The following is a 144,179-nucleotide window of genomic DNA, read 5'->3' as shown; positions in this document are numbered from 1 at the left end:
GACCAGGCATTTTTTTTTTTTTTTTAGTCCCCTTTTCATTCTAACACTTATGATTCTAACCATATAAATTCATACATGGAAAGTTAACCAACAATATAAAAGGTAACCCACAGGTCACATCAGTGGTCCTGTAACACAAGGATGATGTGATGGTTTAGGTTGTGTGTCAACTTGGCTGGGCCTTGATCCTAAGTGGTTTGGCAGTTATGACGTAGTTTGGCAGCTTTTTAATGATGTAATCGCCTCCATAATGAGATATGTGATCACCTCCATGATGAGATCTGTTGTGAGCAGCCAATCAGTTGAAAGGGCATTTCCTTGGGGGTGTGACTTGCATCCAATACCGGTGGACTTCCTGGCAAGGCTCTCAGGCTTTTGCTCCCTCTGGAGCTGGTTGCTGTTCATCTGACCTCTGGTTCTTGGAACTTGAGCTAGCAGCTTACCTTCCATCTTACCTGCCCATCTTGGGATTAGTCAGCCTCCACAGCCTGCAAACCAGAGGCCTCCTATCTGACCTTCCAATCCTGGATTCGCCAGCACTTTTGGCTACGTGAGTCAGGAGAAAGCTCCAACCTGACCCGAGAATTTGGGACCTTCCAGCCACTACAATTGTGTGAGCCATTTCCTTTACATAAATCTTCATGTATATGTGTGTATTTATACATTGCGCTGGTTTTGCTTCTCAGGAGAATGCAGCCTAAGAAGTATGGGTAACAAAAAAAGAACTGGATTTGTTCATTTGTTAAATTTGAATTACTTTTGAAACTTATTGTGGTGCAGCACCTCTCTTCCCAAGCATTGTATATGATCGTAAAAATGGCATGGCATCAGACCTCCTCACCTAACTTCAGGAGGGGAGACTAGAACCAAGATCAACATCAGCCCAAGGCTGATCCCCATGAAGTGAGGTCAGATGTACCTCCACTCTCCAAACTTTCTTACCAATTCTGCTACCAGCTGTCTCTCCCATGGCGCTCTCTACTTCTCTGCTGAGTTTGATAATTTGTTGCAATGTCCACTCATAACTCACAGATTATACTCATGACTATGGGGTATGTTAGGGAAGTAACGGGTTACGATTCAGGATCAGGATCAACTTGGAAGTAACAGGAACAATTCAGGATACAGTTCTTTGATTAGGACAGCTCCTTTTCAGCTCCTGCCGCTGGGCCCTTGCTATCAGCCTGGCTTCTGCCCTGCTCAAGTAAGTGTTACAACTCTTTCTTTAGGTCCACCAATAAGTGCCTGGAAGCACATCACTCTACTAGGAAGCCTCCAGCCCAAAGGCACTTAGCTCTCTCACTCTGTGGGTGGGTCAGCAAGCCCACTGTAGCTGCCATCTGCTGGTCCCATGCTTCTGCTGTCTCATGCCATCTTTAGTGTTACACCTCTGAGTTTAGGAGGTTCTCGGCGCAGGGGCCCTGAATCCCAGGGTGTGCTATACTCCCAGTCCTTCTCTTTGATGGTAGTGAGGCCCCCCTCCAACCTCCAGGATTAGCTCCCTTTAAGTCCAGCAGGATGGTAAAACCAACCAATCCCTTACAAGGGTTCCATGCATAGTATTTGCATATTCCTACCCCTGCAAGAGTTCCGTGAACCTTATTTGCATTAGCAGGCTGTCCAGCCCCCTTGGTGGGCCACAAGAACCTTATTTGCATAGTCCCACCTAATCATTTTGTGGGAGTTACAAGACCATGGCTAGAAGGGCCATGTCATGGATTCTATTGTGTCCTCCAAAAATATATGTCAACTTGGTTGGGCCATGATTCCCAGTATTGTGTGGTTGTCCTCCATTTTGTGATCTTCTTACGTGTTATAAATCATAATCTCTGCCTGCGGTTAAAGAGAATTAGGGTAAGATGTTAACACCCTTGCTCAGGTCACATCCCTGAGCTGATGTAAAGGGAGTTTCCCTGGGGTGTGGCCTGAACCACCTTTTATCTTACAAGAGGTGAAAGGGAAGGAAGCAGAGAGTGGGGACCTCATACCACCAAGAAAGCAGTGCTGGAAGCAGAGCACATCCTTTGGAACCAAGGTTCCTGGGCTGAGATGCTCCCAGACCGAGAGAAGACTGACGACAAGGACCTTTCTCCAAAGGAGGAAGAAAGCCAACGGAGAGAGAAAGGCTTCCCCTGGAGCCAGCACCCTGAATTTGGTCTTTAAGCCCACTTTACTGTGAAAAAATAGACCTCTGTTTGTTAGATCCACTTGGGGTATTTCTGTTACAGCAGCAGTACAGGACTAAGCCAGGCCATATAACAGCAACTCACTGCACCACAGTGATATTAAGAAAATTTGCTGAAGTCTGCTCCCTCCCCATCATCTTCTGATTTCCACTCCCCTACCCTACGCTGAGGTCCTTGGATGCCACAAATGGTTTGCACTTGACCACTAATGTAAAGGCTGGCAGTTCAAAGCCACCCCACAAAACCACAGAAGGAAATGACTGGTATCTGCTTCTGTTAAGATTATAGCCAAGAAAATCCTATGGAGCAGTTCTACTCTGCGTACCTGAGATCTCCATGAGTTGGAATTGACTCAATGGCAACTAACAACAACAAAAATACCCTATCCGTCCAACCTTTGCATAGCACACCAGAGTATGGAAAAGTAGAATAAAACCAGATGAGGAACCTAGAAATCAAGGGAAGCCAATGTGGCCAGTGCCCCATCAGTATCCCCTATACTCTGAAGACTCCTCCAAAGACTGCTTTTGCAAATACCTGCAACTCTCATTGGGGGCTTTTTCTGGTCTTGGGACCACGCTTGGTTTGCGTGTTCAGGGAATGCCAGCAAGGGCTGGAAAGTTGTTGTTAGTCACCACGGAGTTGGTTCTGACTCACGGTGACCCCATACACAACGGAAGGAAACATTGCTCAGTTCAGTGCCACCTTCACAACAACCCATGGTGTGCTCGAGCCCATTGCTGAAGACACTGCGTATTTTGAGTGCTTTCCAACCTTGGGGGCTTATCTTCTAGCACTATATCAGGTAATATGTTGTGATCCATAGGGTTTTTTTTTTTTGTTGTTTGTTTGTTTTGGCTAATTTTCAGTAGATCTGCAGGTCTTTCTTCCTGCTCTGTCTTAGTCTGGAAGCTCTGCAGAAAGCTGTCCACCATGAGCAACCTGGCTGGGTATTTGAAATATCGGTGGCATAGCTCCCAGCATCACAGCCACATGCAAGCCACCACAGTACAACACGCTGACAGACGGGTGGCGGGTGGTGAGCTGGAAAATGAATGCCACTGGAAACAGCTTCAACCAGTGGCCTGGGGGACTTGATGAGTAAGCAGCCCAGCTCCCTCATTCCTTGATGAGAATAATGCTGAGGTACATTCCTCGCCGTCTTCCAGGGCCCCCAGAGGGTGTGAGCCCCAGTCTCCCACAGCGCTAACTGGCTTAATAATGTATTTTATTGGTTTCTTTCCCCTCCCTGCCTCGCTTCGTCACTTCCTGACCAATGTTTCCTGGGATCCCCTCCAAAATAAACTACTTACACTCAAATCTTTGTCTCAGACTCTGCTTCTGGGAGATTTAAATGAAAACTTCAGGATTCCACCAGCTTGCTGTGAAGTTTAAGAACACCCCTGAGCTGGCCTGAGGCTTGGCTTTCCCCTCCACAAAGAGGAACACATAGCACTGTCCTTTACCCCTCTCTTAGGGACGATGGCCTGAGATAAGCCGTTAGGTGTCTCTGAGAAAGATGGATTTCATTCCCCAAGGACCTCCTGCAAGAGAAACACACATTTGACCTAAAGTGTCAATAAGGAAAGAGAGAGCAACAGAAAAGCAGGAAAGAATGCAGGGAAAAAGGAAGGAAGGAAAGAAGGGAGGGAGAGAGGGAAGGAGGAAAAAAGAAGAGAGGATGGAAGGATGGAGGGAGAGAGTGAAGGAGGGAGGGAGAGAAGGAAGGAGGGAGGGAGAGAGAAAGAAGAAATAAAGGCAGGAAGGTAGGAAGGAAGGAAGAAACAAAGAAAGTAAGGGAGAAATTAAAAAGAAATTTGTATCTTTTTTTTCTAGTTTTTTGTTTTGTTTTTCTTTTTAATAATATTTTATTGTGTTGTCAGTGAAAATTTATGCAGCAAAATTAAGTTTCCATTTAACAATTCCTACACAAATTGCTCAGTGACATTAGTTACATTTTTCACAATGTGTCAACACTCTCATTCACTCCATTCTGGATGCTTCATTTCCAGGAATCCGGTTTCCTTGTTCCCTTATCCTTCCATTTTTGCTTTAAAGTAATTGTTGACCATTTGGTCTCATACAGATGATTTTTGAAAGGTGCGTGGTATTCGCTGGTAATATTCTTTATATTTTTTGAGCCAATCTATTATTTAGCTAAAAGGTGCCCTCAGGGGCCATCTTCTAGTTTTATACTCAACGGAGTCACTAGTGTTTCTGGACTGTCCCTAAAAGATTTGGAGAACATCGAAGGACATGATACGGAAGAAAATGAATGTCACAGCTTCTGCTGTGGAATTTAAGCAGAGGCAGCCTTCCGTCTTCCAAGTCACAGAGCGGCAAACATCTAAAGGTAGAATCGACTAGATGTACAAAAGTTGGCAAACACCTTCTTTGAAAAGGAGAATCCCCTTTTTAAACATGTGTTCTTATAACAACAAAATCAGGGAAAGGACAAAAACGTTCAATTAAATACGACCTGGATCAGAAAACGACACTAGGAGAGAGATGCGTGGCGGTCCCCTGTGGGTTCTTGGTTTACCCCGTTGTTCCGGAGCCCTGCAGCCTGGCACATATGGTCTGTAATATTATCCAGACTCCGTCACACGTGCAGACAAAGGGGCAGCATGTCCCCAATTCTGGTTCTGTACTACGTTTTTAAGATGGTCGATGCTTTTCAACACTATTTTTGTGCTGCAAGAGAAAAAGGGGCGGGCGGGGAAGAATTGTACATAACCAGTTTCAAACTCCTCTAGCCCACACGTTGGAATATGGCTTTATAATTAGAGAACTGTGCAAAGCACAAAGGCCCGTTTTGGGGTTCCCCAGGGCATAAGTAGTGGCCCTGGGAAAAGGCGTGTATTATTGCCCCTCCAGTGCACGGCAGCAGAGGGAGGAATGCCCGGCCGGTGAGAGGTCCCATTCCAGCGTCTCAGAAGAACGGGAAGACTCGCACCCTGGGCAATGGGTTTGCTCCTGCAAGTCTCAGAACTTTCTGCTTAGGATGAGGGATTGGAACAACCCAGAAGCTGGAATTCTCCCAGTGAAGTCACTCTGCTAACACTTTGTGCATTTTTAGAAGGTTTATTATTATTATTATTAAAAGCTCACCCTGAGCCAGACAAGCTTCAGTCTCCTATAAACTTAGAGGACAAGACCACACAAAGCCCACCCACCAGGAAGATTTGCAATGGAAATGGCACCCAGCCCTTGGACGACAGAGCCCAGGGAGCCTTGCAGTGGGATTACAGTGTCTGATCTGGAATTCAAATTCCCGGCAAGACAATAGCCCTTTATGACATTTCTGACATTCATTGCCTTGCCCACTGGGCAGCCATATCACTTTCACTGCTGTCAAAAAAAAACCATCTAGCTCCTCCCCCAAACAAATGCGGACTGGCCGAGAGGGAGCCTCCCAGACAGGTGAACTGCTTGCAGAACCGAGTTCAACACACTCCGAGCCCCACAGCTCATTTCTTGGCTTTCCACTGCCTTCTGCTATGGCTGTTAACCTAAAGGTTGATGGTTCGAACTCACCAGCAGCACCACAGGAGAAAGGCTTGGTGATCTGCTTCCATAAAGGTTGTTGTTCTTGTTGTTACATGATATTGGGTCGGTTCCGTAAGATTACAGCCACGAAAGCCCTATGGAGTACAGTCCTACTCTGTAACACATGAGGCTGTCGTGAGTTAGAACTGACCCAATGGCAACTATCAACAACTGCTGACCTCGGCCCAAGTTTGTCTTTCTAAGCCAGGAAACCAAAAGGGCTGCTTCTCCGGCCGGACAAGGTACCTGTTGACCAGCCTCTGTCCTCCCCAGCTCAGTCCTCTGTTGCTGACAGTGCCACATGCTTCCCAGCTCATCTGGGTGGCCCAGCCTCATTAGGAAGGGATTTGGTGCCTGTTAGTTAATTGAGGCCCATCCCTGCCACCTGCTACTCGGGAGCCTCATCTGCACACTAACGGCTCCTAATTGTCATCATACGGCAGGATCCCGGCAACAACTTGCGAACAGATCCGGAGCAGCAGCGCAGGCGGCTCGGTAGCGGCCAGGGAGTGGGGTTCAGGGAGCGGTGGGCACTGTCACCACTTATCAGGGGGTCAGGTGTTTGCAGAGGAAAGGCACCCCGCCCAACCTCCGTATGGACGTTGACCGCTTATTATACTCTCAGGCTGCTTTATAAACGGGGAGGTGTCTTCTCAGGGAAGCCTAACTGAGGTGCATAAAAGGCCCCGTCTGCACGGGAGCGGATCTGATTACAAACAAATGGCTCAGAGGCCTGGGCTGCACCTCAGGTAGACACCGTTTGAGTGGCCATGTTAGCGTCTCCTGTGCGGAGACCAAGAAACATTCAGGCTGTCTGAGCACTGTCCCACGCCCTACTGCAAGGATGTGAATAGAAAAAGGTGAGTGTGTGAGCACCAAAGGCCACTCAGCCCTGAGGGAAGTGGAAGAGAACACACAGAGCGAGAGTTAGACCCACACAGAGACGTGCAGATGAAGAGGGAGGTGGAAGGGAAAGCATGTCCTCAAATTTTAGAGTTGGGAGGGACTGTGGTGTTGCCATCGAGTCTACTCTGACTCCTAGCGACCCTAGAGGACAGAGTAGAACTGTCCCACACAGTTTCCAAGGAGCGGCTGGTAGATTCTGACTGCCAACCTTTTGGTTTAGCAGCTGAGCCCTTAACCACTGTGCCACCAGGGCTCCTGGTGTGAGTATAGAATATGTATGTCTAACAATAAATAGAAATAAATTCTCAGCTATAGGACATGAGGACTATATACCTATGTTGTTGTTAGCTGTCATCAAGTTGGCCCCTGACTCGTGGCATCCCCAAGCACAGTGCTGCCCAGTCCTGTACCATCCGCATGATCGGTTGTGGATGGAACAGTTGTGATCCGTAGGATTTTCACTGGCTGTTTTTCAGAAGTAGCTCACCAGGCCTTTCTTTCTAGTCCATCGTAATCCGAAGCTCCACTGACAGATGGGTGGTGGCTGCACATGAGGTGCACTGGGAGGGAATCGAACCGGGGTCTCCTGCGTGGAAGGCAGGAATTCTACCACTGAGCCACCACTGCCCTCATACACCTATAAAGAGAGAGGAAATGAGGAAGAGAGGGAAGCAGGACTATTCTATCTTTATAGAAAATTATACGACTTAGGAGCTTAGGAATCACATCTGTGAGGAATCAGTCTGGGCTTAATAGAAATCAGACTGTGGCAAGTAGTGCGATTAGTTTTTTAAAGAGACAGCGCTGTAAGCACAGGCCCAGCTTGCTGGCCTAGGTTCTCAGGAGGCACTGGGGTGCCTGGCAGGTCTCTCCGCCCAGAATTGGAAAGTACCTTTTGCCTAAAGGTCCCTGGGTCATGTCTGACTTCCTTCTGCATGAGAAGGGAAAGGACAGGGGAAAACCCTGTAAGGAACTCTCTGAGGGACATGGCGCCAAGAAAAAGTGAACAGAGAAAAGTTAAACCGCAGACGCCTTGAGCATGGAAATAAAGGTTAGTAAGACATTTTTTTTTAAGACATGTGGTTTTCACCAGCACAGACATGGCTGATGGCGAAAAATATTTCTCTGAGCCAAACTGCAGCAGTATCTCCTCACGCCCCAATCTCCAGCCTTTCAGAAACATGCCAAATCAAGCAAAAAACAAAAATCTGAGCTAAGAGTGTGGTTTTTTTATAAAGCAAGTGCTGGAAATAATTCCATTCTTGGTAATCTGCTCTGAGGGAGAGCAGGAGAGAGAAAAGGGGGAGGGGAGAGAGACAGGCTGAGAGACAGAGAGAGGGAGAGACATTGAAACACAGAAAGGCGGGATATTGTGAGTCTTTCTTTGTCAGAGAGGCCTTTCCTCCACAGCTCTCTCTGAGGGTGATGACTCAGGGCAATAACAGTTCTGAAACCTCTTCTATTGGCCAGATCCACCACCTTCAGAAGAGGGCTCGTTCCACGGACTTCCCCACAGACCATCAACAGGGTGAGCGGCCAGACCCACCACCTTCAGAGAAGGACCTGTTCCTCCAGACTTCCGCACAGACCAACGGCAGGGTGAGCACAGCCCAGCTGTGTTGATAAGACGTCCCTGCAGAGCCGGGAGAGTACTTATATTTTCTGGAACACAGAGACTCTCACACAAACACTTGCTCTCCTGGTTGCCTTCACAAACATATCACGTGATCTTTAAGACACTTGGTGCCACCATTTTTCTCCCTGTGTTTTGATAAAGGATTCCCTAGGTGGTGTAAACGGTTTGCACTCAACTACTAACCTAAATGTTGGCAGTTCAAATCTACCCAGCAGCTACTTCCGCCAAGATTACCACCAAGAAAACCCTGTGAAGCAGCTCTACTCTGTAACACATGGGGTCACCATGACTCAGTATCTACTGGACGGCAACATCGTTTTCTATTTATTTTTCTTGTTCTTGTTGCTGTTTTGGGGCTCATGTCTGCACCTCCCAAGCACAGCCCTAAAATGTTCCCATCCATGACACTTACACCTTGTCTAAACTGAATCCGCCCAGGATGAGACACGAGACCCCAGCAGCCCCCCTCCCCGCGTCTCTCCAAGCTCGCTGGCTGGCCTCCTGCCTCCCCTCCTCCACTGAGCTCTGGATGTCACTCATTGGTTGTCCCTGCTCATTTCCTCCAGCCTGGGAACCCGAGGGGCCCAGCCGATGCTGCTTCCCAGAGCTGGCAGATTTCAGAGGAAAAAAAAAACCACACGAGGAAGGAAGAATGGCAGTTTGACACTGTACTGTCACAGTTGAAACGGGCCCTTCGCATGACCCAGGCCTGGACACGGATGCGTGTGCCCAATCACAGCTGAGGCTGCATCTGCCAGGGTTCACGGACCCGCGCTCCATGCTGGGGGACCAGCTGCCTCTGTTTATGCTCTGGTCCTCGCGGCCTTCTGCCAACGGCAGAGAGACAGAGCCCGGTTCCCCATCCCAGGACTTCAGCTGTCTCCACAGGCTCAGCCTGCCTTTCAATATACCCTTCCCTCCACCGCTTCCATCTCCATCCTACCCTCCAAGATGGCCAGAAGGGGTATTTCTCTTTTTGAAATTTGACCCTGTAGAACAAAGCAGAAGAAAAGGCTAGCCAGGGGGACCCTGATTCTTGCCCGGAGCTGGACAACAAAGGGGATTTGAAGATCAGGCCAGAATACCTCCGGCTCCCTGCTCTGTTTTACCACCAACCTCCTGTTTTACATTTCACTCTGGTTCTTTAGAAACCTCATACCGAAGAACCAACTTTAAATGCCGGCTCTCGGCCTTTTTAGTTGTTGGCGTTGCTGGCTAGTCGACTCTGACTCATGGTGACCTTATGTATAACAAAAGGAAACTATTATGGATTGAATTGTGTCCCCCAGAAATGTGTGTCCACTTGACCAGGCCATGATTCCTAGCACTGTGTGAGTGTCCACCATTTTGTCATCTGATACGATTTTCCTATGTGTTGGAAATCCTACCTCTGTGATGGTAATGAGGCAGGGTTAGAGGCAGTTGTGTTAATGAGGCAGGACTCAATCTGCAGGATTAGATTGCATTTTGAGTCAATCTCTCTTGAAATGAAAAAGAGAGAAGTGAGCAAAGAGGAGAGGGACCTCCTACTATCAAGAAAGAAGAGCCAGGAGTAAAACACATTCTTTGGACCCAGGGTCCCTGTGCTGAGAAACTCCTAGATCCAGGAGAAGCGTGATGACAAGAGCCGTTCCCCAGAGCCGACAGAGAGAGAAAGACTTCTCCTGGAGCTGACACCCTGAATTCAGACTTCTAGCCTACCAGGCCGTGAGAGAATAAACTTCTGTTTGTTAAAGCCATCCACTTGTGGCATTTCTGTTATAGCAGCACTAGGTGTCTAAGACACCATCCACTTGTGGTATTTCTGTCATAGCAGCACTAGATCACACTGAGGGTTTCCCTCATTTTCTCAGGCCCTCTGCTTTACGAAACATCATGATGTCCTTCTCTTGTGATTGACCTTTTCTGATGATGTGTCCAAAGTAAGGGAGACAAAGTCTCACCATCCTCTCTTCTAAGGAGTGCTTCTGGTAATTTGTGGTATATTCAGTATTTTTTGCCAACACCACGATTTGAACGCATCAATCCTTCCTCTGTCTTCCTTTTTCACTGTCCAGCTCTTGGATGCATACGAGACAATTGAAAAGACCATGGTTTGGGTCATGTGCATCTTAGTCCTCAAAGTGACATCTCTGCTTTTCAAAACTTTAAAGAGGTCTTTCTCTTGCAGTAGATTTGCCCAATGCTATATGCCATTTGATTTCTTGACTGCTGCCACCATGAGCATTGATTGTTGACTCAAGTAGAATGAAACTGCTGACAACTTCAATTTTTTCTGTTTATTATGATGATGCCTTTTTAGTATACTGACCCATTTCATTAAAATTGGAAGGCTGCGAGAAAGAGCGATGGGTTTGAAGCCAGCAGTCACCGCCATTTTTGAAATGCCCTTGTGGTGGATTTTGTTTCTGTTTTTAAAGTAAGTCATCCTGGCACATTATTCTTTTTCCTCCCACTCTCCCTGAGGTACGTGACTCTCAGAGAAGGAAGAGTTATCTGTCCCCAGGGACCAGAGGACTTCTTGTCCAGGGCACAAAGCAGGCAAGTGTCCAACAGCTGCCCCTCATACTGCTCACCCCGAGGCTCCAGGGAGCCGGCCCTAGCCCTGAAGCCTCCATGCAAGGGGGCATCTGTAGCGCAGATCAGATCCACCATCGCCTGGCCCCCAAATACAATGCTTGTTTATGGCCCCAGTTAACGTGAAATATCTAGAATACGAAAACGCATAGAGACAGAGGGCAGACGAGCGGTTTCCATGGGCTGGGGGAGGGGAGACTAGGGACTTGTTGCTTAATGGGTGCGGAATTTCTGTTTGGGGTGGTGGGGAAGTTCTGGAGACAAATGATGGGGGTGGCACAACACAGTGAATATAATTATTGCCACTGAATTACGCTTTTAAATGCAGTTAAAATGGCAAATTTTATGTTATACATATTTTGTCAAGATTTTAAAAAATGATGAGAGAGGACACCCCACATTTGACGTGAGGCAGAGCAAGGTGAGTTTTCACTGATGAGTGCTCTCGTGCTATGGACGTCCCTCACATGTTCTCGCTGAGGCCGCATCTGACCCGGGTTCCGGGAGCTCTGCCTCGGTCACTGTAATTGCTACTGGACATGGTCTTTTGTCTTCCTCACTCATTGTCCATTCCCCCACAGGCTTTTCCATCCCTTCGGGGTGAAGACCTGAGACTTCCCGCAGCCACAGGTGGAATGTACTTGCTACCCCTTCCCCTCCCGCATCACCTGGCCTCCTGGGCTCCAGGTCTTCATCCTCGTTCTCTGAGAGCCAGGGATGCCTGCTGCCCACTGTCTGCCGACCTCGGCTTCCTGACTCCATTAGTTCTGGCACTTGTGAAACCCCAAGAACTGATGTGGTGTCATCCATGACTATGTAATTAGAAAGTATGTAAATTATCTTTAGCAATTTAGGTGCTTGATGGATGTTTGTTGAATGAATGAATGAATGCATTCTAGCTGCTCTAATAAACACAAAGACAAATAAGGCACAATCTTTGATATCTAGTGTTTTGAACGGAAAAGGTGTGGAATGTACAATGGTTGAATAAATTCTACCAATGAAGACTTTATCTCATGGAAAGGCCTACTTTTCTTATGTAGGCACAGCGTGAAAAAGGAAAGAGAGCCTGGGGTAAGGCGGGAAGGGGAAGAGCAGGAAGGAAGGGGAGGGAGTTTGTTAAAGAGCCTGTGGACTCCAACTCTCCCTCAATCTCCATGCATTCTGCTTCTGGGCTGTCACTCTGCACATTTAATTTTAACCTAGTGTTTTTAGGGAAATAGGCAGTGTGGGAAGACATGAGGGACCAAAAAGTATAAGATGCAGAAAGCAAATGCCAAAATGGCAGCAGTAAGTCCTTCCTTATGGGTAATTGTTATACATCCGGGGGTATGTTGTTCAGCCGCAGGGAGAAGTTCTGATACACCTCGACATGGATGGACCCTGAGAGCGCCGCCTGAGTGAGATAAACAGGCATGGAGGGACAAACGTTGTATAAGTTCACCTAGCTGAAGCATCTAGAAAAGGCGAAAGTATACAGACAAGAGTAGACGGGTGGTTAACAGGGAAGGGGGTAGGGAAGAATGGGGAATTATTTTCAGAGGATACTAATTTTCCGTTTTGGGTGATGAAAAGTTGTGAGGTGGATGTTGGTGATTGCACAACATTGTTAATGTAATTGTTGTAAGCTGTCATCAAGTTGGCCCCTGACTCATGGCGACCCCATGTACAACAGAAGGAAACACTGCCTGGACCTGTGCCAACCCCATGATTGATTGTGGATCAGAACATTGCGATCCATAGGGTTTTCATTGGCTGATTTTCGGGAGGAGATCATCAGGCCTTTCTTCCTATCCTGTCTTAGTCTGGAAGCTCCACTGAAACCTGGTGAGATCATAGCAACACACAGGCTTCCATGACAGACAGGTGGTGGCTGCACATGAGGCACATTGGCCAGGAATTGAACCCAAGTCTCCTGCATGGAAGGGGAAAACCCTACCACTGAACCACTGCCCTCTGTTAATATAATTTGTTGTTGCTGTTAGTTGCCGTCGAGTCAGCTCAGACTCATGGTGACCCATATGCACAGAGTAGAACTGCTCTATCATGTTTCCAAGGCTGCAACCTTTCGGAAGCAGGTCGCCAGGCCTGTCTTCTGAGGTGCCTCCAGTTGTGTTCAAAGCACCAAACTTGGAGTTAGTAGTCAAATACTTAATCATTTTCACCACCCAGTGACTCCCGTTAATGTGATTAGTATCACTGAATTGATACAGGGTCGCTATGAGTGGGAATTGACTCGATGGCAATGGGTTTGGTTTTTAACGGGTATCACTGAATTGTACACTTGGAAATAGAGTGACAAGTTGTGTTATGTACATTTTACCACAATAAACATTTTATGCCCATTTACTTTACAGGAGAATTGGTCCTTGGTTTTGAAGAATACTTTAATGAACCTCTTGGTTATGAAAGGTGAGCTCAAGGGCAGAGCTGTAATGGGGACATTGAGATAAAGAGAGCCAAATGGCTCTGCATATTAAAATAAGTGGGTATTTCTGATTTTCTCTGTGTTCGCACAAAAGATGGGAGCTATATCAAGGAGAGTGGCATGAGACTTGGGGAAGTAGACAGGAATGTCATTGGAAGATAGCCACCCAGGAACAAAGGAGCAGGCTGGGGCCAAGTAGAGTGGTGGCTGGCGTGGGATGCCCCAAGGTGGGTGTGGCAGACTGTGTTTTCCCAAAATATTCACAACCATATTTTCATTCCTACATCCTCTTCCAGAATCTTGTTACTCCCCATCAGGAGGTGGGGTCTATTTCCCGTCCTATTGAACTTGGGCAGGATTTTGTGACTACCTGGACAAATAGGATGTGATGGAAGCAGTGCTGCATGATTTCCAAGGGTGGGTGGTAAAAGGTAATACATCTTCCACCCGGCTCACTGTCTCAGGATGCTCTCCCTTCACCCTCAGCCGCCATGTTGTGAGGAAGCCCAGGCCAAACGCAGAGGCACACGGAGGCATCCCAGCTGATACCCTCAGCTAGCATTTCACCCAAGGATCAGCCCCAGCCGCAAACGTGTGAGTGAGCAGGTTTTGTAGTGATACCAGCCTACGGCTTTCAATTCACCCTGCAAGATACTGAGTGGGTACAGTTGCAGAAAATCAACAACAGTGATAATGGAAACCCGATTGTGAATTGCTAATTTGTCTGTGCTGTAGTTCCACACTGGTATTTTCAAATATTCAAAATTTCAAATATTCAAAAAGAGTCCATTATCAGTAAAACCTTTGTAGTAGTTTCCAAGGGCTGGTGTAGCAAAACACCACAAACTAGGTGGCTTAAAATAAAAGAAATTTATTATCTCACAGTTCTGGAGGCTAGACATCCAAAATTCAAGGTGTCAGCAGGGCCAGGTTCTCTCTGAAGGCTCTAGAGGAGGAATCCTTCCTTGTTTCTTTCTAGCTTTCTAGTGGTTCCTGGCTTCTAGCTGCATGGCTCCAATCTCTGCCCCCGTCTTCACATGGACTTCTCCCTGTAAGTATGTCTCTGTCTCCAATTTTTTCTCTTCTGTAGAAGACACCAGTCATAGGGTTAGGACCCACCCTAAAGACCTCATCTTAACTTGATCGTATCTTCATAGACCCTATTTCCAAATAAGGTCACATTCACAGGTACCAGGGTTAGGATTTGAACATATCTTCTGAGGGACACAATTCAACCCACAACAAAGTTCATTAACATTTGTTAGCGATGCCTTGGGAAATGAAGAAAGGGGTCTCTTCACGCTTGGGAGGAAACAGAGATGAGAGGGTAACAGAGAAGTCACCATGAAGAGCCCCTCAGGGGTGGTGGAAGAAAAAGTCAGGAGCCAGGGTAAGGAAGGGGTGATAGAATGTAAACCCTCCCCCCACCACACATACATACACACGACAGGAATCCTCAGAAACAAAGAGTGCTGAATTTCTTTTAAAAATAAGTTTCTAAACTATAGGTTTCAGGCACCATCTTCTGAAGGCTTCAGTCAGAAGATGACTATGTCACTTGGGGGAAGGAGCACAAAATAACCACTGAATACACCAAAATAGTTGCATATATTAGACAACAACCACCTGTAGAAGAACGGTTCTGTCTGGGGAAATTAATGCTAAGAGGAAAATTCTGAAGAGAAGAAATTAATTTACAAATTAAAATTAGGTTTGGTTCCCAGTAAGAGACCTGGCAGGTGGGTGGGGGGGGTAGGCAGAGAGGTGATGGCTTACAAAGATAAAAGTTTATTATTCTTACTTGAGAATTTGAAGTCAGGTATCCAGTACTGGTATGGCTTCTCCACCACCACCTGGGATCTACGCTGTTCCCGATTTCCTATCTGCCATTTCTAGGATATGGCTCTTGTCCTCATGGCCCAAATGGAGCTTCAGCCATCACGTCTTCATCCCATCTTCAATGCTGCCTTTAAAAGAAGGTCCTTACCCCCTGCTGCTACTAGAATCTGGTGCACACAACTAGCACCACTACTCCTCTAGGTGGATAGGTGACAGTCTGCACCACACACTTGGTGACCCAAAATCAGATTCTACTCAAGAATAGTGAATGGACTCTTAGGCTTAAGTATCTGGTAACAGCCCAAACCAGCTGGTAATAGGACATAAGTGATTCAAGGGCTACAACAATCAAGACAGCGCAATCTAGTAGCCCATCTACGTATACTGAAAGAAAACAAAACAAGATAAGACTCAGTGAGCAAATATAAAATAAATCACTACAATATCTTATAGATGGCTCGGAGACAGCAGTCGATATCAAACCATATAAAGAAGCAGACCATGATTGCTTCTACAACTCCCCAAATTAAAGAATCAAAATCTTTCCCAGATGAAGATACAATCCTGGAATTGCCTGATGCAGAGTATAAAAAACTAATTTACAGAATGCTTCAAGACATCAGGGATGACCTCATAAATGAAATAAGGCAATCTATAGAAAAAGCCAAGGAACACACTGATAAAGCAGTTGAAGAAATCAAAAAGATTATTCAAGAACATAGTGGGAAAATTAGTAAGCTGCAAGAACCCATAGAGAGACAGCATTCAGAAATCCAAAAGATTAACAGTAACATTACAGAATTAGACAACTCAATAGGAAGTCAGAGGAGCAGAATCGAGCAATTGGAATGCAGAGTGGGGGACCTGGAGGATAAGGGAATTGACACCAATATAGCTGAAAACAAATCGGATAAAAGAATTTAAAAAAATGAAGAAAACCTAAGAATCATGTGGGACTCTATCAAGAAGAATAACTTGTGTGTGACTGGAGTTCCAGAACAGGGAGGGATAAGAGAAAATACAGAGAGAATAGCTGAAGATCTGTTTGCAGAAAACTTCCCTGACATCATGAAAGACAAAAGGATATCTATCCAAGATGTTCCTTAAACCCCATATAAGATTTATCCAAAAAGAAAATCACCAAGACATATTATCATCAAACTTGCCAAAATCAAAGATAAAGAGAAAATTTTAAAAGCAGCCAGGGATAAAAGAAAGGTCTCCTACAAAGGAGAATCAATAAGTTCAGACTACTCAGCAGAAACCATGCAGTCAAGAAGGCAATGGGATGACATTTATAGAGTACTCAAGGAGAGAAACTGCCAGCCAAGGATCATATATCCAGCAAAACTCTCTCTCAAATATGAAGGTGAAATTAAAACATTTACAGATAAACACAAGCTTAGAGAATTTGCAAAAACCAAACCAAAGCTACAAGAAATACTAAAGGAAATTGTTTGGTCAGAAAATCAATAATATCAGATACCAGCACAACACAAGGTCACAGAACAGAACATCCTGATATCAACTCAAACAGGGAAGTCACAAAAACAAATTAAGATTAATTTTTAAAAAGAAAAAAAGGCTCAAAACAGGGAATCATTGAAGTCAATATGTAAAAGATCACAATAATCAAAAAGAGGGATTAATACAGGAGGCATAGAACTGCCATATGGAGAGGAAAACAAGGTGATATAGGACAATACAAGTTAGGTTTTTACTTACAAAAATAGGGGTAAATATTAAGGTAACCACAAAGAGGTATAACAATTCCATAACTCAAAATAAAAACCAAGAAAAACATAACGACTCAGCAAACGTAAATTCAACTACTATGAAAAGGAGGAACACACAATTTACAAAGAAAAACATCTCAGCACAAAAAAGTAAGTGGAAAAATGAAATTGTCAACAACACACACAAAAAGGCATCAAAATGACAGCTTTAAACACATACTTATCTATAATTACGCTGAACATAAATGGACTAAAGAGAGTCTCAGACTGGATAAAGAAACACGATCCGTCTATATGCTGCCTACAAGAGACACACCTTAGACTTAGAGACACAAACAGACTAAAACTCAAAGGATGGAAAAAAACATATCAAGCAAACAACAAGCAAAAAAAAGCAGGAGTAGCAATATTAATTTCTGACAAAATAGACTTTAAAGTTAAATCCACCACAAAGGATAAAGAAGGACACTACATAATGATTAAAAGGACAATTGACCAGGAAGATATAACCATATTAAATATTTATGCACCCAATGACAGGGCTGCAAGATACATAAAACAAACTTTAACAGAACTGAAAAGTGAGATAGACACCTCCACAATTATAGTAGGAGACTTCAACATACCACTTTCAGAGAAGGACAGAACTTTCAGTAAGAAGCTCAATAGAGACATGGAAGACCTAATTGCTACAATCAACCAACTTGACCTCATAGACTTATACAGAACACTCCACCAAAGAGCTGCAAAGTATACTTTTTTTTCTAGTACACATGGAACATTCTCTAGAACAGACCACATATTAAAAAAAATAACTTTTGCAGAATCCAAAACATCTTCTCAGACCACAAGGCCATAAAAGTGGAAATCAATAACAGAAAAATCAGGGAAAAGAAATCCAACACTTGGAAACTGAACAATATCCTGGTCAAAAAAGACTGGGTTATAGAAGACATTAAGGAGGGAATAAATAAAGAAATTCATAGAATGCAATGAGAATGAAAACACTTCCTATCAAAACCTCTGGGATACAGCAAAAGCAGTGCTCAGAGGTCAATTTATATCGATAAATGCACACATACATAAAGAAGAAAGAGCCAAAATCAGAGAACTGTCCCTACAACTTGAACAAATAGAAAGCGAGCAACCAAAGAATCCATTAGGCACCAGAAGAAAACAAATAATAAAATTCAGAGCTGAACTAAATGAATTAGAGAACAGAAAAACAATTGAAAGAATTAACAAAGCCAAAAGCTGGTTCTTTGAAAAAATTAACAAAATTGATAAACCATTGGCCAGACTAACTAAAGAAATACAGGAAAGGAAACAAAAAACCTGAATAAGAAACGAGATGGGCCACATCACAACAGACCCAACTGAAATTAAAAGAATCATATCAGATTATTATGAAAAATTGTACTCTAACAAATTTGCAAATCTAGAAGAAATGGACGAATTCCTGGAAAAACACTACCTATCTCAACTAACACATTCAGAAGTAGAACAACTAAATAGACCCATAACAAAAAAAGAGATTGAAACGGTAATCAAAAAACTCCCAACAAAAAAAAGCCCTGGCCCGGACGGCTTCACTGCAGAGTTCTACCAAACTTTCAGAGAAGAGTTAACACCACTACTACTAACGGTATTTCAGAGCATAGAAAATGATGGAATACTACCTAACTCATTCTATGAAGCCACATATCCCTGATACCAAAACCAGGTAAAGACACCACAAAACAAGAAAAGTACAGACCTATTTCCCTCATGAACATAGATGCAAAAATCCTCAACAAAATTCTAGCCAATAGAATTCAACAACATATCAAAAAAATAATCCATCACGACCAAGTGGGATTTATACCAGGTATGCAAGGTTGGTTTAATATTAGAAAAACCATTCATGTAATCCACCATATAAATAAAACAAAAGACAAAAACCACATGATCTTATCAATTGATGCAGAAAAGGCATTTGACAAAGTCCAACACCCATTCATGATACAAACTCTCAGCAAAATAGGAATTAAAGGAAAATTCCTCAACATAATAAAGGGCATCTATACAAAACCCACAGCCAACATCACTCTAAATGGAGAGATCCTGAAAGCATTTCCCTTGAGAACGGGAACCAGACAAGGATGCCCTTTATCACCGCTCTTATTCAACATTGTGCTAGAGGTCCTAGCCAGAGAAATTAGGCTAGACAAAGAAATAAAAGGCATCTGGATTGGCAAGGAAGAAGTAAAATTATCTGTATTTGCAGATGACATGATCTTATACACAGAAAACCCTAAGGAATCCTCCAGAAAACTACTGAAACTAATAGAGGAGTTTGGCAGAGTCTCAGGTTATAAGATAAAAATACAAAAATCACTTGGATTCCTCTACATCAACAAAAAGAACATCGAAGAAGAAATCACCAAATCAATACCATTCACAGTAGCCCCCAAGAAGATAAAGTACTTAGGAATAAATCTTACCAAAGATGTAAAAGACCTATACAAAGAAAACTACAAAGTACTAGTGCAAGAAACTAAAAAGGACCTACATAAGTGGAAAAACATACCTTGCTTGTGGATAGGAAGACTTAACATAGTAAAAATGTCTATTCTACCAAAAGCACTTCCGATCCAAATTCCAATGACATTTTTTAATGTGATGGAGAAACAAATCACCAACTTCATATGGAAGGGAAAGAAGCCCCGGATAAGTAAAGCATTACTGAAAAAGAAGAAGAAAGTGGAAGGTGTCACTCTACCTGATTTTAGAACCTATTATACAGCCACAGTAGTCAAAACAGCCTGGTACTGGTACAACAACAGGCACATAGACCAATGGAACAGAATTGAGAACCCAGATATAAGTCCATCCACATATGAGCAGCTAATATTTGACAAAGGCCCAGTGTCAGTTAATTGGGGAAAAGATAGTCTTTTTAACAAATGGTGCTGGCATAACTGGATATCCATTTGCAAAAAAATGAAACAGGACCCATACCTCACACCAAGCACAAAAACTAACTCCAAATGGATCAAAGATCTAAACATAAAGACTAAAACGATAAAGATCATGGAAGAAAAAATAGGGACAACCCTAGGAGCCCTAATACAAGGCATAAACAGAATACAAAACATTACCAAAAATGACAAAGAGAAACCAGATAACTGGGAGCTCCTAAAAATCAAACACCTATGCTCATCTAAAGACTTCACCAAAAGAGTAAAAAGACCACCTACAGACTGGGAAAGAATTTTCAGCTATGACATCTCCGACCAGCGCCTGATCTCTAAAATCTACATGATTCTGTCAAAACTCAACCACAAAAAGACAAACAACCCAATCAAGAAGTGGGCAAAGGATATGAACACACACTTCACTGAAGAAGATATTAGGGCAGCTAACCGATACATGAGAAAATGCTCTCGATCATTAGCCATTAGAGAAATGCAGATTAAAACTACGATGAGATTCCATCTCACTCCAACAAGGCTGGCATTAATCCAAAAAACACAAAATAATAAATGTTGGAGAGGCTGCGGAGAGATTGGAACTCTTATACACTGCTGGTGGGAATGTAAAATGGTACAACCACTTTGGAAATCTATCTGGCGTTTTCTTAAAAAGTTAGAAATAGAACTACCATAAAAAAAAAAAAAAGTTAGAAATAGAACTACCATACAACCCAGAAATCCCACTCCTCGGAATATACCCTAGAGAAACAAGAGCCTTCGCACAAACAGATATATGCACACCCATGTTTATTGCAGCTCTGTTTACAATAGCAAAAAGCTGGAAGCAACCAAGGTGTCCATCAACGGATGAATGGTTAAATAAATTATGGTATATTCACACAATGGAATACTACGCATCTATAAAGAACAGTGACGAATCTGTGAAACATTTCATAACATGGAGGAACCTGGAAGGCATTATGCTGAGTGAAATTAGTCAGATGCAAAAGGACAAATATTGCATAAGACCACTATTATAAGATCTTGAGAAATAGTATAAACTAAGAAGAACACATACTTTTGTGGTTACGAGGCGGGGAGGGAGGGAGGGTGGGAGAGGGATATTTACTGATTAGTTAGTAGATAAGAACTACTTTAGGTGAAGGGAAGGACAATACTCAATACACGGAAGGTCAGCTCAACTGGACTGGACCAAAAGCAAAGAAGTTTCCGGGATAAACTGAATGCTTCGAAGGTCAGCGAAGGAAGGGTGGGGGTTTGGGGACTATGGCTTAAGGGGACTTCTAAGTCAATTGGCAAAATAATTCTATTATGAAAACATTCTGCACCCCACTTTGAAGTGTGGCGTTTGGGGTCTTAAATGCTAACAAGCGGCCATCTAAGATGCATCAATTGGTCTCAACCCACCTGGATCAAAGCAGAATGAAGAACACCAAAGTCACATGATAACTATGAGCCCAAGAGACAGAAAGGGCCACATGAAACAGAGACTTACACCATCCTGAGACCAGAAGAACTAGATGGTGCCTGGCCACAACCGATGACTGTCCTGACAGGGAGCACAACTGAGAACCCCTGAGGGAACAGGACAACAGTGGGATGCAGACCCCAAATTCTCATAAAAAGAAAAGACTTAATGGTCTGGCTGAGACTAGAAGAATCCTGGCGGTCACGGTCCCCAAGCCTTCTGTTGGCCCAGGACAGGAACCATCCCCGAAGACAACTCATCAGACATGGAAGGGACTGGACAGTGGGTTGGAGAGAGATGCTGATGAAGAGTGAGCTACTTGTATCAGGTGGACACTTGAGAGTGTGTTGGCATCTCCTGTCTGGAGGGGAGATAGGAGGGTGAAGAGGGTTAGAAACTGGCGAAACGGTCACAAAAGGAGAGACTGGAAGAAGGGAGTGGGCTGACTCATTAGGGGGAGAGTAAGTGGGAGTATGGAGTAAGGTGTATATAAGCTTATATGTGACAGACTGACTTGATTTGTAAACTTTCACTTAAAGCACAATAAAAATTATTAAAAAAAAAAAAAAAAAGAAGGTCCTTAGAAGCTGCTTCATTACTCTTCTGCTTACCTCCTGACCAATGGGTCAGAATTTAGTCACATCACCACTCCTATCGGCAAGTTGCTGTTTGCTGTTCTGACTCATAGCAACCCTGTAAGACGGAGCAGAAGTGCCTTATAGGGTTTCCCAGGCTGTAATCTTTGTGGGAGCAGAGTGCCAGGCCTTGCCCCCACAGAGCAGCTGGTGAGCTGGTGAGTTTGAACCACCAGCCTTTTGGGTAGAAGCCTAGCAGCTGAGCGCTTAACCATTGTGCCACCAGGGCTCCTTCCATCAAAAGAGAGGCTGGGAAATGTAGTCTTCGTTTCAGAAAATCATTAGCCACTAGGAATCAAGAGTTCTAAGAGAAGCGAACGCCTTTTGGGGAGGCAACTGTGATGGCTAATTTTACGTGTCAACTTGGCTAGGCTGTAAAATCCAGCTGTGTAATTAAACACTAGTCCGAGTGCTGCTGTGAGGATATATTGTAAATGTGGTTAACATTTACAATCAGTTGGCTTTAAGTAAAGGCCTTAATATCTTCCTAGAAAAGATGAAATTCTGCCTCAAGAATTTCAGCATCATCAACACTAGCCGAGTTTCCAGCCTGGCAGCCTACCCTGCAGATTTTAGATTTACCAGTCCCGGCATTCATGTGAGCCAATTTCTTAAAATCAGTCTCTCTCAGCACAGATTAGAGCTAGAGCTAGAGATAAATATATGTTGCTGTTGTGTACCATCGAGTGGGAATTTCAGGTGGCTCTATTGCTTTTGATCTTTGTGGATATTAATTGAGTCAGCAATCTTATTTTGCCTGTAGCATTGAAGCAAATTTAATGAAGCCAGACGGAAATCTTAGAAGAGCCATACGCAGTAAGGTCATGGCTCTGCACAAATGGTAGAAATAGGAACCCCCAAAAGTCACCGCTCAACCAGGGCTTATTGTAGGATCAGTATTTCCAGATGGCTTTGACTTACAGGGTTCTAATGATGATCATGATCATGGTTGTGGTCATGGCATGGTCATAGCAGTGGTGATGATGGTAATGGTCATAGTGATGGTGATGATCATGGTGGTGGTGATGACAGTGACAGTCATAATGATGGCAGTGGTCATGGTGGCAGTGGTCATAAGGATGGTGGTGGTCATGGTGATGGTGGTGGTGGACGTGGTGCTGATGATGGAGGTGGTCATGATAATGGTGGTTGGTGGATATGGTGGTGGTGGTGGTGGTGAAGGCCATGGCAGAAGTAGCGGTGGGCATGGTGTTGGGCATAGAGGCAGTGGCGGTGATGGTGGTGGCCATGGTGGTAGTGGGCATGGTCATGGTGGTGGGAATGGTGGTGGTAAGCATAGTGGTAGTGGTCGTGGTCATGGTCACAGTAGCAATGGGGAGAATGGTGGTGATTCCCTTAGTATTTCAAATACCCTTTATCAGTAAAGAATTTTTACCACTTTCAGGTTTCACATCTAATATATTTTTATTAAAATCACAAATTTTTAAGATTGCTTTCATTTCAGTCAAGGTCATGTGGACCCATCTAAAAGTAGATGGAATTTACCAAGATGGTGTTGCTGTTTCCAGCAACAGTCTTGATAATGTGGCCGTGATTCCTGGGCCTTGTCTGACAGATTAACAAGAAACTGGCAAAAGTGTGAGGAGTGTGAAGTTTAAATCAGTTTATAAAATAATAACCAAGATAGTCATAAAAACAATCATCAGATCCTGGCTCAAAAGCATCCCAGTGTCCAATCGAATTAATAATAATCCAGAGGAACGTGTTGATTTTTTCCCACATTTAGAAACACTGAAAAAAAAAAAAAAAAACTTGAGATTTTTAGGAACTTTAGAGTAAGTTTTTGGAAACTAGTCATTTTGCATGGACCCCTATTTCTTCCGGGGGTGGATTTACTAACCAAAGTGGTTTCAGCGACAATTCTGAAGATATATTCCTCAAATAGGGAGTAAGTTGTACAAACGATTAAGCCCTTGGCTGCTAACCGAAAGGCTGACAATATGAATGCACCAGCAGCTCCACAAGAGAAAGACCAGGAGATCTGCTTCCATAAAGATTACAGCCAAGAAAACCTTACCCTGTCACATGGGGTCACTGTGAGTCAGAATGGACTCAACGGCACCCAACAACGATAACAGTCACAAAAGCACAAATACCGTCTCATCTCACTTATATGAAATAAGCAATTATATCGAAACCAAAGATTATTAGTAGTTACCAGGAGTGGAACGGAGTGGGAAAGAGTTTATGCTTTAGAGGGCTGTCTCAGTTATCTAGCGCTGCTGTAACAGAAATACCACGAGTGGATGGCTTTAACAAAGAGAAATTTAGTTCTTCACAGCAAACTAGGCTAAAACTCCAGATTAAGGGCATCAGCTCCAAGGGAAGGCTTTCTCTCTCTGTCAGCCTTCTCATCAATCTCCCCCTGGACTAGGAGCTTCTCCGTGCAGGGTCCCCAGGTCCAAAGGATGAGCTCTGATTCCGGCACTGCTTTTTTGGTGGTGTGAGGTCCCCCCCTTCTCTGCTTGCTTCCCTTTACTTTTATCTCTTGAGAGATAAAAAGTGGTGCAGGCCACGCCCCAGGGAAACTTCCTTTACATTGGATCAGGGATGTGACCTGGTAAGGGAGTTACAATCCCACTCTAATTCTCTTTCATATAAAATTACAGTCACAAAATGGAGGACAACTACACAATACTAGGAATCATGGCCTAACAAAGTTGTCACATATTTTGGGGACACAATCAATCCATGCGAGGGGCACTGAGTTTAAGTTCATGGTGGTGGAATGATTTGCAAAAGGAGAGCAAGAATGGGCGCACAGCTTGAAGAATGTAATCAATGTCAGCGAATTGTACATGTAGAGCTTATTGAGAGGTTTCGTTTTATAAGTTTTCACCACAATAAAAAAAATGAACAAAATAAAATAAATAGGGTAAAACATTTTCAAACAATTAAAACAACCCATGTCTCACCCACTCGCACTGCCTTCCCTTGAGTGGAGGATCGAAACCCGGCTCCATTCCCATCATTACTTGCAGTCCACAGGACGCATTTGTAGTCATTCCAGTTCATTCAGACAGGATTGGAAGGAACTGCTGTGAATTCTACAGAAGTCACTGCTCTGTGACAAAGTTCACGGCTCCGGCACCACCTGCCTCCGCCTCCCACCAGAAGCCATCACTCCTGATTAAAGCAAGCACTGTCAATTCGGCTGTGGCCCGGGCCTTTCCGATCCCCTCTGAAAACATTGCCAAAACAGATTTCTGATTGGGTCACCTTAGGTCACAGTATCTACGGGTAGACAAAGTGTAGTAAAATTTTTATGGGCCTCTTGAGGCATCTCAGATTGGTGCGGATCAAGCACTGTTCAAAAGAGCACAGTTGGCTGCACGTTCTTGCACAAACCCCAGCATATGGAGACTTCCCCCAGATTCCTCTGCATCTTTTGCAGCCCTGGCCCCCGCCTCCCACCACTCCTCTCCTCAGAAAGTCCAGGCAGGGAATCCTATTCTCTTTCAGCTTCCTGCATCAGAAGCAACAAAGGAAACTTCGAAGTGAGTCTCTCTCCTTCGTCACAACCCCTAAGAGCTCTTGAAGGAAGAGTGGGTGGGTGTTGGGGGATGGGAGCAAGAGCGGGGACAGTGGCCTTTTTAGAAACCGTCATCTTTATCAAATGACTATTGGCCTCCAACAACTGTGAATTCGTTTTGAGGAATTACAAATACAAAAAAAAAAAACCTGGCCCTTTGTCCCTGCCCACCCCTCCCCCAGTAAATGGTTTAATGAGCTTGGCTGTTCAAGTACACCCAGCGGTACCTCAGAAGAAAGACCTGTCCATTAACTTCCGAAAAATCAGTCATTGAAAACCTATGCACACAGTTCTACTCTGAGATGCATGGAGTCGCCATGAATCAAAGTTGACTTATGGCAACTGGTTGGTTTTATTGGAGGTGTGGGAGGTCAACAAGGTGCCCAGGCAAATCTCTCTCTTGGTAGGCAGATACTGAAGGAGCACATCAGATCATGGAAGGCCCTGCAGAGGGATTTAGATCTGATTCCATCGGTGCTGGGGAGCCACTGAAGATCTTGGAGCAAGGGAGCAAACTGATCTCGGTTTTGTGTGAGTTTTGGAGTGTCATCAGCTCCCAAGCATTGCGGATGACTCCTGAAAACTGCGAACAGCTTCCCCTCACCCACCAGCATCACCTGGTTGAGGCTTTTAGAATGGAAACCAGACATTCTTAATCCTAGTTAGCTCCAGTTCTGTTATTATGCCAGATGTTAGGTCTTGTCTGTGAACCTCAGTTCCCTCATCAATAAAATGGGAAGAAGTATTTGTTATGCACCCTTCATGCATAAACATCAAATTGTTTTTTTAAGTGACATCTGAAGGACTGTTACTATGGCTTGGGACTCAAAAATCACTTAATGTATTTTCAGAACAGATATTTTTCAGCCCTTCGGTTTCAAAAGGAAAGGCTCCAACCAATGGCTTGAGAACTGTTCAAGGAAAGACAGCTTTCCCCATCACGGACAGACTGCTTGATCAACAGAGGAACTTTCAGTTTTTAAAACAATTACTTTGATTCTGGGTGTGGTATATTATAATTTCCAAAGGTGGCTTCAAGAATATCCCACTTTCCAAACGATTTTCTACAACGTGTCTTTGATACTCCTCCCATTGAAAGGTGGAAGTCTTTGCCAACTCCCCCTGGATCTAAGCAAGCTTGAAACTCTTTTGTAACCGATAGAATGTGCCAGGAGTGACTCTGCATGACTTTCAAGGGTGAGTCATAAAAGGTGATGTAGCTTCCACCTGCTCACTGGAACTCGTATACAGGACACTGAGCCACCATGCTGTGAAAGGGTCCATGAGGCAGCCATGTTGTCAGGAAGCTCAAACAATCCCACACAGAGAGACCTGCTGGAGAGGCACATGAGAATACATGGTGAGAAAGAGATGTACAGCCAGCCCGCAGCTGCTCTAGATCCCTGATGTTCCCGCCCCAGCTATCATCTGCATGAGAGACCACAGGAAGAACTGCTCAATGAAACCATTCCTGAATTCCTGACCCACGGAAACTGTGAGAAATAATAGCATGATTTCTATTGTTTAAACCCACTAAGTTTTGGGACGATTTGTTGCACGGTAAGTGGAGTGTTGAAAAGCAAAGATGTCACTTTGAGGACTAAGATGTGCCTGACCCAAGCCATGGTGTTTTCAGTCACCTCATATGCATCTGAAAGCTGGACAATGAATAAGGAAGACCAAAGAAGATGCCTTCGAACTATGGTATTAGCGAAGAATATTGAATACACCATCGACCTCCAGAAGAGCTAACACTCTTTCTTGGATGAAGTACAGCCAGACTGCTCCTTGGAAGCGAGGATGGCAAGGCTTTGTCTCGCATACTTTGGACACATTATCAGAAGGGACCAGACCCTGGAGAAGGACAACACGCTCGGTAAAGTAGAGGGTCAGCAACAAAGAGGAAGACCATCAACGAAATGGATTGACAGAGTGGCTGCAACAATGGGCTCAAATATAACAACAATACGAGGATGGTGCAAGACCAGGCAATGTTTGTTCTGTTGGACATAGGGTCACCATGAGTTACTCGATGGCACCTAACAACAACAACAACAACCAGAATACATGGCAAGGCAACAAGTTGATAAGGTTCAGAGACCTTCAGCATCTGAAGCTCAGGGGACACTGTCTGGCTCAGTCTTCCCCAAACAGCCACTAACTGCTTCCTTCCTCTGTTCTCCAGAATCAGCACAATGGCCCCCTCCACCCATCCTGGCATGTGAGCTCCTCGTTCCCAGTTACTCAAACTGACTCCCCTACTCTCAGAAGTAGCAACTTCCAGTCATCTCCCTCAACCTCTCCCCACATGCCCAACCCCAGAGCTTAGAATGATGGCCCTCAAGCCTTGGTGGATTTAAAAATTGCCTGAGATACCTACAACCTCTCTTACCTCTGTCTAGGTTCTGATTCAGCAGGTTTCAGTGGGAGCCAGGTACCCATTGCCAGGAGTCAGTTCTGATGTAGGACAGAGTAGAACTGCTCATAGGGTTTCCACTGAGCAGTTGGTGGGTTCCAACTGCTGAAATTTTGGTTAGTAGTCAAGCTCTTAACCACTGTGCCAGCAGGTAGTCCTGATCAAAGATGGAGAATTCATCCTAAGAAGATCAGAAAGCAGAATGCGATGTACCACTTCTGCTTGAGCTCAAGCCTCAAATGCCTACTCTAGGGGATTGTGTTGAGACTGGCAGTTTCCATCCACCTCACAACAGGGATATTTTTCTGGATTAATTCTGAAGCCACAAGTTTCAGATCCCCAAGGAAAAGTTTTGCCCTAAAAAGCTTTTGTTAGAAATACTGCTCACCCATAAAAAGAAATGAAGTCCTGATGCACACCACAACTTGGAAGAGCCTTGAAAACATAATGCTGAACAAAATGAGTCAGTCACAAAAGGACAAAGACTGTATGATCTTAGCTACATGAACTAAGCAAATATAAAAAGAAACCAAGGATTAGTGGTTACCAGGGTGGTAGGGAGGAGGAAAGGGACAGTTTTGCTTGGGGGGCATTGAATTTATGTTAATGGTTCTGGAACCATTTGGAAAAGGAAGGTGAGAATGGTTGCACGACTTGAAGAATGTAATCAATGTCACTGAATTGTATATGTAGAAATTGTATTTTGGCGTATGTTATGTATATTTTCACCACAATAAAAAAGGAACTACTAAAAAAAAACAGTAAATCAGGTCATGTTATTCCACTGCTTAAAACCCCTCGATAACTTTTCAGTGTAACTTGAAATAAAACTCAAACTTACTTTAAAAAAAAAATCTTTGGTTGGATGAAGACCACTGCCCAGTGCTACACCTGGCAGAGGCGTGAAAATCCAGAGCTGAAAAGAGCCGACGGCTCTCCCAGGACATCTGGAATCTCTTTAGCTGAAAACCAGGGAAACAGAGTCACCAACTGCTCGGTCAACCCCTCTGTCACGGACCTCCCATTGTCCCACTGGGTATTATGCAGTGGGAGATTGTGGGTCCACCCAGCAGAATGGTGCCCGGCCATGTTTGACCCTTCTCCTTGTTTAACCCACATGTGCTCCCGCATCTGCTCTTCTCTGTTGTTGGTCTTCAGCCCAGAACACTTGGCTTTTCAGACTTTCAATGCTACCTCCTACTGAGGCCAAATGGTCTGTCACTGTATTTTTGACATGTCAGAGTGTTCAATTGTTCAATGTAAACATTTAAAATGACTCATACTTTATGTAACCCTGTTCTGATATTCCTTCTCCCCTCCTGTCCCACTAGGTCAGGGAGCATTTGTGGTTCAGTGGTAAAATTTCACTTTCTGTGAGGGAGACCCAAGTTCGATTCCCAGCCAACACACCTCATGCACAGCCACCACCTGTCTGTAAGTGGAGGCTCGCGTGTTGCTATGATGCTAAACAAGTTTCAGCGAAGCTTCCAGGCTAAGACAGACTAGGAAAAAAGGCTTTGTCATTTACTTCTGAAAATCAGCCAATGAAAACCTTATGGATCACAATCGTCCAATCCACAACCAATCATGGGGATGGTGCAGGACTGAGCAGGGTTCCATCCATTATGTCTGTGGTGGCCACGAGTTGGAGCCAACTCAACAGCAGCAGATAACGATAGGTCAGGAGCGTCGGAAAATAAAAGTAGTGCAGCCTTGAGAGGCTAGGTCCCTAACCACAAGTCTATTTCCCTTACACTGATCCTTCCCTTTTCTTCAGATACTTTAATCCTGACACTATCAGATTTAAACTTGCTGACGATAAGGACTTGGTCTCCTTTTTAAAAAGATATCCCTCTAAACCATCTTGTTGGAAGTACTCGAGGAGCTGATGATTTATTACATACAACACGGGGTGGTCTTACTTCACAACTAGCTGCATGGCCCCTCTAAGCTTCAGTATCCTCGAAAGTAAAATCAGGATGCCAATACCTGGTGGGACCCATGGTGGCACAGTTGCTAACCGGAAGATGGCAGTTAAAATCCACCAGCCACTCCTTAGAAATTGTATGGGGCAGTTCTGTTCTATAAAGTTGCTACAAGTCAGAATCGACTTGACAGCATCGGATTTTAGTACCTGGTGGGTTGTTGAGAAAATTAAATGATTCTGTATGCAACACACCCAACACAATCCCTGACACATAGTAGGTGTTTGGTGAATCCTAGCTGTTGTTGGTTGAAATGTGTCCCCCAAAAAGATACACTGAAGCCTTAACCCCCAGTATCCGTGAACGTGATCTTGCTCGGAAATAGAGTCTTTGCAGTTGTTATCTAGTTAAGATGAGGTCCTGCTGGATTAGGGTGGGCATTAAATCCAGTGGTCAGGGTCCTTATGACAAGAAGGGCATTTTGAGGCACAAAGACACACACAGAAGAGAACACCATGTGAAGACGGAAGCAGAGATCGGAGTGATGTAGCTACAAGCAAAGGAACATCAAGAATTGCTGGCAACCACCAGAAGCTGGAAGAGACAAGCAAGGATCTTCTCCCAGAGCCTTCGGAGCAAGCGTGGTCCTGCCTACACATTGGCTTGGGACTTCTAACATCTAGAACTGTGAGGAAATACGTTTCCATCGTGTTAATGGTAGCCCTAGGAAACTCAGACAGGGGAGTCTAAGAGCTAAATAGAGCATCACCCTGCAGAGGCATCAGGGCAGCGGTGGAGGTAAGCAGAGCGCCGTGGCAGAGACTCAGGATTCCAACAACGAGCCCTGGTGGTGCAACGGCTAAGTGCTCAGCTGGTCCATAAAGATTACAGCTAGGAAACCCTATGGAGCAGTTCTACTTTGTTGCATGGGGTCTCTATATGTCAAAAACTGACTCAATGGTATCTAACAACAGGATTCCAACACATATTTTGGCAGGTACACGATTCAATCCGTAACACCCTCCCCTTAAAAAAAGACCCTACTCCTGGTCCTAAGTTTCCAGTTGCTCTTCCTGACATCACCCTCCACCCACCACCTGCCTGTAATGCTGACTTCTCCCTCTCTCCTCCCCATGTCATCAGTCTTCTGTCAGCTCTTCTCCTACAGTGTCCTCGTTGCTCCCTCTCCTCTGTTCCTCCTGCCACCACCCCATTCAGAACCTCATTGCGTCTCAGCTGGACTCCCCTCTATTCCTATCCACCTGGGCTGATATTCTAGAGAGACATCTGAAGCATGTCATTTTGAAGGAGCGTTTCCAGTTTGGGCTGTTATAAACAGTGTTGCCAGGATTGTTGTTGTATTCGTTTTCTGGTGTGCGTGAGTAGCAGTTTCTCTTGGGGAATACACTTAGGAATGGGATTTCTGGGTCAAAGGGTATGTTCATTGCTTTTCTAATTATCAATTTTTTTTTCTTATGCTCACGCACAAATCCTACATTCTAGACAAATACTATCACTGTATTTCCAGGACAGCTCAGAGACTTTGCCTGTGGTGTTCCCACTATCAGAAATACCTTTTCCCTTCATCCCCAATAGTCTCAACCCTCCCATCCTCAAAGCCCAGCTCAGATACCACCTCCTCTTCTGGAAAGTGCTCCTGATCCCTCCCCACCAGAATTAATCTCTCCTTCCTCTATGCTAGAGAGCACGTGTTTTGCTCCCTTCATCCTATTCCATCTTGTTCTTATTGCCACTTTTCTGCATGGGTTTTCTTCTCTCCTCAATCCTTGGCAACAAAGACAGATTCTGGTTCATGATCTCCCTCCTCCCAAACTATCCCCAACAAGGTGTAGTGCATACTGTACCTAATCAACTGCAAGACCGTGATTTTTTATACTCCCACATCTCTGAACTGGGAAAGTGTCTTACATGTGATAGCGTGTCATAGTTTAACTGGTAGCTTGTTTTTAGTGCTTCTTAAAGTAATGTCATGCCTTATAGCAAACGGTATCTTGTTGTTTGCTGCTGTCAGGTTGGCTCTGACTTATGGCGAGCCCACATACAACAGAATAAAAGGCTGCTCAGTCCTGCACCATCTTCATGATGGTTGATATGCCTGAGTCCATTGTTGTGGCCACCATGTATTTTGAGTGACTTCCAACCCAGAGAGACCCAATGGGTTTTTGTTTGCTAATCTTTGGAAGTAGATCCCCAGGCCTTTATTCCTAGGTCATCTTAGTCTGGAAGCTCCACTGAAACCTGTTCAGCATCATAGCAGCACACAAGCCTCCACCGACCGATGGGTGGTCACTGCATATTAGGTGAATTGGCTGAGAATGGAACCCAGGCCTCCCTCATGGAAGGCAAGAATCCTACCACTGAACCACTGATGCTTCACTTAATGGTATTTTAGATTCTATTAAACACAGTGATCAACCAATATTTGCTAAATTGGATGAAATTAACTCCCTTTAAGTGGGAGAGAGAACTCCACTGTCTAGATTAAACACAGTTCACCACATTTTAGGGATCCCCTAGAGTACTTGTGGTATAGTGGTTAAGAGCTTGGCTGCTAGCCAAAAGGTCAGCAGTTTCAATCCACCAGCCATTCCTTGGAAACCCTATGAGACAGTTCTACCCTGTCCTATAGGGTCACTGTGAGTCGGAATCGACTCAATGGCAGTGGGTTTTTAGAGACCCTTCAGCCCGTCCCCCCACCGCTGCCCCCCCCCTCCGCTGCCACTTGGTTGGTGACGGGCACGCCTGCAAAGACTTCACATGTTCTGAACCGACCTGGGCAGCAATTCTCTTAGCGGTGTTTGTCTCACCTGCAAGACCCCTGTTGCCTCCAACCACAGCCTCAGAAATGGGTTTTCCTCCTTCTCTGTTCTGCGCCCTCTTCTTCCTCACTCCTGCTCTCTGGAGTCTCCCAGAGTCAACACCTGCACCCAAGCCCTTGCCTCTGATTCTGCATTCAGGGAAACTCAATTAAGATGCCAGGGTTGCCATTAAAACATCCTCATGGGGCTGTGCCCGCTCTGGACAAAGGAGGGAAGTGGCTCCTGGTCCCTCCCTCCCATTCTGCAGGCAGAGTGGAGAGCAGGATTTACCTACACCAGTGACCACTGATGTGTGGCCCATGATGAGGCTCTCAGGGTAGGAGCATCTCCAGGGAGAGCTGTGTGGGGGATGGGCGTGCTGGCTGCCTGATCTGGGAGTCAGGAATGGAGGGGGGCAGCCACACAACGTGCTGGGAACAGATGGGGCTTTCTGGGCACCAGCGCTAATTAACCAGCCCATGGCTCAGGCCTGGATTCAAGCATATTGCCGCAGCCCCCTGGGAATGAGCACATGGGGCTACAGAGGCAGGGCTCACCAAGCTGGGGGACCCAGCCTAAAAGAAGGGGAGGGAGGGACAGAAGGGAGTTTCCCCAGAACATGGCATCTCTCCATTCCCTGACCCAGAGGCTGGCACTGCCCTCCCCATCCAGACAGCAGCAATCCTAACACAGACCTGTCTTCCTCCTTAGCAGGTACCAGGGACCGGGAAGAGGAAAAGACAGAAAGGAAGGCCAGGCAAAGAATAGGGGACTCCTGTCTGTGGAGTTGTCACCAGCACCACACTGCCCTGGGCGAGGGGACCCAGGTGATGAAAGTGAAACTCAGAGAGATGGGCGAGACTGTGTGTGAGTGTGTGTGTGTGTGTGCATGCATGTATATGTGAGTGTGCGTGTATGCGTGTGTGTGCACATATGCACGTGTATGTATTTGTGTATGTGTGCATGCATGTATGTACATGTTGTGCAGCATGTATATATGTATGTGTGCACATATGCACGTGTATGTATTTGTGTATGTGTGCATGCATGTATGTACATGTTGTGCAGCATGTATATATGTATGTGTGTATCTATGTATATATGTATAAGTGAGTGTGTGTTACAGGCATTTGACAGCTTTTCAGTCACTTCATCTCCAAATCAAGGTGGCAGGTGGCACCTCCCACCACTCAGAGAGGCCCTTGGGGACCCAATCTAGCCGAGGTCCCTGCTGGTGTCAACTCCCTCTTCCCCTCCTCCCAGCCTTTCCTCTTGGCTCCTCTGGTGTTCCCTTTCTCATTCTTTCCTTGTTTCCAAGAACAGAATTCCTTCTGAGCATTTCTGCCACTAAACCAGAGGTGATGTATGTAAGGTTTGGGGAGAATGCCGAAGGGAAACAACTCAAGCCTTTTAGTTGAAGACATGTGCATCAAAGAAAGGCATCTTCTTTGGTCTGACTGTCGTTTGTGATAAACCTTCCACGTTGTTGGTAGCTGCCATCGATTCGACTTTGACTCATGGCGATCTTATGTATTTTGAAACTTTTCAAGTTCTGCATTATCCTTATGACTTCCAGCATGTTTGAGTCCATCTTTTTGGCTATGCCAATCCATCTCCCCAAGGGTCTCACTCACCCTTGCTGGCCATCTGCTTCACCAAGCATGATGTCCTCCTCCAGAAATTGATCCCTCCTGATGACATGCCCAAAGCAAGAAAGTTGTACAATGTTCTGTTTTGATCCATAAGGTTTTCACTGGCTAATTTTCAGATGTAGATCACCAGGCCTTTCTTCCTAGTCTGCCTTAGTCTGAAAGCTCCTTTGAAACCTGTCTGCCATGGCTGACCGTACTGGTATTTGAAATACCAGTGGCATAGCTTCCAGCATCACAGCAACACGCAAGCTACCACAGTATGACAAACTGACAGACTGTGGCAGAAGCCTTCTGAGACACCTAAAATGGGGTGCGTATTATATATCCCAGTGATTGAAATTGGACCAGGATTTCGGTAGATTTTTTCACTGTGGGCAAGAGAAAGAAATATCTCCCAGACACAAAGCAACCCACACACACCTCTGCAATAGCGTGTACTGTTCTTGTTGTTGTTGTTAGGGGCCGTGGAGTCGGTTCCGACACATAGCGACCCTATGCACAACAGAATGAAACACTGCCCGGTCCTGAGCCATCCTTACAATCATTGCTATGCTTGAGCTTGTTGTTGCAGCCACTGTGTCAATCCACCTCTTTGAGGGTCTTCCTCTTTTCTGCTAACCCTGTACTCTGCCAAGCATGATGTCCTTTTCCAGGGACTGATCCCTCCTGACAACATGTCCAAAGTATATAAGACGCAGTCTCGCCATCCTTGCTTCTAAGGAGCATTCTGGTTGTACTTCTTCTAAGACACATTTGTTCATTCTTTTGGCAGTCCAAGGTATGTATATTCACTATTCTTCGCCAACACCACAATTCAAAGGCATCAATTCTTCTTCGGTCTTCCTTATTCATTGTCCTGCTTTCACATACATATGATGCGACTGAAAATACCATGGCTTGGGTCAGGCGCGCCTTAGTCTTCAAGGTGACATCTTTGCTTTTCAAAACTTTAAAGAGGTCCTTTGCAGCAGATTTACCCAATGCAATGCGTCTGTTGATTTCTTGACTGCTGCTTCCATGGCTGTTGATTGTGGATCCAAGTGATATGAAATCCTTCACAACTTCAATCTTCTCTCCGTTTATCATGATGTTGCTCACTGATCCAGCTGTGAGGATTTTTGTTTTCTTTATGTTGAGGTGCAATCCAAACTGAAGGCTGTGGTCTTTGATCTTCATTAGTAAGTGCTTCAAATCCTCTTCACTTTCAGCAAGCAAGTCATCTGCATAACACAGGTTGTTAATGAGTCTTCCTCCAATCCTGATGTCCTGTTCTTCTTCATATAGTCCAGCTTCTCGGATTATTTGCTCAGCATACAGATTGAATAGTATGGTGAAAGAATACAACCCTGACGCACACCTTTCCTGACTTTAAACCAATCAGTATGCCCTTGTTCTGTCCAAACAACTGCCTCTTGATGTATGTAAAGGTTCCTCATGAGCACAATTAAGTGTTCTGGAATTCCCATTCTTCGCAATGTTATCCATAGTTTGTTATGACCTACAGAGTTGAATGCCTTTGCATAGTTAATAAAACACAGGTAGACACCCTTCTGTTAGTCTCTGCTTTCACTCAGGATCCATCTGACATCAGCAACGATATCCCTGGTTCCACATCCTCTTCTGAAACCTGCCTGAATTTCTGGCAGTTCCCTGTCGATATACTGCTGCAGCCATTTTTGAATGATATTCAGCAAAATTTTGCTTGCGTGGGATTTTAATGATATTGTTCTATAATTTCCACATTCGGTTGGATCACCTTTCTTGGGAATAGGGATAAATATGGATCTCTTCCAGTCAGTTGGCCAGGAAGCTGTCTTCCATATTTCTTGGCATAGACGAGTGAGCACCTCCAGCGCTACATCTGTTTGTTGAAACATCTCAATTGATATTCCATCAATTCCTGGAGTCTTGTTTTTCGCCAATGCCTTCAGAGTGGCTTGGACTTCTTCCTTCAGTACTATTGGTTCCTGATCATATGCCACCTCTTGAAATGGTTGAATATCGACTAATTCTTTTTGGTATAATGACTCTGTGTATTCCTTCCATCTTCTTTTGATGCTTCCTGTGTCGTTTAATATTTTCCCCATGGAATCCTTCACTATTGCAACTCGGGGCTTGAATTTTTTCTTCAATTCTTTCAGCTTGAGAAACACCGAGCGTGTTCTTCCCTTTTCCATCTCCAGCTCTTTGCACATCTCATTATAATACTTGAGACGCCCTTTGAAATCTTCTGTTCAGTTCTTTTACTTCATCAATTCTTCCTTTTGCTTTAGCTGCTCGACATTCGAGAGCAAGTTTCAGAGTCTCCTCTGACATCCGTCTTGGTCTTTTCTTTCTTTCCTGTCTTTTCAATGACTTCTTGCTTTCTTCATGGATGATGTCCTTGATGACATTCCACAACTAGTCTGGTCTTCAGTCACTAGTGTTCAATGCATCAAATCTGTTCTTCAGATGGTCTCTAAATTCAGGTGGGATATACTCAAGGTCATATTTTGGCTCTCGTGGACTTGCTCTGATTTTCTTCAGTTTCAGCTTGAACTTGCATATGAGCAATTGATGGTCTGTTCCACAGTCGGCCCCTGGCCTTGTTCTGACTGATGATATTGAGCTTTTCCATCATCTCTTTCCACAGTTGTAGTCAGTTTGATTTCTGTGTGTCCCATCTGGTGAGGTCTATGTGTATAGCCGCCATTTATGTTGGTGAAGAAGGTATTTGCAACAAAGAAGTCGTTGGTCTTGCAAAATTCTATCATTCGATCTCTGGCATTGTTTCTATCACCAAGGCCATATTTTCCAACTACTGATCCTTCTTCTTTGTTTCCAACTTTTGCATTCCAATCGCCAGTAATTATCAATGCATCTTGATTGCATGTTCGATCAATTTCAGACTGCAGCAGCTGATAAAAATCTTCTATTTCTTCATCTTTGACTCTAGTGGTTGGTGCGTAAATTTGAATAATAGTTGTATTAACTGGTCTTCCTTGTAGGCGTATGGATATTATCCTATCACGGACAGCATTAGACTTCAGGATACATCTTGAAATGTTCTTTTTGACGATGAATGCAACACCATTCCTCTTCAAGTTGTCATTCCCAGCATAGTAGACTGTATGATTGTCCAATTCCAAATGGCCAATACCAGTCCATTTCAGCTCACTAATGCCTAGGATATCGATGTTTATGGGTTCCATTTCATTTTTGACCATTTCTAATTTTCCTAGATTCATACTTCGAACATTCCAGGTTCCAATTATTAATGGATGTTTGCAGCTGTTTCTTCGCATTTTGAGTTGTGCCACATCAGCAAATGAAGGTCCCGAAAGCTTTACTCCATCCACATCATTAAGGTCAACTCTACTTTGAGGAGGCAGCTCTTCCCCAGTCATATTTTGAGTGCCTCCCAGCGTGGGGGGCTCATCTTCCAGCACTATGTCAGACAGTGTTCTGCTGCTATAGCATGTACTAGATGGCACTATACTGGCTGTTTTTCTGGGTTCTTTCCCAGAGGGGGTGTTCTGTCTCTGAATCCCCAGTGCTTACCACATTTCTGGATCACAGTAGAAGTTAGCAAATATTTTCTGAATTAATAAACCCTCTTTTCAAAATATGCTACCAGATCACATAAATAGAAGAGCTAATGCATGTCCCAAGCAGCAAGTTAAATTGACAAAATAATGCTAGAATTAGCACCAGCTCACAAGCCAGGATGCAAAATAAATTGCCTTTGTTCCATATTACGTTATATTATTTTTTAAAAGTCCTCTTTTAGAGACATATATTGAAATATTTATGGATAAAATAATAATGATTTCTGGATTTGCTTCAAACTGCATCATTGGAGTGGGATTATAGATAAAGCAGGATGGCTGAGTGTGGATAATTGTTGAAGCTGGTGGATGGGTACACAGGAGCTCGTAAAACTATTTTCTCTACTTTTTGAAATCAGATTTCAAAACTATGTTTGAGAGACAACTCAAGATGGAAGCTTAGTCAGACACACCATAGTGACCCCTACAACAAAGACTAGAGAAACCAAATGAAACAGATACAGATGACAACCTTGGAACCCCGAGCATCGAACAGAAGGATGAAGAATTAGGCCAAACACTGAATGGAAGGAGAGACTGAATGAAAACAGTGAACCAGGAGATTTATGAATTGTAGGTGCCCTGCCACCCGACCCAGTACAGCATAGCCATCTTGAGACAAAGCAACAACATTTGTGGGTGAGAGCACAAGAAGGCAACTTCATGGAATTCTCAATAGGAGACAAAGATACTGTGTGGACAAACATGGAATGAAGCAGGATGAGCAGGGCATGAACCAGATCTAATTAGGGAAGTACAGGAAGGCAGATGAGAGCTCCAGGGATCAGGATAACCACAGAGAAGGGAGGGAGCCTGGAACTAGGGACAGGACTACTCACCAGCAGCAGTGCCTACCATTTGGACAAGAAATGCCCACAGAATAGAGGAACCATAGGGTAACAACTAGAGGTCCCCGCTCAACCAGACTCTAGGCAGCACCCTTCAGGCCAAGCCCCAATCACCAGCTGCAGACTGTGAGTGCCCCAGCATTCACATCGGGTGACCACTGCAGCCTGCTTCCCCTTTCCTGCAGCCCACCCAGCAACCAACAGCACGCACTCCTGCTCTGCACACCTAGTGACCAGGGACACACCCTCCCATGTGCCCCCGGCCACCTGCGACTGGTGGAGCACTTTCCCACCCCATCTGACCTCCCATGACCAGCAGTGGGTACTCCCCCCACCACCCGCCCATCAGGTGACCAGCAGTGCATACTCCCATGTCACCTGCCTGACAACCAGTGGCACATGCTCCCCCATTCCACCTGCCTGACAACTGGCAGTGTGGACTTACTGCACCCATATCCTATCAACCAGTGAGAGCACTCCCCACATCCCCACCCAGTGACCGGCCAGGTGGGCACATCATCTCACAAGCAATCGCATGGCACATCCCGACAGATGCCACCTGTGCCCCTTCCCAATGAGGAGCAAGACACCCCAGTGCCATCACCCAACAACCTCCCAACTGCAATGTCACACATGCCATACCCAGGCAGTTGCTGTAGGCCAACGAGACTCCTCAATCCTCCACCACCTACTGAGATGCTCTGAGATCCGTCAACCCTCCACCACCTAATGAGATGCCAATTTGTTCATGCACAGATGGCCTATCCTGTTCATTTGGGTAGTGCTGCCTCTCAGTGGCTATGGAGACATCCTGCCCTGCTCTGAAGCAGATACACTAACTGCTGGCAACTCAGAAGGACCACACAGTCCCACAAGAGCTGTGGGGGGAACCTGACCACCCAACACTTGTCACCCAAATCAGGACCAGCTAACACCTTAATGCCTCAGAGAGAGCAGACAATGAAAAATCATATGAAGAAAAAGGATAAGATGGCTCAAGCAAGTGAGCCAAATAAAAGGACAGAAAACCTTCCTGAGGAAGAACTGATAATAGAACTACCTGATAAGGAATTCAAAAGACTTACATTTAGGCTCCTCAAAGAGAGCAAGGAAAACACAGAAAAAATTCTAGAAGAATTCAGGAAAACAATACAAGAACAAAATGGCAAATTTGATAGACAAATTGAAACCTTACAAAAAAAAAAAACAACAACTAGAAATTCAGAAGCTTAACAACAAGAGGAGCCCTAGTTGCACAGTGGTTAAGAGCTTGGCTGCTGACCAAAATGTCAGTAGTTCAAATCTATCAGCCACTCCTCAGTAGAAAGATGTGGCAGCCTGTTTCCATAAAGACTACAGCCTTGGAAACCCTATGGGGGCAGTTCTACTCTGTCATATAAGGTCACTATGAATCAGAATCAAGTTGACAGCAATGGGTTTGGCAACAATAAAATATCAGAAATAGATAACTCAATGGAAGGACACAGTAGAATTGAATCAATGGAAGACATAATCAGTGAAATGGAGGACAAATTCCTTGATACTAATTTGTTTGAGGAACAATCAGAAAAAAGACTGAAGAAAAACAAAGAACACTGAAGTTATATAGGACACCATCAAGAGGAATAATTTACAAATAAAAGGAATTCCAGAAGAGGAGGAGGAAAAAAGTACAGAGAGAATTTTTGAAGATATATTGGCAGAAAACTCCCCAAATATCATGAAAGTTGAGGTTCCATCCAAGAAGCTCAACGAACCCCATATAGGATAAACCCCAAAGGAAATTCACCAAGACATATCATAACTGAACTTCCCAAAGCCAAAGACAAAGAATTTTGAGAGCAGTTCATGAAAAGCAAGATATCACTTACAAAGGGGCATCAATAAGACTAAACGCTGATTTCTCATCAGAAACCATGCAGGCAAGTGGGCAATGGGATGACATATACAAAACCCCAACAGAAAAGAATTGCCAACCAAGAATCATATATCTAGCAAAATTGTCTTTCAAAAACAAGGGTGAAACTAGGACATTCCCAGCTAAGCAGAAATTAAGGGAATTTGTAAATACCAGACCAGCCTCACAAGAAATATTAAAGGAAGTCCTTTGGAGAGAGAACAAATGACATCAGGTGGGAACCTGAGATAGACACACAACAGCATCACTCATATACCAACCCAGATAAAGACTTCACAAAAGTAAAATAAAGCTACAATACCGAGTAGAGGGAACCAGAGATGTTAAGCTCTTAGTGACAACAACTTCAAAACAAAAGGGAGAATAGATGGTATAATTATAGAACTTCCATATGGAGATGAAGTCAAGGAGATTTCAAGATATAACAGACTGTATTAATCGTACCAAAACTCACTGCCATTGAGTTGATTCTGACTCATAGTGTTAATCATAGGAAGATAAAAGTAAACTTCAGGGTCACCCCAAAGAAAATTAATAAATATATTCACCAAAATAAAGAAGAAAATAAAAAAGGCCCAGTAAACACAAATGACAGGAAAAGGCAATCCATATGCAAAGAGAACTCAGCACAAAAAAATAAGAGAACAAAAAAAAATTAATGCCACAAAGTATAACGAATTGGCAGTAGTGAATTCATACCTATTGATAATCATACTGAATGTAAATGGATTAAAGGCACCAGTCAAGAGGCAGAGAGTGGCAGAATAGATTAAAAAAAAAAAATTGACCCATAAACATTGCCTACAAAAGATACACCTTAGACACAAAGACATAAAAAGGTTCAAATCCAAAGGATGGAAAAAATATATCAAGCAAATAGTAATCAAAAGAGAGCAAGAGGGGCAATAATAATTTCTGACAAAATAGACTTTAAGTCAAAATCCTTTATAAGAGACAAAGAAGGACATTATATAATGATTAAAGGGTCAATTCACCAAGAAGATATAATAATAATAAATATTTATGCACCTAATGACAGAGCTTCAAAACACATAAAACAAACTTTAACAGAACTCAAAAGAGAAATAGACTTGGCTGCACCTAACAACAACAACAAACAATAATAGTAGGAGACTTTAACACATCACTTTTATGACAGACAGAACAAGTAGGAAAAAAATCAACAAAGATACAAAAGATCTAAATAACAATCAACCAACATGACCTCACAGACATATACAGAACACACCATCCGACAGCAACACAACACACATTCTTCTCCAACGCACATGAAACATTCTCCAGAATAGACCATGTTTTAGGCCACAAAGCAAGCCTCAATAAATTCAAAAACATCAAAATAATACAAAATCTGACCATAATAGAAATAATAGCAGAAATAACAAGGGAAAAAATTAAGTCCATGGAAACTAACACATTCTTGAAAATTATTGGGTCGTAGAAGAAATAAAAAATGAAATTAAAAAAATACTTAGAATCAAATGAGAGTGAAAACACAACATACAAAAACCTTTGAGACACAGCAAAAACCATGCTTAGAGGAAAATATATAGCAATAAACCATACATCCAAAAAGAAAAAAGATCCTAAATCAATTACTTAACCCGACAACTTGAACAAAAAGAAAAGGAGGAGCAAAATAAGACCATAGTTACCAGAAGAAAAGAAATAATGACGATCAGAGCAGAAATAAATGAACAGAAAAACAATAGAAAGAAGACTAGAAGTTGGTTCATTGAGAGGATCAATAAAATAGACAAACAACTGGCAAAATTAATAAAGGAAAAAATAAGAAAATGCAAATAACTAAAAAAATAAAATTGGTAACACTACAACAGAACCACCTAAGATAAAGAGGTTCACAACACAATATTATGAAAAATTGGACTCTGAAAAATTTTAAAGCCTAGGAGAAATGGACAAATTTCAAGAAACACATTGCCTACACAAATAGAGGTAAAAATCTAAATCGACCCACAACAAAAGATGATATCGTTAAAAAAAAAAAAAAAAAGCCCTGGTGATCTTCAAACCGAGTAATAGTTTACCTTAACTCTTACAAAACGTCTGTCTTGAGCATTGTGCTCTTTTTTTATTATTATTATTATACTTTAAGTGAAAGTTTAGAGGTCAAGTTAATTTCTCATACAAAAATTTATACACATATTGTTATGTGACACTAGTTGCAGTCCCCACAATGTGACAGCACACTCCGCCCTTCCACCCCAGTTTTCCCATGTCCATTCAACCAGCTCCTGTCTGTTCCTGCCTTCCCATCCCACCACTGGACAGGAGCCACCCTTTTGGTCTTGTGTGTCTGCTTGAACTAAGAAGCACACTCCTCACAAGTATTATTTTCTGTTTCATAGTCCAGTCTAATCTTTGTCTGAAGAGTGGGCTTTGGGAATGGTTTTAGTTCTGGATTAACAGTGTCTGGGGGCCATCGCCTCTGGGGTTCCTCCAGTCTCAGTCAGGCCATTAAGTCTAGTCTTTTTATTTGAATTTGAGTTCTGCTCCACGCTTTCCTCCTGCTCTATCTGGGACTGTCTGTTGTGTTCACTGTCAGGGCAGTCATTGGCGGTAGCCGGGCACCATCTAGTTTTTCTGGTCTCTGGCTGATGGAGTCTCAGATTTATGTGGCCCTTTTGTCTCTTGAGCTAATATTTTTATTGTGTCTTTGGTGTTCTTCATCTCCTTTGCTCCAAGTGGGTTGGGCCCAATTGATGCATCTTAAATGGCCACTTGCAAGATTTTAAGGCCCCAAACACCACTCACCAAAGTAGGATACAGAACATTTTCTTAATAAACTTTGAATTGACCTAGATGTCCCCCAAAACCATGGTCCCCAGACTTCAGCCCCGGCTGCTCTGTACCTCGAAGTGTTTGGTTATGTTCAGGAAACTTCTTAGCTTTTGGTTTAGTCCAGTTGTGGAAGTGGAAGCATGATGTAGGTGGTGTGCCCTGTGTGTTTCATTCCCACTTTTGCTAGAGACAGAGGTAGGACAGAAACTGTCTCTACCATAAGACAAACAACAATGCAAGGGCAACTACAAATGGCGAATGACATTGGTTCAGGCTTGGTGAGATAATAGGGAGGGGCAGGGGCAGATTAACCTGGAAGCGTGGTATGCACTGGGTTACGGCAAACAAGGTACACACGGGCTTAATTGTGTTTTCTTACGAATCTGTAGCGCACAGTTTCACATGGGCCTCGCCATGGTAGATGTGGTGACAAACAGGTGAAATTGTGTACTACAGGTTCGTAAGTAAACACAATTAAGCCCGTGCATACCTTGCTTACTGGGTAATCTGTCCCTGGGGAGGGGTGGTGTAGTGGTTGCTGTGGTGTGCTGCCTAGATCCCCTATAGGACTGAGACACTCATGCCCTCGGCCTCTGGGAGTGTGGATACTGATGGCACTCAGCTGGGCTACTCTCTGGGCTAGCCTTCAGATGAAAATAGCCCCCTTGCCCAAGGTCATGGTCCTTTCCCAGGGGCAGCCCACATCCAGTGATGGTGGATATAGGACATGAAGGTTTGGCTTCCTTCTCTTGAAACAGGACAACTCTGAAAGGCCATCTAACCCCCTGGGATTGGCTGAGGACTTGGCTGTGAGTGGGGTTCAGCTTCACTCCCACTGCAGGTGCTGATCCTAAGAGCACCCCCAATAAAGTCCTGCATGCAAATCCCTGTCTCAATGCCTTCGTCTCAGGGAACCCAACCGAAGACGGGTGGGGACTGAGTGGCAGCTGCTGTTCCAGCTCACTGTTACCTGTGGTAACTGAGCCAGTATGTCTAGATCTTGCAATGTTTCAAGTGAAGTCATAAATTTAGAATTTTATGTGAAATCATAGTATTTAAAGGTTGACTCACTTTTCTGCTGTCCCATCTGCAACCTTCACCAAAGAACTATGAGGTGTAGTCATGAAATATATCCAGCCTCTTGAGCTCAGTAAAGCAAAATCTATGTATTAATACTACCAGATTCTACAGTCTCCACTTAAACACTCAGATGACTAGCCAAATATGAAAAGAGATAGTAACAGCGCTGAACTTTACGTAGGCTGGCAATCCTATTTTACGCCCATTGCCTATCATTACTATTCTGCCTTTATCGTTCAAGTCCTGGGCCAATTATCCGCTTAGCACACACTGGAAAAGACTGCGTTGGGATCTCAGGGGGGGTCACATGGCACAACACTAGGCCGCTGGCTCCTGCGTAGTGAAGATGTCTCACTCACTTGCCCTGTCCTCAGTTGTTTGAACACAACGTTGCTAGCTGTGTTGATCTTGGTCAGTGATACTCTAAAATTATTTCTGAAACCGTTGATCCAAGATCAGTGCAGACAGCTATGTAACTCAGCATGCAATTGTCTGGCCCTACCCTGCAGCTCCCTGCATGCACTAACTTTCCAGGTGTTCTCAATTTAAAAAAAAAATTTTTTTTAAGTTGCCATTGAGTCATTTCCAACTCGTAGTGACTGCATGTGTGTCAGGGTAGAACTGTGCTCCACAGGGTTCTCAGTGGGTAATTTCTCAGAAGCAGATCACCAGGCCTTTCTTCCAAGACACCTCTGGGTAGGCTCAAACCACCAACCTTTCAGTTAGTAGCCAAGAGTTTAACCATTTGCACCACCCAGGGACTCCACTGCTCTCAGTAGCTGAGTGAGTTACAGACAGAAAGACCACAGATATGGGTCTAGGTCCACGCACATCCGTAGTCTTTTCCTCAGTTTTCACGTGCCTTTAATCAAGTGGAGATTTCCTCTGCACCTGCTTCTCTCAAGCCACCGATCCAGGAAGACAACAGAACACGTTTGTTGTGCCTTGTCAGTAGGAAAAAAGGCTTGTTGCCTTTGTGCTGCACAATGGGAAGGCATCCAGTTGGTTTCATCTGCTGTTTACACCAAGACTGTCCTGTCTGAGTAGCCAAATGACACACGTCTATGACTCTGGCCAGTTAGCATCTCTCACCACGCTGCTGGTGTTCATTTGGCACCTCCTCTCGACTGCAGAGTGACTGGAGCATCCACTGAGAAGAACACAACATTTTCCTTCCAGGCCACAGAGAAATAAAATAAATACTGCCATAGTAGCTGTCTACCACCCATCTGTCAGTTTGTTGTACTGCAGTGGCTTGCATGTTGCTATGATTCTGGAAGCTATGCCACCGGTATTTCAAATACTAGTAGGGTACCCATGGCGGACAGGTTTCAGTGGAGCTTCCAGTCTAAGACAGGCTAGGAATAGAGGCCTGGAGATCTACTTCTAAAAATTAACAATGAAAACCTTATGGATCACAACAGAATATTGTCCAGCATAGTGCTGGAAAATGAGCCCCTTAGTATGCAATACCACAGCAATGGGCTCAAACATGTCAATGATCAGAAGATGGAGTGGGATCATGCAGTCATTCATTCTGTCATTCATAAGATGGTCATGAGTTGGAGCCAACGTGACGGCAACTATTGACAATACTAGCTATCCTTTTCATCAAAATGTGCTAAGATTTGTCTGGTACATTGTAGACATCCAGTCAGTATTTGTGGAATGAATGAATAGACATCAATTTCGCAGTTTCTGATAGATTCTGATATAAATATTTGCGTGCTCAGAATTTAAATGTGGGCCCCTGACTTAAACTATCAAACAATTCTACTTTTTTCCCAAGTACTTCTGATGTCCAGTGTTATGGTTTCCCTTAAATTAAGTGACCAGGCTACTGAAGGACCTTTTTGACCTACCTCAACTCACCTCTTCATTCTCATCTCTCTGTGTTTCCTCCCTCCTTCACCCACAGGGCTCCACCTACACACAACTCTCTTCACTCCCTTAATGGGGCTGGCTCCTTTTAGCCCCAGGGCCTTTGCACATCCTGCTCTCTCTCCTTGGACTTTCTTCCATCACCACCACCACCACCACCACTAGCCTTATTCATTCGTACCCACTCTTCAAGTCCCATACTTGATGTCTCTACCCTGGAATGCTTTTCCCAGGTCCCTGACCCCTCTGAGTTAGGTCTATATCTCGAGTTCTTGAACGATCCCTATTTTAGCTCTTATCACACTTGTTGTAATGGTCTGTCTGCACCTCTCATCAGGTGGCCTGACTTCCTGTCTGCCCTTCCCACCAGGTAGCCTGACTTCATGTCTGCCCCTCCCACCAGGCGGCCTGACTTATTGTCTGCCCCTCTCACCAAGTGCTCTGACTTCCTGTCAGCCTTGGAACCCTGCCACCACGTTGTGAGGAAGCCACATGGTCACATGGAAAGGCCATGCGTAGGTGTATTGGCCATAGCCCCAGGTGAGGTCCCAGCCAAGAGCCAGCATCAGCTGCATCCATGTGGTGAACAAGCCTTCGGATGCCCCAGCCCCAGTCTTCAAGCGTCTCCTACCATTGTTGAGCGGAGCAGAAACAACTGTCCCCACCAAGCCCTGCCAAAGTAGCAGATTCATATGCAAAACAAATGTCACTGTTGTAAGCCTCTGAGTTTTGGGGTGGTCTGTTACACAGTGCTAGATATACAAAACAGCAGCTCTGCAGCCAAGAGCATCATTCAAACCACACCCAGGGCCCCCTGTGCCAGGCACAGACCCCATAGTTCATACCACAAACACTGAGCATCCCAGTCAATGCCAGACTTTTGGCCCCTGCTGCCCAAGAGCTGGGTGTCTCTGATACCATCCCGATGCTGCCCTGCAGGTCCGCTCCTTTGTGTCTGCTCACCCCAAATCAAACTCCTGAGGAGGGGCATGGACCCAGGTCACTGACCAAACCTCAGCTGCAAGAGAGGCTGATAAAGCAAACGTCCGGGTGTTTCCTGGCACAGGTGCAGACTCAAAAGATGGAGACTACTCCAAACAAGGAAAGGGTGTTCAAGGAGCTGGAGGGCCAGAAAATGTGCTAGGTATACCTCACAAAGCGACACAGATGTCATTTTGATAACTAAGATGCATCTGACCCATGCTCACTTCTAACGAGCATTAGAGCAGGAGGAAAAAAGAAGAGCTGGATGCACGAGGCAGCTCGAGAAAGAATGCTACAGGTCTGTGACCCAAATAGCTTGTCAAGGGCCTACCACATCCAGGGTCCTGCATTTGAGACTGTTGTGGCTGAAATGAGAAGGAAGGTAGGGTGACCAGGCCATCTCAGAGAACATGTGTTAGCTGAGAGTGCCAACCCAGACAACCCGGGTTTGAATCCAGCTCTGCTATTGACTGACTGTGTGACCTCAGACAAGCTTCCTAACCTCTCTGGGCCTCAATTTGTCTTCTCTCCCATGAAACTCATAGTGAATTATTAATTCTAATTAATTCGATTCTAATACAGAATAGGGATTAGTATGAACTCTTGTCCATAGAGCTGTTTTAAGGATTGGACACACTGAAATATAAGAGCACAATCAAAAAAAGGGCCAACGGTGCCCTTGGGCTGGTCTGTATGAACAGACAGAACTAAGATGACACAGGTGGACTGGGGCCAGCGCATGGAGATTTGTTACAAGCTTCCAGTGTGCTCCTCGTAGGGCAAAACGTTTTCAAGCCCCCAGTGATCTCGGTGCTGCGCCTCACACTCAGCCACCTCTGGACCAGACTATTCCCGTGAGCACGTGCAAGCCTGATGATGTACAGGCCCTCCCCTGAGCACGCATGAGCCTATCCACAAACTCTCCCATGAGCACGCGCGAGCCTATCCACAGGCCCTTCCCGTGAGCACCTGCGAGTGTTATCTACAGCGCGCTCTCAGCCAACGGGATCCTGGTAGCTCTTGTTTAAGAATGTAAAGCCCAGAAGTTGGGTTTTCAATTCTGAATCCTAAGGAAAAGAATAGTTCCACCTTTAAAACCATTATTCAGCAGTGGGACAAACAAACCTATTTCCAAGTATGTCCAAGAGTGCTGTGTGCCCAGAGAGAGTCTGTCACTTCTGAACATATTCATCAAAAAAGGACTCAAACTGGAAGGACCCCGGTGGTCATGGCCCCCAGACCTTCTGTTGGCCCAGGACAGGAACCATTCCCGAAGCCAACTCTTCACACAGGGATTGGACTGGACAATGGGTTGGAGAGGGATACTGGTGAGGGCTGAGCTTCTTGGATCAGGTGGACACTTGAGACTATGTTGGCATCTCCTGCCTGGAGTGGAGATGAGAGGGTAGAGGGAGTTAGAAGCTGGCAAAATGGACACAAAAAGAGAGAGTGGAGGGAAAGAGCGGGCTGTCTCATTAATAAAAAAATTAGGGGGAGAGTAATTGGGAGTGTGTTTTTAGCAAGGTGTATATGGGTTTTTGTGTGAGAGACTGACTTGATTTGTAAACTTTCACTTAGAGTGCAATAAAAATCATTAAAAAAAAAAAAGGACTTAACATTGTCTGTTTGAAAGACAGTTCTGGTACCAACTTCCTTGGCTGGGAGCTGATATTTTGCAGTTAGTAGGGTAGAAAGGATGCCCTTTTCATCAGCATTTTTAATACAAAACAAGCAATGAAAGTTAAAATAATTACCTGTAAACAACTGTGTATGTTTCTTTCATCTAATTAGGGAATCTGCCCAGGTGTTTAGCACCAAGGCCTCTATGCTTTAATTGGAAAAAGTCAAGGACAGAAACTAATTAGCACCATTAATCCAAACCAGAAGTCTAATGATAGAAACCACAAATCACCGTGGCATTCAGGAACCTTTATTCTAAGATATTTTCAAGGTGGGGGAAGGGGAAGAAAATTCAGTATTTTTCAGCTGTAGAGTACTGACTTCCAACCACCAATTCCAGGCAGTTTGACCCACATGCTCAAGGAAATCAAAAGAAAGAGTTATGGTTAATTAAAAGGCAATGCAGATTTATAAGGAAAGGATTATAAAGAAGAATTATATCCCCCTTTTTAGGCAGGAAAGAATTGCTTTCCATTTAAAATTCAGTAGCAGTCAGGTCTCTTCATACTTTCTGTCTCAACTCTGTCTTGGAGTCCCCTCGAAAATTACAGGTGATGATCCATGTGTACCTGGAACTTTGAAAGGACAGATTTTGATGACCTCAAAACTCTTCCAAATTTTCCTCTCATTCATTTCAGGTTTTATTTAGAAGTGAGAGAAAAATAACCAAATTCCATGAGAAAAATTCGTAATTCCAAGGTGGCTAGTAGGCTAGGTTCATGGAACCAGTGGCCTGGGTTTGTTTTGTTTTGGTTTGGTTTTGGTTTTGGTTTGTTTGTTTGTTTTTAATATGATGAACCTTTCTGCTTACATCATCAGTTCCTTTCCAGAATCTTTCATTTCTTGTACCATTTAGGGGACCTGGTGTCTTAAAACCACAAATAAAAATGGGCACACAGTTGTTTTGATTCATCAGCTAATATAAAATGGTATTAAAATAATATTAGATTCCTGACAGTTTTAGTGATGTATTACATAAAAAGCAAAATTGTACAAAAAGCCTAATTTAGGACCAAGCTGAAGACAAGAAGCCCCACCCTAAGGACTGGGAAATTCAAACTCACATCGATTCTAATTTGTTGTAATGGGGACACTGCCCAAAGTTTCCTGTCTTCTCCTCTCTCCCTTGATGAGCAGGGTTTTGTGAGCTTTTCGAGCCAAATCCCTTACGGTCAGCACCCACTAACTTGAACTTGGAAAAGGAACCATCATTTCAGGCCTCACTTCTCCTCTGATTTTCTGTTCCTCCTTCCCACCCCTATCACCACCATACCCCAACCAAAAAATTAAAAATAGGCTAAAACTTTAAAAAGTAAAACTAACTTTTCAAAGAATAAAACCTAGGAATTTGCATAATTTGGTATCTGCCTTTTGGAAATCAAAGAAAAAAGAAAATAGGTTTTCACTGCCTTTCCCACTAGAATGTAAATCGACACTGCCTTCTTTGTGAAAACATCTCTGCGTCCCAAGCACTGGCCCTCTAGAGGTTGTGGCCTAGAAACCGGAGTGTGTAAATAAAACCTGCATATAAGGTAATAATGCTACTGGCAGCTGCTTTGGGAGGTTCTGCTGGCTTGTTTATTTATTTTGATTTTATTATTTTAATTCTCTCTTTGTTTGACACAAGGTAAGCTTCTCCTAGCTAGCTTATCAAACATCCCTTGCATTTGAGGGTTAAAATAACAGGGTGATTATGGAACTATTCCCGAGGAGAAGGCAAAAGAGACCCACAGCAGACTCCCTGCAGCTGTTACGTGGCCCAATTGCCATCCACCAGGGAATTGGCTTATTTCTATATCACGATCTCCCACCTTGACAAAAAAAAGGGGAAAAAAAAAAAAAAACATTTCATTTGGACTGTGTACTAAGAATAATTGCCACCAATATTGATTGGCCCTTGGGGACACGGCAGAATGTAAAAACTGTGGTCTGTGAAATCCCAGCCCGTGTATCCTCCCCGGGATTGCCGCTGATTTGTGACTTGTTCCTATGTTTAAACTTCTCCGCGAAAACTGAGAAATTAATAGCCTCATGTTGAGGACAATATGGTAACACACCTGCTGAAACGCGCAGCTATTTTTGTTCTTCTTGTTTTAGCATTGGCTCCTGTCTGCTCCCGTTGCAACTCTTTCTGATAACAGTCATAAACACATTTGTTTCCAGGGCGCTAGCCTTCTCAGCCTCCTAACTACTTATTTGCAGGGAGCTGAGCAAACGTCTGGGTGTCTTCACTTTCATTTTCGGCACATTTCATTTGAACAGGTTTTTGGCCTAGCATGTTCTCACGTGGAGTCCACCTTGGGTGGAAAACCATTGCAATTGTCTCAGTCTCTTCTTCCCCCCATCTGCCGACAGCTAGCACAGGAGGCTGGAAGCTAGGCGTTTCCTGACGAGAGCTCGCCTCTGTTCAAACCAGAGGGAAAGTGTGCTGGCGTCCTAACCACTAAATCCATGTGTTAAATTAGAAAGGTTGAACATGTCAACGATGGAAATTGCCAATGTTTCTGAATTAATCACGGTTTAAAAAGAAAAGTTAATCTTTCTCATTCTTTCTTAAATCATATAAAAATGTGCGTATGACTCTGACGAAGAAAATGTTAGGTTATCACAGGCTATTGCTACAACATTAAAAAAAAAAGGGGGGGCAGAGGATTATGACTTAGGATTCCGTTTCCTGCTGGTCCAGCACTTCTTGGTTTCCTACATTATTTTAAGAGTCATTGCAAAATCTCATCTTCCTTCTTTCCTGCTTCTGGTCTCCTCCCTTCCTCATATTACACACAAATTAAATGCAGTTTTACAAGAACCTGGGCAATAACATTTTTTCGATAAATACATATAGAAAAAAAGACTAGAAAGAAGTACACTAAAATTCAGAGATTCTCTCTGCCTGCTATGGTTACCTGTGACTTTTACTTTCTTCTTGCTTATTTCTCTCCTAAATTTGCTTCATTATTACATTTGTAATAAGAAATAATTATAGAAAAAAGAACTGCTAGAAGTAGCATAAATTCTATAGTGTGTGTGCCAATTATATATAATTTCACTTCTAAGTTATTTTCATGTGAAAATTTTATTTATAAACATTAAAATTTTAATACTGCCATCAATATTCACACATAAATTTTATGTTAAAAGAAATTCAGTTTTGTGTTAAAATTTCTCAAATTCACTCTGGTATGACCCAGGAAGTAATTAAAATGTCGCTGTTTTTTCTTCTTTTTATTTACTTGTTGGTTGGTTGGTTGGTTGGTTGGTTTTGTTTGTTCTCTATTAGTAGGTTTTCTTGTTTTTTACTTTTCTTGGGTGTTTTACTCTATTTTAATCATCCTGAGGTTTCTAGCAAAGGGCACCGGCTTTAATATCTGAATTACAACTGACTGGAAAAGTCTGTAGAACTCGCAAAACATAAATGCAGCACACACACAAACCAAAAAAAAGAAAAACCTGTTGCCCTTGAGTCAATTCTGATGCATAGCGACCCTATAGGACACAGTAAGACTGCTCTGTAGGGTTTCCAAGACTGTAATCCAGGGAAGCAGATGGCCACGTATTTCTTTCGGCTGGTGGGTTCAAACTGCTGACCTTTCACAGATAGCAGCCGTGGGCTTAACCACCGTGCCGCCAGGGCTCCTTCACACACACACACACACACACACACACAACCATTTATTCCATTATCCCAAATTTTGAAAATAGTTTTTGAAATCTCAAACCATCCAGTTCAACAAATATGCTTCTACTGAACTAAAGAACTAGAGAACAAGTCTACCCATCCCAAATAGCCACAGATTAATTTAAACAGCAACTGAAATTATTTCCAAATAGGCCTTCTCAGTTTTTACTAAAATGTACATAATAAACAATTATAAAGTGTAGTTCTAATTGCTTGAAAAACAATATACCAGGCATACTTCAGAACCTGCTGTTGGTGTTAGGTGCCGTCCAGTTGGCTCTGACTCATAGCAGCTCTATGTATAACAGAACGAAACATTGCCCAGTCCTGTGCCATCCCCAACAGTTATTGCTATGTTTGAGCCTGTTGTTGCGGCCACCTGTTTAAGCTACTTATTTAAAACTGTTTTGAAGCTGAGTTCCAAGGGCGAGTTTTACTTGTACAAAGTATTTTTAGAAAAGGTATCCTACTGTTTGGTTTGCTCCACCCCACCCCGGGAACCTGGCATAGTTTTGACTTGGGACCCAGTAAGCAAGGTAAGCACAGGCTTACTTGCGCTTACTTGCTAATGTTTTTCACTGAAATTGTTCACTACAGATTAGTAAGTAAGCACAAGCAAACCTGTGCTTACCTTGCTTACTGGATTATCTGCCTCTGTGAGGGATCATAAATTTGAAAACAGGCTTTGATTCTGTAGGAAGGTGCTGTGGGGTTGGAAGAGAGACACACCTAGAAGCAGAATCTTTGATATGGTGAAAAAATGTGAAATTGTTCACTACAGATGATCTGGTAAGCAAGGTAAACACCATGCTTACCTTGCCTGTTGGATAATCTGCCCCTACCTGGGAGCTACAGACTCATTGCAACAGGCTGGCTGACTTCCCAGCTGCTACCCAGGCAAGTCCCAGGTCGTGGAGCAAAGAGGAAACTCTGTCCCTAACGTCTGCTGTAACCTCCATCGGAATGTCTTGTTACCACGAAATGCAACTATAGTTTACTTTGTTGCATATCATTGATTTTTTTTAAACTTGTGATCCAAGGTGTTTGTAAATACAGGAGAGAAGACTGCCTGCTGACAAATCTTGACCAAGTCAGCTGGTTCGTTTTATAATCACCCTTCCCCCTAAAAAGAAAACACAAAGTTTTGAACTCTAGAACCTTTCATTCAGCTTGGGCATCGCAAAGGTCACTATTAAATGTTAGCATCCCTGGGTGGTGCAAGTGATTACGTACTCAGCTACTAACTGAGAGGTTAGAGGTTCAAGTCTACTCGGAGATTCCTCGAAAGAAAAGCCTGGTTATCTTCTTCTGAAAAGTCAGTCATTGAGAACCCTTTGGAACACAGTTCTACTCCAACACATATGGGATCACCATGGGTCGGAGTTGACTCAGGGCAACTGGTTTAATTATCAAATAGTAACACGGTGACCTAAGCCTGTTGTTATTTCAATTGTCACATCCTTGCTAATAGATACATGAAAGAAAAAAGAAAGGAGAGAGGGAGAATTTCCCCTTATTTGAATTTGGAAGGTTAATGGCATAATTCTGGGCACAGACACACAAATGTTCCCACACAGCTTCTACTGAGAAGAGATGGGAGGGCCCCCTACACCCCACATGAAAACCCGCACTTGGAAAACTGTAAATCCCATACCATGTTGTGTGGGGGCTGCCTGCAAAATAAATCATGAGTTTCTCCTAAACATATTAGACAGTCAAGGGAATGGCTAGCATCTTCTCCACTGGGTGATCCATTCACAATGTAGTGTGTTCCTGGAAGACTCATAGTGACCCTATAGAACACAGTAGAATGGCCCCACGGGGTTTCCAAGGAGCAGCTGGTAGATTCAAACTGCCAACTTTTTGGTTAGCAGCCTAAGCTCTTAACTGCTGTGCCACCAGGGCTCCGGAAGTAGCCTGAGCAGTGTTTATTCACTAAAAGACTTGGGAGGGGTGTTTAGTTCAGGGAACGCTTATCTGACTACACAAGGCAGATCCCAGGAACCAAATCAGTCGTCACCTGTTGGGGAAAAACACAACAAGGCCACAAATGGTCACTGCCTCCCGGTGTCCCTGCCCAGGGCCTGGGGCACTAGGCAAAGGTGACAGAGAAGGGAAATGACCATTCTGCTGAAAAAGCTGTCTGTCCAATCAGGGTCTGGTGCAGTGGCCACTGGCCACACAGAGGGTTGCCAGATAAAATACAGGACACCAAGTTGTCTTTGTTTCCCAGGCCACATAACAAAATAGCACAACGTGGGTGGCTTTAAAGAACAGAAATGTATTGTCTCACAGCTCTGGAGGCTGGAAGTCCAAATCAGGGTCTCAGCTGCATTGATTGCTTCTGTGGGTGTCTCGCAGCGTCTGGTGGTCTTGCCGGTTGTAGATGCATCTGCCTGGGTCATCACACGACATGTGTCTTCCCATCTCTCCTTATGAGACGCCCTCAAAAGGGTTTGGACTTAGGACCCACACTAATCCAGTATGCCCTCATAGAACTTATCTGATAACATCTGCAAAGAAAACCCTGTTTCCCCAAGGACGGTCACATTTATGGTGCAGTGATTAAGGCTCCCACATAGGTTTTTTTTTGGAGGGGCACAAGTCAATCCAGAACTCCAGTCAAATTTGAGTTTCAGATAAAAAATGAATATTGTTTTAGTATATCAGAAATATTGCATGGAACATACCATAGGTAGTCCCCAACTTACAATGGAGTTCCGTTCTGACGACTCCATCCTAAGCCGGTGCTTACATAAGTCGAATCCAGGAAACCTCTTAGTGTAGTGAGAATTGGAAAAGGCTATGCTTGGGGAGACCTTGTCTAACCTTGCGTCTGTCACAAATCTGTGGTGTGACTTTGGGCAAGTGCTTTATATCTCTGGGTCTCAGTTTTCTTGCCAATAAAGTGAGAGGATTGAACCAGGATACCTCGGGGATCCTTCCCGCACCTTGATACTCTATCCTTTCACACAGCTTTCAAAAGCAGCAGCCACGTGCCTTATTCCTTGAGAAATAGCGCCACCTTCAGGCGTAACGACTGTACCGCTCAGTCCATGGACTTGCTTCTCCACAGAAAGGAAACGTTTGCCTGGACCACAGAAACACTTAGCCCTGGCGTCCTTTGGGACGCGCTCACACACTTGTGAGTCTGCCAGCCGGGTTAAGATCAAATGTGTATGGACATGGAGCCAAGCTGAGCTAACTGGCCCTCAGGGGACAGAGTGCCTGACCTTGGCCTAATTATCACAGCCCCCAGCAAACCGAGTTCACCAGCAGAACGATCCCTCGTGGAGCCCTGCAGAGAAGGAAAGGAGGCACGCTGGGTTAGCTGACGCATGTGAGACGGTAATAACAGACACACCTTTTCTTTGCTGTTGGTAGCTGCCGTCCAGTCCTCCCCCAACTCGTGCTCACCCCACACAGGGCAGAATGAAGCAATGCCTGGTCCCATGGCAACTCCATGGTCATTTGCAGACCAGGCCATTGTGCTCCATCAGGTTTTCACTCTGGTTTTCAGAAGTAGATCGCTAAGCCTTTCTTACTCTCCAGTTAAGACAGTTTCCACCTGTCCTTGTTTTAAGTAGACATTCACTTGGTGATACCTCTTGTATACTTTTATTAAGAAAAATTGCACAGCAGTCTCGAGTAAATACCAGTTTTCTGCCAGCACAAAACTATTGGCCGACCATTTATGCCAGCACAGGGGCTCTCCCAAAATTGGTTTATTGAATCTCCACACCAGCCCTGGACAGCAGGGATTAATACGCCCATTTCCAACACAAGGAAATTGAGAGACAGAGGCTAAGAAATGGCCAACCTGGGGCCCACGCCCGACACTGCAGTCACTTACTCCCACAGCCCTCTGAAGTAAGGAGAAACCACAACCGAGATAACTGGACAGCCCCTGCCCCTCTTCTGGAGCTCATCTGTCTGCACAGGGCTGGCCTGCTGATCGCAATCAACAGTTCAGAAAGCAAAGGCAGCTCAGGAATTCAGGTTATTCCTTTGATGTGTGATGTGTACACAGGACTCTGCCTTGGCCAGCTGAGCTCCCTAAGCCACGGATGGGTGAGGAGCAGGGTAGGCTGTGTCATGGTGATTTGCTTCTAAGTACAGTAAAACTCGCGAAAGCCCGAACCTGTGTAAGGCGGAAACCTGCCAGAGAAGGAAAACTCACTGGGTGTTTCTGAGGCAGGATTTTTAATAGAGAGTGGTAGGAAAGTTGTAAGCGTCCTGTCAACGGAAAACTTGGGAAACCCAGAAAAACAAGGCAGTCCCATCAGTTTCAGCTCTTGCTAGTTTCACTGTATCACCGTTTCTAAGAGTATCTGGGTGGTGCAAATGGTTAAGCGCTCACCTGCTAACCAAAAAGTTTGAGTCCACCCAAAGGTGCCTTGGAAGAAAGGCCTGGTGATCTACTTCTGAAAAATCAGCCACTGAGAACCCTATGGGGCACAATTCTACTCAGACTCGCACAGGGTTGCCACGAGTTGGAGTTGACTCAATGACAACTGTTTTGGTGCAGGGAAAAAGTATGGTGTACAAGCGGAAACGGGGGAAGAAGTATGGTGTACACGCAGAAACGGGGGAAGAAGTATGGTGTACACGCGGAAACGGGGGAAGAAGTATGGCGTACATGCGGAAACAAGGGAAGAAGTGTGGCTAAATGCAGAAAACAGGAATTATGCAGGCTGAGGTGACAAATCCCAGCTGTGTTATTCCAAGACAGCCCGAGGGGGAGACTGGCTAAGAAGCAACAGAGCAGAGCCAGTGAACTTTAGCTGAGGGGTGGATCAGACACAGTACTGGGCTGTCCCTTCAGGGAAGAAGAAGTTAAGATGTGACATCTAAACCACAAGGCAGAAGCCAGAAAAAGAAAAAAAAATAAAATATTGTGTAAGCAAGAAATTTCTCAAGGTTAAGCATCTTAGCAACTCAGTGGGAATTACGTTATTCAGGGTTGAGGGGTCACAAAGTTGGAGCTTGTCCAATGTTGAGACTGAAATGCTGGATGGTTGTTATCTGGCTTTTGCACGTGACCAGAGTTGGCAATGTCAGTTCCGTGGGTGGCTCAGGAGATAATGCTGAGAAGGAGGAACAGAAGGGAGTTCGCTTGGCAACCACCATCCCTGAAAGGATTGTCGGTGAACCCTCACAGCAGCAGCTGAGGCTGAGCAAGCAAATCCTGACCAGAACCGGTAAGACCTTTCTCCAGCTCCAATGGCAGGATGATGGCGGGTGAACGATCCATTGCCACTTGTCCGTAATGTCCAGGTTCCTAACCCTCCGAGCCCCCTCCCTCCCTTGTCTGAGTTACCCAGCACTGCTGTAACAGAAATACCACAAGCGGGTAAGCTTTAACAAACACAAATTTATTTTCGCTCAGTCTAGGAGGCTAGAAGTCCAAATTCAGGGAGCTGGCTCTAGGGGAAGCCCCTCTCCGGGGGCTCGGGGGGAGTCCTTGTCTCAGACTCTCTAGCCGGCCACTCTTGGGGCCCCTGGGCTTTGAGACGGTCGGCCTCCTTCGTCTTCAGCGACTGTTGGTCTGCCCCCTGTGTCTTTCTTCTGTGCCTTTTCTGCTTCCTTTATATCTCAAAAGTGATTGGTCTAAGACACCCTACACTGATAGGACCTCATTAACATAACAAAGAAAACCCTGTTCCCAAATGGGATTATATTCACAGGTACAGAGGTTAGGATTCCAATACATATTATTTTGGGGGGCACAGTTCAACCCATAACACCTTCTTTCCACCCCATCCTCAATTAACCATGCCTCCTCCTTTGCAATTTCTAATCTGCAGGAGGCTGGGACACAGAAAATGAAAGCCATTATCACTGCGGGTAAAATAAGGGTTAATGAGCCAGGAAGGGGCACTTCGGGTTGCTTCAGCAGCATCAGGACTGTGGTCCCCCGTGCTCTCTGGGGCTGTTTTCTTTTGCTCCTGGTGGGGTCTGGAGGTCTGGCGTTGCTCCAGAGAGTGGGAGTATGCAGCACCTTTGAGAGTTGCAGACAGGGTCCCCAGAAGTGGGTGCCGAATGGGTGTCACAGTGACAGCTGGATTCAGCCAGAGTAAGAAGGTTCCCAGGGAGAAGTCCCCCGTATCTTTGAAAAGAGATCCACTCAACACACACATTACGTGCCACACACTGGGCATAGAGTGATGGCCGCAACAGACCAAGACCCTGGGCAATTCTAAAAAAAAAACAAAACCACTTCCACCAAGTTGATTACGACTCAGAGTGACCCTATAGGACAGAATAGAACTTCCCCACAGGGTTTCCATGGAGCAGCTGGTGGATTCAAACTGCCAACCTTTTGCTTAACAGCTCAAAGCTTAACCGCTGTGTGCCCAGGGCTCCAACTCTAGTGGATTGTAAACCAGTAAGGCATTTGGTTGTGTGCAGAGGAGTGAGGGTTTATGCAGGGGGTGGGAGGGGTGAAGTCAGGCAAATCCTCTGCCCTGCAGGAACAGACAGACAGTGGTTCTCCCTGCACAGAGCTACCAGTACAGGGCATGATGAGGACAGTAATTTGTGAGGAGCAGACCCTGACTGCGCCAAGGTTTTAACTCAGGATTTGAGTATGTGAACCAGGCCTCAGCACCCTCCAGCCCACCAGGCCCTAGTGAGAATCAGGAAAAGGACTCTGACCAGTCCCTGGAGAAGGACATCATGCTTGGTGGAGGGTCAACAAAAGAGAGGCAGACCCTCAGGGAGATGGATTAACACAGTACGGCAACAATGGGTTCAAACATAGCAACAATCATAAGGATGGCGCAAGACCGGACAATGTTTTGTTCTGTTGTACATAGGGTCACTGTGAGTCAAAACCGACTCGTGGGCACCTAACAACATATCGTCTGTGCAGGTGCAGCCAGATATGGGCCTGGCAAGCAGAGAGCTGTGGGGGGGAACTGAAGAAACCCGACAGCTCCTGCTGGATTTCAGCCCCCACCCCCACCCCCACCCCCACCCACCCCTGCTCCTGATGCCCTTTGCTGTTCTGCCTTCCGGAAACGGTCCCCCACACCACTACCCCCCCTTCCTGTCTCACCTTAAAGGTGATTGTGCTCATTTCCCATGACTGCTGTAAGGGTCACAACAAACCGGGGGCTTAGAAGGAGAGAAATGCATTCTGTCTCAGCTCTGCAGGCTAGAAGTCAAGGTGTCCCAGGGCCATGCCCCGCTGAAGGCTCTAGGGGAAGATCCGTTCCCTGCCTTTCTTGTAGCTTCTGGCGTTACCGGCAACCTCTGGCGTGCCTTGGCGTGTAGACGCATCCCTGCAGTCTCTGTCTCCACCGCCGCGTGGCGGTCTCCCTACGTGTCTCTGTGTTTGTATCTCTTCTCTTCTCATAAAGACACCGATCATATGGGATTTAGGACCCACACTAATCCGGGATGGACTCCTCCTAACTTGGTTACGTCTGCAGAGACCTTAGAGGCAGTCCCGGATTAGGAACGCTGATTTAGGTACCACCCATAGTAAGCCTATCCAGGAGAAACTGTCTAGTGTTCGGCCGGGCTCCCACCAGGGCAGCGCTTCTCCTGCGCGCTCAGGCACCTCATCGGGGCTTTGGGCAGTGGGGCCTTGGGCAGCTGGTGCGCCCCTGCCACGTGGTGCGCCCAGCCGCGGCCCCAGCAGCCAGCGGAGCACAGGCACCCGGCTCCCTGGGAGCTCGGAAAGGCCGCCCACCGCCCGCGTACCCCAAGCACCTCCGCTTCGTGGGCCTGCAGGCGGTGGCAGCCGGCAGCTGGGACGAGGGTGCCCGCTGTACGTGTTGAGTACAAGGGGTCAGTGCACCGCGCTGGGCACGGCCTGCCTCTCCTGTGCCGCCTTACCCAGCTCCGCCCCACCGCATCCCGCTGGGCTCTAGGTGCTGTGCAGCCGGGGTCCATCGAAGCACGTCTCTGAGCTTCTGATTCCCCTACCTTAGGCATGTGGGATTTCACTATTGCAGCGTCTTTGGTGGCTGGGGCGGGGCGGGGGGGGGCGGGGGCAGTCATGGATACCTGACCTCTCTACTTCCAAATGGTTTCCGGGGGTCCGTGGAGAACTTGGCTTTCCCTGAGCGTCCTCTCCCCAACCCTTAGGCACCTGGCTGGCTCTTTAGCACACCCTGGTTGGCAGTTGCTCCCTTGCACCCCGAGGCAGGGGGCCTCACAGTTGGTGCGTGGGGTTCACAGATGTGGTGAGAAGGTGAGGGGAGAATGATCTGTTTGGCCCCAGCACCATCCCACGCACGCCCCCAACCCTCCCTGCCTCTGCTGAGGAGAGTTCAAATCCCAGCCGAAATGTGCCCAGTGGTACAACACAGATTTTTTAGTTCACAGTCTACAATAAAATATCTAATTGGTCTCCAAGATTTTACAGAACAGAATCTTCTGGGTGTTTACGATAATGTTCGCCCTGTAGGTATCTCTTCAGCCGTGGAGAAGGGACACACAACAGCAAACAGGCTTTGCAACATTCATCAAAACCTACTGTCATTATTACTGTTATTATGTTAAAGTTGTTTCAGTGTATCTGGAAGCGTTTCTTTAATGTTTTTATGCATAGAAAGGTACACTAGATACTACACACTAAGACAAACGTTTGACTAACTGGTGTTAGACACGAAGTGTACTTAACTGTTCTGTCTTTTGTACAAATACAACTTAAAGGCGGATTTAAGAACGGAACTCCTTCCTAACCTGGGGACTGCCTGTATTTCCAAATAAGGTCTTCAATGTATCTTTTGGGAGACATAATTTGACCGGTAACACTGACCACCTTGGGTGAGCTTTCCCAGCCCCTCACACCTGGAGATGGGTCCATTTTCCACTCTCAGATTGCCCCATCACCCCTGGCTTCTCCCTAATTACACTCATCACAATTACAATCACTTGTGAAGATGTCACTCCCCCACGAGGGTCTAACATCAGAGAAGCAGAGTCTACCTCCCTCGTGTTCATGTTGTACCCCCGTATGTCCCGTGCACATGGAAACCAAACACGTTACTGTCGAGTCGATTCCGACTCATAGCGACCCTGTAGGACAGAATAGAACTGCACCATAGGGTTTCCAGGGAGCGGCTGGTGAATTCCAACAGCTGTCCTTTCTGTTTGTAACCCAGCTCTTAACCATGGCGCCACCAGTGCACATGGAAGGCACTTCATGAATGTTTCTTGAATGCATTGGGAGTAAGTGGAAGCTGCCTTATCCCTCCAAGAGGAATGGAGTGGCTACACTCTTTCCCCTCCGGCCAGCCTAGATGCCCCAGAACAGTCCCTATTATCAGACTAAGAAGCCCTGGTGGCACAGTGGTTAAAGCATTTGACTACTAACAGAAATGTCAATGGTTCAAAACCACCAATGGCTCCGCAGGAGAAAGATGTGGCAGTCTGCTTCTGCGGAGATTTTCAAAACAATTTTTTTTTTTTTTTTACATTTTTAGATTTACAGCCTTGGAAATCCTGTGCGGCTGCAATGAGTCAGAATCAGTTTGATGGCAGTGGGTTTGGGTATTTTATTACTATCAGACAGAAATCACTGGGTGATGCAAACTGCGTGCTCAGCTGCTAACCGAAATGTTGAAGGTTAGCATACTCAGAGGCACCTCGAAAGAAAGGCCTGGCGACCTTCTTCCAAAAGGTCAGCCATTGAAAACCCTCCAGAGCACAGTTCTACTCCGACACATGTGGGGTCACCGTGAGTCAGAGTCAACTCAATGGCAGCTGATTGGTTGTATTATAATTATTAAAGGACTGGGTATGGACACTGAGGTTGGAAGGCCAAGCTTTTCTGTGCTTTAGCCCTTACTTCTCTCATTTGTGTCCAGAAAAGGGTGTTCTGTACACTTCACAAAAGTGTGCCGTCATTGTCCCCAGACTGCACAGTACAAGGAGAAATCTTGTTTTACGAAAGCAATTTAGAAGAGTCGAGCAACTACCCACATTTGGAGCCCAGGACTGCCTGTGCTTTCATTTCCTGGTGTCCAGTCACCATCCACTTCCTCAAACAATGTTTATAGGGCTCCTACTATGTGTCAAGCATTATTCTAAGGGCTGATTTTTTTTTTTTTTTCTTTTTGAACTAAGAAGCACTTTCCTGTCTATGTCTGTAAGAGTGGGCTTCGGGAATGGCTTCAGTTCTGGGTTAATGGTGTGTCTGGGAGCCATGGCTTTGGGGGTTCCTTCAGTCTCTGTCAGACATTTAAGTCTGGTCTTCTTAAGTGAATTTGAGTTCTGTTCTACATATTTCTCCTGCTCTTTTTTGTTCCCTGTCAGGGCGGTCATTAGTGGTAGTAGGGGCTGATTTTTGCCTCCTGGCCATAGCTTCTTGGAACACACTGTGGATTGCTACTGCTTCAAAGCTGTAACACAAGGCTGAAAAAAGACGGTACAAAGCAGGCTTCTAACTGGAACAAACCCCTGCTGAGAATTTACATTTATAAAAAGGTCCCTGCTGAGAATTTGCATTTCTGCCCCCCCCCCCATATACTGAATCAGAACCTACATTTTAACAAGGTGCCCAGGTGATTCTTATGCATAACTTCCTGGGAACTTGGTAGAAATACAAATTCTCAGGAGGGGTTCAAACCAGAAGAACCGGTTCAAAGCCCTGGAATTTTAACATACTTAAAAAAAAAAAAAGAGTTTTTTTTTCTTTTTTTTGCTGTAATGCACTAAATACAGACTTGTCTTACGCACAGCCTTGACAACACAAGGCAACCAGACAGGAGAGAGTGAGATGATAGCATTAACCCATCTTACAAGGAATGTGTGTTCAACAAAAGTATTTGCTTGGAGCAACCCAGTAAGGTAAAGATTTGTAGTTTTATTTTTTTAAAAAAAAAGACATTAGAAAACTATTTTTGTTTGATTACAGGCCAGCTGATCTTTAGCTGTGTGCCGAGGTATAGTTGTACCCTCCACATTAGTTGCTCTTTCCCTGACTGGGACATGCACTGTCCCGAACACCCTACCCACTCTCACTTCTACCCACACTTTGTCCTCCCCACCCTGCCCCGGCCACTCAGCCCCTACCCCAGAACCCTCCCCACCACCTCCTCACGGTCCAGCCTCCAAAGTGTTAATGCTTGACCCAGTAGGAAGCCCCACCAGTTGCTAAATATTTTTAAATATCAACCTTGATTATAGATGAAAAAAAAAAAAAAAAGCTTCCATTGAGTCAACTCCAACTCAGGGAGATCCACGTGTGTCAGAGTAGAACTTTGATCCATAGGGTTTTCAATGGCTGATTTTTCTGAAGTAGACTGCCAGGCTTTTCTTCTGAGGTACCTCTGGGTGGACTCACCTTTTGGTTAGAAGCCAAGCACGTTAACTGTTTGCAACACCCAGAGAATCCTGATTACAGGTGAAGAACTCTACAAAGAAAAATCTAAGTGCTTCGTTCTTAATTCTCTACTGTCCAAACATGAAGTTCATGAGTTTCAGGGTGGTCCTGGTAGTGCAGTGGTTAAGAGCTAGGCTGCTAACCAAAAGGTCAGCAGTTCGCACCCAGCAGCCGCTCCATGGGAGAAAGATGTGGCAGTCTGCTTCTGTAAAGATTACATCCTTGGAAACCTATGGGGCAGTTCTACTCTGACACCACAGGTAAGTCAGCTCTGAATCGGAATCGACGGAAATGAGTTTATTTGGCTTTTGTCACAATGCCCAGCAGAGGGAGCCATTCCCCAGCAGAAAAGAAGCTGCAGACGCTAATAAGGTAAAAAAAAAAAGGTACTTTCAATTTTGTATCCTTTAAAAGTACTTTTTTTTTTTTTTTTTTAGTTGTGCTTTAGGTGAAAGTTTACAGTTCAGGTTAATTTCTCATTAAAAAATTTATACACATATTGTTTGTGACATTGGCTACAATCCCCACAATGTGACAGCATACTCCCCCTTTCCACCCCGGGTTCCCTGTGTCTACTGGACCAGTTCCTGTCCCTCCCTGCCTTCTCATCCTGCTTTTGAACAGGAGCTGCCCATTTGGTCTCTTATATTTGATTGAACTAAGAAGCATGTTCCTCACGTGTACTTTTTTTTTCTTTTCATTTGTTTTATAGGCTTGTCTAATCTTTGCCTGAAACCATTCCCAAAGCCCGTTTCTCAATACATACTTTTTTTATTCTTTTTAAAAATTATACAGCCTGTATTGTTTTTAATGCTACTCTGACAACCCAATATTTAAAAGATCTCTGTCCCACCGCCATATCAGCGCTCATCAATGGTGTACTCAGATGGGTAGTAAGCCCAGTTCCAGGCACCGCTAGGATAAGTCCCGCGAGTTCACACACCTCAAGACACGGAAGTCTCTGAGGTCAGGAACAGCAGAAGCCTGTGTCAGGTTTCGGAGGCACGAAACGAGGATATGCAAACAATAAAGCCAAGTGAGTAAGGGCATCCCAGAGCTCTCAGCCCAGCCTCATCGCCTCCCTTCTGATTTGTCCCTTCCACCCCAACGTCACACACCCCGGGGGGAGGGGCAGTTCTGCTAGCTGGAGCCGCCCTGCTGGGCCGGGTGTGCCTCATCAATCCCAGAGTTAGACAGCAGCAGTCTGCCTGCAGAGGGTGGTGCAGTGTAGTGCCCTCAGACTCCCCGGGCCAATGGGGCCAAGCCCAATGTGTCCCAACTTAGAGCATTGCCACTGGGACAAGGTCAGTTATCTAGGTTTTTCTGGGGAGGGAGGGTCACGCTAACTGATCCCTGGACCAGCTATCCGTAACTACAGTCTTAAAATGTGGTCTGTTGTTGTTATCTGCCATTGAGTGGCCCCTGACTTGTGGCGAACCCATGTGCAATGGAAGGTAACACTGCCTGGTCCTGAGCAATCCCCATGATCAGTTGGGGACCAGACAGTTGTGATCCGCAGGGTTTTCATTGGCTGATTTTCGGAAGTAGATAGCCAGACCTTTCTTCCTAGTCCATCTTAGCTTGGAAGCTCCACTGAGCCTGTTCAGCATCGTGGCAACCCTCAAGCCTCCACTGACAGATGGACGGGGGGTGGCTGTATATTAGGTCCAGAGAGTTTCCTTAAGGATAAACGAATACCCTTAAACAGTCATCAGCTATCTTATTTTATAACCAGTTATTGCAAATAAAGATCACTCGAAAAGTACTGTATTACTTCTTTAGGCAATCATGTATCAGAGATTTTATGCAAAATATACCACTACTATCACCAGTACGGTAGATGTGACCAGGAAAGAACACTTCTTTGCTTAAAGTAGGATTCAATGTACACTGGCATTACAAAGAGATTATTCTAACTACTAGGTATGCCAGGATTTAAAAACAAAAACAAAGTAAACCCATTGTTACCCTCCAAAGAGCAATTTTACATTAGAGCTTATATAGACTCTTACAAGGGTTACAAGTGTCTTTGTAGTCTCCTGCCAGATATTTCTTTACATGTCTGATACCTGGGCTCCAACTTTCCTGTGGGGTTTGGATGCCACAGGTAGTCCTGACAGAACAAAAGGTTATTTGCATCAGTTTAAAACAAAGAACAAAGTCATTAACATTTGATCAAAACAAAGGCATTAACAGAGGTATGTGAAGGAGGCAGGCAGAGGAAGAACAACTTATAGGTTTATCATGGCCTTAGTTATTTATTATTATTTTTTAGTTATGTTAAGCTCTCAGTAGCCCATTTTGAAAAAGGAGAAAACATGCTGGGTGGTATTGGGGTCACACCATTGTCTTCAAGTCATTCCGACTCAGAGCAGCACTAGAGGACAGAGAACTGCCCCATAGGGTTTCCAAGCAGTGCCTGGTGGATTCAAACTGCCGCCAACCTTTGGGTTAGCAGCCAAGCTCTTAGGCATGTGCCACCAGGGCCCCGTCAGGACTTGGTTGTTGTTGTTAGGTGCCGTTGAGTCGGTTCCGACTCATAACGACCCTGTGTACAACAGAACGAAACGCTGTCAGGACTTTCCCAGTGCCCAGCACCCAGTGCCCTTGAGTCGATTCTGACTCATAGCGACCCTATAGGATGGAGTAGAACTGCCCCATGACTTTAGAGGTATGCAATTTAAAAAAAAAAAAAATTTTATAATTTAATTTTTCAAAGAGACTGAAGCTGGAGTCTGGGATCAGAGGCACGCAGGGTTTTCCACATCCTCTCCGGGCTGTGGGGTGGGGGCAGTTCTAATCAGGGGCCTACCTATGGAAAATAGTGGCCTACGGCAATTAATTTTAAATTGCTGAATGATCTCTCACAACTGGCGACGGGAACTGTGATGGCCTGTAGAAACTACTCCTTGGCGCCTCCTCAGGTGGCACCCAGGCATGACCCCTACCTGACACACCTTAGCCTAGCGAAATAAAGAGGGGTGTTGTTAGCTATGAGTCGGAGTCGACTCGATGGCACTGGGTTTGGTTTTTGGTTGTTGTTAGCTAGAGCCCTGGTGGCACAGTGGTTAAGAGCTCAGCTGCTAACCAAAAAGTCAGCAGTTAGAATCCACTAGCGATTCCTCAGAGACCTTATGGGGCAGTTCTGCTCTGCCCTATGGGTTCGCTAGGAGTCAGAATCCACTCGACCGCAGTCGGTTTTTTGGCTTGTTTTAGCTGCCATCGAGTCGGCTCCAACTTAGGGCTACCTTATGTATGACAGAAGGAAACGTTGCCTGGTCCTATACCACCTTCGTGATTGTTGGTATGTGTGAGTCCATTGTTGTGACTATTGAGTCAGTCATCTCACTGAGGGTTTCCCTTGTTTTTGCTGACCCTCTACTTTACCAAACATGATGTCCTTTTCTATCGGTTGGTCTTTCCCGATGATGTGTCCAGTAGCCTCAGGGTAAAGCCACCTCTGGCTGCAACCCAGTATCTTACACACACTCACACACAGAGCATGCATATACCACATACCCGCACATACACACACACCATACTTACCACACACATGACATACTCACCACAGCACATCACATACACCACAACCACACACCCCACCTACACATACCACACAGACCCCACACCTCAACCACACACTGTCCACACAACACACTCACACACACCATGTCTTCAATACACACACACCTGAAACAGGTCAATACTTACCGCATGCTGTGTGCTCTACTATTTTCTACTGACTCTATTATTTCACTTTTTCTAATGCTGAGACGCACTAAATTAATTTCATGATGCACTAAGAGATCCCGCCTGCAGTTTGGAAACACTGACTGGGATGGAGGGAGAGGACACCAGGGGCCACTGTGGGATGGAGCGATGGCCCTGTGGTCACAAATGGGAGAGGTGGCCCTGCAGGTGGCCCTGAGGCCGGCAGCAGAGGTTCTTCCATTGCAGGAGCTTGGCTCATTTTACCCGGAAGAATAACTTCACCTTTGTTTTGTTTTATTTTAAATGCCCCCCTCCCCCTCCCATTTCACAATGGCCTGTGGGTTTCCTTTATCTCTGTCCAAATCAACGTTTTTCTAAACTGCAGCCTGAGGTCTCTTAGAGGGTTGGGAAATCAAGTTAGTGAATCTCAGACAACATTAAAAAAGAAGAAATGAGGTGGGATGGGATGGGGTAAAATAGAATAGAAAAGAAGAGAAGGGAGGGGAGGGGAGGGGAGAGGTGGGGAGGAGAGAGGAACAGAGAGCAGAGGAGGGAAGAGACAGAAAAGAGCAGTGCACATAGCAAGGATTTAAAAAAAGACAAAAAGTTGCTGAGAGTCAATTCCAACTCCTAGCAACCCTATAGGACAGAGTAGAACCACCCATACATAGGGTTTCCAAGGAACGCCTGGTGGATTCGAACTGCCAGTCTTTGGTTAGTAGCCAAGCTCTTAACTACAGCACCACCAGGGCTCCATAGTAAGGATAAGTATTGATTTGTGTGTGTGTGTATGTATGTGTGGGTGGGTGGGTGTGCCGGGTTGTAACTTCTCTTCAACTGTCAAAGGAGCTATTAAATAGATGAAACTGAATACAGAGCAGAGAGATCAATCATGCCCTATGATTCAGACACAGAAGTACAGATTTGAGCAACCTAGAAACTACAGGCTTCACCGTGCTTAAAAGTGAAGAAAACATCCGAAGTCCATAGCCCATGACTGAATTTGCCAAGTGACTCAGGGAGCTCTGAGTAGTTTGTTCACCTCGACTAACTTTTTTTCTGGTTAATATTCAATCCAGCTAATCCTTCCTACTGTGTCAAGCAGGCCTGTCTGCTCACTGAGTAACTAGGGCCTGCAGAAGTGAGGCGACTCATCCTTATGAGTGTCCCCTCAGACACCCTCAGGCCAACAGCTTTCTTTTCCTCAAGTATGTCTATGCCAGCACTGTGACCACTGCTCAAAACCCGTGGGAGTTTCCCTGACGCATTGTGGAGTTTCCCCCCAAGCAACAACTCAGTCCTTCAACTGTGCATCAGAAATCATCTGAGCAATGGCAGCATTGCGGAAATAACCAATATTAGTTGGGCTTCTTAACAAACAAAAATTTTTATGAACAAAAAATGAGATCCAAAAAAACCAAACCTTTTCCCGTTGAGGCGATTCCAACTCATAACGACCCTATAGGATGGAGAAGAACTGCCCCATAGGGTTTCCAAGGCTGTGATCTTTACAGAAGCAGACTGCCACATTTTTGCTTCCAAGTAGCAGCTGCTGGGTTCAAACTGCCAGTCTTTCAGTTAACCACTGCGCCACCACGGCTCCTTAAAAATTAAGACAAGTGGTCTTAATTCAATGATTTTTCTGATTTGTATATTTTACAAGAAGATTTTTACTAAATTATGAAGATCAAATTATACTTAAATATATTTTTATTGAATTGCCTTTGTTAGAAAGAATTACAATTTTTTAAACGGTACTGTCCTGGGAAATCTAGAATGTGCAGTCACCACATAGGAATACATTTATATCCACACTCACAGATATCTAAACAGAACCACCCCGGCTGTCTTCATCGTCCTGTTCTCAATTCACTCCAACCCACTTGCACCCCTCCCCCACACTTCACTGAAACTGCCATTGCTGTGACCTGCAATGATCTCCAGGCTGTAAAATGCAATGGACGCATTTTGGTCCTCTGGTAGCACAGTGGTTAAGAGCTACGACTGCTAACCAAAAGGTCAGCAGCAGTTTGAATCCACCAGCCGCTCCTTGGAAACCCTACGGGACAGTTTTACTCTCTCCTATAGGGTTGCTGAGTCAGAATCCACTCAACAGCAATGGGTTTTCAAAGAGTACTTGACCATAGCCATGTAGGATTTTAATCTTAGAAATTAATAGAGAGATACTCAGGTTTGTTATGAATAAATTTGCTTGGTTAATTACAAGCTAGTTATGGCAAGGCATGCAGGTGAGACCTCAGGACATTCATTTAGAACTGGAGAGTCAGAATTAACAATTACAATGTTTGTTCAGTGGTTAGAGTCCAAATCTTTAGACTTCAGTCTTCTTAATTTGGATGAATAGTCTCACGAGTAAAGTTCAACCATAGCTCGAATCAGCAGAGGTCCCTCCTAGTTAGGGTTCAAGTTCAGCAGCAGGAGACCAAATCTCAGTCCAGAGCCTCAGTCTGGACTCTTTGGAGAAGTCAGACACTACTGGGAGGTCCTATCTCTGCCTTCTCTCAGTGAGTGAGCAGAAATTCAGGATTTATATGTGAATGTAAGTCCACCAGAACCAGAATATGACCTTTGGTATATTCCACGTGAATTTGGAAACCATCTCAAGAATAGATTTGATGCATTGAACACTAATGACCAAAGACCAGAGGAGTTGTGGGATAACATCAAGGACATCATAAATGAAGAAAGCAAAATGTCGTCAAAAAGACAGGAAAGAAATAAAAGACCAAAATGGATGTCAGAAGAGACTCTGAAACTTGCTCTTGAACATAGAATAGCTAAAGTGAATGGAAGAAATGATGAAGTAAAAGAGCTGAACATACGATTTCAAGAAGACAAAGCATTATGATGAAATATGCAAAGACCTGGAGATAGAAAACCAAAAGAGAAGAACATGCTTGGCATTTCTCAAGCTGAAAGAACACAAGGAAATATTCTAGCCCTGAGCTGCAATTTTGAAGGATTCTATGGACAAAATATTGAACAACGCAGGAAACATCAAAAGAAGGTGGAAGAAATACACAGGGTCACTGTACCAAAAAGAATTGGTCCACATTGAACCATTTCAGGAGGTAGCATGTGATCAAGAACCAACGCTACTGAAAGAAGAAGTCCAAGTTGTATTGAAGGCTCCAGGAATTGATGGAATACCAATTGAGATGTTTTCAACAAACAGACACAGTGCTGGAGGTGCTCATTTATCTATGCCAAGAAATTTGGAAGACGGCTACCTGGTCAGCTGACTAGAAGAGATCCATATTTGTGCCTATTCCAAAGAAAGGTGATCCAACAGAGTGCAGAAATTATTGAACAATATCATTAATATCACGCAAGTAAAATTTTGCTGAAGATCATTCAAAAATGGTTGCAGCAGTACATCAACGGGGAACTGCCAGAAACTCAAGCCAGATTCAGAAGAGGATGTGGCACAAGGGATATCATTGCTTATGTCAGATGGATCTTGCCTAAAAGCAAAGAATACCAGAAAGATGTTTACCTGTATTTTATTGACTATGCCAAGGCATTTGACTGTGAGGATCAAAACAAATTATAGATAACATTGAGAAGAATGGGAATTCCAGAACACTTAATTGTGCTCATGTGGAACATGTACATAGACAAAAAGGCAGTCATTTGAACAGAGCAAGGGGATACTACGTGGTTTAAAATCAGACAAGGTGTGCATCAGGGTTGTATCCTTTCACCATATTTATTCAATCTGTATGCTGAACAAATAATCCAAGAAGCTGGACTATATGAAGAAGATCAGGGCTTTAGGATTGGAGGAAGTCTCATTAACAATCTGCCATATGCAGATGACACAACCTTGCTTGCTGAAAGTGAAGAGGACTTGAAGTACTTACTGACAAAGATCAAAGACTACAGCCTTCAGTATGGATTGCACCTCAACATAAAGAAAAAGAAAATCCTCACAACTGGACCAATGAGCAACATCATGATAAACCGAGAAAGTATTGAAGTTGTCAAGGATTTCGTTTTACTTGGATCCACAATCAACACTCGTGGAAGCAGCAGTCAAGAAAATCAAATCTCCTTGCATTGGACAAATCTGCAGTGAAAGACCTCTTTAAAGCGCTGAAAAGCAAAGATGTCACCTTGAGGACTAATGTGAACCTGACCCAAGCTATGATATTTTCAATGGCTTCAAAGCTGAGCAAGGAATAAGGAAGACCAAAGAAGATTTGATACCTTTGAATTATGGTATTGGTGAAGAATATTGAATATACCATGGACTGCCAGAAGAACAAGCAAAGCTGTCTTGGAATAAGTACAGCCAGAACGCTCCCTGGAAGTGAGGATGGCAATCTTCATCTCATGTACTTTGGACATGTTATCATGAGGGATCAGCCCCTGGAGAAGGACATCATGTTTGGTAAAGTAGAGGGTCAGTGAAAAAGGAAAATCCTTAACTAGATGTATTGACACAATGGCTGCAACAATGGGCTCAAACAGCAACGATTGTAAGGATGCCACAGAACCAGGTGGTATTTCCTTCTGCTGTACATTGGGTCGCTATGAGTCAGAACCAACTTAATGGCACCTAACAACAACAACAACATGTGAATCCTTCACCTTGACCTCCCAGGATAAGGGCCAGTGCTATGTCTTCTCTCCAGGGTTAAAGATTAAGCAATGTCACACCTTTTCTTCAAGGTTGGAGATTCAGGAGGTTGTTTAGACTTACATCTCAAGGCTAGTTTATAAAGATTATCTTTTCTTTAACCACAGTATGAATGGGCAAGGTCAACTTAAAGGATTTTTTACCACATTCTACACATAATTCCATCTTTCCATATCTAAGTTCAGAAGTTTTCTACTTCTAAGCCACATCATAAGTAACTCATCCATTTGTGGCTTAAGATCATTACAGAAGCAACCTTAGAGTCATGTATGATTTAGCTTCTCTAGAGAACCCAGCCTGAGACACCCAGCCACCACCATCTTCACCTGGGCTCTGCAGTAGCTTCCTCATGGGTCTCTCTGCTTCCTTTCCTGCTTGCTTCTGTGCTCCTCTCCTTGTTGCAGAGTCATCTCCTAAAACAGCAACTCTGACCCTAGCACTCCCCTACTTAAATGCTCCAGTGGCTTCCCAATGCTTTTAGAATAAATCCCCAAGTCCTTAGCACTGCCCATGAGGAAGACCCTGTAAGATTTCTCCCCAGCATTGCTCATGTCCTTGCTTGTTCCACTCTGGGCTCATTGACCCCCTGCCAGCTCCTCAATGGCTCTACGTGCCTTCTCACCATGCAGCCTGGATGCCCTTTTCCGTCTGGAATGCTGTTACCCACCCCCACCCTCACATGGCTAATGCTTAACATTTCTCCAGTATCCCAGCACCCATTCAAATGCCACTTCTTCCAGGAAGCCTTCTCTGACTTCCTAGGCCGAGTTCCCCTTACATTCTCATAGCTCCTAGTCTGTCTCCTTTCTAGAAGTGATCAGATTACCACGAATTGTCTATCTGTAAAACTGTTTATTTAATATCTGTCTCACCGCTCTATAAGCTCCTTTGTGGGACAAGGAATGAGCTGGCCTCATTCACGGAAGGTTTTGTGGCACCCAACCAGTGCCTAGAAGTGGGCCCTCAGTAAACAGCTATTGAATGAATTTGGGTTTCAACTAGGTTGCTGAATTAGCAAAACCGCTGACTCCCCCAAGATAAACGCAGGAGAAATTATAGAGGGAAAATGGATAAAATTATAGGAAGCTCTGGGCTTATAGGGGGGCTGTTGTGAAGGGATGTGGGGCTTTGGCCAGGAGCAGGACTCAGTGGGCTGGCTGTGAAAAGGATAAAATAGAAAAGGAACTGTAGGCACCTGCTCTTGCTTCTCCCCTGCCAAGGCCACCTAGAACAAACAGTGCCTGTTCCAACCAAGGCAGACTCAGATCTCTGGTCCAGGTGTCCCCAGGAATAAAATCCAGGTGTCTCAGAAGTTCTGTGCTCATAAGGAGCTAAAAAAAAAAAAAAAAAAAAAAGGGTGGGGAAAAACACCTGCCAGGCAGCTGCTCAGCTTTCCCAGCACCTCCCCTTCCAACCCCCGAGGGCAGGAGAATTACAACCCAAGGTGTGTCTCCTCCAAAACAGCTTCTCCCTGGGGACAGAGGGCAAAAGGCTGCCCTGAGGAGTTGTTTTTCTGGGGGAGGAGTGATTGAGGATAGCACGCAGGTGCCTGGACCGATCCATCCCCACCCCACCTCCTTGGGGCTGAGGTACACGGGGTCCAAGTCTTCTTCCACAGATGTCAACCCACAGGGAGGCCAATAGCCCCACCCCCACCCACGAAAAATGAGCTAATAGACCATGACAGCAAGGCACTGGAGAAGCGTGGTCATCTCCAAAGAAAATCAAATACAGAGTATAAATTCCATCAGAAGCAGAAATGTTGAAACAGTCCAAGGATTTAAAATTGGCTTAACAGACTTATTAAGAAATAAGGGAAGAAATTAGCAATATGAAACTAATAATAAGAGCATACAAAGGAAACAAGTGTAATACAAATACAGTAGCTGAAGTAAAAAACACAGTTGATGGGAATTAAAAGCAGAACAAATACAACTTGGGGACAAATTTGTAACTTGGAAGATACAAAGGTTGGGCACACAAAGTTTGAAATTAAAAGTTTGGAAAAAGATACATCAGGCTAATACTAACCACAAGACAATTGGTATAGATACATTGTTATTGTCTTGTGCCGTTGAGTCCGACTCGTGGAGACCTTGTGTGTTACAGAGTAGAACTGCTCGCTAAGGTTTTCTTGCCTGTAATCTCTACAGAAGCCAATAGCCAGGGCTTCTCTTCAATGGTGCTATAGGGTGAGTACCAACTGCCACCCTTATAACAAAGTTTATTAAGAAAATGTTCTGCATCCCACTTTGGTGAGTTGGCATCAGGGGTCTTAAAAGCTTGTGAATGGCCATCTAATATACATCAATTGGTCCCATCCCACTTGGAGCAAAGGAAAATGAAGAAAACCAAAGATACAAGGAAAATATTAGCCCAACGGGAGCCCTGGTGGTAAAGTGGTTAAGAGTTCAGGCTGCTCATCAAAAGGGTCAGCAGTTCAAATCCCCCAGCTGCTCCTTGGAAACATTATGGGGCAGTTCTACTCTGTCCTATAGGACCACTATGATTCAGGGTTGACTCAATGGCACACAACAACAAAAACAAGGGACTAAAGTTCCACATAAACCAGAGACTCCACCAGACTGAGACCAGAAGAACTAGATGGTACCCAGCTACCACCAATGACCACCCTGACAGGGAACACAGCAAAGAATCTCAGACAGAGCAGAAGAAAAATGTGAAGCAGAACTCAAATTCACATAAAAAAGATGACTTAATGGTCTGAGAGACTGAAGGAACCCCCAAAACTATGACTCCCAGGCACTCTGTTGACCCAGAACTGAAACCATTCCCAAAGCCCACTCTTCAGACAAAGATTAGACAGGACTATAAGACAAAAAATACACACCTGAGGCATGTGCTTCTTAGTTCAATCAGATACACGAGACCACATGGGCAGCTCCTGTCTGGAGGCAGGATGAGAAGGCAGGAAGGGACAGGAACTGGCTGAATGGACACAGGGGACACAGGGTGGAAAGGGGGAGTGTGCTCTCACATTGTGGAGACTGCAACTAATGTCATAAAACAATAAGTGTATACATTTTTGTATGAGAAATTAACTTGAGCTGCAAACTTTAAAGCACAATAAAATGAAAAAGTAAATGGCCAGCCTTTTGATTGCCAGCCAAATGCACACCGTTGGTGCCACTGAGGGAGACTGTATATATTAATACCATGTAACTTTAGGCTAACCATACAGAATTTATTGTCTAAACCAGCATACCTTTCAGCGTAAAGAATATAATTAAGAATTACACCAGGACAAGAAAAACAAACCAGGACTGTCTTGGCAAATAAGGGTGTATGGCTGGTCACTATATATAAAATGGACTTTAAATTAAAAAAAAGTATCATTAAGAATAATGAGCTTTCTAAAAATGATAAAAGGTTCAAATCCTCAAGAATATTTGAAACAAAATTTGATAGAAATATAGCAAGAAATTGATAAATCCACCTTTATAACAGGAGACCCCAGCATCCCCCTCTCGATTCATGATGGATCAAGTAGACAGCCACTTTGAGGACTAAGATGCACCTGACCCAAGACATGGTGTTTTCAATCGCCTCATATGCATGCCAAAGGACAATGAATAAGGAAGACTGAAGAACTGATGCCTTTGAATGATGGGGTTGGTGAAGAATATTGAATATATCATGGGCTGCCAGAAGAACAAACAAATCTGTCTTAGGAAAAGTACCAGCCAGAAGGCTCCTTAGAAGTGAGGATAGCGAGACTTCATCTCTCATGGTTTGGACATGTTACCAGGAGGGACCAGTCCCTGGAGAAGGACATCATGCTTGGTAAAGTAGAGGGTCAACTACAAATAAGAAGACCCTCCACGAGATGGACTGACACAGTGGCTGCAACAAGGGGCTCAAGCACGACCAAAAAAAGAAAAATGAAGGACCAGGCAGTGTTTCCTTCTGTTGTACATGGGGTCGCTATGAGTCGGAACCAACTTGACGGCACCTAGCAATAACAACACAATCTTTACAAGAGCAGATCACCAGAACTTTTCTCCAGGAGAGCAGCTGGTGGGTTTGAACCATCAACTTTTCAGTGGGCAGTAGAATGCTTAACCTTTTACGCCACCAAGGCTCCTTCACTCAGGGTATAACAAGGCTGAAATCAAGGTGTCAGACAGCACTCCAATCTCTTCTGATGCTTGTGGTCCTCTTCCTAGCTCATTGGTTGTTGGCAGAATTCTGTTCCTAGCGGTCATAGAACTGAGGTCCTCACTTTCTTGCTTGCTGTCAGCCGGGACCATTCTTAGCTTCTAGGAGCTGCCTGCCATGTAGCCCTCTCCACAACATGATGGTTTTCTTCTGCAAGGCCAGCAGGGGGATCTTACTGCTGCTTTAAATTTCCCACTTTCCTGTTTCTGACCGCTAAATCAGGTGCCACCGAGTTGATGCCAACTCATGACAATGCCCTGTGCCAGAGCAGAGCTGTGCTCCACAGGGCTTTCAGAAGTACATCTCCAGGCCTTTCTTCCAAGGTGCCTCTAAATGGATTTGAAGGACCAACCTTTCAGTTAGTAGCCATTAAACATTTGCACTACCCAAGGACTCTGACCTCTAAACCTAGATTTAAAGGGCTCATGTGGTCAGGTCTGGCTCCTTTTCTTAAAGATCCATTGATTCAGGCCCTTAATCACATCTGCAAAATCCCATTACAGCAGCAATGAGATTAATGTTTGATAGGATAACAGGGAGAAAGTGTGTGTGCACCAGAGGCAGGAATCTTGGGGCATCTCAGAAGCCAGCCTTCTGCAATGGTCCGTCCACACAGTGGAATATCGGACAGCATTCAGACTGAGTAAATTATAGCCACCTGCAACGATGTGAATGAATCTTGGCAATTTAATATTGTGTGAAAAATTGTAGTCCCAAAATATTACATACAACATGATACTTTTTTGGAAATTAAAAACAAGAACAACAAAAGCACTTTTAAGGAATATATATAGAGATGCAATAAAATGATGTAAAAAAGAAAGCAAGGAGATGATGGTTGCCCAAGTTGGGGCCAGCAGGTGGTTGAGGTGCTGAAACGATACTATATGGTTAAAACCAAAACCCAAACCCGCTGCCTTCGAGTCAATTCTGACTCATAGAGACCCTATAGGACAGAGTAGAACTGCTCCATAGGGTTTCCAAGGAGCACCTGGTGGATTCAAACTGTCAGCCTTTTGCACGGAGGTCCAGCAGGTATTCAAGAGTCTTGAAGGTCTCAGGTTTCATAGTGAGAGGCTGTCGAAATTTCAGAATGTCTCGCATCCCTGGCCTGTGGTCATCAAATGCCAGTAGCACCCACCACCATCATGATAACCAAAACTGACCTCACAACTTTCCACAACACTCCTTGGGGTAAGACTGCCAATACTGAGAACCTCTGCTCTGCAGTTCACACTCCCAACCACTGGACTTCCACCTCTAGCCCCCCAGCCCTACCAGCCCAAATCTCTAAACACACATCTCCATAATTAAGCCAGAAACCCGTTATCCTGAACCCTCTCACTCTTCTGCCAAGTCACCTCCCACCCCAGAACCATTCATCATTAACCCTCTCCAAAGCTTCAGTGTTCACACTGCCCTTTATCCTTTTTGCTAACTTTACCATACAAACCCTCTTCTCTCCCCAGTTTCCAGATCCAATAAGCCCCAGAACCAAAGCCGTGGCTGTTGAGTCAATTCGGACTCATAAAGACCCAATAGGACAGAGTAGGATTGTCCCTTATGGTTTCTAAGGAGCGGCTGGTCGATTCAATAGGAAGACAGACCTTTATCCTCTCTGATCCAGCAACTGATCAGAAACAAAGGAATCCAATCTGAGCTCTGAATGCAAGAGAGGCTCCGTAAATATTGTTTGCAAACAAATGTGACTGTCACTTTCCCTGGCCACATCTGCCCAGGGGATAGACAGGAAGGGGTTAAGACAGCAACAAAAACGGTGCTGGAGACAGTCTTTGGCTCTGCTCTCTCAGCCAGAGAAATTACTGGGACTCCCGTCCAGTCCTCTCCTTGCCAGCATCACAGCTCCTCTGAGTCCCCAGGGTGGTTCAAAGAGCCTTGCAGCCTTCAAGATTTTTATTGTGCTCTCCACTCTGCCTTCGTCTTTGAGTTTCTTACCGCCTTTCCTCCAGAGTAAGCTAGCTGAGTTCTCCCTGGCTGAGGTTGGGGGACCTTTAAACGGTGCTGCACTTAAAGCTGCTGCTTCCCAATAATCCACTGGTCCAGGGATCAAACCCAGGCGCCACGATCAGCCCTTGCCAACCTCACAGGAGCTACATGTCTTCTTGGGCCACCACCACCACCGGTTGCCATCAAGTCGATTATGACTCCTGTGACCCCATGTGTGTCAGAGTAGAACCGGGCTCAGTACCGTCTTCAATGGCTGATTTTTCAGTAGATTGCCAGGACTTTCTTCCACAGCACATCTGGGTGGACTCAAACTTTCAACCTTTCAGTGAGCAGCTGAACATTTGCACCATCCAGGAACTCCCCTCTTGTGCTACTCCTCTAGGAAAATAGGGTCTCTCTAGAATCTATCCTCTATGCATATAGGCCTCCCAGGTGATCATGGGCCCCTGGGAGATCCCCGAGGTACATAAGAAAATGGTTGGCGAGGTTTGGGTGGTTTGTTGTTATTGTCTGTTTTAATTTCTGTAGTCACTCACTAGATGAGATTCAATTGTGTACATACGTAATTACCTCACTGTCACAGTATAGTCTCAGGAGACTTCAGGAACCAGGTAGTCCCTAAGCATATTCCACGTGAAAAACCTGACTCAGATTTCACTGCCACCTTTTCTTTCACTTTGAGCACTGGTTGCACCTGTTTTGCAAGCAAGGTTGTGGGGGAGGTCAGGGCTCCATCAGGCCATGGCAGCCCCAGGGACGCAGTTGCTTCCCCATAGTAAGGCCGGTGGGGTGAGGGGCTGGTAGATCCAAGCCCTAGGGGATGATGCTGGCTAAAAATGAGGGTGCACAAGGGAGGAAATGAGTAATTCTGAGGCTCAGTGTTGGGGAAAAAGGGTCATGTGGTTGTGTCTCAGTCTCTGAGCTGAGTTTAGGGATGATGGCAGAAGCCACCCTTCTCTATCACACAAGGCTGGGAGCCTGCCAAGTCTGCACACCTCAAATATTAGCAGGCAATGCAGCTGAACCAGAAGCAGCCACCCCTTCCTGCCCCACTTCCTCCCACCTGCCCGGGCCAGGGAGGGCAGCTGCAGAAAGAGAGAGGCTAAGAGTGGTTCATGGCATGGCTTGAGGTTTCACACTCAGAGACTCATCAGAGGAACCAGTCCCGAGCCTCCTTAAGCCTGCGAGTGTGAGGAAGTGAGCGTAGCTTATCATGGGCATACCCACTATTATGGATTGAATTGTGTCCCCCCAGAATATGGGTTGTAAATCCCTGGTGATCCAGCAGTTAAGTGCTCGGCTGCTAAATGGAAGGTTGGCAGTTCGAACCCATCAGCCCCTGCATGGGAGAAATATGTGGCAGTCTGCTTCCTTAAAGATTTCTACTGCCATCAAGTCAGACTCATAGCGACCCTATAGGACAAAGTAGAATTGCTCCATAGCGTTTCCAAAAAGCAGCAGGTGGATTTGAACTGCCAACCTTTTGGTTAGTAGTAGCTGAGCTCTTAACCACTGTGCCACCAGGGCTCCAGCCTTGGAAACCCTATGGGGCAGTTCTACCCTGTCCTATAGGGTGGCTGTAAGCCAGAATCAACTCAAAGGCAGCGTGTGTACCTGTGCATGTAATCCCATTTGGGAATAGGGTCTTCTTTGTTGTGCCAATGAGGCCATGTCAGTATAGGGTGTGCCTTAAACCAATCACTTTTGAGATTTAAAAGAGCAGAGAAGGCACAGAAGAAAGCAGACGTGGGGGAGACCCACACTACCTGAAGACAATGAGGCCGACCAGTCTCCAAGCCCAGGAACTCCAAGGGTGGTAAGCTGGAGAGGCTGAGACAAGGGCTTTCTCCCAGAGACGACAGAGAGAGACTTCCCCTAGAGCCGGTTCCCTGATTTCAGACTTCTAGCCTCCTAAGCAGAGCCCTAAATTGCGAGAGAATAAACCTCTGTTAAAGCCACCCACTTGTGGCCTTTCCGTTATAGCAGCACTACGTGACTAAGACGCTCGCCTAGAAGTGAAACCAGGACCTGCCAAGAGGAAACTAGAGCTGAATATTTGACCTCAGCAGTAACCCTCATCCTTGGGGTGCTCATGCCAGAGCGGGGACCAGACCCAGTTCTCCTGGCCCCTATCTTGGTGCTCTTTCCACTGAATGAGAGAATAGAAAGGTGTGGGGGCATGAATGTTATGGAGGGTTGGATCCTACCCACACCAGTATTCTTTCCCAGCCTGGAGAAGTGCCTTCACGAAGCCATCTTTCACTGTGAAGCCTTTGATAAATGAGGACTCCGCATCTAAAATGCCCTATTCCCACCAGCTTCCTTCACAGCCATCCCATACACTTCATCCTCAGCAGATGGCCTGCCACCCACGGCCTGCAAAGAGCAGAAGCTGACAGGCAGACCTCTCTTTCTTTCTGCCTCTAAATCTACCATCGCTCTCTGCCTTCCTTCCCCTGATATAAAGGACCCAAGGTCCCTGCTCCTATCTGACACCAGTCCCTCCATGTGCTCCTGGACACCCCCACCCCATACCATCTCAAGGACTTCACTCTTGCTTTTATCCCCTCTCCTCTCCATTATCAGTTTATCACTCTCTACGGGATCATTCTCAACAGACTATAAACATGCATGACAATCTTCCATCTTAAAAATATCCATCCTTCCTACAGATTGGGAGGAAATTTGGGGAAACCCTATATCCGATACGGGAGGTTACTGGCAGCCTCTGACTTGTAAAGCCCAGTGGTCACTGCCCTCATCTTGCTCAACTTCTCAGGCACGTTCAGCACAGTTAACTATTCCCCCTTGAAAAATTCTCTTGGCTTCTATGACATTCAATCTCTTGGTCCTCTCCCTTCTACACGGGCCATGCTTCTCAGCCCCTTGCCTAACTGCTCTGTTGAAGGTCCAAGCATTGGCGTGCTCCAGGGCCCAGTCTTCAGACCTCTTCTCCATCTACCCTTTAGGTGAACTCACACGTCTGACAGCTCCTGTTCCACCTCCATGCTGGGAACCATGTGCAAATTCACAACTCCACAAGTTGTATATCTTGCACCTTCTTTGTGTGTCTTCAGTATTTTTTTTTTTTTAAAGAATCATACACTTGCAGACAAGTTGAACTACAGCACAAAGAACTTTTTTTCGGAATCATTTCCTGGCACCTCATTGCCCCTGAATATTTAAGTGTTTATTTCCTGCAAAGCTATTCTCCTACATAACTACAATACAAGCATCAAAACCAGGGGATTAAGTTTGATATACTTCTACCATTTAATCCTCTGACTCGCTTCAAGTTTCACTAACAATAGACCTGGGCACTGGATGTGTTTATTGCTATTCTGGTGTTACCAAGCCTCTCAGAGGGCAGACTGGGGAGGGGGAATACATAAATACATCCACACACTCATTTATATTTCAGAGGGCAGAGCTAGGGAAGAAGTGTGTGTGTGTGTGCGCACGCGCGTGTGTGTGCACGTACATTTATCTCTAAGTTTATTTCTGTATCTCGATCTGTTGAAAATGCTTTATTCACATCCACACCTCCAATCAGTTCTGATCTAACACCACAGAGCTAGTTCTAGTTCCTCCCTTTGAATACTTATAACTTCTTTCTCCACTAAGGAGAAACCTAGCTCCCATTAGCCTTAATAGATTTACTGTTGGTTCGTGGCTCCTGTATTAACCAATCTCCCATCTCCACTGCCACCTCCTTTCCAGCATGGATGCCCTTCTCAACCCACATGGGCCCCAAGACCCCACAGCAGCCTACCCCCTTGAGAGCCCCTCCTCAGCCCTCTCAGGCTCTGACATCTCACAGCAGGCCACCCCCACGTGTGGATCCCCCCTCCTTGCCGTGGATCCTGCTCTCGCTCTACCTGGGCTCCGACATGCTCTAACATCCTACACCAAGCCATTCTCATGGGTAGGTGTCCATGATGCCCATGCCAGGTTGACCCCGTCCATGGATGCCCTCCTTGCCCTATGCAGGTTCTGATGCCTCCTTACAGGCTCATGGCTCACCACCCCTCCACTGGCATGAATGCCTACCTTCCTCTCCCCCGCCTAGTGGCTTAGGACTCTCTCACTGCCTCCTTGACACTCTGTCTGAGCACCAATAGGCATCTCAAGCTTTACACTACAAAACAGAATGCTTGTTTTCCATCCTCCATCCATACCTCTCTCTCGGTATTTCACACCTTGATTCATGACATGAACTTCCAGCCCCGTTGCCCATGAGTAGAAATCATTCACAATTCCACACTGGCCTCTTTCCTTTCCTTCCTTGGGTGGGTCCCACCCAGGGCCTTTCAGACTTTGACATTTGCTCTGGATCCAGCCTGGCCCTCTTGGAACTCTCAGCTCCTAGACTTGGCATTGTTCAGGTCTCAGCCCAGATGTCCTCAGCTCGGGTTCTTCCTGACCAGCTCATTAGTGTAGTTCTTCCAGGCACTCTCTAACATACAACCTGTCTACTTGGTTTTCATGTCATTCTGAGATTACCTTGTCACTTATCAGTTTTGTGTCTGCTCCTCCTCCACTGCAATGTAAGTCCCAGGAGTGCAGGGACTTGGCCTAAGTCATAAACTGTGCTATCTTCAACACCTACAACAGTGCATGGTTGGCATTGTTGGGTGCTCAATAAATATTTACTGAATGAGTGAAAAAAAGTACATTAAAAAATTAATAGACTTTATTTTTAGAACACTTCTGTGTTGTTGTTTTCAGGTGCTATCAAGCTGGTTCCAATTCATAGCAACTCTATATACAACAGGACAAAACACTGCCTGGTCCTGCACCATCCTCACAATCACTATCCACTAGCCACTGTGTCAACCCATCTCCTTTAGGGTCTTCCTCTTTTTCATTGACCCTCTACTTTACCTGGCATGATGTCCTTCTCCAGGGACTGGTCTCTCCTGATTACATGTCTAAAGTATGTGAAATGAAGTCTTGCCATCCTAGGTTCTAGGAAGCATTCTGGCTGTACTTCTTCCAAGACAGATTTGTTTGTTCTTCTGGAGTCCATGGTATACTCAATATTCTTCACCAACACCATAATTCAAAGGCATCAATTCTTCTTCAATCTTTCTTATTCATTGTCCAGCTTTCACATGCATATGAGGCGATTGACTTTATCATGGCTTGGGTCAGGTGCACCTTAGTCCTCAAAGTGACTTCTTTGCTTTTTAATACTTTAAAGAGGTCTCTTGCAGCAGATTTGCCCAATGCAATACATCCTTGGATTTATTGACTGCTGCTTCCATGGGCATTGATTGTGGATCCAAGTAAAATGAAATCCTTGACAGCTTCAATCCTTCCTCCATTTATCTCAATGTTGCTTATTGATCCAGTTGTGAGGATTTTTGTTTTCTTTATGTTGAGGTGTAATCCACACCGAAGGCTGCGGTTTGATCTTCATCAGTAAGTATTTCAAGTCCTCATCACTATCAGCAAGCAAGGTTGTATCATCTGCATATGGCAGGTTGCTCATGAGTCTTGCTCCAATACTGATGCCCTGTTCTTCACATAGTCCAGCTTCTCAGACTATTTGCTCAGCATACAGATTGAATAACTATGGTGAAAGATGCAACCCTAATGCATACTTTTCTTAATTTTAAACCACGCAGTATCCCCTTGTTCTGTTCAAACAACTACTTCTTGGTCTAAGTACAGGTTCCTCATGAGCACAATTAAGTATTCTGGAATTCCCATTCTTCGTAATGTTAGCCATAATCTGTTATGATCCACACAGTCAAATGCCTTGGCATAGCCAATAAAATACAGGTAAACTTCTTTCCAGTGTTCTCTGCTGTCAGCCAAGATCCATCTGACATCAGCAATGATATCCCTGATTCCACGTCCTCTTCTAAGTCCTGCTTGAATTTCTGAAAGTTCTCTGTTGATGCACTGCTGCAACTACTTTTGAATAATCTTCAGCACAATTTTACTTGCGTGTGATATTAATGATATTGTTCAATAATTTCCGCATTCTGTTGGATCACCTTTATTTGGAATGGGCACAAATATGGATCTTAAGTGCATAGAAAAATTGAGCATGGAATCCAGAGAGTTCCCATAAACCCCCTCTCCCTCTCACACAGTATGCCCTATTGTTAACATCTTGCATGAGTGATACATTTGCTACCACTGACAAACCAGTACTGATACATTATTATCAGCTAAAGTTCACAGTTTATATTAAGATTCTCCCTTGGAATAGCACAGTTTGTGGGTTTTAGCAAATGCACAATGTCACGTGTCCACCATTACAGTAGGATACAGAAAGGTTTCACTGCCCTAAAACTCCTCTGTGCTCCATCTATTCAACTCTTCCTTCCTCCCTCCACCCTGAATCCCTAGCAATCACTGGTCTTTTTAGTGCCTCTATAGTTTTGCTTTTTCCAGAATGTCACATAGTTGGAATCAAATCATGTATGTAGCCTTTACACACAAGTTTGTCTCACCTAGCACTAAACACGTTTCCTCCATGTCTCTCCATGGCTTGATAGATCAACTCTTTTTATTGCCGAATAGTATTCCATTATCTGGATGTACCACAGTTTGTTTATCCACTCACCTTTGTAAGGTCAGAGCCCTGGTGGTGCAGTGGTTAAGATCTTGGCTGCTAAACAAAAGGTCGGCAGTTCGAATCTACACCCTGCTCCTTGGAAACCCTATGGGGCAGTTCTACTCTGTCCTATGGTGTCACTATGAATTGGAATCAACTCGGCGGCAACAGGTATGTAAGGACATCTTGGTCACTTCCAGTTTTTACAATTATGAATAAGCCTGCTATAAACATTTGTGTGCATGTTTTTGTGTGAACATAAGTTTTCAACTCATTTGGTAAATATCTAGCAGTGCGGCTGCTGAATTTTGTGACAAACCTGTGTTTAGCCTTGTTAGAAACTGCCAAGCTGTCTTCCAAAGTAGCAGTATTATTTTGCATTCCCACCAGCAATGAATGAGTGTTCTTGTTACTCCACATCCTTGTCAGCACTTGGTATTGTCAGGTTTTTTGGATTTTAGCCATTCTAATAGGAAAAAAAAAAAAAAATTTTTTTCTAATAGGTATGTTGTGGGATCTTATTGTTGTTTTATTTTGCAATTCCCTAATGACATATGATGTTGAGTACATTTTCAAATGCTTATTTGCCATCTACATATCTTCTCTGATGAGATGTCTTCAGATTTTTTGCCCATTTTTTAATTGAGTTGTTTGTTTTCTTATTGTTGAATTTCGAGAGGTCTTTGTATATTTTAGATACAAGTCCTTTATCAGATATGTGTTTTGCAAATATTTTCTCCTGGTCTGTGGCTCGTCTTTTCATTCTCTTAACAGTGTCTTTCACAGATCAGAAGTTTTTAATTTTAATAAAGTCCAACTTAGCAATCTTTTCTTTATGGATCGTGCTTTTTGTGTTGTATCTAAAAAGTCATTACCAAACCCACGGTCACCTAGATTTTCTCCTATCCTGTCTTCTAGAAGTTTTATGGTTTTGAGTTTTATATTAGGTCGATGATCTGTTTTGAGTTAATTTTTGTGGAAGGTGTGAGGCCTAGGTCTAGATTCAATTTTTTTTGCATATAAATATCCAGTTGTTCGAGTAACATTTGTTGAAAAGACTGTCCTTTCTCTATCAAATTGCCTTTACTCCTTTGTCAAAGATCATTTGACTGTATTTTTGTGGAGCTCTTTCTAGGCTATTTATTCTGTTCCATTTTATTGATCTAGCCATTTATTCTCTCACCGATACCGTACTGTCTTGATTACTGTAGCTTTATAGTAAGTCTTTAAGTCAGATAGTGACAGTCTTCCAATTCTGCTCTTCTTCAGTATTATGTTGGCTCTTCTGGGTCTTTTGCCTTTCCATATAAACTTTAGAATCAGTTTGTCAGTATCCACAAAACAACTTGCTGGGATTTTGATTAGGATTAAATTGAATCTATAGATCAAGCTGGGAAGAACTGACATCTTAACATCGAGTCTTCCTATTCATGAGTATGGACTATCTCCCCACTTATTTAGAACTTCTTTCATCTCTTTCATTAAAGCTTTGTAGTTTTCCTCATTTTGTTAAGCTTATACCTATTTGTTTCCTCTCCCGCTCCCCTTTGGTCCTAATGTGAATGGTGTTAGGCTTTTAATTTCAAATTCCAATTGTTCATTCTTGGTATATAGGAAAGTAATTGACTTTTGTATATTAACCTTGTATCCTACAACCTTGCAATAATCATTCGTTAGCTGTTTGTGTTGTTGTTGTTTGTTTGTTTGTTTGTTTCTTGTGGATTTTTTGGTTGCTGTTGATTCTTCAGGGTTTTCTACAGATAATCATGTCACCCACAAGAAAGACAGCTTTCTTTATTTTTTCAATCTGTATACCTTGTACTTTCTTTTCTGGTTTTATTGCATTAGCTAGAACTTCCATTATGATGTTGAATAGGAAGGGTAAAAGGGAACATCCTTGCTTTGCTCCTGATCTTGAGGAGAAAGCACCCAATTTCTTGCCAATAAATATGGTTGTTAGCTGTATAGTTTTTGAATATGCTCTTTATCAAATTGACGATAAAGCCCTCTATCCCTAGTTTGCCGAGAGTTTTTTTTTTATCATGAATGAGCGTTGGATTTTGTCAAATGCTTTCTCTGCACCTATTGATATGATTATATGATTTTTCTTTAGTCTGTTGACATGATGGATTACATTAATTGATTTTCAAGTATTGAACCAGCCTTGTATACTTGAAATAAATCCCACTTGGTTGTGATGTAAAGTGAAACCTAAAAGTTGGAGCTCGAAAGTTGCCTTGTTTTTCTGGGTCTTGCATGTGCTGAAGATACTTCAAAAATTGTTGCAGCATTGCATCAACAGGGCACTGCCAGAAATTCAAGCCAGATTCAGAAGAGTACGTGGAACAAGGGATATCATTGCTGATGTCAGATGGATCCTGGCTCAAAGCACAGAATACCAGAAAGACGTTTACCTGTGGATTATTGACTATGCCAAGGCATTCTACTGTGTGGATCATAACGAATTATGGCTACCATTGCAAAGAATGGAAATTCCAGAACACTTAATTGTGCTCATGAGGAACCTGTACATAGACAAAGAGACAGTTATTTGAACAGAACAAGGGGATACTGCATGGTTTAAAATCGGGAAGGGTGTGTTTCAGGGTTTTATTCTTTCACCATACTTATTCAATCTGTAGGCTGAGCAAATAATTCTAGAAGCTGGACTATATGAAGAAGACTGTGGCGTCAGAACTAGAGGCAGACTAATTAATAACAGCCTGCGTTATGCAGATGACACAACCTTCCTTACTGAAAGTGAAGAGGACTTGAAGCACTTACTGATGAAGGTCAAACCACAGCCTTCAGGATGGATTACACCTCAACATAAAGAAAATAAAAATCCTCGCAACTGGACCAATAAGCAACATCATGATATATGGAGAAAAGATTGAAGTTGTCAAGGATTTTGTTTTACTTGGATCCACAATCAACACTCATGGAAGCAGTAGTCAAGAAATCAAAGCATGTGTTGCATTGGGCAAATCTGCTGTGAAAGATCTCTTTAAAGTGTTGAAAAGCAAAGAAGTCACTTTGAGGACTAAGGTGCACCTGACCCAAGCCATGATATGTTCAATTATCTCATACGCACTCGAAAGCTAGACGATGAATAAGGAAGACTGAAGAAGAATTGAAGCTTTTGAATTATGGAGTTGGTGAAGAATATTAAATATACCATGGAGTGCCAGGAGAACAAACAAATCTGTCTTGGAAGAAGTACAGCCAGAACGCTCCTTAGAAGCTGGGATGGCAAGACTTCATCTCACATACTTTGGACATGTAATCAGGAGAGATCAGTCCCTGGAGAAGGACATCATGCTGGGTAAAGCAGAGGGTCAACGAAAAAGACGAAGACTCTCAAGGAGATGGATTGACACAGTAGCTGCAACAATGGACCAAAACATAGCAGCAATTGTGAGGGTGACACAGGACCAGGCAGTGTTTTTCATTCTGTTGTGCACAGAGTCGCTATGAGTTGGAACCAACTTGACTGCACCTAACAACATTGTTTAATCTCCAAATATTTTGAGATATTCCAGCTGTCTTTCTGTTATTGATTTCTAGTATAATTTCACATGGTCTGAAAACATATTTTGTAGTATCTATACTCTTCCAAATTTGCAAGGTGTATTTTATGGTCCAGAATGTGGTCTATCTTAGTGAATGTTCTATGTGAGCTTGAAAAGAATGTGTATTCTGCTGCTGTTGGGTAAAGTGTTCTATAAATGTCAATTAGATCCAGTTGATTAATGTTGATATTCAGTTCAACTATATCCTTACTGAATTTCTACCTGCTGGGTCTGTCAATTATACAGGAGTGTTGAAGTCTCCAACTATAATAGTGGACTTGTTTTTACCTTGTATATTTTGATTGTTAGGCACATACACTTTAAGAATTGTTATGTCTTTTTGAAGAGTTGACCCTTTTATCATCATGAAATGCCACTCTTCATCCCACATAATTTTCCTTGCTTTGAAATTTCCTTTGTCTGAAATTAATATAGCTACTTCAGTTTTCTTTTGATTAGTGCCTGCATGCTAGTATATCTTTCTCCATTCCTTTGATTTTTTTTTTAAATAATATTTTATTGTGTTTTAGGTGAAAGTTTAACAGCAAATTAGGTTCCCCTTTAACCATTTTTGGGGTTCCGTGATATTGGTTACAGTTTTCACAATGTGTCAGCATTCTCATTATTTCCATTCTGTTGGTTCTGTTTCCATTGATCTAGCCTCCCTTCCCCTCCTTGCCTTCTCACCTTTGCTTTTGGGAAATGTTGACCTTTTCGCTTCCTCAGTTAATTGTTTAGAGGAGCACATTAGTCACGGGTAATATTTTTTACTTTATAAGTCAAGCTATTATTTGGCTGAGAGGTGAGCTGCAGAAATAGTTTCAATTCCAGGTTTATATGGTACCTTAGTAAGATGTCTCAGGGGTTCCTGTAGTATCTATTGGTCCAGTAGGTCTGGCCTTTTTTAGGAATTTGAGTTTTGTTCTGCATTTTTCTCTCATTCTACCTGAGATCTTCTGTTGTGTTCCTTGTCAGAATGGCTGGTAGTGGTAGCCAGGTATCAGCTGGTTCTGGTCTCAGGTTAGAAGAGGCTATGATTCGTGCGGACTATTAGTCCCATGGACTAGTTTCTTCTTGGAGCCTTTGAGTTCCTTCATTCTCTTTTGCTTCATATGAGTAGAGAACAATAGTTGTATCTTAGACGGCCACTCACAAGCTTTTAAGACTCCAGACGCTACTCACCAAACTAGGATGTAGAACATTATCTTTATGAACTATGTTATGCCAATTGGCTAAGTTGTCCCCTGAGACTACAGTCCCAAGCCTTTTAACCCAGTAAACCAATCCTGAAAGTCATTTGCATATATCTGGAAGTCTCCATAACTGTGCCCCTATGTGGTTGGTTATATATGTGGATATATATGCAGCACACACAAACTTGTATATGCATGTGCCTCCAGATACGCCTATACATGCACACACATTTACTCCCATACGCCTTCCCAAGCACATATATGCATCCACATCGACCCACGTAACCACACAAGTAGTTTTTGGTTGTTTTTACTGTTTGTTGCAAAATTGTATATGTTATAGCATTTATCCAAATTGGTCCTTTTTCTCATTGGCTTAGTTATCTAGTGCTGCTGTAACAGAAACGCTACAAGTAAATGGCTTTAGCAAACAGAAATTATTCTCTCACAGTCTAGGAGGCTACAAATCTGCATTCAGGGGGCCAGCTTCAGGGGAAGGCTTTCTCTCTTGCTGGCTCTGGAGGAAGGTCCTTGTCATTAATCATCCCTGGGTCTAGGAGCTTCTTGGTGCAGGGACCCTGAGTTCAAGGACACGCTATGCTCCCCATGCTTCTTGGTGGTATGAGGTCCCCATATCTCTCTGCTTGCTTCTTTCTTTTGTATCTTGAAAGGGATTGACTTAAGATGCAACCTAATCTTGTAGATTGAGTCCTGTTTCATTACCATAAGTGCCACTAATCCCACCTCATTAACATCACAGAGGTAGGATTTACAACACATAGGAAAATCACATCAGATGACAAAACGGTGGCTAATCACACAATACTGGGAATCACAGCCTGGCCAAGTTGACACATATTTTGGGGGGACACAATTTAATCCATGGCACTTGTGTACTTCTTAGCATCTTTACTTGCCTTGGTCAAATTGTGATGACTTCATCCGCATATTTTGGGTTGCCTTTCCTGTCACCAAAAGTGCCTGCTATCTAGAAAGTGATTCCCCCTTCCTCTCCCATCCCTGGTAACCACCAAAGAACTTTGCCTTCTGTGTGTCTATTCTTGGCTTTTAATAATAGTGGGACCATACAATATTTGCCTTTTGTGATTGACTTATTTCACTCAGCATAGTGTCCTCCAGGTTCATTCATGTTAAGTTTCGCAAATTCATCATTATTCTTTATCGTTGCATAGTATTCTATTGTATGCATCTACCCCAATTTATTCATTCATCAGTTGATTGGCACTTGGGTTGTTTCCGTGAATAACGTTGCAATGAACATGGGCGTGCATATGTCTATTCGTGTCACTGTTCTTGTATTTCTAGGATATATATCTAGGAGTAGGATTGCTGGATCATAAGGTATTTCTAGCTTTTTGAGGAAGCATCATACTGTTTTCCATAGTGCTTGTACCATTTCACAATCCCACGAGCAATGTATGAGTTCCAATCTCCCCACAACCTCACCAGCATTTGTTATTTTCTATTTTTTTAATCATTGCCATTTTTTCAGGGGTGAGATGGTATGTCATTGTAGTTTTGATTTGCATCTTTCTAATGACTAATTGGGGCCCTAGTGGTGAAGTGGTTAAGAGTTCAGCTGCTAACCAGAATGTAGGCAGTTTGGATCCACCAAGCTGCTCCTTGGAAATCCTACAGGGCAGTTCTACTCTGTCCTACTAGGGATGCTATAAGTCAGAATCAACCCAAAGGCAATGAGTTTGGTTTTGGTTTGGAATAAGTAATGATTGTGAGCATCTTTTCATGTATTTGTTGGCTACCTTAATGTTCTCTTTGATGAAGTATCTATTCATGTCCTCTGCCCTTTTTTATATTGGATTGTTTGCCTTTTTGTTGTTGAATTGTTAGACCCTTATTAGATATATTGTTGCCAAAGATTTTTTCCCACTCCATAGGTTCTCTTTTTACTCTTTTGGTAAAGTTTTAAATACTTAAATAAGTATTTAATTTTTAGGAGGTCCCAGTTATCTCATTTATCTTCTGTCATTCATGCATTTTTAGTTTTGTTTGATAGGCTATTTGTGCTAAAAATTAGGCTCCCTAGTTTTGACTCTGTTATTTTCCAGAAACCTTATAGTTGAAGATTTAACATTTAGGTCTTGATCCATTTTGAGTTAGTTTTTGTGCGTGATGTGAAGTATGGATCCTGTTCCATTTTTCTGCATATGGATACCCAGTTTTGCCAGCACCATTTGTTGAAGATACTGTTTCTTCCCCATTGAATGGACTTTGACCCTTTGTTGATCAGCTGCCCGTAGATGTATGGATTTACTTCTGAGTTCTCAATTCTATCCTATTGGTCTATGTTTCTGTCATTGAACTCTAGCCAGGCTATTTTGATTACTATGGCTATATAGGAAGTTTTGAGATTGGGAAGTGAGAGGTGTCCTACTTCGTTCTTCTTCAACATTACTTTAGCTATTTGGGGCATCCTTCCTTTCCATATTAAACTGGAGATTAGTTTTTCCATTTCATTAAAGAATGTTTTTGAAATTTGGATCAGAATTACATTATATCCATAAATCACTTTGGGTAGTGTTGACATTGTCACAATATTAAGTCTTCCAATCCATGAGCATGGAATGTTTTCTCATTTACGTAGATCTCTTTTAGTTTCTTGCACTAGTGTTTTATAGTTTCCCTTGTGTAAGTCTTTTACATCCCTGGTTAGGTTTATTCCTAGGTATTTTATCCTTTTGGGAGCTATTGTAAATGGTATTGTTTTCTTGATTTTTGTGTGTCAATTCTGTACCCTGCCACATCGCTGAATCCTTCTATTAGTTTCAGTAACTTTCTTGTGGAATCTCTGGGATTTTCTATGCATAGAATCATGTCATCTGTGAATACGAATAGTTTTACTTCTTCCTTTCTAATTTTAAAACCAAACCAAACCCGTTGCTGTTGAGTCAATGCCAACTCATAACGACCCTATAGGGTAAAGCAGAACTGCACCATAGGGTTTCGAAAGAGCAGCTGGAGGATTCGAACCGTCAACATTTTTGGTTAGCGGCTCATTTAGGTATGTTTTATTTCCCATTCTTGCCTTACTGCTCTAGCCAGGACTTCCAGTACAATATTGAATAAGAGAGGTAATAAAGGGTATCCTTGTCTCATTTCCATTCTCAAGGGGAATGCTCTCAATCTTTCTTTGTGGAGAGTAACGTTGGCTGTTGGTTTTGCACATGTGCCCTTAAATATGTTGAGAAATTTCCCTTCTATTCCTATTTGTCTTAGAGTTTTTATCAGAAAAAGGGTGTTGGATTTTATCAAATGCCTTTTCTGTATCAATTGAAATGGTCAATGCGATTCTTTTCCTTTGTCTTATTTAAGTGGTGAATTACATTGATTGATTTTCTAATGTTGAACCATCCTTGCATCCCTGGTATGAATCCCACTTGATCATTGCCTTAGTCATCTAGTGTTGCCATAACAGAAATACCACAAGTGAATGGCTTTAACAAAAAGAAATTTATTCTCTCACAGTCTAGTAGGCTAGAAATCTGAATTCAGGGCGCCAGCTCCATGGGATAGCTTTCTCTCTCTGTCGGCTCTGGGGGAAGGTCCTTATCATCAATCTTTCCCTGGTCTAGGAGCTTCTCAGTGCAGGGACCCTGGGCCCAAAGGACAGTCAAGCTCCTGGCTCTTTTTGGTTGGTGTTATGAAGTCCCCCTCTCTCTCTGCTCACTTCTTTTATGTTTCAAAAGAGATTGACTAAAGATACAACCTAATCTTGTAGATCGAGTCCTGCCTCATTAACATAGCTGCCTCTAATCCTGCCTCATTAACATCATAGAGGTAGGATTTACAACACATAAGAAAGTCACATCAGATGACAAATTGGTGGATAATCACATAATACTGGGAATCATGGCCTAGCCAGGTTGACACACATTTTTGGAGGACACAATTCAATCCGTTGCAATCATGATATATTATTTTTTTTGATATGCTGTTTAATTCTGTTGGTTAGAATTCTGCTGGGAATTTTTGCATATATATTCATGAGGGGTATTGGTCTGTAATTTTCTTTTTTAGTGGTGTCTTTGCCTGGCTTTGGTATCAGGGTAATGCTGGCTTCATAGGACAAATTAGAGAGCATTCCTTCCTCTTCTGTGTTCTGGACTAGTTTGAGTAGAATTGGTGTCAACTCTTCTCTAAATGTTTGGTAAAGTTCTCCAGTGAAGCCATCTGGGCCAGGGCTTTTTATGACATCTTCAATTTCTTCTTTTGTTATGGTTTTGTTCAAATTTTCTACCTCTACTTTTGTTAGTTAAGATAAGCAGTGTGTTTCTAGAAATTTGTGCATTTCATCTAGGTTTTCAAATTTGTTGAAATACAATTTTTCATAATATTCTGTTATGATCCTTTTTATCTCCATTGGTTCTTTTATAATGTCACCCATCTCATTTCTTATTTTGGTTATTTGCATATTCTCATTTTTTTCCTTTGTCACTTTGGCCAGTGGTTTGTCAATTTTATAGATCCTCTCGAAGAACCAACTTCTGGTCTTAATTCTTTCTATTGTTTTTGTTTTCTATTTCATTTATTTCTGCTCTAATCTTTATTATTTCCTTTCTTCTGGTGACTATGGACTTCTTTTGCTGTGCCTTTTCTATTTGTTAGAATTGTAGGGTTAAGCTATTGATTTTGGCCATTTCTTCTTTTTTAATGTGTCCATTTTATTGCTGTAAATTCTCGTCTGAGCACTGCTTTTGCTGTGTCCCAAAGGTTTTGGTATGTTGTGTTTTCATTCTTGTTTGAATCTAAGAATTTTTTTAATTCATTTTTAATTTCTTCTATTACCCAATAGTTTTTAAGTAAGATGTTATTCAGTTTCCATGTATTTAATTTTTCCCTTGCTCTCTTATTGATTTCTAGTTTTATAGTGTTGTGATCAAAGAAGATTCTTTATGTTATTTCTATGTTTTTGAATTTATTGAGGTTTGGTTTGTGGCCTACACTGTGGTCTATTCTGGAGAATGATCCATGTGCTTCAGAGAATACCGTGTATTGTGCTGCTGTTGAATGGTGTGTTCTGTATATGTCTATGGGGTGAAGCTGATCGATTGTATTATTTAGATCTTCTGTATCTTTGTTGAGTTTCTTTCTAGTTGTTCTGTCCATCATTGACAGAGGCATGTTAAGGTCTCCTACTATGATTGTAGAACTGTCTATCTCTCTTTTCAATTATGTTATAGTTTGTTTTATGTATTTTGGAGGTCTGTCATTAGTTGGGTAAATATTTATCATGGTTATGTCCTCTTGGTGGATTGACCCTTTAGTCATTATATGGTGCCCTTCTTTGTCTCTTATAATGGATTTTGACTTTAAATCTATTTTATCAGAGGTTGATATTGCCACTCCTGCTCTCTTTTGGTTACTGTTTGCTTGACATATTTTTTTCCATCCTTTGATTTTTAACCTATTTGTGTTTCTGTGAGGATGGGAGTGATAACTTCCAAGCTCTTTACATGTTGGAGCAGGCTACACTTGCTCTTTAAAACCTTTCCCCTGATTACAAAAGTAAAAACATTTACTGTAGAAAATACAGAAGGTAAACAGAAGAAAGTAAAAATTACCCATGCTTGCCCAGTCCATAATTAATCTCAGTTACATTTTTATATATTTCTATTTTTTAACATGTTTATATAACATCATGCATACACTGCATGGAGTGTGTATTTGCTCCCCCCGCCCCACACACACACTTTCAGAGACCATTTGCAACTCCTCTAAAACCAGCACTGAAAATATGTCCACTGTTGCATGTATTTTATAAGGACAGCAACTCACGATCAGTCCCTTTAGATTTCACAGGGCTGGAGGGAATTCTGTCCCTTTTGAACACTGATGATGTAGTGGTTAAGTGCTATGGCTGCTAACCAAAAGGCTAGCAGCTCAAACCCACCAGGCACTCCTTGGAAACTCTATGGGGGAGTTCTGCTCTGTCCTATAGGGTTGCTATGAGTCAGAATAGACTTGACATCAACGGATTTGGTTTGGTTTGGTTTGAAGACTGGGGGTAATATAAGAGGCAGTGCCATGACATTTGTCTTTATGATCACCCCTGTGCCTACCGTAGAGAAGGGGTTCAGCAAATGTTAGTTGACTTCATGGATGAAAATGTTCCTTTCTGAACCCACAGACAGTATGAAACACCTCCCCCCACCCCACCCCCCCCTTTGCTCAGATGACAGAAAGCTGAAAGCTAGATTGAATGCTCAACTAGAATAACCTACGAGGTTAGGGAAGTCCATGAGCTGTGCAAACTGTTAACATGTTCAGGTCCTAACATGAAGATTGGAGGTTCAAGACCACCCAGAGGCACTTTGGGAGAAAGGCCTGGCAATCTACTTCCCCAAAATCAACCATTGAAGGTTCTATGGAGCACAGTTCTACTCTGATGCACATACGGTCACCATGAGTCAAAATCCACTCTGCTGCACCTGGTTTAGGTGGTTAGAGTATTTTTTTCCTTCTCCTCCAAAAGAATTTTAAAATTTCCACTGAGATACCTTTAATGTTTAGAATATAACTGAAAACAAAACAAAACCAGTTGCTATATAGTCCATTCCAACTCACGGTGACCCCATGGCTGGATGACCCAGTAAGCAAGCTAAGCACAGCTTAGCAATTTCACATCTTTGTGAAAACATGTGAAATTGTTCACTACAGATTAGGAAGTAAGCACAATTAAGCCTGTGTTTACCTTGTTACTGGGTCATCTGCCCCTGTCAGGGACTGTAAATTTGAAGAGGCTTTGATTCTGTAGGAAGGTGATGTGGAGTGGGGAGACAGACGGATGCCAGCCATACCTAGAAGCAGAATCTTCGACGTGGTGAAAAAATGTGAAATTGTTCACTACAGATGGTCTAGTAAGCAAGGTAAGCACCGGGCTTATCTTGCCTGTTGAATAATCCGCCCCTGGTGTCAGAGTAGAACTGTGCTCCGTAGGGTCTTCAGCAGCTATGATCTTTCCGAGGCAGATCACCAGGCCTTTCTTACCGCCAACCTTTTGTTAGCAGTTGAGCACTGAACGTTTTGTGACACCTAGGGACCTTTGTTTTACTGAAAGCCACCTCGTAGTCTGTTTTGGAAGTCACAGGGTAATAAATAAGCAAAATAGTTAAGGACTTTCTGTCTTTCCTCTCCAACCTACCCAGAAACACACTGGGGAGAGGAGAGTATGGAGGAAGGCCCACTGAGAAGGGGGGGGAACCAATATTTGCAAAGGCCTGCTTGAGCTTGGAACTGCACCACGCCTTGACACCTGCGAAAGCTAGGTATTTCTATCCTCATTTTACAGACTAAGAATATGATGATCAGAGAGGCTTAAATAAGTAATAAGTGAGGAGCCAGGAGGGAACCCATTCACTCGTTCATTCATTCATTCCATTTTTACTTTCCTCTAAATGCCAGACCCTGTTCCAACCTCTAAAAACTCGAGTAAACAAAACAGCCGAAAACCCATCTCATTTCCTGGCGGAGCTGGGGGCGAGGACAAGATCAGACAAAGCCCGCTAGGCCCGCCCCGGCCCGCCTTCCCGGAACAGCTGGAGGCCGGGCTCCGTGCGCGTCCCCGCACTGGGACTTTCCTCACCCGGCCGCCGGCACAGCCGCCGTTGGGAGCGGGTCAGCCGGTCACCACCCGCCGCTCTGCCCTCTCTGCCAGGCCGGCGTCGCCCGAGGAGGTGGTCCGGGCTCCTCCGCCCGAGGGGTCGCCAGCAGCGCGCGTCCTGGCCACCAGCGCCCATCGGGGTGCGGGGCTCCGGGGGGACCGAGGCCAGCCCCTTGGGCGGGAGCCGCGGGGACAGGCCGCAAAGGTACAGCGGGGATAGCCGGGGACCGGGGACACTCGTGCCGCTGACAATAGGGCCAAACGCCGCCCCCTCCCGTAGCCGCTTCCCGGAAGCCCTCTCTCGGTTCTGCTCCATCTCGGGACGCCGCCCGCCTGCCTGTCCTCCCGGCCCCGGGGACTTTGGCCCGCGCGCCGCGCACCGCCGTCCCAGTCCCCCGCAGCCGCCGGGTCATTTTCAGCCCCTCCCCCCCCGGGGGCTGCACCGTCGCGGGGTCCGCACAGCACCCCTGTCTTTGCGCGAGGTCCTGTCGCCCCGCCCTCAACGCATGCCGGGACGCTCGGGCACTTCGCGCCGCAAAGCGGGAGCAGTTGTGTTCTACGGTGCGAATTCCTCAAGATCAACCCGCCTTGCAAAAGTGGATTATCAGCTCCGGCCTCGGGCTTGGGGACTTCCCCCCGGCTCCCTCACATCCCCGTGAATACCCCCTTGGTCGGGCACCGGGGAAGGTCGCCGAGGGGCAACCCAAGCTGGAGTGCCCTACGTCCTTCCATACCCGCCGCTGGGAAACACGTGGAGTGGGGGACTAGGGGCCATCGCTGCTGAGGCCAGGGACGGACTCCTCCCCCGAGTGGGAAGGGAATGAGATTATCGGGTGTGAGCTCCAACCGGAGCAGATAATTCGTTTAGCCAAGTAGTGAGTTCGCGCCCCCAACACACCTATTTAGATGTGGTGGTGGTGGTGTACGGTCGAGCTGATTTATTTGGTTGCCAAAAAACCAAACCCGTTGCCATGGAGTCGATCGGACTCAGGGACCCTGTATTATTGGATAGTGATGGGTTTATTGAGAAACCCTAGATATCCCTCCTTCCCTTTTTAATGTTTGTCTAATTTCCTTGCTTTTGTTTGGCAAGTGGTCTTCGAAACATAGAACATGCCTGAAATATGCCTCAGAATCTAATGGAACAGGCTCCTGGAGTCCCTAGCTCTTCATTCCCCGATGGTCGTGCTTTGGGGGAGCGGGGAGAAGGCGGGTAAGACCCAGAGGCTGTCTCCTGCCCCCTGCTTTGCCAAGATTTCCAAATACCCTGCCTCTTTTCCCACCTTCTGTCCTGGAGGTATACCAAAATCTGCCCTGAAAACATCTGGTAAACTTTCCTAGACACATGGGCATGGTTGTTAAGATTTGATCTGCTTGTCTCAGGACATGGCTTGTATTCCTAAGAGTCACTTCATAGTTCACAGTTTTTCAATTTTCCATCATCTAAAATCTGCTTGACTTCTTATTCTTACCTGTACTTCCTATAAGGCTGCCTATGTATGTTATAAAAGGTTGAAAAAAAACCTGCCTGAGGTTTGGTTCATCTGTTTTGAAAAATGGTGATTTTTGTCTTTTTGAAAAAAAAAAAAGAGGATAAGGACCATACCCTAGAAGTACTGTCTTAGGAGTGATGCACTCACCACTTGTTGGTGCAGCTCCAAATCACAGTGACCCCACTGTGTCAGAGCAGAACTGGGCTCCATAGGGTTTTCAATGGCTGCTATTTCAGAAGTAGATCACCAGGCCTTTCTTCCAAGGCACCTCTGAGTGGACGTGAACCTCCAGCCTTTTGGTAAGCAGCCGAGTACTTTAACTGTTCTCAGGACCCAGGACTCCCTTAGGAGTGAACTTTTTATTAAAACATATGTCCTATCCTTCACCCCGTACACACAGAACCTTGCAGACACTTTTCCCTCTTGTATTTATAAACCTTCAAACTGTTGACAAGTGAACAGCATGTCTCTTCCCACTTCTTATATATTCTGCTCCATTTAACCAATATCTCGTCACGATCAATGATCATATTTTATCGAAACTAAAATGCTATTGAATATGAGATGCACTTTTATTTTATGTAACCAAGGAAGAAAAAGACACTGACACATTCCTGATTTAAGAGCTGTTCAGATGTGAGATGGAAGCCTGCATTTTACACTCTGTGCAGTCTCATTCAGACGTGAAATGGAAGCCTGCATCTTGATTAAATAAGGTGGCGAGATACGTGCAAAAGTGAAAACGTAAGAGGTAGAAGAGGTTTGTAGGAGGAGGAGGAGGAGTCCCTGAAAATCTCCGTCGCTGGCAGAATGTGTTTAGGTATCCCACAAACCAGGGCTTTACAAACTGGTAAATAGGAGCGTTATCCACCCTTTCATGGCCACTGGGAAATATGTGTCCACTACATTTGTTACCTCCTCTGCCGCTGGAGGTTTATTGGCAGGGATTTGAGCCCCTTTAGTACTTTCTGGCAGCTGGCAGATACTGGTGCGACTGCCTAAAAAACAATGAAGTTGGTATGTGCCATATTTGCATGTTGACAGCTATTCCTTTGAGGGTATGCTTCCCGGAGGAGTAATCGAGGAGTAATCGTGTGAAACTTCTGTGTCTTTTTGGCTTCTGTACAGTGAAGTAAGGCCTGCAAGGGTGTGTTTTATTTCCTTTGAGTTTTGGGAAGGTATGGTTACCAGTTTCAGAAATATTCAAGTGAATGAGTTATTTTTGGGGTGAAAGGAGTTTGTGATGCACTTCCTGGACCATGGGACTGATATATACTTCATGTGTGAAGTGCTTCATGAAACATGGGACTGATATATATAGTCCACTTGCAATTGGTACCCCATTTTTTCAGATAATAAGACACTACCATTGAACAATGATTCGGCATCATTCCATTAGTGAAAAAACAGCATCACCAAAATATTCCCCCCCCCCCAAAATTCATCCTTGAAAGGATTAAGCATTGTTTTGTTGTTGTTTAAGTCTGAGGGATATTTGTATCAACAAAAATCTTAAAAATTCTGCCTCATAAATAGAAAAGAAGCCAGCTGAATCTGACCATACTTGGCTTTTTCCTCTTCCAACAAAAGCCTGCTGGGGAGAGTCCAGGGAGATAGGGCAGGTCACTGGGCTGACAGGGAGCCAGCTGCACCAGAATCAGGAAAATAACCCGAAGCTCAAATGTTTGATGCCACTCACCCCTCCACCAGAGGTAATGACCATGCACGCAGGACATGTAACCAGCTCTTTGAGGAGAAAGCAGGGGCCAGGTGCTGGGCTCAGCTCTCCCTCCTCCTACCCCAACACCAATCCCTCAGGCTAGAGAAACTGCCCAGGCTTCACGGAACAAACTGGAGTGAGGTACAGATAAGGAAAGGGAGCTGTAACAATGTTATGTGTGTCAGCTTGGCTAGGCATGGTCCCCTGTGGTTTGGCCAAACATTGGTCTAGTTGCCTTCATGGAGCTGTTACCTATGGTTACATCAGTTGGCCTTGGGTGGAACAGAAGACCTTCCACAATGTAATGTAGTGTAATTATCTCATAGCTAATGTTGTGCAATGTAATGACCTTTCGTAATGTAATCTAATGTAATGCCTTTCCGTAATGCAATCTAATCTATCAATTAGCTGAGGTCTTACATATCATACACATAAATTAGGTTTAGGGTGGCCCCTAAGCCTAATCATTTCTTATAAAAAGACCAGACTAGACAGACACACTCAGGGAAGACCTATACCCTGTGACCTCATCTACAAGCCAAGGAATGCCAAGTAAAGCCTAGGCAACAAGGACCTCCCAGAACTATTGACAGGGAAGGAATTGACAGGGATGTGGCCCTAATTTGCAATTCTAACCTGCAGAACTGTGAAGAGAGGACATTTCTGTTCTTTAAAGCCACCCACTTGTGGTATTTCTGTTCCTGCAGCAATAGCTAACCACAGCAGTGAGTTTTCACTCTACTGTATCACGGTAGCAAGTGACTGAAGCCATCCAAGTCCAAGCAAGGTAAACTGATAGGGTGTGGGGGGGAAAAAAAAAAAGGAAAGATCAACATAGCCAACAAACCAAAAAAAAAAAAAACCAAACCCACTGCCGTCGAGTCGATTCTGACTCATAGCGACCCTATAGGCAGAGTAGAACTGCCCCACAGAGTTTCCAAGGAGCACCTGGAGGGTTCAAACTGCTGAGCTCTTGGTTAGCAGCTGTAGCACTTAACCGCTACACCACCAGGGTTTACATAGCCAACGAAGAGTCTCACTAAAATAAACTATGATTCTTGGAACAGAAGGAAATCTGTTACAATTGGTTTACACCCCACAACAACTTCGTAAGAATATACATTCAATAAAATAAACCCAAAGACAAGAAAGTTTTAAAATTGAGATGAAAGAGAAGATTGGAAACCTAAGGGAATAAATTGAAGACCATAAAAATATAATTACAGAAGAAATAAACTACAGGAAGCCACAGAATAGATTTGCTGGAGATAAAAATATTTTAATACAGAAAGGCTTGATTGAAGCCCAGTGAATGCAGATGAAAAAAGACAAAGATTAGGTCAACTGGAAAGAATCTGATAGGGAAGATGGATAAGACAATCAAGCATTAGGATAATTGGGATCTCTGATGAAAAGAACTCAACAAATGGAACAGAAAATTAAGTAAAAATAGGAGACAAGAAATTTAATTGAAATGAAGAAAAAAGACTTGTAGGCCAGAAGAACATGCCACATTCCAGGACAATTTCACATGGGGGATGCTCACCACCAAGATATCGTCAGTTATTTAAATTCAGAGTGAAAGAGTGATTTGAGACTCTACGAAGAAAAAGTAAATTAAGGAGGAAAGGAAGTCAGGCTGACCTCAGGCTTCTGCAGTGCAGCGCTGAAGGCCAGAAGACAGCGGGCCCTCAGGGAAAGAAACATTTCCCAAGGGGGTCTTTTACCCAGCCAAGATGTCATATAAGTTGAAAGTCAACAGGCTGACCATCCCAAATATAAAAAGAACAAAGGAAATCAGCACTCAGCAGCCTTTTATGGAAAAAAACTGCTGAGAAAAATAAATCACTAAGGGATAGAAAACTTGTGTTTTTTTTTTTTTTTAAAGGACTTGGTGAGTATTTACACTACTTAAATGTAGAATTAATACATTACATCTATGAAAACTGGGTAGAATAAAGTGTGGTTGTTATAAATCTACACATAAAAAAACAAATACAGCAAAAAAAAAAAAAAAGGAAGTGAGGGAGAAAGATGGGAGGAAATGTTTATGTCCTCATCTTTCAAAGCATGCCATCAATAAATATGGCTTATCCAAGAGACAGAAAGGGCCACATGAACCAGAGACTATATCAGCCTGAGGCCAGAAGAACTAGATGGTGCCCGGCTACAGGCAATGACTGCTCTGACAGGGAACACAACAGAGAACCCCTGAGGGAGCAGGAGAGCAGTGGGATGCAGACCCCAAGTTCTCATAAAAAGACCAGACTTAATGGTCTGACTGAGACTAGAAGGACCCCGGTAGTCATGGCCCCCAGACCTTCTGTTGGCCCAGGACAGGAACCATTCCCAAAGCCAACTCTTCAGACATGGATTGGACTGGACAATGGGTCGGAGAGGGATGCTGGTAAGGAGTGAGCTTCTTGGATCAGGTGGACACTTGAGACTATGTTGGCATCTCCTCCCTGGAGGGGAGATGAGAGGGTGGAGGGGGCTAGAAGCTGGCGAAACAGACACGAAAAGAGAGAGTGGAGGGAGAGAGCGGGCTGTCTCATTAGGGGGAGAGTAATTGGGAGTGTGTAGCAAGGTGTATATGGGTTTTTGTGTGAGAGACTGACTTGATTTGTAAACGTTCACTTAAAGCACAATAAAAATTATAAAATAAGTAAATATGGCTTAAAATTAAAATGTGCTAGTACATATAATACTCCAGCTTTTTTTTTTTTTTAGACTAAAAGATTTAATAGTTACATTACACAAATAAAATGTGTGGACATTACTGTGATTCTAACTCAAAGAAATTAACTCTAAAAACATTTTTGAGGCAATTGTCATTGTTATTATGTGCCGTCGAGTCGGTTCCAACTCATAGTGACCCCATGTGCAACAGAACAAAACACAGCCTGGTCCTGCACCATCCTCACAATCGTTCTTAGGCTTGAGCCCATTGTTGCAGCCACTGTGTCAATCCATCTCCTAGAGAGTCTTTCACTTTTTTGATGACCGTCTACTTTATCAACCATGATGTCCTTCTCCAGGGACTGATCCCTGGGCAATTAGAGAAATATAAACACAGACCATGTTTTAGATGATATTAAATATTTAAAATTTATAGTTGTAATAATGGTATTGGTCATGATTGTGGCCGTTAATTGCTGTGAAATTATATGACATCTGGCACTTGCTTAAAATAATCCAGTCAGAAGAAGGAGGCAGAAGAGGGAAGGATAGATGAAACAAGTTTGGTAAAATGTTGATAATTAAAGATGGGTGATGGGTACTTTTGTTTTTGCTTTTTTTTCCCCCTTTTTTTAAATATAATTTATTTTGTGGTTGTTGAGAACATGCATAGCAAAAACATACATATTCAAGTGTCTACCTGTACAGTTTAGTGACATTGATTTCATTCTTCAAGTTCTGCAGCCATTCTCACCCTCCTTTTCTGAGTTATTTCTTTGATGGGTACTTTTTAAGTTTGAAAATGTTCACAAAGCAAAGTTAAAAAGAAAATCGAAAAGTTGTACTAATTCAGCCCCCCAGCAATTTACCTGTTTGTTAACTTGTTAATCCATTAAAGAAGTATTTATTAAATTCTTACAGTTTATTAAGATCCTGTATTAAGGGCTGGAAATACAATGATTGTCACAGTGCCCAGCAACAGGGAGCTTGTGGTTTGGTAGGGAAGATAGGTAATTTAATAACAATTCAGTATAAATATTATTGAGGGGAACTATGAGAGCTATTGGTGTATATTTTAGAGCTGTTGGGTGTGTGTCTTAATTATTTAGTGCTGCTGTAACAACAAGAAATGTCACAAGTGGATGGCTTTAACAAACAGAAATTTATTCTGTCACAGCTGAGTTGGCTAGAAGTCTGAATTCAGAGTGCAGTTCCTGGGGAATGCTTTCTTTCTCTGTTCTGGGGAAGGTCCTTGTCATCAATCTTCTCTGGTATTGGAGTTTCTTAGCGCAGAGACCTCTGATCCAAAGGATGCACTCTAGTCCCAGCTCTTCTTTCTTGGTGGTAGTCAGGTCCCTCTCCCTCTCTGCTCACTTTTTTCTCCTTTTATCTCTTGTAGGATAAAAGGTGATGCAGGTCACACCACAGGGAAACTCCTCTTAACATTGGATCAGGGCTATTACCTGAGTAAGGGCATTGCATCCCATCTTAATCCCCTTTAACCTAACCTAATCCTGCCTAGTTAATCACAGGCAAAGAGTAGGAGTCACAACACATAGGAAAATCACACCAGATCACAATATGGAGAACAGCCACTCAATTCTGGAAATCATGGCCTAACCAAGTTGATACACATTTTCGTGGGGCGGGAGGCGGGGAGGTGCACAATTCAACCCGTAACAGATTGGGAGGGGAAAAACATGCAGAATATAAGGGAAGGCCACATTGAATACTATGATGTAAAACAATTCTTGTCTAGTTTTATATGCAAAACGAATTTTAATTGTTTCAGTGTGTATTTTTTTAATTAGTCTCATGGGTTTCTTTTTTTTATACGTATGAACTATGTGTTCTGTTTCGAGAATTCCCCATCTCTTGGCCATGTGTTTATGTGCTTTAGTGCTCTTAATGATAAGCATTTGGTTTTGTTAGTTCTTTGTTAAAAATTCAGTTATTTCCAATTACCCTTTTGTCTATGTTTTTGATGCAAAATTATAAAATTATTACATATAGAAATATATTGACATTCTTCTTTATGATTTTTGTCCACTGGCGTTGACCTTAGGTCTTTCCTTTCAAGGTTTGGAATAAATGATCGGATGTTATGAAACTTTAAGATTCATCCTTGTACGCTGTGCAGCCTGCAGGAATCAAGCGGCAAACTCTCTCATGTCCTTCAAAGTGATCGGCTTCACTCTGGAACTAGCTCCCGTCCAGCATGAGTGTATTCTTGGCTATTGGCATTCTTCTGTGTTCTTCCTCATCCCCTTGCTGTCTCAGAATGTTCCTTTTATTTATGTCTACAGCGTAGCTTCAATGGTAGCTGAAGTCTCACATAACGCCGCTGGTATTATTTTTCTTACTCCAACTTCTTAGTATCTTTGATAATCTTTTTTTTTTTTTTAAATCTTAGAGGAATATTTTAGGATGTTGTTATTTCTTAAGGAGAAAGAAATGTAAATTTCAATAATTCCTTCATTTGCTTTTCCCAAATAAAATTAGATTTAGACAAAAAGCTAGCTAGCTAGCTAGCTACCTATATGCGTGGAAAGGTCTATAGGATTATGTTCACCTAATATTAATGACGGAGCCCTGGAGGCACAGTGGTTAAGAGCTCGGCTGCTAACTAAAAAGTTGCCAGTTTTGGCAGTTTGAATCCACCAGCTGCTCCTTGGAAACCCCATGGGGCAGTTCTACTCTATGCCGTAAGGTTGCCATGAGTTGGAATTGACTTGACGGCAACAGGTTTGGTTGATTTTTTATAGGTTTTTTTTTTTTTAAGGAGCTCTGGTGGCGCAGTGGTTAAGTGCTCAGCTGCTAACAAAAGGTCAGCAGTTCGAACCCACCAGCCACTCCTTGGGAGGAATAAAGATTACAGCCTTGAAAATCCTATAGAGCAGTTCTACTCTATTCTGTAGGGTCACTATAAGTTGGAATCGACTCAGTGGCAGTGGTCTCATACATTGTTTTCAGTCTTAATGAGTGTGTATAAGAATTGTTACAGAAACAACAAAGATCTTTGGAAACAAACTAGAAACAAATATGCCATGATGTTAGCGATCATGGATGGTGAATGGTGGGACTAAGGATGACTGTTACTTTCTTTTAATTTCTGGGGGTGGGGGTGGAATTATGTAACTGTATTTGTGTAATACTTCTGAATCCAGTTCTTTTCACTACTTGTAGATTGCCAGTGATACTACCAGATGGCAGGGTATGCCAGATGGATGAAAAGCCAAAGGTATGCCCTCTCATGGGGGCTGTGAGGCAGCAAGCACCTTCAGGGATGTCTGTCTGTCTCTTTAGGAGGAATTGGAATTCAGAGAAGAATCACGTTACCCAGGTAGTGTCCATCTGAGCTAGACCTTGAAAATCAGTAGTGTTTCCTTGGGTTTAAATGGCAAGGAGAACTTCTTGGAAGGAGACCCCCAGAACAGTGAGAGCCAGAGCAGGGGGGTGACCAGTCAGGGGATGGCATGCCAGCTGGAACTCAGCACATTCATGGGACGGTAACTCACGGTAAACCAGGAAAGAGTGGTGACAGCCTTGCATGCAGCCTAAGGAGCTTGATGCCTTTGTCAGGCCCTGGTGAGCTACAGACAGGGCCAGTACCAGAATGGGCAGGGCACAGAGCAGAGTGACAATGGACAGCAGGATGCAGTACCACGAGAAGTTCTAAAATGCAAAGCTCTTTTTTTCCATGGTCTCTCTCAACTTTTCATGATTTTTATTTGCTATTTAATGTTGTTCTAAGTAAAAAAAATGATAAGATTTTAAATTATTAGTATGGATTTTGCCATTTTTCTTTATAATATGCAAAGCCAGTTGTAAATGCAAATACAAGAGCATTTAACTCTTATGCAGACTCATCAAATCAGATTACACCAGTTCATATGTTGTAACTCATTCTCAGAGGGTTCCTCAAACTGGCCAGAAAAGGCAGACTTAAACCAGAGTCTGGAAGGTTAGAAGGAGGAAGATAGGGTCCCCTAGACACAGAGCCGACCCCAGTGAGTGCTTCCTCAGCCACAGGGATCCTGGGGTGGGGAGTAAATGCAGGGCCTCCTGGGGCCCCTCTGCCTTTTGGACCTGAGACCATATGTACCTGGGCTGAGAAGTGCCAAGTCGTCCCCCCCCACCCCTGGAAGCCACAGAACAGATGCACCACACCCCTGCCAGGGTGGGCTCTGGGAAAGCTAAGCTAGGTATCTCCCCTCCCCAAGAACCTTCATCCCCACTCAGAGTGGACTGACAATGCCCAAAACCCATTGCTGTCAAGTTGATTCCATCTCAAGGCAACCCCATGCGTTACAGAGTAGAACTTCACCATAAGGATTTCTTGGCTGTAATCTTTACAGAAGCGGATTGCCAGGCTTTCCTTCCATAGAGCTGCTTGGTGGGAGCCACCAACCTTTAGGTTTGTAGCCTATGGGAAACCACTTGCACCACCCAGGCTCCTGGCAATGCCCAAGGGCCTTGAAACCTCTGTGCAGGGACATGCTGTTTACCTGGATTGAAGGTGGGCTAGAGAGCCACCCCTGCCAAACAAAGCTCCAGCCTGCTGCCCACAGGATGAACTGGGGTGCTGCCAGCCCAGGCCAGGGAAGGCCCCCACCATACCCACCCCCAAGTCCACAGCAGGGTGGGTGTACCCAATTCCAACCCTCGCTGAACCCTCACCTGGGAAGGCAACATTAGAACAGGGGACCCTGCACTCCTACCTTCCACCCCCTTCCTGCTGCCATTGTGACCTGGCGGGGCCTGGGACACCCACCAGGGGATCAGGGGAACAGACTGCTGAGACCCCACCCTAGGGGGATGGAGACGGTGAGATTGCAGTGCACTGAGGCTCCAAGCCCCTAGCACTTGCTCCATTTCCCATCAGACTTCTCTAACAAAACACAAAGAATTTCAAGATGGCGACAGGAGAGCTTTAAACCAAGCCTGGGATCGTTCTTCGTGCAGGACTGTGTGTGACTGCATGGGTCACACACCCATGAAGCCAGCCATGGCAATAGAGATGAGAATTCACAAGGGCGAGGCTCCAGGAAGTTTCATCTATTTGTACTGAGGGACAGTTTTAACGAGCTCCATTAATAATTCCAGGCAGAATGCCAAGGGAAGAAATTAGGCTTTTCTAAGAAAGCAAGAATCTAGTTATCAGAAGACCGGTTGGAAGTGGGGTATGGATTACCAGGAACAAAGCAAGAGCATACGTACCCTGGTCCAGAGGGGAGAGCTGGACTTGTAATGAGCTAGTGTGTGTGCATGCCTGCGTAGATGTAGACCAAAGGCAGCGGTGCACCTCCATCAGAAACGGACCAGAGGCCACAGGGCAGATGCCAAAGTATGAGGAATCCCTCCAATGTGGCGTTGTAGGAACTAGGTACGCCCAGCATCAAGGGAAGTCTCCCAACCATGCCACCCCTGATCATGGAGTAATGGCAGGAGATAACATCATATTTCATAAAGATGTATTGGCAGATATTTCTAAATGGGTCCAGCCTTATGGGATGCCACCACCCATCTGTCAAGTTGTCATCCTGTGGTGGCTTGCATGTTGCTATGATGCTGGAAGGTATGCCTCTAGTCTTTCAGAAACCATCAAGGTTACCCATGGTGGACAGGTTTTAGTGGAGCTTCCAGTGTTTGGAGATTAGAAAGGTGCCCAGAACTTATTGGGCCCAGTCATTGGAAAACTGACCTGGTGATCTACTACTGAAAATTAGCCAATGAAAACCTTATAGAGCACAACAGAATATTGTCCAATAGAGACACATCATCAGGAAAAACAAATCTCTAGAAAAGGGCTTGTGTTTGATAAAGTAGAAGGCCAATGAAAGCGAGGGACACCCTCCATGAATGGACTGACACGATACCCACGACTAGGGACTCAAACATACCAACGATCATGAAGATGGGGCAGGAGCAGGCATCGTTTCATTCTGTTATACATAAGGTTGCCGTGAGTTGGAGCCAACTCAATGGCAACTAACAACGTTATGGGATGGGTTATGGACAAAGGTGCCTGCTTCATGGGTGGTTTAGACTACAATAGGGACATAGGTTTTGGCTTAGAACTTCTTGGATTTCTCCAGGAGATACCCGGGTGAGACCTGTTACCGTGGCAGTCAAGATAACTTTTTGATTAAGTTGTTTTTAGCTTGAGCTCATGCCTACTACTTCACTGTCTTTTTTTTTTTTTTTTCATTTTGACTTGGGGTCCAGTGCCATCCCAGTGTTTGGGGACAGAATAACACCCAGAGTCTATAGGGCCCCGTCATTTTAATGGGGACATAAGGTCTATGTGGGAGAAGAAACAAGACTGATTGGGGCTCCTTAACATTCTTGAAGAATTCCTTCCTCACCTTGGCTTGGGAAGACCTTCAAACTGTGACTCAAAATTCAGAAGCTAAGGAACAAAATAACTTTAAGTCTGGTAACATAAAACTCAGACGCTTGGGCACATTAAAAAAAAAGAAAAACTGCATAAACAAATCAGAAGGCAAGTGACAAACTGAGAAGAAAAGGAAAAAAAAAAAAGATGTGATTCATATCACATATCAAGGGCCAGTTCCCTTTCTATTTAGAAAGGTCCTACAAACCAATGAGAAAAAGGCCCACAGCTCAGTAAAAAAAAAGGGCAAAGGGTATGAACAGATAGTTAACAGGAAAGGAAATACAAATGGCTCTTAAATATGTGAAAAGATGCTTGATCTCACTCAGAATATAAGAAAATTGACAACAGTCTGAGATAATTTTTCACTTACAACTTTTGCCTTTGTTATCTAGTGCTGCTATAATAGAAATACCACAAGTGGATGGCTTTAACAAACAAGTTTATTCTCTCACAGTCTAGGAGGCTAGAAGTCCAAACTCAGGGCACCAGCTCTAGGGGAATCCTTTCTCTGTCAGCTCTGGGGGAAGGTCCTTTTCATCACTCTTTCCTTGAGCCTAGGAGTTGCTCAACACAAGGACCCTGGGTCCAAAGGATGCACTCTTCTCCTGCTCTTCTTACTTGGTGATATGAGCTTCCCTCCCCTCTCTCCTGAATTCTCTCTTTTATGTCTCGAAAGAGATTGACTCAAGATACAACCTAATCCTGTAGATTGAGACCCACCTCATTAAAGTAACTGCCTCTAATTCTGCCTCATTAACATCATAGAGTTTAGGATTTACAACACAGAGGATAATCACATCAGATCACAAAATGGTGGACAACCACGCAATATTGGGAATCATGGCCTAGCCAAGTTGACACACATTTTTGGGGGACACATTTCAATCCATAACAACTTCGATAACAATCCAAGGGCCTGGTGATACCATCTGTGGAAGAGGCTGTGAGGAGGCAGGTGTTCTCTCACATTGCAGGTGGGTGTACAAATGAGTACAGTCCCGTCCCTAAGTGGCGCAAATGGTTCCTGCACTCAGTTGTTGACTAAAGTTGGAGGTTTGAGTCCACCCAGAAGCACTTTGGGAGAAAGGCCTGGTGATCTACTTCCAAAAGATCAGTCATTGAAAACGCCATGGAGCACAGTTCTACTCTGTCACATGGGATCACCATGAATTGTAGTTGGCTCCATGGCAACTGGTTTAGGCTGAGCAGTTTGACAGTTTGCATTAAAATCACAAATGCATATCCCCTGTGTGCCAGATCTCTTCTGTCTGCCCCTTCAGACCCACCCCCCTACATTCTCCACCCTCTATTTTGCTTTAGGAACCTGCCTTGTGTTGATTTGGGCAATGGAGAGCCCCAAATAGAAGAGAAGGAGGGTGGTGGGGGATATTTACTCCCCAGCCACCTCCCTGCACAATACCTTAAACTGGCTGTGTGTTTGGTGGTGTTTGGCCTCATGTTACAGCTCTATCACAGGGTTCTGTCCTTCCAGATTCCAGTGTGCCCCCTTTCCTCTGCCCTTTCAGCCCAGGGTGGTGACAGCCTCACTGGTGGTAGCTCGAGATACTGCAGTCTCCCTGTGCTTTCCCTGCGCGCTGCTCACACATTTGTATATAGTCCCTTGATTAAAGCTGTCCTCAGGATATCCTGACATAAGTGTATGTTTCCTGCTGGGATCCAGATTGACATACCCTTTGCCTAGCAGTTCTACTTCCAGCAAGTTTTCCTAACTTACACTCTCACAAATGCAAAATGACACATACCCAAGATTATTCATTGCAGGAAAGATTGGGAACGACCCAAATGTCCATCAGTAGAGAACTGGCTAAATAAATTACAGTTTGTAGAATGAAACACTACACAGCTATTTAAAAAATCAAAAACAAGGAAATTCTCTTTGTATCTTAGTTAGCAATTCTACATTAACAGAAATACCACACGTGGGTGGCTTTAAAGAACAGAAATTTATTTTCTTACAGTGCTGGAGGCTAAAAGTCCAAATCAGGGTCTTGGCCACATCAATTCCCTTGGTGGGCCTCTCTTCTAGCTTCTGGTGTCTGCTGGTGATCCTTGGTGTTTCTTTGGTTGTAGACGGGTCCTTGGTGGCGTCTGTCTTTGTTCTGTGCCTTCTTCTGCTCTCTTTATAACTCAGGAGTGATTAGATTTAGGACCCACCCTGTTTTGGTATGACTTCATTAACATAACAAAAGAAAACCCTATCTCCTGATGGGATCACATGTACAGGTTCAGTAGTCCCCCTCCCCTCTTATCCGAGGTTTTGCTTTCTGAGATTTCAGTTACCTGCGGCCAACCACCGTCCAAAAATGTTAAATTAGTACAGCAATGAGATCTCGCGCCTTCTTGCTCCATTTGGCCCAGGAACGACATTCACATAACGTTTATTACATTGTGTTGTTGTAATTGTTCTATTTTATTATTAGTTATTGTTGTTAATCTCTTACTGTGCCTAATTTACAAATTAAACTTTATCACTGGTATGTATGTGTAGGGCAAAACATAGTACATATAGGGTTCGGTACTATCCGAGGTTTCAGGCATCCACGGGGGACATATCCCCTGAGGATGAGGGGAGACTATGTGTAGGGTTAGGATTTCCACACCTGTTTGTGAGGAGACACGGTTCAATCCATAGCAGATGCTAATATGGAAAGGTCTCCCGAATGTGCTTTTAAGTGGGAAAGCAAGGGTAGAACAAGGAATAGTATATGTAGTCTTTTGTGTAAAACGAGAGAGTGGGAGAGGGTAGGAATATATCTTTGTTTTTGCTTACGCGTAAAGACACTCTGAAGGATTCACAAAAAAACTAATGTAGTTTTCTAAGGGGAGCGAGACTTTTCGCTGTACCCTTTTTTGTATGTTTAAAATTTTTGAACCAAGTGAATGCATTAACTGTTCAAAAAGTTAAAAATTTCTCCCTGACTGACTAAGGACTTGATCGATCCCTGAAGTCAAGATAAGACTGCCCATAGAATTTTGCTCTTTCCTGCTGGCCTTTGGTTATCTTGACTTTGCCCTTCTTCATCTTTGCAATTTAGATCGACACTTTAGAATTTTAATCATCTACATTTTCTTGATTGGTTTCCTTTCAGATGTGACAGTAAGTGAACCAAGAACTTGAAAAATAACGAAGATGGTTTTAAGCCAGAATGCCTCTGTGATCAGACCTCTTAACTTATATCCCTGGGGTAAGTGCTACTTTTCGTCACATTTTAATCTAGAGCGGAGTGTATCTCCCTACTTCTGCATTTGGGAAGATGACAAGCTCTTATGTCCTACCACATCCACCAAACTGCAAAACCAGGGCTGAATTTTGGTTTGGGCACTTCATTTATTGTCTTTTTTTTTTTTTTTTAAATAATCCTATTCATTCATACCTTTTCTCAAACTTCTGATTTTATTTCAGTATCAACGCATTATTTGTTCCCTGGTTTATCAGGAGGGGACCCATGGATGTGTTGGGGAGGACAGCTGTCTATGACATATAGTATTCTTGGTCTCTGCCTACTAAATGCCAGTAAATCCCCTCCCATGTTGCTGTGACAGCCAGACAACAAATGTGCCCATACCAAAAGTGGAGAACCTCCCAATCCCATCACCAGCACACTTTTCTTTTCCCTCCATTGCCTTCGGTAAACTCTTTACCTTTTTGTTGTTGTTGTTGTTAGTTGCCATCAAGTCAGCTCTGACTCACGGCCACTCCAGGTACGACAGAAGGAAACATTGCCCAGTCCTGCACTATCTTCACAGTCATTGGTATGCTCAAGACCAGTGTTGCAGCCATTGTGTATTTTGAGTGTCTTCGCCAGCCTAAGGGATTCATCTTCCAGCACTATATTCAACAGTAGCCTGTTGTGATGCATAGGGTTTTCATTGGCTAATTTTCAGAAGTAGATCACCAGGCCTTTCTTCCTAGTCTGTCTTAGGCTGGAAGCTCAGGTTTCCACTGAAACCTGTCCACCATGGGTGACGCTACTGGTATATGAAATACCAGTGACATAGCTTCCAGCATCATAGCAATATGGAAGCCACCCTAGTATGACAGACAGATGGGTGGTGGTCTTTACTTTTAAGGGTTATTAATTATAAACATGCTTATTCATATTCTGAGAATTTTCCCAGATAGATAACTGCCTCTTGGAACAGCCCTTCAACTAGCCTAACCTATTGTTAGTGCCAGTGCACAAATGGATCGTAACTTGCATCCATTCAGGATACAGTCCCTGGGCTATGTGCTGCTAGTACCAACGTTGACTACCATTTGCTTGAGCATGATTTTAGTGCAAGGAAGTCTCAATCCAATACTAATACGTCTGTGCAGAAGAACCCCAGACTTAGAACAATACCTATAGGTAGAGTCCAGAGAGAACTTGGTTGCTTTTCTAACATGTTTTTCCTCTCCTCAGTGTACATCAGCCTTGTGTTCGTCACTTCACATGCTTTGCCTGGTAAGAGACTTTCTCGGTTTGACTAAACTTTGTAAACTTTGTAAAAAATGGGAAGTTTGATTTCTGATCCCAGATCTGTTGCCCATTTTATTGAAATCCTTTTTCTCAAATACTTTCTCTATAAAAGGAGCTCAAATTAGCCAAATACAGTTTTCATATATGCCTCACATAATTGTGAGAAATTAATACTAGAAATCATTTTAAAACCCCTTGAAAGAATATTGACCTGAATATTCTCACTAATAGAAGAATGAGGAGTTGCAGAGTATGCCAAGCAAAAAATGACCCAGAAATCATTTCTCTTTAATTTACAGCCTTCCCACTTATTGATACCAGATCAGGGAAAATAATATTTTTATATTAGAATTTCACTAAGAACTAAATACGTGTTTGGCTTTGTGTGAAGGGTTGGGGGAATGACAAGTTGGCAACCAAGAAGCAAAGGCCCAGGTCCTAAGCCCCAGAAATTTGGATGATCTTAGAAAACGTAACCATATATGGCAGGTTTGATGGGCATGTTCCGTTAGCATCTTATTTTCATCTGCCGCTTTGCAGCAACATAGCAATGTGTAAATCAGTTTCACGGCCTGTATAATGGATCTACTAATAGTACCCACCTTGGTGTTCTGGGATTAAATGCCTAGAAAGTAGGTCTGGGCACACATTACGTGCCTCCTCCCTGGTGTAGTGGGGAATTCAGAGGAAAAAATTTTGCGGTGGCTGAGCTGCTGAAGGAGGCCCTCATGGAGGAGCTGGGAGTTGAGTTGAGAAGATGGGATGGGACTGGGGGCGGTGGAGGGATTCCAGGAAGCTGAAAATGACCTGAGTTATTTGGGGCAGTGCTCCACCCAGAGAAAATCCAGTGAGTCCTTCTATCCAAACTCTGTTTACAAAACACCAGTTTCCAGCTTCCTGGGCTTGCCTCCTCTGACAATATGTGTCTCTTTAATTAGTTCATTTCACATGTCCAGTGGGACCATTTCCTTCCTGTGTTTCAAGACCCCTGGGCTCCTTGGAGGGCAACTCTGCTGGAGGGTGAGCTGAAGATGCCAAGGGTCAGCTTGACCAGTGGCCGGAGCACAACCCTGGGCTTCAAGCATCAGTGTTTCTTTTTTCCTCTCTTTTCTCCAGATTTTTTAGAGAAACCTTGCACTTTAAAGATAACGCTACGAAACTTCCAGTCAATCTTCTCATGGGAATTAAAAAACCATTCCATTGTACCAACACACTATACATTATGGTACACGATCATGAGGTTGGTTTCATGTTTCATTTTTTCTCTTGCTAAACATGTGATCTCTTGTGTGGCAAGTGGAAGAGAACTTTACTTGTGCTAGAGGTGAACTTAGTTGCTCTTTCTCTCTTTTCCTGTTTTCTTTTTCTTTTTTAATTCAGAGTCTCAGAAGGTCAAAGATAAAATGCCCATCCATTTTTTTTTTTTTAATAAATTCAATACTTTTAACAATGCAAAGTTGTTTTTGGCCAAACTCGTACTTATAACTATTTTCTACAGATCAAAAGCCTCACAAACAAAATTATTATTATTATTTTTTGTTTGTTTCACAATTATTTCTCTGCTTCTGTAAGTGTAAATGTTGAAAGATCCTACATTTCCTGAGGACAGGGGTCCAAAGGTCTGGGGACCATATTGATGGTTTAGCTTGATCCTGGGGAGACACAGTGGCACACCGGAAAGCTGCCTGGCTGAGACTTGGACAGGCTTGGGTCCAAAGTCTGGCTCGGCCACTACCAGCTGGGACACTTGGACACAGAGCTCAGGGTCTCTGAGCTAGTCCCCCCTCCTTAGCAGTTGCTGCGAGGTTAACGACACAATGGTTGGAGCTGTCTTTGGCTCTCTCTTTCCACGTCTAACAATCACCCTCACAAGCTGTTGCTTTGATCCAACAGCCCCTCCCAGCATCCTTTTGTTGTTGTTTATTTGGCTTTATAGCCGCTTTGGTAATGATCGTTGACCCAGAGGAAAGCCTCTTGAAAGTTTCTCTTTGATGTCCGCTAAAGTCTTAACATTTTTCTTTGCATTCTTCTGTCATATGTAACACCCACCTGCCCTTCTGAGACTCAAAATAGGACTGGATGGTGTGGTTCTCAGCTAGGGAGGGAAGGGGGGATCTTAGAGAATGCATCCAGAATTGTCTGCAGGGGCTGGGAAATCCAGGGCCTGTGCCATTAAAGCACAGGGTTTGTTCATTCATTCATTCACCCAGCAAATATTTACAGACATGTACTACATGCCAGGGGTCCACCCATGAACAAAAGTCTCTGCTCTATGGGGAAAGAAGGGCTGGGAGAGAGAAAGAGAGAGAGTGTGTGTGTGTGTGTGTGTGTGTTAGGGAAATTATTGGATACAGGGATATTTGAGCAGTCTTAAAACGAGGAAGTGAGTCAGCCATATAACTAGTTCTCCTTAAAAAAAAAAACCAAACCCAGTGCTATCAAGTAGTGATACTGCTAAAGATTGCCTTTTTCATGTCTTTAACTTTCAAAGTAAACCAGAAGGCATGAAGATGGTTGAAGGCTGTACAAATATTACGAGACCGTTTTGTGACCTAACAGATTTATGGAACAACATGCATGAGACCTACATCCCAAGAGTCGTGGCATTCAAAGGGAACACAGAGCTGGTCAGCTGTGTGGACAGTATCTTCCTGCCCTTAAACAGTGAGTTGATCTCTGTTTCTCATCTTTATCCTCCTTCTCTGTTCTGCCATGAGCTAGGAAGGCCTCCCGAGGTGTTTCAGGCTCAGAATAGGTTTAACTCCTGGCCCCGCCACCTCCCAGCTCTGCAACTGCGGACTAGTTCCTTTGCTTCTCTGAGCCTGTTTTCCTATCTGAAAAGTGGAATGATAGCCTGTGCTCTGCAGAGTGTTCCTGAAATGCCCGTGTGAGGCTGGTATTCACGAGCAGACAGGAAGTAGAGAGGGAGTTCAAGTGGCTTCTCTGTAACCTGTCACAACTCTTGGGCCCTGGTTTTCCTTAATACTGTGCCCCATCCCTAGATCCCAGCACAATGGTTCTTTTGTTATCACCATTACTGTGGTAAAGTATACGTAACAAAACATCTGCCAATGCACCAACTTTGACATGTATAATTCGGTGACCTTGGTTACGTCCATCGTGTTGGGCAACCATCACCATTACCCTTTTCCAGATTATTCCACCACCATTAGCAGAAACTCAGTGCCCTCTAAGCAGTGAGCTAATGGTTTAACCACTAATAAACTTTGTTCCCTATAGATTTGCCTGTTTCATATAAGCGAGATTATACAATATTTGCCCTTTATGGATGACTTCTTTCACTCAGCATGTTTTCAAGATTCATCCATGTTGTAGCATGTATCAGGACTTCATTTCTCTTCATGCTGAGTAATATTCCGTCGTATGAATAGACCACATTTTGTTCATCTATTTATCTGTTAGAGGATGTTTGGGTTGCTTCCACCTTTTGGCTGTTGGAAAAGGTGCTCCAGCAAACATTGGTGTCCACCAATAGCTCTTGTAAGCATGAACACCCAGGTGTGCACCCACTTAGGACCCAAACCTCAGAGGGGAAAGACGAACTGAGAGTCTGCATACCCCTTCTTTTTCTCCCCACGGTTGGAGGGAGCTCCCTAAGATACTCACATTAACAGCTCCGAGGCAGTTGTTGGCAGCCCTCAGCCAGGCTCCAGTGCTTTCTCAGTGTCCTAATTTATAACTTGTTTCCAAGGGAAAGATTTCAGCTTCCTGTTACAGAGTGTGTGGGTGTGCACCCATGTACGTATGCATAGCAAAATGATAATGACAACTGAATTCCACGGTGGCAAACAATTTGGATGCTTTTGAGATTTTCTGGAATTGTGTGCATGTGTGTGTATGTCTACATAAAAAGGAAAGAAAAGCACAATTTATAGATCATGGTATTCAGACCACTAAGGGAAGTACATTAAAGTAATAATGAGTTGCCACTTTTCATGAATCAAAAGGGAAAATATTAAAAGTGCATCAGTAATCAGGTTGAGAGGGAATGTAGGGAGTGTGATTTGTGCTATCTTTCTAAAGGTAGTTGGCCAAACACCAAAAAAAACCCCAAGCTTTGTTGCCTTTGAGTGGATTTTGACTAATAGTGACCCCATGGGACAGAGTAGAACTGCCCAGGAGGGTTTCCAAGGAGCGGCTGGTGTATTTGAGCTGCTGACCTTTTGGTTAGCAGCCAAGGTCTTAACCACTGCGCCACCAGGGCTGCAGGTAGTTGGCAGTATGATTCAAAACCTTACCACGTGCCTACCCTAATTCCTCTTTAATAATTTATTCTCGAGAAGTAATTAAAGATGAATGCAAAGATTTAGTTCAAAGAATATTCATTGACACACTGATGGTATTCAGAAGAATTAGGGGCAATTAAATATTCAAAACAACAAATTGGTTAATTACGGTACAGCCACTTAGTGAAGAAAAGTGTCAGTAAACTTTCTGTAAAGAGCAGGTGAGAAATCCTTTAGACTTGGTGGGCCACATATGGTCTCCGTCACATACTCTTTATATTTTTACCAAAAAAATATTCTTAGCTCCCGGGACGTGCAAAAATCCAACCCATGGGTCACAGTATGCCAGCCGTTTATATAGATAAATAATTATTGATATGTTTATGAAATACTGTTAAGTAAAGCATGCAAAACTATGTAAGAATGATTTATATATATATATATATTTACAGAGGGCAGTGATGGTTCAGTGGTAGAATTCTCGTTTTCCATGCAGGGATCCAGGTTTGATTCCCATCCAAAGTACCTCATACTCAACCATCACACATTTGTCAGTGAGGCTTGCGTTTTGCTATGATGCTGAGCAGATCTCAGTGGAGCTTCCAGACTAAGAAGGTCTGGTGAGCTACTTACAAAATCTGCCAGTGAAAACCTTATGGATCACAACAGTGCAGTTTGCAACTGATGGAGGGGATGGTGCAGGACCAGACAGTGTTTATTTCCATTGTTCACGGGGTCGTCGTAAGTTGGGGGCTGACTTGATGGCAGCTAGTGACAACAATATTTACACAGACACACGACAAAAAAAAGATTAACTGCATCCAGGAATAATCACCCATCTGCATTTTCTGATATTTCCACAGTCATCATATATTATTATTGTAATACGGTGGGGGGGGGGGGGTCTTTTTTTTTTTTTTTGTGCTTAGAATACAGCTTGAAAATTGGGAAAGTTACTGACTTCCATCTCAGAATCTGTCTTCAATGTCTTGGGGTAATAAACAAGTTGTTTATATTGTTTCTAGCTCTTCAACCAATAAAATTTAAAAAGCCATATGTGACAGCCAACTAGGGCTGCAGATTAAAGAGAAATGGTGGTAGAGAAGTAAGCCTGCGTCATGACAACAGGAGGCATTCTGGTTGACGGACGCTGGGGTTTCTGACTTTGTTTCCTGAACAGTGAGTTTTGACCCTCCGGACTTTGAGATTGTTGACTCTATGGGCCACATTAATGTGATAGTGAAATTCCCATACAACGCTCCCAAGATAAGTGTGGACAGGCTGCGGCGTCATTTGTCCCTCGTCATTGAACAGCGGTCAGAGGAGATAGTGAAGAAGGTAAGCAGTCTCTAGTGTGAGATCAAGACAGTTCTGACGAGGTAATGAATGCCCTTGACTCTCTCTCTCTCTCTCTTTTTTTTAGAACACAGAAATGTGTTGTCTCACAGTTTTGGGGCTAGTAGTCTGAATTCAGGGCGTTTGCAAGACCATGTTCTCTCCAGAGGCTCTAGGGGAAGGTCCTCCTTGTCTCTCTTAGCTCCTGGTAGACCCAGGAGTTTCTTGGCCTGTAGATGAGTTGTCACATGGCCACCTTTCCTCTGTCTGCCTCTCTGTGTCTCTTCTTTTTTGTAGGGCGCCAGTATGATTGGATTAAGACCCACCCTACTCTAGTTAGACTCATGTTAACTGATAACATCTTCAAAGACCCTATTTCCAAACAAGGTCACATTCCCAGGTACAGAGATTAGGACTTTGATATGTCTTTTTGGAGGACACAGTTCAACCTGTAACAGACAGGAAGAACAGAAGGCTTGGGCATATGGTATCTCCTCTCCCTGCAGGACTGTGTCTGGACAAGGGTGCATCTTTCCCAGAAGCCACACTCCAAGCTTCCACACGACCTAGTAAGCAGCTCCCTGGCACAGTGCTCATCAGTCCTGGGCAGTAAGCTCTGTGAGGGGAGGGGCCGTTTCTGCCCATGCCAGCTGTGTTCAAGTCCTTAGCACAGTGCCAAGCCCCTAGACACTAAGGAATGAATGTTTACTGATGAAGAATAAACCCACAAATGAAGCTTCATGGATGTAGATATGGACTGAATCTCAGCCAGAACTTTCCGGTCATGGTTGCTGTTGTTGTTGTGTGCCGTCTAGTCGATTCCAACTCATAGCAACCCCACAGGACAGTACAGAGCAGCCCCATAGGGTTTTCAAGGCTGCAGTCTTTTATGGAAGCAAATCACCAGGTCTTTTCTCCTGAGGAACAGCTGGTAGATTTGAATTACTGACCTTTTGCTAGCAGCTGAGCGCTTAACCATTGTGCCACCAGAGCCCCTTTCTGATCATTAGAGCTGCCCCATGATGGAATGCATTGTCTGGAAAAGTACCAGGCAGGTCAGCAGTTCATCAGTGTAAGTTCTGGGCAGATTGGGGCAACACTCGGGCATTTGGTGGTGGAATGCAGTATCACAAAGATGCTGGGTCCATGGGCTGTGGGGCTGGACTAGCCTCAGTATGGGTCCTGACTTCAACAGTCACTGCAGGGAGGCTTAGGCAATTTGCCTCAATGTCTTCATTGGTAAAATAGAGGTAATAATCCAGTCTTAGTTTGAGTTCTCCTGGTTGAATGGTTGGCTACTAGCCAAAAGTTCGGTGGTTCAAATCCACCCAGAGGTGCCTTGGGAGAAAGGCCTGGTGATCTACCTCCAAAAGATCACAGCTATTGAAAAACCTGTGGAACACAGTTCTACTCTGAAACTCATGGGGTCGTCATGAATTGGAATCAACGTGGTGACTTTTTTTTTTTTGTGCTTTAGGTGAAAGTTTACAGCTCAAGTTAATTTCTCATACAAAAATTTATACACACATTATTATGTGGCCCTACTTGCAATCCCTATAATGTGACAGCACACTTCTCCTGTCCACCCTGTGTTTCCCGTGTCCATTCAACCAGCTCCTGTCTCTTTCTGCCTTCTCATTCCACCTCCGGACAGGAGCTGCCCATTTAGTCTCGTGTATCCACTTGAGCTAAGAAGCACACTCTTCGTGAGTATTGGTTTACGTTTTGTAGACCAGTCTAACGTTTGTCTGAAGAGCTGACTTTGGGAATGGCTTTAGTTCTGGGTTAACACCGAGTCTTTTTTAAAAAAGAAACCTATAGTTGCACAACTGAGTCTAAAATGTCGGGACTTCAGTGTGGTCTGGCGTGAGGACGAGGTCCTCGTAGCTCATTCCCTGCAGAAGCGCATTGCGGTCTTCAAAAGAGCAAGCCACGTGCACATGACGTCACGTGTGGTGTAGATGTGGACAGCAACCAGATTTCAGCAAGCAGGGGTGAGAGTTTCTTCAGAAGGGGTGGCTTGGCTGAGCCCTGAAAAGCACCTGCCCCTGAGTGTCTAGCCCTCACTCAGGGCTCTGTGTCTTCCTGGCTTCCACCAAGAGGTCCCTGGGCAGCAGAAACGGTTTGCAGTAGGCTACTAACCTAAAGATTGGCAGTTCCAATTCACCCGGAGGCACCACAGAAAAGTCTGGCAATCTGCCTCTGTAAAAGCTACAACCAAGAAACCCTATGGAGCAGTTCTATTCTGTAACACATGGGGTTGCCATGAGTCAGCATTGACTTGGTGGCAATGGGTTCGATTTGGTTTGGTTTCCACAAAGGACCTAACTGAATGCCAGGCAGACCAGGATCTTCGATCATTTGTTTTCTCGGTTTCTGAAGATGCTGGAATGAGTGAAAATGGGCAAACTGCTCGCATGCATCGGTGGGCCCAGCTCTAACAGCAGCTTATGTTTGCAAAGCTCTTTGCCAGTCACAACGCGCTTGCAGGCATACCAGCTAACCCACAGGTTGTCGGGGCAGGTGCATTTCAGACAGAAGATGTAGGAAGTCCAAAGGCCCTGAGGCTGGAGTGGGCCTACTGGGTGTGACCCAGGGAGAATAGGAGAAGGAGGGGTCAGAGAGGTCGTGGGGCTGGTTCATGAAGGGCTTCGTGGCTCAGTCCTTGGAGTGTGATGGAAGCCACTGAAGGCCTTTAAGCTACAGAGCCTGGCCTGAGGCTTTAACAGGGCATCCTGGCTGGTGTGTTAAGAATAGACCACAGGGGTTAAAGGTGGAAGTTGGGAGACCAGTTAAGAGACTGTTGCTATAATCCAGGTGAAAGATGGCGATGGCTTGGACCACTCGACAGTACTGAGAATTGGTCCGATTCTGCATATATTTTTCAAGGGGAGCTGACAATATTTCCAGGTGGATTGGATGGGCCATGTGGGACACAAAGAGAAGTTGACTCCATAATTTTCAGCATTAGCAACTGGGTGGACGGAGACACCGTTAACTAAAATGGGGAAGAGTGTGGATGGAGCAGGTGGGGAGGTGGATATCCGTAGTTCTGTTACTGGCACGTAAAGTTCGAGATGCCTGTAAGGCATTCAAGAGGAGATGTTGAACAGGAGTGGGATCAGGAGTCTGGAGTTCTGGGAAGAACTCTCAGCTGCAGAAATGTCCCTGGAGAGTCTTCTGAGGACGTCTGGCTTCTTGGTGTGCATTGAACACCACAAGACCAGGGGAGATCACCAGGGCATGAGGTACAGAAAGAAGAGCCCTGGGGAACCTTAACATTTGGGGATCCAGCAAATGAGGAAGAAACAGCAAAAGAGTCTGCGAAGGAGCAACAGGCAGTGTGAGAGGAACCAGGTGTGAGTGCTCGCCAGAAGCCAAGAGAAGAAAATTCCAGGAGAGAGTGAGCTACGGGGTCAGATGCTGCATGTGGGGCGGGTTAAAAGAGGACCACCAGTTGATTATTGGATTTAGTGACATGGAAGTCGCAACCTTGGTAAAAGAAGTCTTGGTGATTAGAGTGGGTTAGAGAGTGATGGGAACACCCCTGAGGGACGTGCTTACTAGATCAATGAAGTCCACAAGACCAAATGGGCAATACCTGACCAAAAGTGAAGATGAGAAGGCAGGAAGAGATAGAAAAATTGGACAAATGGACACGAGGAACCCGGTTTGGAAAGGCAGAGAGGATTTTAATGTCTCAAAACAATGTGTATAAAACATTAAACTGGAAACTAGTTTGCTCTGTAAATTTTCACCTAAAGCACAATAAGATGTTCAGAAAAAAAAGAGTGACAGGAAAGAGGGAAACCCGGAGAGAGTGAGGAGAGTGAATTCTTTAGGGAGTTTTTCTGTAGAGGGGAGGGAAGATAAGCACTGGGCAGTGAGGTCACAGGAAGGGTCTGGAAGGTGGGAGAAGACGGGCTTATTCCTGTGCTGATGGAATGTGGTGGCGGGGGGTCTGTTGGTGGAGCAGTGTCCTAGAGTAGCAAAGAGTGGATGGGGTCTCGTGAGAGTGCGGAGGGGTTGGGTTGGCCTCGGCTCTAAGCAGGGAAGGTGCCTCCAGAGTCACAAGAGAGGAGGAGGAGGAGCGGGGTGCATATGTTTATTGGAGGGTAACACTTGGTGGCAGCTTCCGTTTTCACAGTGGAACAGGAAGTAAGCATTGCAGGTCTGCTCCAGATCACGGAGGGCAGCACCGGCTCCGAAACCCAGGTGCTCTGAAGCCATGTTATCCTGCTCCACTGTGAGGCGAGAGGCCTCCCGCCATGGCACCAGGTCTATTCCTGTCCCTCCTTCTTCTTCATTAGTCACTATCATGCATGAGCTTTTAGTTTGTTGGGTTTTCAAATAATTCCTCCTTCTTCCAAGTAGAAACCTGCAGAAAAACATCGTTGTAGAAAGCTGTATTTGAACTGCTAGAAAGCCTAACTTTTATAAAACTGCTAGGAAGAATGTATTTTCAAACTTATGAAACGTTAGACAAAAGTTGTTAGTCATGAGAGAATGTGCCTATCATCCCTTGAATCCCAAAATGGGGTCAAGCCACATAGGAAAGAAGAAGCAAGGTGTTTTAGGGGAGAAAGCAGGAAACCAAGAGATCAGCCTCAGTTCTGCCACAGGCAAGCTGTGTGACCTCAGGGAAGTTACTTAACCTCTCTGAGCTCCAGTTTCCTCATCTGTAGAATGGGGATGATACTGAGCTTGCAGACCGTTTTGATGATCAAATGAGTTAATGTGTATGGAAGCACTTTCTGAAGTTTAAAGTAGCACATATTGTTAATGAAATGAGAGAATCTTGCAAAAATGTCATGGAGACTTTTCCCCTCCTTGGGAATTTTTCTTCTCTTTGAGTGAAGTTGCTAGGCTAGATGATTCCATGGTTTAGAAATATACACGTGTAAGTGTGCATATACACACGAAAGCTGAACAATGAGTGAGGACGTCTGAAGAATTGACGCCTTTGAATTGTGGTGTTGGCGAAGAATATTGAATATACCATGGACTGCCAAAAGAATGAACAAACCTGTCTTGGAAAAAATACAGCCAGAATGCTCCTTAGAAACAAGGATGGCAAGACTGCGTCTTACATACTGTGGACATGTTGTCAGGAGAGATAAGTCTCCTGAGAAGGACCTCATGCTTGGTAAACTACGGGGTCAGTGGAAAAGAGGAAGAACCTCAACAAGGTGGCTTGACGTGGTGGCTGCAACAGTGGGCTCAAGCATAACAACGATTGTGAGTATAGTGCTGTACCAGTGTTTCATTCTGTTTTACACAGGGTTGCTAGGAGTCAGAACTGACTGGACAGCACCTCACAAGTGTGTGTATATATATGTACATGTAGTTTTGTGATAAGTTGCTTGTCCCAAGTGACTTATAAATACTCTTTCTTGCCAAGCCTACAATGTTTCTGTCCCTATATAAGACAAATTCCCCAAAGAGATGTTAGGGCCTGTGTCTTAGTTTCTTAGAGCTGCCTGCTGTAACAGAAATACCACAAGTAAAACCAAAGAAAAAAAAAAAAAAAACATTGCCGTTGAGTCGATTCCGACTCATAGCCACCCTACAGGACAGAGTAGAACTGCTGCATACGGTTCCCAAGGGGCGCCTGGCAGATTTGGACTCCCAGCCTTTTGGTTAGCAGCCATAGCTCTTAACCACTACCCCACCAGGGTTTCCAACCACAAGTGAGTGGCCTTAACAAACAAAAATGTATTTTCTCATAGTTTAGGAGTCCCAATTCAGGGCACCAGCTCTAGGGGAAGGCTGTCTCTATGGGCTCTGGGGGAAGATCTCTGTCTCTTTCAGCTTCTTTTCCTCGGCCATCTCCACATGGCATCTGTCTTTCCCCCATTTGTGTTCGCTCATCTCTGTGTCTGTGTTGCCCCTTACATACTCAGAAGGGATGGGTGTAAAACACACCCTACACTGATATGGCCTTGTTACCATAGCGAGAAAACCCAATTCCCGAAAGGGGTTACAGCCAACACGTATTTGGGAACACAATACAATCCCTAAGGGCCTGCTTCTAAATGAAATTATTGCTAAAACCTTAGTGATTTTTGGTTATTGTTTTTACAGCATAAACCCAAAATAACTGGAAACGTCACTGGAGATTTCGTTTATGTCCTGGACAAGTTGATTCCAAACACAAACTACTGTGTGTCTGTCTATTTTGAACCTAAAAATCTGCGAGCAGTAATCAGATCCCCCCTAAAATGTACCCTCCTTCCAGGCCTGGAACCAGGTATGTTCATTTTTTGAAAATTCATGTTTTGCTTTCACTCTGAGGGGAAACCTATGTAAAGAAAAGAGCCTGAAAATCGGAGAGCCCTAAAGGTGTGTCTTTCAGTAAAGGCATGACGCAGAAGGTGTCAGCTGTTGGCCAGTCTTTACAGTGTGGTGGGGTCACTTAGGAGTGTGTTGTCATAGCTTAGGGGCCATCAGATGTTTGCCTTTATAAGAAACCTTCTTTTCATTTCAGGGAGTTGGAATTAAGCTCAGCTCTCTGTGTTGTTCCCCTCCCCCTCCCCCCCAAAAACCCATTGCTGTTGAGTGGATTCTGATTGATGGCAGCCCCATGTGTTACAGAGTTAGAACTGTGTTCCATAGGGTTTTCTTGGCTGTAATCTTAACAGAAGCAGATTGCCAGGAATTTCTTCCAGAGCACCACTGGGTGGGCTCGAACCACCAACCATTCGGTTAGTTACCTGTTGCCGTCGATTCTGACTCATAGCAACCCTATAGAACAGAGTAGAACTGCCCTGCAGAGTTTCCAAGGAGCACCTGCTGGATTTGAACTGCCGGCCTTTTGGTTAGCAGCCATAGCACTTAACCACTACGCCACCAGGGTTTCCTGATGATGAGTTTGGTTAGTCAAGCACAGACCAGGAACCTTGTATGTCCTTAGCTCAAGCCAAATACTTGAAGCTGTAGGTTACACTGTGTGCGAAAGCATCAGAGGTAGTGTTGGATACAGTCAGATTGGGGTGTGGCTCATAGACGTAGCCTTTCAGAGATGACAGGAATCTTGCCAGTGTGGACAGCATAGTTACTGGACAAAGCTGAAAGCCCTTCTGTTTCAAAGGCTTCTGAACAGTAAATAGCATGATCCCCTGCCAAATGGAGAAATTTGCAGTGAGAACAACCAGGCTTAGTTAGGGATATTCACTGCTGACTAGCTTCTCAGGAAGTAACTGGGTCTCCAGCTGTTTCACCAAAAGTGAACGTCTATGAAACACTCCTCCAAACAAGCCCTCTGAATTTCTAGATGCCGAGTTTCTTTGATATTCTGATTTACCAGGGTAAAAATAAGGTGAAATTTATAAGGAAATGCCCGATAAGTGGTACGCTTATTTGTGGATTGAGTGAGATACATTAAGCAGTGCCGAGTCGGAATCAACTCTCAACTCAACGGCACTGGGTTCTGAGTTTTTAACACATACTAAAGAACCACTGGGTGGTGCAAAGGATTAACACGTTCAGCTGTAACCAGTTCGAATCCACCCAGAGGTGCCTCAGAAGAATGGCCAGGGGAGCTACTACTTTGTTGTTGTTGAATATATACACAGCAAAACATAAACCAGTTACACAATTTCTAAGTGTACAATTCAGTGACATTGATCACATTTTTCAAGTTGTGCAACCATTCTCACCCTTCTTCTCCGAGTTGCTCCTAACATGAACTCACTGCTTCCTAAGCTTCCTATCTAACCTTTCAAAATGCTGTTGTCAATTTGATCCCATATAGATAGTTCTTTAAAAGAGCACAATGCTTCAGACAGACATTAGTTACTAATTAAGCCAAACTGTTGTTTGGTTTAAAGAAAACTTCAGGTGATATTTTTGGTTTAAGGTTAAAGATTACCTCAGGGTTCATCCAACCTCAATAGCTCCAGAAAGTCTGGATTCCATGCAAATTTGAAATTCCTTTCCAGATTTTCCCCTTTTGATCAGGGTTCTTCTATAGAATCTTTGATCAAAATGCTCAGTAATGGTAGCCAGACACATCTAGGTCCGGTCTCGTGGCAAAGGAGGGAGTTGGTGGTGGTTTACTTCTGAAACATCAACCATTAAAAACCCTGTGGAGCACAGTCCTACTCTGATACACATGGGGTTGCCATGCGTCAGAGTCAACTTGGTGGCAACTGGTTAGCACATAAAAGTGTTTGGTATTCCCTATAACTACAGGATAGTGTGATTTTATTCCCCAGTGTTCCTCAAAGTCAACTGAGGAACAAACTGATTTTCAAAGAAAAAGTACCTCAAACCTCCAGCTTAAATTATTCTTATAATGCCAATTAAATCTGGGCGAACATAAAACAGAATATAGACAGACTCCTTATGCATATAAACTAAACCAAACCAGTTGTCACCAAGTCAGCTCCAACTCTTGGCTACCGCATGTGTGTCAGAGAAGAACTGTGTCCCCTAGGGTTTCCGTGGCTGATTTTTCAGAAGTAGATCACCAGGCCTTTCTTCCAAGGCACCTCTGGGTGGACTCAAACCTCCAACCTTTCAGGTAGCAGCCGCGCACATTAATCGTTTGTACTACCAAGGGATCCTTATGCCTATAAAAACAAACAAACAAAAATCGCTGTCAAGTCAATTCTGACTCATAGCCATCCTATAGGACAGTAGAACTGCCCCATAGGGTTTCCAAGGAGTGGCTGGTGGATTCAAAGAGCTGACCTTTGGTTAGCAGCCGTAGCACTTAACCACGGCACCACCAGGGCTCCCCTTATGCCTATAAACCAAAAAGAACCCAAACTCGTTGCCATCGAGTTGATTCCAACTCACAGCGACCCTATAGGACAGAGTAGAACTGCTCCATAGAGTTTCTAAGGAGCGCCTGGTGGATTCAAACCGTTGACCTTTTGGCTAGCAGCCGTAGCTCTTAACCACTACGCCACTGGGGTTTCCCTTATGCCTATAGCTCTTAGAAAGTAAGCCCAAACAAATGTACATATTAAATGCAAACAAAACTGCAAAACCAATAAAAGCCAAGTTAGTAATACACAGGCAGTCACAGGTTACGAGCCACTGATTTATGGACGACTCCTCCTTGCCTTTAATGTTATGTAACTGCGCCCTCACTTTGAAACAACTGAACCAACCCCTACTTGCAACAAATTCTTCATCACCGTCACCTTCACTTTCTGCATGGCAGCTTTAAAATCATGAAAAAGGCTTTGAGCCTTTTCTTCACTAACATAAGACTAAATAAGCACCATACGTATTTGTTTCGACTTGCCTACAAATTCAACTTAAAGACTTAAAGGCATTCTGGAAAACCATATGGCACTTGCTTAGAAAGCTAGAAATAGACATACCGTGTGATCCAGCAATCCCACACCTAGGAATACATCCTAGAGAAATAAGAGTCATCACACTAATAGACATATACATATCCATGTTCACTGTAGCATTGTTCACAATAACAAAAAGATGGAAACAAGCTGCATGCCCATCAACAGATGAATGAATAAGCAAACTATGGTACAGACCCACAATGGAGTGTTATGCAACAGTAAAGAGCAATGATGAATCTGCGAAGCATCTCACCACATGGATGAATCTGGAGGGCATTATGCTGAGTGAAATAAGTCAATCACAAAAGGACAAATATTGTATAAGGCCACTGCTATAAAAACTCACGAAAAGGTTTGCACACAGAAAGAAACAATTTTTGATGGTGGTGGGGGGATGAAAAAACACTAACAGACAATAGGTAAGTGGTAACTTTGGTGAAAGGTAAGACAGGACACTATACTGGGGAAGCCAGCACAAAAAAGAAAAAGACTTACGGAGTTGGGAATGGATCTCATCCATAACCCAGGGACTGTCTGTGCGATGAGATGGTTTGCTGAAACTCAGTCCCTGCTTACAAGGTTCTTTGGAGGTTAACATGCGCTGTTCATCTCTTCCCGACTTTTCTCTGTTTCACCTGCTGAGCAGTGCTCACGCAGCAGCATGTCATGATGTCATTTCACCTCTACTTGATGTGAACCCATCACTCTGCATGTTAAGCCAATCTCCACTGTTTTGTCATTACCCAAGACAGTTGAAGGAGTCCTTGGGTGGTGTCATGGGTTGAATTGTGTCCCCCCAAAATATGCATCAACTTGGTTAGGCCACAATTCCCAGTATTGTGTGGTTGTCCTCCATTTTGTGATTATAACTTGATGTTAAAGAGGATTAGGGTGGGATTGTAACACCCTTACAAAGGTCACATCCCTGATCCCATGTAAAGAGAGTTTCCCTGGAGTGTGGCCTGCACCACCTTCTACCTTACAAGAGATAAGAGGAAAGGGAAGCAAGCAGAGAGAAGGTACCTCAGACCACTAAGAAGGCAGTGCCGGGAACAGAGCGCAGCCTTTGGGCCTGAGGTTCCTGCGCTGAGATGCTCCCAGACCAAGGGAAGGCTGATGGGTCACAAGGACCTTCCTCCAGAGCCGACAGAGAGAGAAAGCCTTCCCCAGGAGCTGGTGCCCTGATTTCGGACTTCTAGCCTACTAGACCGTGAGAGGATAGACTTCTTTTTGTTAAAGCCATCCACTTGTGGTATTTCTGTAATAGCAGCACTAGATGACTAAGGTAAGTGGCAAATATGGTTAAGTGTTCCGCTACTAACCAAAAGATTGGCAAATCAAACCCACCCAGAGGCACCTCAGAAGAAAGGCCTGGTGATCTACTTTGGAAAGATCTCAGACATGAAAACCCTATGGAGCACAGTTGTACTCTGACACACATGGGGTCACCATGAGTCAGGGCCAACTTGATGGTTTTATATTTTGAAAGAAGTCTCTGGATGTGCAAATGGTTAATGAGCTTGGCTGCTAACAGAAAGGTTGAAGGTTCAAGTCCACCTAGAGGTACCAAGAAGGAAAGCCCTGATGATCTACTTACAAAAAATCAGCCATTGGAAACTCTGGAGCACAGTTCTACTCTGCAACACATGGGGTTATGATGAGTTAGAAGCAACACGACAGCAACTGGTTTTGTTTGGTACCAGTTTTTAGTTATGTAACTATTGATTTCTTCTCAGTCCACGTGGACATATGGGAAAAAGGGTTGAAATTTTCCAAAGGAATTTTGAACAAAAAACTAAGGGGAACTTGCAACAAGATGGTGCTGCGAGGCCCTAATCTGGGTCCTGGCTTGGCCGAAGTCCAGCCACAGAAATGACCCAGTTGCTTTTTTTCAGGCAGACTCCCCTTTTTCCGCTTCTTCATGCCAGCAGTGCACACTAACATATAAGCGTTTGAAATGTGGCTAGTATGACTGAGAAACTGTTAAATTTTATTTAATATTGATAAATTCCTAATTAAATAGCCACACTTGGCTAGGGGCTACCATATTGGACTGTGCAATTATAGAATGTAATTATATGCTGAAAGGAATTTTACTTTTAAAAACTAAATTTGTCATTTTATCACTTAAAATATATATATATATATATATATATATATATATATATTTGGATTAGGAGCCCTGGTGGTACAGAGGTTAAGAGCTCAGCTGCTAACCAAAAGATTGGCAGTTTAAATCCACCAGCTGCTCCTTGGAAACCCTGTGGGGCAGTTTTACTCAGTCCTATGGGGTCGCTATGAGTCGGAATCGACTCGACGGCCGTGGGTTTGGTTTGGGTTTGGTATGGGGTCACTGTGAGTCGGAACCGACTTGACAGCAATGGGTATGCACTTGGATTGCTTTGCATTCTCCTGTATTAACAACACAAAACTGGTTTTTCATGCTTTTGCTTCCTTGTTCTTGCCTTCTACCGCCAAACCAGTGTGCATGTATTCCCCTCTGTGATTGTTTATTGGGTTTGTTTTGAAATAAAGTTATACAATTTTTCGTCAACAGAGTCATCAGAATCTGCCATAATAGGAGGAATAGTCACTGTGTTTTTAATAGCAACTGTCTTCATAAGCAGCATAGTAACACTGAAGCGGATTGGTTATATATACCTAAGATATAACCTCCCCGATGCATTGGTATGTAGCTTGTTTTTTCTTTGTTAGTTTTTTGTTTCTATTTTTATTTTAACGTAAATATTTTCACAGAATAAAATCCCGTTTTCTAAAAACACCAAGGATTATATATCATTCTGGGTTTTTTCCATCTCTATAAACATATATTTTGCCATTATATATATATACACATATGCATTTTATGTTTTCTTTTTACACTTTGTCTACATATTATTTTTAACGATCACATAATGTTCCATTATTATTAATGTATCATTTTCCCTTAACTGTTTCTCAGCTGTAAGGCATTTGGATTGATTTCTTTTTCTTCTCCTTTCTTTCCTTTCTCTCTGTGCCCTTTACAAGTAGTACAGTGAACGTGTTTATACAGATGATCTTTTTATTTTAGATGACTTCAGTAGGATATACACAGAGTGGGTTTATCTTATAAAAAGACGGGATAGAATACATTCCATGTGTAACATCAGCGATGACCTACACAGTTGTACACATTTCTCCAAAGCCCTGCTGACCTTGGGATTAATGGTTTTTCCTACTTTCCTTCATGTATTATGTGTATAATATCCTCACGTAGTTGCTCCCATTTGTGTTAATCTGTTGTTATTAGGTGCCGTCAAGTCGATTTCGACTCATGGAGACCTCCTGTGTTACATACAAAGTAGAACTGCCCTGTAGGGTTTTCTTGGCTATAATCTTTACAGAAGCAGATTACCAGGTCTTTCTCCTGCAGAGCTGCTGGGTGGGTTCAAAACACCAACCTTTTGATTAGCAGCCAAGTGTTTCACTCTTGTGCCACCAGTACCCCTTTGTATTAATGTAACTACAGCCATGCCCCGCACAACGTCCATTCGGGCAACATCCGACTGCGTGTGTCTCCATGGTCCCAAAAGGCTATAATAGAGTTCAGAAATCCCGATCAGAGAACGGGACATAGCAGATGTATCTAGCATCAGTTAGTCAAATGTTTGTCTTAGTATATAGTATAGCGTACCTTTCTATGCGAAGAAAACATTAAAGAAACCTTCCAGATACACTAAAACATCTTCAGCTTAACACTACAGTAATAACAATGTTTCCATGCACATCACAAAGTAGTGCCTGTTTATTGTTATAAACCATTCCCTGTACCTTGAATTTTTAATATAATAGGCTTTACAGGAGTTGGTACATAACTGTGGGTTGTACGTAGGTTGGACATTCATAACCCGGGGCCTGCCTGTGTATAATATGGTGTTCGAACAACGTCCAAATCACGTAAGGTCCTATTTCACAGAATATATTGTGGATGTTAAGTAATCCGTGACTGTGCTAGTAAAACCAGACACTTTCTTTGTCTTCATTGCTTCTTCCCGAGTCACATGCTTTCTGTTTAGATCCTTTGACCCCCTCGGCCAAGTCTGGGTATTGACCTTAAACCAAAACCTTTGCCATCAAGTCAGTTTGGACTCATGGCGATCCCATGTATTACAGAGTAGAACAGATCCATAGGGTTTTCTTGGCTGTCATCTTTACGAAAGCAGATCGCCAGGCCTTTCTTCCACTGTGCTGTTGGGTGGGTTTGAACCGCCCACCTTTTGCTTAGTAGTCAAGCACAAACTGTTTACACCACCCAGGGACTCCTTACGTATTCCTAAAACCTCTTCATGCCTTTTAAATCAACTGTTTTTAAACCATCAGTTATCGTTTTTCCTACTCTATTGCTTTCTTTTTATATTACTTTTATAAATTTTCATTCAGAAGTATCTTGTTCTTCTATGTTTGAACTCACTGCATTCAGTTATCTACTGTTTTTTCCACACCCATTTCTTTAAGTCTCCTTCCATCATTGATAAAACTGTACTCTTCTCTTGTTGTTTTTATTTGTTTGGGTTTGGCTGGGGGAGGAATGGTGGACAGGGAGGGTCTCTATATTTGGAGATTTTAATTACATTTAATATTTGAACCTAGCTGGCATTTGGATGTCCTTTATGAGGTTTGGATGGCTCTGTGTTGGGATTTTGTCCACAAAGCGACCCCTGCCTTGGAAAATTGATGTTTTTATCCATTAGGGTAGCACATCTTCTAGAATCACTCAACTGTTCAAGTTGTAGCTTTACTTCCAGCCTTCATTCCAACAGCTCCTGACATGCATTTTTTAGCCTTGACGCCACAGGTAAATCCTACTCCAATTCATTTCTCACTACAGCCTTGAGATCCGAAGTCCTTTAGCATGGCCCCATCTCTCTTAGCCACATCATCCACTCTGGTTACCTAAACTCAGTGCCAACACTCCTCCCAGGTCTCCCTGGCGTTCCTTTCTCTTCAAGTTGGGTCTATATTATATGCTAAAGGCAATCATTCCTGCTTTGTCTTAAGTCCATGTAATAAGAGGAGGTATTTTTATCTCGTGTCTCTTTTTAGCAGAGGATGCTCCTGGATTTCTGTGTTAAAAGTCATTATTCTGTATTAAAAAAGAAAAACTCTAAGAATATTAAAACAGAACACTCTAGGCCTATTGTTTGTGTGTATGTGTGAGTAATAGCTGTTAAAAATTTTAAATGGCATCTTTGTTTTTTTTTGTTTTCTTGTCTTTAAGAAATATTTGTTGAACATCTACTATGTGCCAACATGTCCTAGAGACTGGGGATGTGGAAGTGAACAAGGCAAAAAATCCTGCTCTTAAAGAGCTTAAAGTCTGAGTGGGAGGAGGAATGACCATTATTTACACTCCAATGAATCTACAGATAAAATATTAGGGTTAAAAAGAAAGTTTAGCAAAGGTGTTAGATACAAAGTCAGTATAAAAATGGTTGCGTTTTTATATACAGTAGTAGCAACATTCAGTTAGAGAAAAACATAAAGTTGCTTTTCACCATCCAAAGAATAAAATACAGAAATCATAGGTATACTGTTCCATGAACTTTACAAACTGGATACATGCATGTAACTTGTGCCCAGATGAAGAAAGAGGACATGACCAACAACCCAGAAGCCCTTCTCCTGCCACTGTCCAGTCACTACCCGCTATGAAAGGCAAATACTATTCTGAATTCTAACAACGTAGATTCATTTTACCTGGCTTTTAATCATAGAAATGGAATCATACAGTTAAAAACAAAAAAAAACTGTTACAGTAACAACAAAAAATGTTCTAAAAACATCTCAGGAATAAATCTAACAGATGTACAAGCCCTTTGTGAAAGCCATTAACAAAGACCTAATCAAATGGGGAGGGGCCCTGGTGGCTCAGTGGTTAGGTGCTCAGCTGCTCACCAAAAGGTCGGTGGCCTGAACCTGCCAGCTGCTCCATGGAAGAAAGACGTGGCAATCTGCTTCTGTAAAGTTTTTTAGCGTATAGGGCAGTTCTACCCTGTCCTATTGGGCTACTGTGAGTTGGAATTGACTCGAAAGCAACAAGTAATCAAATAGGGAGCCCAGAAATATAAAAATATATAAAAACTTGATTATGGGAAAGTGGATATTGAAGATCAGTGGGGGGAGGAAGGGCTAGTCAATAGATGTTATCTAATTGAGGGTTTTATGAAATTGGATGAAATTTCATTTCATGAAATTCCTACCTCATACACAAAAATCAGTTCAAGTAAATTAAAGACTAATATAAAAGGCAAAACTGTAAAAGTTGTAGAAGGCAATATAGGGGGTTCTATACTACTTTGGGGAAACCCTGGTGGTGCAGTGGTTAAGCACAATGGCTGCTAACCAAGAGGTCAGCAGTTTGAATCTGCCAGGCACTCCTTGGAAACTCTATTGGGCAGTTCTGCTCTGTCCCATAGGGTCACTATGAGTCGGAATCGACTCAATGGCAGTGGGTTTGGTTTTTGGTGGGTATACTGCTTTGGGGAAAGAAAGATTTTCTTCAAATGCAAAAGCCATAAAGTAAAAAATTGAAAAATTCTCCTACATTAAAATTAAGAATTTCCATCAAATGTCATAGAGTAAAATGATAAACCACAAATTGAGAGGAAAATATATGTAACAAAAAAATTTACTAACTTTTAGTGTCTAGATCTTATAAAGAATTACTGTGGATCAATAAGAAAAAGATGAATAACCCAATAGAAACATCTGTTGACATAATGGAGATTTACTTTTTTCATGTTCATTGCATGTATTAATTAGCCTTGCATTTTTTCAAAGTAAACAAACCCTCCTATTCATAGTAAATGACTACTTTGTTACATGATTTTCTTTTTTCTACAATCTTATTTAGGGTTTTTACATTTATGCTAATAAATGAGATTGGTCTAATTTTTTTTCTATTGGTAATCTTATTAAATAATTTGCCAATCTGTCCCTTCAGTCTACATTTTGACATAATATAGAGGTTATTTTGTTGTTAGAAGGTTTAATAATTTTCTCCAGTTAATCCATCAAAGCCAAGTGCCTTTTTGGATGTCATTCTTTGGAAACTTTGATGATTTCTTCCTCTGTTAATTGCCTACTGAAGTTCTCTATTTCTTCGTGTGTCCCTATATTTTGTAATTTTTTAAGTATTCACTTATTTGATTTCATTATCAAATTTATCAACCTACGTTCTAAAATTCTTCTCATTTGCTACTGTTTTTCCTTTATAATTTCTGATTTTATCAGTTTGTGTTTTATTTAATCTTTTTACAGATTAACCCCAAAATTTATCTTTTATTAATCTTCTTTATACCTATTTGCTTGATTATTCATATTATTTTGTAGTTTGCTAGGCATAAAAGACAAAGTAGAGGCAAAGTATTTACATTTAGTGCCTCTACTTTGTCTTTTATGCCTTTGTTCAGTTTCCAATTATTGTATTCCTCTTCTTGATATAAGTTTAAGCTTAAGGTATAGTTTCTTTTTTATATTATTAACATAGGCTTTTAGAACAATAACCTTAAAATCCTAATTCTAACTCTTAATTTCATCATTCAGCCTAGTAGCATGACTTCCTGTTCTTTGTCTCTTTTGAAAAGCGGAGCTTGTTCAATTGTGTCCAAAGCTTGTTTGCAGAGTACTTTTTGATCTTAAAATTCTTGAGGCCCCAACACCCCAAACAACCCAAGGCCCCTTTCCTCACACACTTCTTTCTCCCTCTAAACAGGTAGGATTTCAATGCTGTTAAGGAAAGTAAGTGGATTTGGGTATCTTTCCTCTGCCTGTGGGCGTTCTCCCCAAGGCTGGGTCTGGGTGGAGCAGTTCAAAGTGGGGCCTTTCAACCCCGGGAGGGTAGAGAGGAGGATGATGCTGATGGTGATTCCAGGTCCTGGAAAGGAATCTCTAGACCACCTTCCTTACCCTTTCCCCCACTGTGGCCATTTTGTGGGGGAGGGGTAAGGATCCTTCAACTGGGTGAGACTCAGCTTGCCTCATTTTCTCTTTACTCTACCCTCTGTGTCCTGGTGGGGGCATTTTCTTCCAAGATCCCTCTTGCCCTGAGCCTTTTACCTTTTAGGGATCTTCTGCATCTAAGGTCCTCCAGCCTAAGGAACACACATTCCCCTGCCTTTGACCCTGATGGCGTGGGCTTTCTAGAGTTCACCCACAGCGCTTTGACACCCCTTAAGAATATCTTGGCCATAAAATGATACTCGTGAAGAGTGTGCTTCTTCGCTCAAGTAGATACATTAGACTAAATGGGCAGCTCCTGTCTGGAGGTGAGATGAAAAGGCAGAAAGGGACAGGAGCTGGTTGAATGGACACGGGAAATCTGGGGTGGAAAGGAGGAGTGTGCTATCACAGTACAGGGAGAGCAACTAGGATCATGTAACAATGTGTGTATCAATTTTTGTATGAGAAACTAACGAACTGTAAACTTTCACTTAAAGCACAATAAAAAAAATGTCTTGGCACTGCACAATTAGATAAACTCCCAGCTTAAATACAGAGATTTCCCCACCCTGCGAGCACACTGGGGAGGGGAAGGAGGCAGGAGTGGTCAAGAGCACAGCTCTGTAAGCAGCCTAAACAAAAAAAACCAAACCCAGTGCCGTGGAGTCGATTCTGACTCATAATGACCCTTTAGGACAGAGTAGAACTGCCCCATAGAGCTTCCAATGAGCACCTGGCGGATTCAAACTGCCGACCCTTTGGTTAGCAGCCGTAGCACTTAACCAGTACGCCACCAGGGTTTCTGTAAGCAGACTACCTGGTTATAAATCCAGCTCTGCCACTTAGTAGTCATGATCTTTAAAGTGGGAATAAAAAGACTAAACCTACTTCGCAGAGTGCCTTTGAGGGTGAAATGAATTGTAGTATTTGTAGAGCACCAAGAACAATACCAGGCAAGTAGAGAGCACTGTCTACTGTTAGAAAACTCTGGGTGGTACCAACAGTTAAGTGTGCCACTACTAACCAAAAGGTTGGTGGTTCAAACTCACCCAGAAGCACCTTGGAAGAAAGGCCTGGCAATCTGCTTTGGAAAAGTCACAGCCTTGAAAACCCTACTGAGCATAGTTCTACTCTGCAACACATGGGGTCACCATGCATCAGAACCAACTCAATGGCAGCTGGTTTGGTTTTGGTTTTATCTACTGTCGTTATTGTTGTTAGGTGCTTGAGTTGGCTCTGACTCATAGCGACCCCATGTATAACAGAACAAAACATTGCCCAGTCCTGCATCATCCTCACAGTAGTAGGTACGTTTAAGTCCATTGTTACAGCCACTGTTTCAACCCATCTCATTGAGGGTCCTCCTCTTTTTTGCTGACGCTCTACTTTACCAAGCATGATGTCCTTCTCCAGGGACTGGTCCCTTCCAATAACATGTCCAAAGTACGTAAGACAAGTCTCGCCATCCTTGCCTCTAAGGAGCATTCTGGCATTCAGTATTCTTTGCCAGCCCCACAGTTCAGCTCTTCTTCAGTTGTCCTTTTTCATTGTCTGCTGTTAGCTATTATTGTTGTTGTGGTGGTGGTTGTCAGCGTCATCATCATTTTCATCTCATGAAGTTTTATTATATAAAAAATAAAAAGAGCCAAAACTCAGAATTGACACAGATTTTTTTTTTTTTTAAAGAATTTTTATAACAGGCCAGCCTGGATCTTTCCGGAGCCGCCACCATTGGAAGCAGTGGATACAGTGGATGTCATTTATATCAACCGAAAGAAGAAAGTGCGGGACTACAATTCTGATGATGAGACTGACAGCGAGGATGAGACTGCTCCTAGAGTGAGCGCTGGCGGTTACACCAGGCATGGGCTAATCACCAAGCTCCTGACTCAGGCTTCCACCTCCTTGTCCACCTCCAAGGAGTCACAGCTCATAGACCTAGATGTGGGTGAAGCTGACCTGTCAGAGGCTGAGGCTGAGCCCCCACTGGTGCCAGAGCCTAGCTCCGGGCAGTCAGAATGTGCAAGTGGACCCTATGACAGGAGAGAGAGTGAGCTCCAGGACCCCTTTTCCGAGGAGGACAACAGCTCCACCGAGGGCTCTGGGGACAGGATAATCTTTAATGTGAATTTAAACTCTGTGTTTGTGAGGGCCCTCGACAACGACGATGATGGAGATGTCTCACCGATGCTTCCAGAAGAGACAGTTGACCTAGAGAACCCTGATGAGATGGAATCAAGCTTTCTGATCCCCAGGGAGGAGGGGATGCCGCCGCCCTTCCCCAGCACCTCCGAGGAGCACTTGGAGTCCGAAGATGCTCCTTCCGAGAAAAGCGACTCTTCTGAGTCAGATGTTGACATTGGGGACGGTTATGTAATGAGATGATTCTAAAAATGTTTAACTGGAACTGACAAGTAGATGTTACAGCGTTCTCCCTTCTTGCACCCTTCCTTGCCCATCTGTGGTCTGGAAGTGTTCTTCAAGGGAAGGAGCAGAAAACTAGAATCAAGCCAGTTCTTGCCTGTAACATCATCTATGCAGACCAGACACATGGTAGCACTCAGTGCATTGTTTACATGCTCAAAGTGATACACTTGGAAGGGAGAATTCTCTAGCAGTTCTCTTTGCTCTGGTGTACTTACAGTGTATCTACATGATAGCTGTCAGAGTAAGAAGCAAGACTCCCTGTGCTTTGCAGGGGTGGGCATGGCCACGAGCTATTTCCAGGAATTGGTTAAATGGGGCCAGGGTGGGAGTCAGGAGAAAAAAGGAAAAAATCCAGCAGGTTTCACAGCAGGATTGGCCACCAGTGCTTAGTAAGTGGAGCCCCTGAGCTAAGTGTCCAGCACGCTCAAGGGGAGAGCAGCAAACGGGAGAAGAGGGAGGACCTCTAGAGAGCCAAGGAGGGGACACACCACGAAATGAGCCTATGCACACAGTGGGAAGTAGGGGTGGTCCAGTGATGGCTGGTTCAATGAATAATCCTTGGGCAGCCCCCAGTGTATTCTGTCTCCTCCACTCTGAGATTTGAGCCCTCAGATCTCTCTTCCAGCCCCCCTCAAGTTGAGTGGGGGAACCCAGACACACACATGTGTAACCGTACTACTCTGCAGGTGATGAATAGAGGAAGCATTCAGATAGAGGAATGGAATCCCAGTGCCCTATTTTAAGACTTTAAAAAGTGAGAGTAATGGACCATAACTACCACAGCCTCCACCAGACAGTCCATCACAACTAGATGGTGCCTGGCTACCACCACCAACTGCTCTGACAGGGTTCACAATAGAGGGTCCCAGATGGACCTGGAGAAAAATGTAGAACAAAATTCTAACTCACAAAAAAAGACCAGACTTACTGGTCTGACAGAGGCTGGAGAAACCCCCTGAATATGGCACCCGGACTCCCTTTTAGCTCAGTACTGAAGTCATTCCTGAGGTTCACCCTTCAGCCAAAGATTACACAGGCCCATAAAACAAAATGAGACTTAATGGGAACACCAGCCCAGGGGCGAGGACCAGAAGGCAGGAGGGGACAGGGAAGCTGGTAATGGGGAACCCAAGGCCAAGAAGGGGTTGACAATCAATGTCATGTCAACATGTATATTAATTGTTATTAATGAGAAACTAATTTGCTTTACCTTCATCCAAAGTACAATTAAAAAAAAAAAAAGAGTAAATTTAGAAGTGCTTCTAGGTCTTCAGAAGAAATACAGCATAAAAGCCCTAGAGAGCCTCTTTAACAGCTTAGGAAGTGCTCTGTGTGCCGATTCCAAATGTCCTATGTGTAATGAGAGTTCCTGTGAATCTCAACAAGCGAAAGTGTGAAGTTCTAGAATGTCATGTAGCAAAAAGCACAAGGAGTGGGACTCAGGCCCTATTCTGTCATCCATTTCACTGTGTGACCCTGGGCACTTCGCCTAGCCTCTCTGAGCCTTGGTTTCTTCATTTATGACATTGAGGGGACGGGACTCGGTAATCTCCAAGATCCTGAGATTCGAGGAGAAATAATAGAAAATATACAGGTGGAGGTTGTGCAAACCTGACAGGCCCTCCCTCCTGCCACCCCAAGAGCAGGTGTCTCAGACCTTCTCCTGGGCCCATTCAAAAGGGAAAAAACAAATCCTACATGTCCTGACTCAAGGACTTTGAATTAATTTTTTTTATAGATGTTCTAAAGTAACTCAAAGGAGAGGGCTGTGAGATGGGGAGCCCTTATTTAAAAATAATGGAATTCTGTAGGAAACAGATCTTAATATATACACAGTCCATTTCTCTGCCCCCAGCTGTGTTTATATTATTTTGAAAGATTTCCAGATTGGTTTTTTGGGATAACGTCTTTATTGCTGCTTTCAGGTACACCAGTGTGTGTGTGTATATGTGTATATATGTATTTTTTTTTTAATTTTGTATAATGGTTGGTGCTTGGTAGAGCGTAATACAAAAATACTTTTAATACACAATTGGTGATCGTCTTCAGAGTTATTTCTCAGAGTGTATGTATGCAGCAGATTTGTGGCTCTGCTGACATCTCTAGCGCTCCCCAGCTTTCCCTAACTCTGCCCTCCTGGTAGCCTGCACGAGCTGAAGGAACATTCACCACCCTTATTCACGTAAAGTGTTCAGACGTCAGTGACATTACCCTGCTCTGGGTTTTCCAACGTCACCACTGTGCAAGTTGAAAAAAGAAAATTCAGCCTTTCCTGGCAGACTGAAAGGAGTTATAGCTAAATAAATGACTTAGTTTTTTTTGTTGTTGTTGTTTATGGAGTGGGAGGAGAGTAAAGAACACTCTTTCACACTGGGTTTGCTAGAACCAAAAACCATTTGCCATGGAGTTGATCCCAAAGGATGGTGACCCCAGGTGTTATAGACTAGAACCATGCTCCATAGGGTTTTCATGGCTATAATCTTTATAGAGAAGGTCCCAGTGTGGCCTACACCAGACTGCTAACCTAAATGTTGGTGGTTTGAATCCACCAAGTGGTAATGCAAAAGAAAAGGCCTGGCAGTCTGCTGCTAGGATTACAGCCAAGAAAACCCTATGGAGCACAGTTCTACTCTGACACACATGGGGTCTCCGTGAGTCATTGCTGGGTGGGTTCAAACCACCAACCTTTAGGTTAGTCATGGAGTGTACATCTAAGGGTCTGTCCTAGTAGAGACACTGCACCAATCCTCCAATAGATACTAAAACAAAAATTTCATTGGAGGAATTATTTCATTCTGTGGAGAACGTGCGGCATTCAAATCGGTTGTAGCAGCGTGTTCTGCTTTGCAGGCAGAACAATGAGGTATTTAACAAGCAAGGTAAACAAATGCAAACAAGTTCACTTCAAAGCAGTTTTAGGGGCAGGAAAAACTCACAAGCGACAAACTGCAAACTTTCTTAACATCAATTTCTAGTCTAACAAGTCTCTCATTCCTGAAGCAACTGGACTAAGGCAATATTTCTACAGTAAACGCATAAATGATCTTGATGTGGAAGTTTAGTGATGTATCACAGGCTGAGTCCACTTAATCGTAGTCCTTGAAAAGAATGGACATTAAATCAACGCAAAATCAAAAATCTTTTGAAGTGTACACATTGCCTATCTATCTAAAGGAAGTGGGATAGGGCCGGAATCTTTACACTCTGGAGTTAAACCAAACCAGTCCCACCCGTTGAGTTGATTTCTGACTCATAGTGACCCAATAGGACACTAGAACTGCCCCACAGGGTTTACAAGGTTGTAATCTCTACTGGAGCAGACTGCCACATCTTTCTACCAAGGAGCTGCTGGGGGGTTCAAACCGCCAACATTTCACTTAGCAGTTGAGTACTTAACCACTGTACCACCACAGCTCCTTACTCCAGTTACAGTCAAAAGCTTTACAGCTGTGATTTGCTTATTTATTTTAACAAACTTAGTTTCTACCTAGTTACCAGCTTACACAAAAACCTAGCAGATAAAAAAAATAGCAGTGGAAAAATCCCGAGTGAAAATTTATTTGGGAGTGGGAACAGAATAAAGTTGGTTATGTGCTTATCTTGACTAAAAAGTTATTTATAGGTTCTAACTTCATTTAGAAGAGCTCTGGTTGCACAGTGGTTAAAGCGCTTGGCTGCTAACTGAAAGGTCAGCGGTTCAGACCCACAGCTCCTCGGGAGAAAGTTGTGGCAGTCTCCTTTTGTAAAGATTAGAGCCTAGGAAACCCTATGGGGCAGTTCTATTCTGTCTTACAGGGTTGCTGTGAGTCAGAATCGACTCAGCTGTGGTGGGTTTGGTTTTTTTAACTTCATTTAGCATGTAAGTAAGGCCTTTTTCTGGGGCCAGCTGTCTAACATTCTTAGCAGATGCTGAGCTTTTAGTTTTTCAGGCAGTAAAACCTTTTAAAAATGCCCAATGTTTCTTAGAAGAGTAGAAATGAAATTCTCAGTTTACTTCAGAATGGAGTTTTTAATATTAGCTCTAAAGCTGCCTAATTGAGATACGCCAGTAACTCAGATTCTCAAATTTGCATTCACAGACCTATGGGTTCATCAGTGGAGTGCTTTTAAATCATTTTATATTGGGGTGGGGGTTATAGAAGCTAGGCGGTTCGCTGGAGAAAACTTGGGGAATACTGAATGGTTTTAAAAAAAAAGCCACCAAACCAAAAAAAAAAAAAACCCATTGCCATGGAGTCGATTCTGACTCATAGGACAGAGCAGAACTGCCCCACAGAGTTTCCAAGGAATGGATTCAAACTGCCGACATTTTGGTTAGCAGCCAAGGTCTTGACCACTGCGCCACCGGGGTTTCCATCCACTGCGCAGGGGCAGATTAACCAGAAAACCAGGGATGCAGCTGGGTTTACAGTGAGCAAGGTAAGCACGGGTTTAATTGTGTCTACTTACTAATCTGGAGTGAACAATTTAACATGGGCGTTACTGT

At 43.8% G+C, this 144,179-nt stretch overlaps 1 protein-coding gene across 3 annotated transcripts; it reads left to right on the top strand.

Moving 5' to 3' along the window:
* Positions 1-57,851: 57,851 nt before the first annotated feature.
* IFNAR2 (interferon alpha and beta receptor subunit 2) lies at positions 57,852-142,011 on the top strand. Of its 3 annotated transcripts, none has more exons than XM_049857933.1 (9): positions 57,852-57,978; positions 113,017-113,112; positions 114,331-114,372; positions 115,504-115,627; positions 116,879-117,051; positions 119,815-119,972; positions 126,054-126,219; positions 131,841-131,971; positions 138,953-142,011. In XM_049857933.1, exons 2-9 carry the CDS (start codon positions 113,058-113,060, stop codon positions 139,649-139,651), a joined length of 1,548 nt encoding a protein of 515 aa, XP_049713890.1. In that variant the 5' UTR covers positions 57,852-57,978; positions 113,017-113,057; the 3' UTR covers positions 139,652-142,011. The 3 variants fall into 3 exon arrangements, with proteins under 3 accessions (XP_049713890.1, XP_049713891.1, XP_049713892.1); XM_049857934.1 differs by lacking the exon at positions 57,852-57,978 and adding an exon at positions 97,731-97,819; XM_049857935.1 differs by lacking the exon at positions 57,852-57,978 and adding an exon at positions 105,958-106,747.
* The last annotated feature ends 2,168 nt before the right edge of the window (positions 142,012-144,179 follow it).

This window comes from Elephas maximus, chromosome 18, assembly GCF_024166365.1.
Source record: "Elephas maximus indicus isolate mEleMax1 chromosome 18, mEleMax1 primary haplotype, whole genome shotgun sequence".
NCBI lineage: Eukaryota > Metazoa > Chordata > Mammalia > Proboscidea > Elephantidae > Elephas > Elephas maximus.
Note: the sequence above shows the minus strand (reverse complement) of the source record. Positions and strands in the feature narration are given on the sequence as shown.

Excerpts from the sequence above, each read along its gene's own strand:
- IFNAR2 (XM_049857933.1), top strand. The coding sequence starts at position 113,058 with ATGGTTTTAAGCCAGAATGCCTCTGTGATCAGACCTCTTAACTTATAT. Across the intron at positions 114,373-115,503 it reads CACTTCACATGCTTTGCCTG|ATTTTTTAGAGAAACCTTGC; the intron begins GTAAGAGACTTT and ends TCTTTTCTCCAG. Across the intron at positions 117,052-119,814 it reads TATCTTCCTGCCCTTAAACA|TGAGTTTTGACCCTCCGGAC; the intron begins GTGAGTTGATCT and ends TTTCCTGAACAG.